Genomic DNA, 144,179 nt, shown 5'->3' on the forward strand with positions numbered 1-144,179 from the left:
GGCTAAGGATGTACATGTCCTTCTAGGAGAGAGGTCGGGGGTGGGGGAGATGTCACACACACACACACACACACACGCACACACGCACACACGGGAGAGGGCTGTGTGAGAAAGGAGGCCGAGACTGGAGTGTGATGGTCATGAAGCCATAAACCAACGAACACCAGGAGCCACAAGCAGCTGGAGGAAGGAGGGAAGGGTTCTCCCCTAGGAGCTTCGGAGGGGGCTTACTCCTGTAGACACCCTGATTTCAGCCCTTGATACCGACCGACCTCAGACTTCAGACCTTTAGAACCGCGAGAGAACACATCTCTGTTGCTTTTAAGCCCCCCGGTGTGTGGCAACTCGTGACAGCAGCCCTAGGACGCTGATACAAATGGGACGGAAGTCAGGGCTGATTTGGCCCTAAGTCATAGCTCCTGCAGGAAGGAGGGACCAGGAGAACTCAGGGGCACGTGCAGAGGAAAGGAAAGTGGAACGGACGACGATTCACCTCCATACACAAGTTCAGATGCTGTAGCAGATGCTGTTTGACGCCGTGAACTGTACATGCTCACCCCTGAAAAACGAGGACAGAAGTATGACGTATTGAACGCCCAGTACAGATTTCAGGAGGAAGCAGGGTGAGTAGAAGACCGGGGTCCCCTATAGGAGGCACTGTTGGGTGAAGATGAACTCAGGCGTCGAAACAGAAACAGAAACGACCTGCGAGGAGGGAGGCGGTGGGAAAACAGAGCCAGACACCCTGCAGGGCAAACCGCGCGCACGCCCGTACCCCACACGCGGAAGCATCATCGTTCTGTTTCCAATCTTGCTCTACTTCAGAGCCGTGGGCTGTGTCTGCTCGAGGCCAGAACAGCTGGGCAATTCAGGAAAATCATTCGTCAGACAGTTCAGCGGGGCAGCACAGTACAGAGCAAAGCGCTTGAATTACTTTCTCCAGTCCCGTCCCCGAGCCTGCCTCACCAACTTCGGAAATGGCGGGAATCGTCCCGCATCACAGATGGGAACTCGTAGAGGTGGCAACAGACCCCTGCTCGGGGGCAGACCCGAATTCAGACTTGGATCTGTCTGCCTCCTAAATGCATGATTTCTCCATCAGTGTGTGGAGGGAATGGATATATATGCTCTTTGAGATTTCTGAAGCAGTTGGCCTGAGATAAGACATGTGTCAGCATGACTAAGACACTTGAAAAGAGAGAGGGGAAATCTGTTGAGAGCCACCTCCCCATATTAGAGACCAGGGGGACCCATGGACCCTCTGAAATAGTTTGCAAAATTGTACAGGCATGTGTCCATTTGCTAGGTGGCAAGGGCCTCAACTCCTACACCTTAAAATACGTTAATCTCGCTGCTCTAGACATAGGGCACCATGCCAGGCTCTGTGAGTAACCATCAGTCTTTCTAAATCTAATGCCAGTTGGCTGCCCCTAATCCACAGACAGTGCTTTGGGAAGAGGCTATAAAACTGACATATACATATGTTTGTTTTACTTCTCAGCCCAGGCGACATCTGTCTGGGCAGCTCTGGTCACACGTAGGTACGATATAAAGATATAAAAGGTGCCCCCCGAAAGGAAACCCAGAAGTTACCAAGTCATTCACAACTACATAAAGACTCTATCAAAATCCTTTAAAGCCTCGTGTCTACATGCCCTACTCATCTCCCTGAGCCTTTCTAAACTGCTAGGGGCCCTTCTCAGTGAGGTGACAAAGGTTAATTAACAGGGCGGCCCCCTCTACATCAGAGAAGCAGAGACAAGTAAGGGAGAGAAAGCTTGAGTCAGCGTGGGCAGAGATTTCATCCTTACACGTTTGTTCTGACAAAACCCCTCTGGATGAGCCTGGGTTCTCCAGAGGAACAGGACCAAGAGGACTGAGGGATTGGCTGGTTGATAGGAATTGGCTCCTGCAGTTACGGAGACAAAGTCCCAAGACCCGCAGTCGGCAAGCTGTTGACCCAGGAGAGCCGATGATACGGTCCAGTCTGCGTCTGGGAGCTGTGACTGGTGTCGTCCAAAAAGAGAAAAAGATTTCTGTCCGTGTCTGCTGAGATTGCTCACGTTCCTGCAGCTCAAGAACACCTGTTGGACTTCAAGGTGGGCGAGAGGCCCTGGGTCCATCCTGCTTCCCTTAACTCTCCTGGAAATGGAGCCAACCTTCCAGCCGCATCCATCTGGGAATCAGGAATTATAATCACTGAAGGGACCGTATCAGATCTCAAGTAATCAGGTGGGAAAATCCTAGTGGCCACCCTATAAATCTAGATCACAGGCGAGAGCTGAATACACCAGACGGTGGGCACTGATCTGTGCTCTTGGGCAAGATGAACCAAGGGGCTCGATTCTAACCCGTGGTGTTTGCATGAAGATGTCCGTCCATCTGTGTTCACTGTCCTTTTGTCCATATGGGCACCAGGGTCAGGGCTTCTGGAGCACATTCCTTGGGGCTCCCAATGGTACCCCTGCGTAAAAGAGAAGCTGGGGGAAGGCAAAGTGGATGCAAGAGTAAGTAAAGGGACGGGGCTGTGGAACAGGCCCAGGGGTGGCCCAGGGCGGTGAGAGTAGCCTGAGACCCAGGGAGCCCCTCCGCAGAGGGGGCTGGCCACCTGGCCTCCTGCTGTGCCCAACAGCCAAGGTATTTTCAGCTTTTCGATGCTGGGGGCTGCGGGGCTATCCCTGGTCACGTTTGTCTCCAAGTGAAGTGGGTTCAGGGAGCAGATGCACCACCGTCCGAAGCGAGAGCCTGAAGGGGGTGGCCCTCTGCCTCTCCTGCCGCAGCCAGCCCAGAACTCGGCCGTAACACCCTCCTACTTCTCCCGAGACCCAGCTGATCACAGATCAGAACTGGCTAATCCTTTCCTCCCCAGCCGGCCCAGCCTCGGTGTGTCAGAGCTGCTGCCGGAACGCCGGATGCGTGAGTACAGACGGTAGCGCCTTTGATCTCCGAGCACGACGACACAGACTTATCAAATGTTTGCCTCTTTCTGCCTCTTCGAAAGGCTGATCTATAGGACGCAGCCTTAGCCTCCCTTCCTTTCTTGAAATACGAAGCGTTCGTGAATAGCCAGGGTAATATCTAACCTCCTGCCAAGGAGGCTGAGTAACAAATGCACGACATGCCCGCCAAATGGACCGCATCTGTTTGGGCTCCTCTTTTTGGGCTAAACAAATTAGCATTAAAATGCCTCGCGAGAATGCCAAGTGTCCCTTTCTAGATGGGGGGGCAGGGGCAATTCCGAGGGAGCCCCGCTTGCGGCTGATGCTTTCCTGTCCCGTGTGTCTGGGCAGGAGCCGGGTGGTTGGCGGGGAGCCAGGGAGCACGGGGACCCCAATGCCCACGGAAGCTTAGGGTTGGGGCTACTGGAAAACGGACCTGCCTGGCTCATTCCTGGCTCTTTAATCCAAAGTTTTCCCTAAACGATTCCTGAGAAGATGGAAGCGTCTTCTAAGAAGCACTTTACTTGGAGAAGAAAGGTGCTGAGGCAAATGCTCTTGACAGGAACTGACTTAGCTCTGAGGGTGGCTCTGCCACCCCGAAGAGGGTGCCGGCCTGGGAAGTCCCGGGGGTGCGGCTGACTTGGTGTAAAGAGCAGGTAGTAAAACGCCCTGGGTTTTCACCTTGTTAATGGTCTTGTAATAAGTGGACCTTCACCCGGGTCTGTATATAAAGGAGGTCCTTCCTTACGATGAGTCGGGGACCACAGGTGTCAGGCGGTCAGGAGAGGCTTATCGTGGTGATGGGCAGTGGCATCTGAGGGTCTGCATAGCCGCTGGGCGCTGCCTTTGCTGGGACCCCTTTCCCAGCGCCTCTCCTGGGCCCACTTCCTCATGGCCCTGACCCCAAGGCCTCTCTGAGGACCAAACTATGGGGTGGCCAAAAAGCTCACGCGGGGCTTGCCAGAAAGTGTGACGAAAACCTCGAAGGGACTTTTTGGCCAACCCAATACAGTGTAATTCCCCTTTGTCCACTCTCGTCTCACCGAGTTCCTCAAACCTTCACGGTGGGAGGGGACGGCACCCCAGCACCTCACTCGAGGTAAGTAGTAAACAAGTATTTGTGAATGAATAATTGTTTAAGGGGTGTCTGCTCCTTAAGGGGAGAGAGCCTGCCAAGAGTGGTGACAGCAGCGAGTGGAGAGAGATTCTGCCGCCTGGATCGAGCCGTGCCTGATCTCAGCGCGCTGAAATGCGCTAGCCTTTCTCCAGCCAGTGACGTTATAGATGGCTTTCTGGAGCTGATGGGTGACGATGCTTTGCCCCCAGAGTTGGTTTCTTATTTTGAAACACATTGCATTGGAGGGGAAAGAGGCCGAGGATCTCGAAGGTGCAGAGCTAGACCCCCGTTTCCTGTAGGACGTAGGAACGTCGGTCAGAGGACACGTGACACTGTGTCTAGGGCACCAAGTGGGGTGAGGCTTTCACGGCGCGAGACAGTTCAGGTGCAAGCTGGGACCCCACCGTCTGGAAACAGATACCTCTCTTAATGAAGGAAGAGATTTTAGCAAAACATAAAAAGCGTGATGCCAAACGAGGAGATGAACCACCAAGCAAAAAAAAAAAAAAAAAAAAAAGTTAATACTATGAATGAAGGACTTGGAAGACAAGCTCTGAGGTCCAACCCACAAAATAAAAGAAGTTATTTGCACAGTACTGCCATGAATCTTTACACCTTTTAAGTTTTTTTAATCTTTTAAAATTTTATTTATTTATTTTTTAAATTTTTGGCCATGCTGCACAGCTTGCGTGATCTTAGTTCCCCCACCAGGGATTGAACACAGGCCCCTCGGCAGTGAGAGCCCGGAGTCCCAACCACTGGCGCCAGAGAATTCCCTACACACCTTTAAAATGTATTCAGATATTTTGATTTTGCAATAGTCTTTCTAATTTTGTTTTTCGTTTCTCATGTACCATCATGTCCTTTTTAACGTCCCTCTTTTATTTTTTGTTATTTTACCTTTTCAGCAGAGTTGCCTCCCGGCCAATTAGTTTTGTAGCCAAAATACCTAGAAGCAGAGGACTTTGGGGAAGAAGCTGGAATGCGCCTTCCACTCCCTCTCTGAGAACTCTCCAGAGAGTAAGCTCCTGGGGGTCGCAGCCGAAGCTGGGTTCGTCCCTTTGTCCCACACCAGGCCCGGCTCACGGCACAGCACGTGGACGGTCACTTGCTCAGCGGATGACAGAGGGGCAGGTGCCTCTCCCCTCACTGACGCTTTGTTTGGTTTGTGTCTGTCTGTTTGTTGAGGGTGGGAAGGGTGGAGGGCGGTGTTTGTGTTAGCCCAGCTAATGCTCCCAGGATTGTTCGTCTTGTCACCTGGCCCCTCTTTAGGTGTTTGGGGTAGGGTTACTCAGCAAAGCACCCTGCTCTGTCTCCTCCAAAGTTTCCTCTGCTCCCCTCCCCTGCTCGCTCCTGCCCATCCCCAGCTCTGTTCTGGGCTTTGCTTTAGAGAGAGGAGCTGTCGGGTAGGAGCTGTCTGCTGAGGACACACTGGCTTTTACCAAGACCCTGGCACTCCATCTTCACCCCCGGCCTGGCCGACCTGCCGTCTCACACTTGGGATCCTCCCCCTCTTGGCTTCCACTTCCTAGGCAGCCCCGCAGCTTATGCGCCAGGTCGGGGTCCCATTCCTTTAAGCTGACCTGGATGCACGGGCTGGCTCTCACCCGCCGGAGGTGGGTGACGATTAAGGAAGAAGATGGAGCTAGACACTAGATTCTCTGCTAATGCATTTGAAAAAGCAAAAAGAGAGAGCAAGAAAAATCGTGGCCAAGAAGCCGACGTGACTAAGAACTCCTTGCTGCTTAGTCGTTGAGCCAAGACAGCCCTGAAGACACAGGAAAGAGCGAAAGTGTACCACACTTCGGAAAACAAAGACCGAGTAACATCAGGAAGGAACGATAGTCGTCATCTTGGCTCGACCCTGGCTGTTTTCTTCACAAGACAGGTCGAGAGCTGCGTCTGCCCTGGATTCAGTCACATGGGGCGTGTGCCCTACTCACCCCCCCACCCCGTGCTGGTCCCAGTGGAGCCGAGACAAGTGTCGCTCCGGCCCCAGCACCTGCCCTAAAGCCACCCACTCATTCCTTTGCTCACTGACGGAGCACCCGCCTCATGGTCACTCCCAAGTCCCTTCTATTCTGGGTGCCCGTGGATCCAGCAATGAGAAGCAGCCGCTTCTGCCTTACTGGGCTTAGGATCTGATGGTGGGGCAGGGAGACGGTGCATGGACAGGTGAGTGACACCTGCAGGCTGCACACTGACAGGTGCCCCGGGAGACACAGCAGGAACGGTGGGGGGGATGGTCTGAAGTCAGAGAAGGGAGATTCCAGAAACAAGAGAAGCTGTGGGTGCTGGTCTGGAAGCGGGGGTGGGGGTGGGGGGCTCTGGTCGGTGCAGCCCCGGACTGTCCTGCGGGTGGGGTGGGAACGGGGACTGTCCCAGCAGTGGGATAAGGACGGTTTACAAGCCATTTTCTCTCACGAAACCGCCTGTTATAAACAGCTTTCCGAATCAGTTCCTTCTTGATCCCAGGCTAACAGACCCTGTCCTTCTGACCACAGGGGCCTCTCGTAGCCCAGATGGGGTTATTCACATAAAAAGCACTTACTGAGGGACTTCCCTGGTGGTGCAGTGGTTAAGCATCTGCCTGCCAATGCAGGAGACACGGGTTCGAGCCCTGGTCCGGGAAGATCCCACAGGCCACGGAGCAACTACGCCCGTGAGCCACAACTACTGAGCCCATGTGCCACAACTACTGAAGCCCGCACACCTAGAGCCCGTGCTCCGCAACAAGAGAAGCCACCGCAACGAGAAGCCCGTGCACCGCAACAAAGAGTAGCCCCCTCTCACCCCAACTAGAGAAAGCCTGCATGCAGCAGTGAAGACCCAATGCAGCCAAAAATAAAAAAAATAATAATAATTTTTAAAAAGCACTTACTGAGCACCTACACTGGGCCAAGCATTGCTCTAGACACTGGGGAAAAAGTGCCGTGGAGCAGCAGTCGATTGTTGGACCCTGTTTGTTTTCCACTTGCTTTTTATTTAGTTGCCTGTCAGTTGACACCACTGATCCTACAAGACGGATGGAGAAAACATGCCCCGGACACGAAGAGCTTTGTGGATGATCGCTAGCTGGCCGATGATTCCAGAGAAAAAGCAAGGCAACATCCCAACCCAGTTCGTCTTTAAGTCAAAATCTCTTGGGCTGTGAGCATGTCATTAGAAAGGTCAAGAGAGCATTTCCCGAAAACCTTTCTCCCCTGAGTCCCTCCTGCCGTCAGTTACAAGTGTCCTGCTGTAACAGGAGTGTGCTGGGGAGGGGGGGTGGGTGGAGGTCAGAGGACGGAGACCCTGACTCCAACTGAACTCAGAGAAGTGAGTCTCCCATCACACCTGCGTCAGCAAGCAGAAAAACCTTTGCTCTGGTCCCAGCACTGCCATGGGGCAGAGAAGTGCTGAGTCCTAGTTATTTTCTTAACAAGGCAAAAGGAGTGAGGATGGACTGAGAAAAAATACACGGTCAGAGGGAAATTCAACTCTGTACATCCGCAGAGCAAAGCACAGTTTCCGACAGCCTTGTTTTTTCCCTCTAGCATCAGGGCACGGGGCACTCAAAGTGTATTTAAAACGCAATAAAGGTGTTTTGATTGGGCAAGACAGACCCTATTTTTATGTCTGAAAACACAAACCAATCCTGGGAAGAGGCAACGAACAGCATCCCCCTCACTGTCGGCCTACAGAGACAGACCCTTTGGTGAAATTTGGTTTTATCCTCAACGGATACAGTGGTTTTACTAAAAGGAAGTTGGTGCAATTTTCCCAGAGTCAGAAGGAATAGCGTGTTAAGAATCATGTTTCTTAAACAGCTAAATAAGGAAACTGGACATGACCCCTTTCCTTGTCACTAGTTTGCCATATTATGAAATAAAGTCCAAGTGCAAACCCGTTTCAAAGCACAGGCTTCTGCTCCTACCCGTGTGGCCCCCCTCCTGAGTCAGGGCCCCCAGCTTGAGTCCTGTCCTTGCAGCCACTGGCCTGACAGGCTGAGTGAAACTCTGCAGATCAGGTCCAGACAGTGCGTCCCAGGCTGGGCTCCTGACATGGCCAGGGAATCAACAGGATGAGCAAACTCAGACCCTCCTGTCTTTAACCTTGGGTCCCTGGGAGGTCCTCTGCACATGCTCGTGCCTCCCCAGTGGGGTGACAGGATTTCCCAGAGACCTGCCGAGGGATGCTTGAAACACACGGGCTTCACTGTGAGGGAAATGCTACTGGTCATCGGCCAGGGTCAGAACACCCAGCTGTGGAGGTGAAGCCCCGGGACGTCAGGAGCCCAGGTGACCGAGCAGCTGTCTGGGCTCTAGGGCTGAGGGGGTCATGGGAGCGTGAATTCCACGTTCCCGCAGGGATGAAGGGACAGGGGTCTGGGGAGGTGGTGGTCTGAGCACAGGGTAGCCCCGGGGAGGTGTGAGAAGCAGCACGGTGGTGGGGTGGGGGTGGGGGTGGCAGTGAGGGGTTCCTGTGGAAGGTTCTCATCCTGGGGTCTGAGCACCAAGGAGCTGAGACATCATTGGCTGTGCAGACTGCACACTGGGCACTGTATTTTCTGAGCCGGGGAACGACAAGTCAGGAGGTCAGAGAGGCCCCAAGGACCATTTCTAGGGCGATGGTTTTTAAGGGAGGGGAAGGGAGAGACTAGGTGATCCAGAGCAGAGGGTGGGTGTCAGGCGGATTCTTTCGGGAGCGCAGCATGCTTGCTTCCACCCCCTCAATGAGAAACATCTCCGGGTGGGACATTCTGCTCTCCTCCCGGCTCATGAAAGTGAGGCAAGTGTTATCGGTTCCACCAGGAACCGGAGATGGAGTGGAATGACGCCACACACACTATGGTTCCAGGTGCTGGTTTATTGCAGCAGGAAGAGAACCGACTCGCTTTACAAATCTGAGGGCTGTGGATGTCCCCACCAGACACACTCATGCCAGTTCCCACAGTGCCACCTGGATGCAGCCAGGAGGTGATGTTTCAGGTAAGCAGAGACAGAAATCAGATGCTACCTGCAATCGCTTTGGAAGGTTTTGAGAGAACAGGTGTATTGCAGGCACTGTTTAAGTGTTGCATAAATTCCCAGATGGATTCCTTCCGGGGCACTGAGTGACTAAAGTATCCTGTTCAGCTTCAAGACCTTCGGGCAAATGGACAGACAGCGGACAAGCAGGTGGATGTGGGGGCTGAGGAGGCTGCTGGTGACGGAGGCCACCCCTGTCTGCGGGGACCCATGCGCCTCCCAGGACCATTAAGCATCCCCATCCGGAGTCCGGCTCCTGCTTCCGGCTCTCCAAGCCACTGGACGTGTGGAGGCTGATTTCTGAATTTAGAAGATAGCAGGATGGAAATGTGTTCCTCACTAAAGGGACAAGAATGTGAGCTATGTGGGCCGGCTGGCCCCTTTCTGATTTCCCTTCTCACTCAGCCTTGAGCCGAGCTGATGACTGCAGCAGTGACTAACGAGGACGAGATGGATCAGAGCCGGAGGGATTTCTAGTTTTAAGTCCAGCATGACCCTTCCAGAAAGAAACGCTCTGACACCTCTGATATTTTAAAGTGAACTTTAAAGATGCCTTTGATTCCTTGGAGTTTCTGAAATGCTGATACGTGATAGGGTGGGCAGTGGGTGGTCCAGTCTGAGATTCCCCAGACAACCGTTTGGAATTCCTCCCGCAGAGGCTGGGCAGCAGCATGTCCTTGGCGTTCTGTTATCGTCTGAGGGAAAATGAGGCTGAGGATGTGTGTGGGACAGAGGAAGGTGGACCCGGGGGCCCTGGCTCATTCACAGGAAGGGGGGCTGCGACTGGCAGTCTGCATTTCTTCTGACAGCCGGCGAGGGAACAGAGGCCACGGAACCACAGATACCAGAGTGCGAGTGTGCACCTCGTCCGGCCACCCCGGTCGGCAGCTGGGGAGTGTGTGTGGAGGGGCTAAGAAAGGAAGGTGCGCTTGCACTTCTACCTGAGGGAGAGGACAAAGTGGGTGGGGTTAGAGGAAGAGCTCTGGAAAGACCCTCAAAGAGAAATGCGCTCCTCACGTAAAACTGCGGAGCCAACCCAATTCTTATTTGGGGAGCATTTTGGATATCACCGCGGAAAGAGTTGTCGAGTGATCACCGAGCACCAAATTAGTTTACAATCTTGTTCTCAACACAGCGACTTCTCTCCTGGTGCTTTGGAATTACCAAAATATCCTTGCCTAACAGCAAAGGGGGAAAAAAAAAACCCCTGTGCGTCTCCCTGGATGATTTTTGCTCCTCCCCACACGCCGGTCGCCGTCAACTCTGCGGCCCGCCCGCGTCGCCCTGCGCAGCCGGCCTCTTGCAGGTCAGCATCAGCAGCAGGAAAAGGGGCAGATGCCAGAGGCTGCAGAAGAACAGCTTCCGGGAGCTCTTCCGGTCTGCGTCCCTGTAGAACCGAAAGCTGAGGTAGGAAATGTACAGGTTGATGGGGAGGGCGATGACGGGGAAGGTCCACGTGGTGACGTCCAGGGCGGGGGCCGCGGCGGACATGGCGACCAAGGCCAGGCAGTGGCGCAGGGCGACGCGCCGGCACAGGTCCGGGTGGGTGACGGACATCATGCAGTAGCCGCCCCGGGAGTAGTCTTCGCGGAGGCTCCAGCTTAGCGCGTTGAAATGAGGAAACTGCCAGGAGTAGAGGATTCCTCCCAAAAGACACGCTCCTGCACAGAGGTTTGGGGAAGCAAGACACGCCGTCATCAGAGATCTACAGAGGCACCCTTTCCGACAGCTGCCGGCCCTGGCGGCGCGCTCCCACCCCGCAAGCCAGACTCCCTCGGGTCCTCGCGCGTCTGCGCTTCCCTCTCTGCTCGGAGATGGAGGTGGGCGGGGGCGGGAGGCTTCCCACAAGGCTGAGCACCTGTGGCACCTGACCGCCCCCCGCCCCCTGCGGTGCCAACACCGCGACAACAAAGGGGGTCACGTTCAGGGGCGGCCCAGTCCCAGAGGGCCTTCTGGGCCGGGCTTTTAGCTGTTTCCACCAGCCGGCTCGCGAGTGAGGGGCTTGGGCAGCGAGGTGGAAGGCCGCTCCGGGCAGGTGGCAGCTCCCCGCTCAGCACCGACAGAACCGCAGTCCTTATGGGCGGCACTGGGGACGCGGGGGCAGCAGGCGGGGCGCACGGCCCGCACCGCAGGGAGGGCGGGGGACTCCCCAGCGCAACCTGAATACGCAGAGCGGCACAGGAGCAGAGGCTCCGCTGTTTCTCAGAACAGGTGAACACCTGAGCACCCTTTCTCCGGAACTGGATCTTCCCCCCAACACGGTGGGGTGAAGGCTGCCAGTTACTGAGTGCCTCCTTCTAACAAAGACTTCTACAGTCACCTCACTTAATCCGACTGCAGGACTTGAGGTAGGTTTTATAATCCTCATTAAGCGAACGAATCAGATGATGCTAAGTTCTCCAACAAGAGGTGAAGGAGGAACTCAGCGGGAGCCCGTCTGGTTGCAGCCCCGGCTCCCCCGCGGCACTGGGCCGGGTCTCCGGAAGGGGCTGCAGCCATTCCTGAGCGGACGGTTCATTCCTCCTCTCCTCACACAGGGCATGTTCCCCGAGCGCCCACTGAGAGGCGAGCGCGGCCTAGGCACCGCGGATGCAGCGTGAGCGCCAAGCCACGTGGGCCGAGTTCCCCCAGAGCCGCGCATCCAGAGGCCCGCGGCGGCTGTGCAGAAGCATGTGCAAGGGGGCGCAGGGCACCGGTGCGCAGCGCACAGGGGCGCAGCGCATGGAGCGGAGCAGACGTCTAGAGGAGGACGTCTGCGCCCAGAGAGGAGTGACCAGGCCAGTGCGGTAATCAAGGCCCCCGGGCAGGAGGCGCGGCAGTCACAGCATGACAAGAAGACTAGGGCGTGTGTTAGGATCCACAGAGCTGTACATCAGAACAACAAGGTCGATTTTACTGTATGATAATTTAAAAAGTAAATTAAAATAAAGAAGGCAGGCATGTGTCTGGAGTGCAGAGAGCAGCGGGGCCAGGTTCCAGGATCAGCCAGAGGGACAGGCAGGGCCACTCGCCCCCGCTCTGCAGGCGGCGCCAAGGACTGTTCCATCCTAGAAGCAGCAGAAAGCCATGGAGGGGACTTAACGCGTGAGAGTGCACATGTGCGTGTGGCGAGAGGGGCTGAGGAAAGGGGCCCTGGTGAAAGGACATGCTGGAGGGGCCCAGGCAGCTCTGGACGGATCACTCGGGAGAGGAGAGGAGAGGAGAGATGAGGGGAGTGAGGATCGGGGCGGTGATGGCGCAGCAGGAGAGATGGGCCTGAGAGGGACCAAGGAGGCAAAGGTGACAGGACGTGAGTGCAGAGAAGGGAGGGAGGTGTCGGGAGCGACTCCTGGGCCCAGGGGTGCCCGGAGACCTCGCGCCCTAGAGGACACACCCAGAAGCCGTGCAGGGCAGCTTCTAAGGGTAACTCTGGTGTGTTCGGTCTGACACGCCCTTGGGATATCCACACGGCAAGTCGTGAGGAGGGTCTGGGCTGCGATGCGTCCCCCACGGGGTGAGCCACCTATCCCGTCACTGCCCGTTTCCTTTCCCCTCCGGGATGTGAACTCTGTGAGGGTTTGTTCCTCTTTTTTTCATCTCCAGAGAGAAGTGCTGCATACCATGGGGCAAAGGGTCCTCCAGACCAGCCCCGGAGCCCATGTACACAGAGAACTGCTCCACAAAAGCCATTCCCAAGACCCCCGTTTCCAGCACTGACGTGTAAACCTTAGGACCTTCTACTGCCCCTGCTTCCTTCCTCCTCGGAGGGTCCCGGACGCGCTGACTCACTCGGGGTTCCCTGTGTCTCAGACCCCCACCTGCCTCTGGGGCCCCTGATCTGAGAACTGGGAGATTGAGGACCCACTGGAACCCACCCTGGGAAGCACTGTGCTGCAGGGGGCTTGAGCATGTGCACCCACTGTCCTATCTTAGATGGTGATGCATATCTGCTGAGGCCCTCGTCTGTGGGAATGTGCAGAAAAACAGGGCGGGGTCTGGGGCGGCGACTGCTAACACAGGACCCTCAGCAGGAGAGAACACAGTCAGATCACTGAGAGTCCTCCAGAGAGTAGGCGTGGGCTCCAAGTCCTGCCACGCACCTGCCGGACAGAATCAGAGGAAGGAAGCTGCTCTTCATTTTGGATCTTTATTTGTGAGTCAACCGACTCCTTGGCAGCCTTCCAATCCAGGAGGAAAATAACAAAGACTTGCCCTTAGGGTCCCTATTTTGGTAGGGTGGCTGTCAAATCCCCTGCAGACCATTTTAACCCTGTCTATAACTAGCACATATATACATCTTCATTCATGTAGACACATTCCAATTTGAACAGCAAAAGAAGCAGCTACTGGGACTCCCCTGGTGTCCAGTGGTTAAGACTCTGCGCTTCCACTGCAGGGGACGCAGGGTCGATCCCTGGCCGGGGACCTAAGATCCCGCATGCCGTGGGGCCAGAGGAAAAAAAAAAGAAGCAGCTACTATTTGTTGAATCTGGTGGCAAACAGAGGACGGTGTCAGCCACCCACCAGGTACGACCCTGGAGGCCAGAGAGGCAGCGGCCAAAGCGACAGAGCCCTGCACGGGGTCCAGCGGGAGGCGCACACGACGCAGGCGACACTGACGGCTGCTACTCAGAGAATCAAAAGAGGGCAGCAGGATGGGCGACCTGGGAGTGACTGCTCAGGGAAGGCGTCCCCAAAGGTGGTGTGTGAGCCACGTCTCAACTGCACTGATCCTGGGAAGAGTCACTCGTTGTGTCTCTGGGAGACGTGCAGGCTGTGGGGAGGCATGGGGAGTGAGGAGACAGCCAGCAAGGGCGGGGCCGGGTCTCAGGGTACCTGCACACCCGATGGGGAGGGGCATCTCCCCCAGAGCAGCGGAGAGCAGGGAGGAGGGACAGGTGGCAGAGACCACTGAGGGGACAGGTGGTTGGGGGGAACTGGAGTGGCACACACTGATGCCTTTTCCTCCGGGGGGGACCCGCACGGTTCATGGTGGAGACGTGAAGGTTCTCTCTGTGGCCGTATTAGGTTTGCCCAGCAGACATCCATCCCCACGAAGGCCTGGAGGCTTGTAGGCAGGCCCGCGGAGGGTAATCACGTCCATGCTCTCCCGTTCCCGGCACCTTTCTACAGGCACAGCTGCTCTCACCTCATAGATGAGAGATTAAGTAACTTGCCCAAGGCTATTCAGCACCCCGGCACCATGTACCAGCACCTTCTCCTAGAAAGTTGTTGCCGAACAGTAACAAGGGACTGCCAGGTGGTCGTCAGAAAGCCAGTGGAGCAGAGCAGAGGAGGGCTTGCTGGAAGTAGAAATCCCATGTATTAAGATAAGAGTGCTGGTGCCTTAAAAAACAAACAACCAAGGTTGTTCAATTACAAACACACAGGTAATATTTTTCTTGACAGTGAGCACCCTTGGGGAATTAGCCAAGACAGAAGGGAAGGGGGCAGCACCCAGGTACAAGTGAAGTGGAAAACAGACCGACAGAAGGAGACTTCTTCGTATTCCGATGGCAAAATAGAGCCATCTCTGGATGTCAGAGGGGCCAGCACAGAGGAGGCAGTGTGACTGGTTCTCGGGGCACTGGGCCACTCGGAGGCTTTGAACGCAGCCCTAGCCCAGGGGAGCCGACAAGACCAAGCTGTGTCCCCAGAGGAATGGCATCAGGGCTCACGTAGAGACGGGGGAGGGGACGGGTAGGTCAGGGCTCAGGAGCTGTTTTGCTCTTGCAATGGCTGAGAAAGAGCCAATTCAGCCAGGAAACCAGGCTCGAAACGGTTAAGACATCAGGCTCCCACGTGGAATCTTGTCTTTCTCAAAAGCCCTCTTTTTTCCCCGTGCCAATTGGAGTATTCTGTTTTGCTCAATACACGTTTTTAGTTACGCTTCTCCTTCAAATAACATAATTTAAAAAAAATCACTTTCGTAAGAGTGGCATGCTGCTTTCTCTGGGAGAGGAAATTGGGTAGGGGTTTGGGTCATGTCACAGATGAAAGAGCTTTAGAAATCACAGCTTAGCCTTCAAGGAGTGTAATCAGAAAACCCCACCCCACACAGCTCTCCTTGATGGGCTGCAAGGCCTCGGCTCCGTAAAAGATGTAAAACAAATGACTGTCTCCATCAAGATAAGGCGAGCTAGAACAGGAAGGCTGGAATTAGTCCAGGGGCCTTGGGGGAACCCACCTTCCTCTTGGGGGGAACATAAAGCCCTCGGTTTCCTGACTCAAATGCTTCACCTCAGCCTCACCCCCACGAAGCAGTCTGTTTTCACTGGGCCCATGGTCTGTGACAACAAATATTTACTGTTTGCCCACTACAGGGCAGGCACGGTCTACTCTCAAGGCCTCTGCTGGAGTCTGGCCAGGGACAGAGACAACACACAAGGGGTCACAGCCCAGGAATGTCACCTTCGGTGCAGGGCTTCAGGGGAGCACACAGGAGCAAGACCTCAGTCGGCCCTGGAGAGGTCAGGGAAGGCTTCCTGGAAGAAGTGATATGTAAACTGAGATTCAATGATGGTCTCTGAGGTTCAATCCATTCACACAAGCCGTGCGTTTCCTCCTTCTCTGCAATGTGTTTTCTCATTTTCCTACCGGTCTGCAGAATCTTCATACATACTTGGTTTAATCGTATCCAGAAGAAATGTCTGCTTCCTTTCTTTTAATCAAATATCTGTTGGTCTATGAATACACAGGATACGGAAACTTGTGAGGTAGTTGGCGTATCTGTGCGAACGGACTCTCCAGAGGACAGCAACTTCCTGAGATCATGATGCCATGATCCCAGCTTGGAGGCAACTCCAGAGAAGGGCCAGGTGTCAGCGGCCTTACTTCCTTCACTCCACACACAGAAAACAGAGGTGAGCTCGTCGACTGTGCTGTGTGTGACCAGCTGAGGGGAACCCTTATCTTCTGGCACCCTCTCCGATTAGGGGGGCTCCTTAGGTGAGGCAAGGCCAGCCAGTGTCTTCCCAGTGACTCTTGGAAAACACTCTCGGAACATCTCCCAAGCATCTCTACGCCACACCGGCAGGTGGAGACCCTCACCCTTGTCCCCTCTGCTCAGGTTCGTAGCGTACTTCCATCATTTTGTTGGCAAACAAAGCCAAGGCAATCCCAGCCAATGGCTTCCCAACAGGGTGGAGACAAAAATCTCCAAGTTGGAGCTCTGACTCTGTATGGGCTCTTCCAAAACACACTCCTCTGGAATGGAGCTCAGTGGTTTCAGCTTGCTTTCTCTGCTGCCTGGCGGGCTTACGTTCAACCCTTCCCACCCCGACCCCAACCATTCACTGCCCTTCGCTGCCGACGCAGGTCCAGCAAAGCCTGGGCTGGGCTCGGGCAGTCCTCCCTCCGCGGACAGTGGGCTCCCTCTCTCCACGTGGCCCTCAGCAGCTTTGGGGTGTCGTGCTCATGTAAACTGGGGCTGGCTGGGGGAGCACAGCCAAGTCCAAAGCTTCATGGTCAGCAGTTTCAAAGCCCTTCTTTTGAGGGTGAACACAGAGGCGCCTGTGGGACAGGTCAGCCTCCCCCATGTGTTGAAATTCCATGGTGCCGTAGAGAAAGGGAAGAGGACGGGGGCCAGTTCATCAACTGCATGGCGACAAAGGGGAGATGAAAAGTCCCCTGGAAATAGGAAATAGAGTCGGCAATGGCCGCCTGCCCTTGAAGAATGCTCTGGCAGTGACTGGGGAATGATGAAGAGGCACGGCGAGGAGAAGGGATGCTCTCCCTGCCTCCCTCCACGGTCCACTCCGCACGGTCCCAGCCCCGCTGTCCACGCCCCACCGTCCATGCAGAGCCGCCCGAGGTTTCATTTGAAGCACAGTCGGGGGAAGAGGCAGCACAAAGCCCTGACTCTGAGCAAGGTGACCCCTCCCCTCCTCTTCCCCCAGCTCCCCTGGGGGCTCCGAGCCTCTGTCGGTGCTCTAGGAAACTCACTTGCTCCCCACTCGCCAGCTCACACTTGAAGGTCTGTCCGTTTATCACCCGAGCATGAATCTGTTTGTTGAACAGAACTGACTAAATGTGCACTGCGGGCCAGGCCTCACCTACTGTGGTCCAGCTCCTGTGATCCTGCCCAGCTACGCGACCCGGGGGTGACAAGGCTGCGCCTTGTTGTGCCAAACGGTCGCCAATTACACCGCCGACCTCCGGCTCGCTGCGTGTTTCTCACGTGGTCCTTCTGACTTTTGTTTCTTCGTCTTTGAAGACAAGAGGGCTCTAAATATCGTTTGGTTTGCTAATATTCCTGCAATGTCTCTTGGTCACTCTGTCTTTAGAAATGTCATTTATCTTAATCAATCTCAAGCTCTAAGACTAGTTATGGAAAAATCTCACACGAAAGGAATTTACTCGTTTTCGAGTTTGATCTCAAAGTGAGGCAGTGTTTTAAAGGAAATCTTCAAAAGGGCTTGGGTTCAACAGTGCCTGGTACTCGTTAGCCCTCAATAAATATTTGTGGAATGAATGAGTGAGTAAATTCTATTCTACCTTCCCATCCCAGAATAAAGGAGGTAAATAAAGTGAAACGGTATTTAACATTTTGTAGTTTACCAGCTGAGGCTAAAAAAACTCATTCTCTTTTTGTTACTAGAACCATCCATCTGTCAAATGTCACTTCCTGATAAGAGTCCGTCTCTGAGTCCTCATTTGTAACTGAATGTTGGCTGACATAATTAATGCTGACCACACAACAACATCTGAATTACAAACCAAAGGCCATTTACAAATCTCTTCAAGGCAGTCACCAGAAGCATGCCATAAGACCGGGGATTTATTCAAATATAGGAAAATAACAAAACAGAATCTGAGCCTTTTTAAGAAATGGGGGTGATGGGAAGAGAGGTGGCTTTGGCATGGGAGAGGGGAAGGGACTTTAACCCGAAGCCTTCGGGATAAACTAGACCGTCTCTGGAGGTGAACGCTGCTGAGAGGCTACCATGTGCGGCTCCAGCCCGGGCCAAGCAGGAGCATCTGCTGTCGGGCACTTATCCGCGGTGTGCCCCCCACCCCCACGCCCTCCCCCGGGCGTGCAGGTCGCTTGTCTCCTTGCTGGCCACTGCCTGCAGAATCAAACCAAGCACTTCCGTTCCTAAGGCAGCGAGCTGGCTGCACCACGGGCCAGCCCTCTTATTGGGCCTTCCTGAGTTTTAGTTGCTAAGCATTTTTAATGTTTTCTGCTAACAGCAGTTAAGCTCCCCCGCCCCCCCCCCAAAAAAAAAGCAAAGTAATTAGGCAGGTGGGAGGAAAGGTCTAAGCCTGGGTCTCAGAGGAGAATGGACACAGGAGAAAATTCCACTGTAATGATCACCTCTATTGACACAAAAAGCGCTTTTAGGGCTGGGCCCTGGCTGGGACTGGCACCCTCTGAAACAAAAATTCCACTGGGAGAGAAGAGCTACCTGTTCACAGTTCTTTGTGCAGCTACAAAGCAGCAAACACCAAGAACACCTAATGTTTGTTTAGCTTTTACAATTTCCATCCGTTAGTCTGTTTGTCTTCACCTCACCCCTCCCCCTGCCCACCAATCCAGCCTCACTCGCCCACCCACACTGAGCTGGATTCTGAAGGGTCACATCAAGCACAGGCTTTGGACCCACACCACTGGGGCATCTAGAACAGCGAGAAATTCTTTTCCACTAGTGGTAAACACAAACAAACAAAACCAACAACAACAATAATGTTGTGGGGAAAAGAAATCAGAACCCCATGGCTGTCTTATGTTTCACGTCTTTACTGGAGGCGGGAAGGCAGCACCATCTCTTCCGTGCTTGGTGCCCTGGAGGTCTTGATTGGCCCCGTGGCCACTACAAAAACCACAGAAAGATCTAGATGCTAAGAAGGGTGCTTCCGAACACTGCATTTCTTCACTCTGTCGGCCGTCTGGGAAGCACACAGTTTTTTCTGTAGCTACAAATCTGGTATCTTTCCTCCCATCCAGAGTCAGTTCCCTCGAGGCAGGACCCTGAAGGTGAGGCTTCAGGATCCCCATCACACACGGCCCCGAGCTGCTGCCCCCCAGTCGTAACCAATGTCCACCAAGCCCCAGGAAAGGGCTTCAGCCCAAGTCCACCTGGTCAGGGAGACGGCGACTGAAATGAAGGCCGGGGCTGGTATGCAGCGTCCTGAGGCGGAGGCACGGATTTCGGTCTGTGTAGACTTGTATGCCTACCAACCCCTGTGCACACATTTTCCGTTTCTTGGAAAGCACTTTCCCTTCTCAACTAAACGGGCCGCGACTTAACTCAGAAGTCACTCGGCTCCGAAGTCTTCCTGGACCGATCTGGGGGCCAATTTAAGAGAGCCCGGAGCCCCCGCTAAAGCTCTCTGCTCAGGGAAATACTTAATCACCGGCCTGCCTCTCCCTGAAGACTCTGAGACATGAGACACAAGTGAGAACCGGGACTGGGTTTAAGTGACCCTGTATCTCTCAGGGCCTCGCATGCAGTGGCGGCTGGGGGGACGGTTCGGGAAGGCGCGAGCCGAGTGGGCCTCTGTCACCTCTGTCACCCACCTCCCCCTCCCTCCCCAGCAGCAAGCTCGACAGAGTTTTCCAAACACTTCTCTCCTCATGGCTGCTCCACAGTGACCAGTTTTTGGAGGTTTAAAGACAAGATGGTTTGGAGATACCACAGAAGAAAGGAAACATTGCTGGCTGTTTTTTCTCAGAAGGGCTCCTTCAAACAAACACGTTCCCAAAGATAAGAACCCAGAAGAGATACAACCACCTCGGTAAATAGTACAGATGACACTGTTAGCACATCTCTGATAATACCATCTGCCAAGGCCTTGGCCCAAATCCCTCGGTATTTCCAGGGCATTCTAACAGTAAGAGCGCTCGCTGGTTCTGCCTTTTCAGATTGGCGGTTCTCAAATGTAGTCCCTGGACCAGGGGTATCAGCATCACGTGGGAACTTGTTAGAAATGCAGACTCTCAGGCACCTCCCCAGACCCACTGAGTCAGAAACTTTGGGGGAAGGGCCCAGGATGCTGAGTTTTAACAAGCCCTCCATCCAGGTGATTGACATGCACTAAAGTTTGAGCACCATCGTGTTGGACTTTGGCTAGCGGCTGCCACAGTACAAAGTGCAGTTCTAGAAGATGAAAAAACTATATAAAATCATAGCTGACTTAGTCCGTAAAATCCAGGAATAAAAATCTTTCAACTACATTCTCTCAGATTCTGCCTTATTTCTTTGAGTCATTTCCTTCTGTACTCATAGGTGATGCTCAATATATATCTGGCGATTGACCTTGGAATACCTTAGAGTTTTTTCATCCTTCAAACGGAAGCTACTTATTCACTGTTTCATTCATCCATTATTTCATTTACTCAATTCATTCAAAGATCTACTGCTTAGCTCAAGTTGGCTCTACCTATCAAATTAATGTCTTGAAACTTTTGAAGCAATTGCAAGCATTATTTAAAGTAGCGTTCCTCTTTCTGTATAAACCTCACAAGGCTTTGGGTGTGTGATTTGATCTGTGGTAATTAAGGATTCTGGGGGCAGTAAACCATGTTGTCATTGTGCGCCCCACAATGCACCTTCAAGATTTACACAAAAGGGGTATAATAGAAATCAATCACAACAACTGCAAAAGGACCTTCTTTTCGTGGCTTTACAAACCTTTCAGGCTGCTCTGCTTTACACCAGGGTCAGTTCAGGTAGATGAAGGGTCTCGTTTCTCAAGACAAACGTGCATTTTCAGGCCGCTACCTATAAAAGGTACAGCCTGGCCCTGAGCTGTTCCTCATTAATGAGTTTGTATACAAACAATTAACTTTGGATTGCAGAAATACTACACCTCAAATTAAAAAAAAAAAATTAAATATGCCCATTAGCATTTTAGCCAGATCCGGACTGTGGCTGAACAAATAAGGGCTCCACCTGGATGTGCGTCCTAAGTGGGAGGACCTGAAAAGCTTCTCTCTCTGGCCTCCAGGGAGGCAGCTTGAACACATGCTGAAGCCCAAGCTCTTCGCAGGAAACTGCCAGGGGCCTCCAGCCTTCAGCAAGAACCTGGGTCCGAGCACCCTGCATGACAAAGGTGACTGAGTTCTCCACGGCCCTGGACTGGACAGCCCTCACGTACCTCCAAGCGATACCTGTCCCTGGGGCTGTCACACTTGGCCCTGACCCTGGCCCTGGCTGGGATTCCCTGGACAGAAAAGGTAGTTTCTGGTGCCTTGTTCCTTGTGACAGGTTTGAGGAAACTAAACAGGGCTGTGTCCATCCGGCAGGCAGGTGGCTTGGAGCAGGCATCCGAGGGCTTAGGCAGGAGGACGTGGATGGGAACAGAGCACACAGTGCGGGGCGGGCGGGGAGGCAGAGCCTGGGAGCGACCTGCTTGCTTTCCAGTGTCTGGGCGATGACTGGAAAGGCCTGGAGGGCACAGCAGGGGGAGGCTAGCTGGGTCAAGGGTGGGGATCAGGCTGAACTGAACAGCAGGAATCTGACCAGGAGGTTTGGCAGTGCCCAGGTGGGCTCTTTAAATTTACAACTGAAAACCGGGGGTGGAGGGTGGGGGCGGGAGCTCATTCGTCATCTGGTCCAGGGATGCCAGAGCCCTGCTTTCCCTCCCACTTCCCTCACCCAAGACACAGATCGCTGATGGACCCAGTGCTTTCCCTCTAAGCCGGGAGGCATCTCCCTGTCCCAAAACAACAGCCAGGGAACAATCGGGAACTGCTCAGACTCCGCCAATGAATCAAATCTCACCACCTTCCTTCATCTGTACTAATTAACACCAGCTTTATGATTGAGGGAGATTCAATAACAAGTCAGCAAATCCTCACAACAGCTCCATGAGAAGGGTCTTTCCAGTCCCAGGTGGGAGGCGAGGAGACACCGCGTAAGGAGGTCAAGTTTGGTTCTGAAGGGCAGCCAGCTAAGGGCGGGCGCGCCCCAAACCCAAGCCCCCTCCCCCAGGGCCAAGCCCTTCACCGATGGGCTGACACCATCTCCCGCTCGCAGGAGACTGGCTTCAGGCTCATCACAGAACAAACAGGCACATACGTTTCAGAATATTATATTCGCAGATTCATGAAACGCCAACATTTACAGGATATTAAAGCCACTGTAAGAGACAATCCTGGTAAAGGTGCGATCACCTCTGTAAGCTTCCAAATGGGAACGTAAGAGCTTTTACGAAAACGTTTCAGAAACGTGGCTTCTAGGGCAACGGTTTATGGCCAACAGCCTTTTGATTGCTCATGTGAAAAATATGTACTTACATATATTGCAGGAAACCTCACCACTTCCTTCCTAAGCGTTGGTGAAAAACAATAATTACTTGACTAATTAGACTGTGAAACTTCCCTTACAGATGGTAAAAAGGAGTTATTTTCACCCCACAAATTTACTTGTGACATCCCAGCCAAAAAACTGGAGGAATGTTTCAATGGTTTTATTGTAGACAGCATGAAAAATGTAAGCAAATCATATAAAAATAAATTAGAAACTAATGAAAATAGTCTGTCCTCTCCTAAGAGGGGAAAATAGTCTGGTTCTGGGGGAGCGAAGAGCTGGTGCAGGAGGCCTGCTGACGAGGCAGCATCCGCTGTGCCCGGGCCGGCCCTGATACCCACTCCAGGATCGGGACCGACCCCACACAGCACCAGGCCTGCCTTGGCTCCTGACTTCCAGGTGCTTTCTTCTCATTCTACCTGTTGCCCTTTGTTTTCTCTCAGCCCTTCCCTACTGGTGAGAGCATCTGTTCACCCAGAAGCCAGGCTGACACGGTCTCCCTGCAGCTCTACACTCGATACTTCCGACGGCCACAACCGCACACGTGCCAAAGGATTGGTACTGAATAGAACGGTATCTACCACCAAGTACTGCAGCTCAGGGAAGGAAGTGGCCTCTGACCAGCGGCGTTAGCGCGTGGAAGAGCCCCTGAGCTCGCGGGGCCAGCACCCAGGCCCCGGGTCTGTGGAGAGACGCTGAGACACTCACCAGCATCCAGGCTGCCCGTGGCCGCGGTCCAGCCCATGAGGGGAGGGATGGCCCCCACGACGGCTCCCACCCACGTGTTGGCAATGCTGATCCTCTTGAGCGGGGTGTAGCAGCAGGTGTACAGGAAAATGTTGAAGAGCCCCAGAGCTCCCGTGAGTGGGTTTACGCCCCAGGTCAGAAGGGCAACTCCCGGAACTGCACAGCAAGTGGCAAAGGACACAGCTAGCAACGGGCTGGAAGAGAACGGGACACAGAGCCATCACTTTCAGCTCCAGGCAATCACGACATGGGGCACAGGTACAGGGAAGTGAGCTGGGGGGCGGTGCTGGCCTGGCTTCTGCCCTGAACCAGGACATCCTCTGGATGACATTTACAACGAGGGGGGACTGGCTTGCAGGAGCTCGGGCTGCTCCTCCTGGCTTCGCCAGCCGGGACTAACAAAGTGAAGAGAGTGGAGGCCGCCGAGGCCCGGATTCAACAGGCGGCCCTGCCCCACCTCCCAGGCCGCAGGATGTCCTGGCCTCCCTGTCCTTATCTGAGCAGCAGTGACCGCCCCCTCCTCCCAGGGCTGACGCGAGGGCTGCCCAACAAGGCACCTGCTTTGCACACGGTTCTGTTGCACAGCTGGTGGGAAGTTAAGTGATCGTGACAGATGAACCCTTAAGAACCCAGGATTTAGGATTTGGGCAAAAACCAGTATCTTACTTCTGGAAGCAGTTCTGTCCATTTACTTATTCTTTATTTAAAAACATCACCCAGTTAGTACTAATGCGTAAGGACAGTGTGTCTGAGTACCACTATGTGTAATAAATTACAGGCTCAGCACGGCACCAGCTCTGGGCCAGCAATGAGACACCAGGGGCCGCCCGCGGTGATCACGCTGCCCGGCCGAACCGTGGTTTACGGACACACAGCTTTCAAAAGAGGCAGCACAACGCCCTATATGTAAATTGTCAGATAAAAGTCTACAGCGCTAAAGATGACCGCAAGCCTGGTTCTCAACAGAGCCTACTTTATACAGTGGACTTCCTGGGGCCTCTTGTGAAAGGCTTTTCGAAAGTGTGGATAAACTGCATCTACTAGTCCCTGCCCATCTGCATGTTTCTTTACTCCCCTGAAGAAACCTAAGGAGGGCGCTTGAGCCTGTCTCCTCCTTGGAGAAGCCATGGCTCACTCGCAGGCCCCAGCACGTGCCCGTGGGGACACAGGCGTCATGGGTGCAGCTCCGAGGGGGCTCTGGTTTTAGGGAGGCCGGCTCGCGTCCCTGCAGGCACGCCTGTGGGTGCGGCCATGTCCCTGACACTGCCTGCCTGTCCCTCAAGGAAAAGACAAGATGCGGGGGGGGGGGCGAGGAGCCCCCAACCCCTCAACAGACATCCTTCCCTCTTACTATGAGTGATGGATACCTTCATCTTGACTTCTTCCTCCCATTTTCTCTCTCATTTTTAAAGGTAAACGCTCCAGTTTTGCTCTTGTGTAATCCCCTCCCTGTCTGTCTTTCACCTTCTCCCTCCACTGAGCCACATCCTCACGTCAACGGCCTTGTTCACATTTCTCCAAGGTCTGACCATCCCCTCCAAACCCAACTAGCCTTGACTTCCCCATCCCTCCCTCTGCTATCGGCCCCAACTCTCTCCCTCACACCTACTGAAGTAGATTTCTCTCTGCTGTGACCTGGATAAACACCATGTGATACACACCATGTGACCTGGACCACCTAGCTTCCCTGTAGAGCAGACACACAGTTTTCCAGGGGCACGGGGAGGAAGACGCCTGGGGTCACCTCTCACATTGGTCCAGAAAGTGGAACTGAAACGGCTGAGAAGCAGTGCAAAAATTGTAACTGCTGTTCTTCTTTCAATCAGGTACTTTATAGCTTATAAGAACAGATTTTTTTTTCCCTATGGGACTCTGAAAAGCTAGTTTTATTTGGGTGGAAGAAAAATGTGGCTCATAAACATTTTTATTTTTCCTGAATTGGACCTTGTGGGGAAGAAAAAAAGGCTGTTCACTCCTTCTCCAAGGACTGTGGAAGCCAGTTGGATTCAAAGGTATTAGTGTTGTAAAAAGCCCTTTTACAAAAGTGCACGTGAACTTAATTTATTGAGATAGGCGATTTTACGTGCAAGTTTAGTTTCTGACCCTTGTCGGAATCACAGAAAATCATGAGACTCAAGTTTGGTGTTTAAATCCGTGCTCAGGGGCACGAATGAAAATTGGGTAGGTTGACAAACCATGTAAACAAAAATGAGGATATCCGCCCTGGTAGGGGTGAGCACTCTCAGCGCCCAGACACTCAGGGAACCCATTTCCTTCCCGGTCCAAGGAGCCTGGGGTCGGCTCGTGTTGTGGGTAAAAGTGCCCCAATGACTAATTCTGTGAAGTTTATACTCCTGTGCTTTATTTTTCATAAACATATATGTTTATCAACAGAGGAATGGATAAAGATGTGGTACTTATATACAACGGAATGTTACTCAGCCATAAAAAAGAACAAAATAATGCCATTTGCAGCAACATGGATGGAACTAGAGATTGTCATACTGAGTGAAGTTAAGTCCGACAGAGAAAGACAAATATCATATGATACCACTTATATGTGGAATGTATAGTCACAGATGTAGAAAACAAACATAGTTACCAGGGGATAAGGGGGGGAGGGGTAAATCAGGAGACTGGGATTGACATATACACGCTACTATATATAAAATAGATAACTAATAAGAACCTACTGTATAGCACAGGGACCTCTACTCAATACTCTGTAATGGCCTATATGGGAAAAGAACCTAAAAAAAGAGTGGATAGTTGTATATGAATAACTGATTCACTTTGCTGTATACCTGAAACTAACACAACATTATAAATCAACTATACTCTGATAAAAATTTTTAAAAAATAAAATTAAGGGGCTTCCCTGGTGGCGCAGTGGTTGAGAGTCCACCTGTCGATGCAGGGGACACGGGTTCGTGCCCCGGTCCGGGAGGATCCCACATGCCGTGGAGCGGCTGGGCCCGTGGGCCATGGCTGCTGAGCCTGCGCATCCGGAGCCTGTGCTCCGCAATGGGAGAGGCCACAACAGTGAGAGGCCTGCGTACTGAAAAATAAATAAATAAAATAAAATTTAAAAAAAATTTAAAAGTACTTACTCTTCCCCCTACATTTGAGGAAAGGAGGGAGAGAGGGCGGAAAAAAACCCATAAAAGTAACATGTTCATTTCCAAAAATTTGGAAGGACAGAAAATCACACAAAATATTCTAAATTAGCTTTTCAAAGAAACATTGGTTTATAGCTTTCTAGACTTTTTTTTTTTTTTTTTTTTTTTTTTTTTGCGGTACGCGGGCCTTTCAGTGTTGTGACCTCTCCCGTTGCGGAGCACAGGCTCCGGACACGCAGGCTCAGCAGCCATGGCCCACGGGCCCAGCCGCTCCGCGGTATGTGGGATCTTCCCGGACCGGGGCACGAACCCATGTCCCCTGCATCGGCAGGCGGACTCTCAACCACTGTGCCACCAGGGAAGCCCTCTAGTCTTTTTCCAATGATACATCTACTTTAAAAATAACTGAGAACAGGGACTTCCCTGGTGGTGCAGTGGTTAAGAATCTGCCTGCCAATGCAGGGGACACGGGTTCGAGTCCTGGTCCAGGAAGATGCCACATGCCACAGAGCAACTAAGCCCGTGCGCCACAACTACTGAGACTGCGCTCTAGAGCCCACGTGCCACAACTACTGAAGCCTGCACGCCACAACTACTGAAGCCTGAGCGCCTAGAGCTCGTGCTCCGCAACAAGAGAAGCCACCGCAATGAGAAGCCCACGCACCTCAATGAAGAGCAGCCCCTGCTCGCTGCAACTAGAGAAAGCCCACGTGCAGCAACAAAGACCCAATGCAGCCAAAAATGAAGAAAGAATTACTTTGCTTGGCTCTTTAAAAAAAAAAAAAACTGAGAACACAATGAATTGTGGTTTTGTTGCTTATTCTATTTTCAATATATCTTAATAATTTCCCTATGCAGTTAAGAATTATTTCACACCATTATCATTAATAGTTACATAGTGGCCTATTCCGTGGATATACCACAATTAATTCAATCAATATGTCTTTTTGGACACAGCATTTTTCCAGTTTTTAATTAGAAATAATGTTGGGATGAATATCTCATAGACAGGTCGTTGTTCACAGCTCTGACTATAATACATTCTGAGGATAAGTTCCCAGATCACTAAGTCAGATGACATGAACATTTTTAGGGGTTCTGACTTGTACCCCAGCCTGTACTCGAGAGTTTATACTAGTTTACACTCCAACCAGCAGTATATGAGAAAGCCTATTCCCAGAACCTGTATCAACACTGGGCACGGCGGCATTGAAAACAAAACAAAAATGAACAAAGTCAGACAAGTTTACTGAGATAGATAGTATTATCCCCATTTTACAGATGAGAAACTGAGACTCGGACCTGTACAGGACCTGTACTCGGGTTTCCTTGCGGGCTCATTCAGGTAACCCGGGGTTCACCCTCTAACTGGTACGTGGAGGGCACTGGTCTAATACCATTTACTGATGCTCTCACTTCTGGGGGCTGCAGGGGGCTGGGAGGTTGGGGTCTTCAGCTGGGAGCAGCCTCCTGTGTGCTCACAGCTCCTTCAGTTCACCCCACTGCCCACGTGGCCTAACTTCCTATGCATTCCCTGACATGGAAATGACTGGGAAGCACTCCATTTCTTTGAAACAAAGGACAGACCTGGGATGTAACACGGTGAGCAAGACAGACATGGTCCTCATGCTGGGGGTGCTTATCCCACAGTGGGCGACAGTGAAACAGGTGGAACAGTCAAGTGAGGGGCGAGCCTTCCGGGAGCAGGAACCCAGTGTGGGCGGAGGTGTGGAGCAGACACGGGAAGTTCGGGGGATGTTGAAGCCAAACCCAACCCAAACGGATGGGAGGCAGGCAAAGGGCAGGGCAGCGTGCTTTGGGGGCCAGAGAGCAGAGGTAGGGAGGGCCATGGGGAGGTCTCTGGGCAGATGCAGAGTCCACAAAGTTCCCTCTGGGAACTTGTTAGGAACCCAGGTGATCTGGAGACCCGCCGCTACACTATCACCAACGTGACTACCTGGCCTGCGTCTGGCCAAGCTGACGCAGGCTGAGCTGACAGAACCCTGCACCCTTGTTCTGCTTCCAGTGCTGACTGTGCTGGCCTGGTAAGTCGCCCCACTTTCACTTGTCTTTACATAAATGTCACTGCAGTGGAAAGCACTCAGCGCTGTGAACTAGATCTGTCATCAGCTAATGCAGGAACTCAGCTGTATCCCTCAACCCCTCTGTTCCAAAGACCTTGAATCTAACCTAGTCATGTGGCTTAACGTGTTCTGGCCACTGAAAGGGCAGGATGAAGCAAGTGTGGCAACGTCTTGATAACTGTTGACTCTGGGTGATGGGTGTCCTGGGGTTCAGTGTGCTCTCTCTACCATTGTGTCCCATGGAACGTTTCACAACAAAAATGTTTCCGAAAATGCTTTATACTCCTTATTCACATTATCATTCTGGTTTCTGTATATGGCATAACTAAGCATGTTGTACAGGAATCAGGTGGTTCCGAGTTCTCTCATGAGAACTCTGATGTAAACTATCTATATAAACGTGGGCGGATTATTTAACCTCTCTGGTCCTTAGTTTCCTCAACTGTAAAGTAAGGGTTGTATTAGGACTCTTGATGGCAAGACTGCAACCCGAGTCAAACTGGCTTACACAGAAGGCTCGGTAACAAGACTACGGGGAAGGCAGGGGTTTGACCCCATGGAGCTATGGGACCTGGAGCAGATTATTTAACCTGCTGGCCTCAGTTCCTTCATCTGGGAAGTGGGAGACACTTACGCCACAGAATTGCTTATGAATTAAATGCAATAATGTAAATAAAGCACTTAAGAGTGCTCACTCAAGGTGTTCATTCATTATTCATTCAAATCTCTCACTGCCTACACAGCCAGCCGCTACACTGGGTGTGGGTACAGCAGCCGTGAACAAGACAGAGAGCAGAGTTTAGTCTAGAAAGGAAGACAGACGTTAAACAAACACAAGTACTATGAACTCTCAAGTTGCAACATCAGCTACAAGAAAAAGAACAGGTGATACGAAACAGTTATTAAATAGAGGACTTATTTAAATAGAGCTGGAGGTAGAGGCTGATAAACTTGCAATAAATTGTTTCCCGATTTATTTTTTCAAAGTTATAAAGATGTAACGGATATATACTAGAATATGAAAACGCATGTATATATACTCAAGAATGTCAGTTCTTAATCATAAATTATAAATGTATGATGGCTGTGAAGCATGTTTCTAATAATAACAATTAAAATGGCAGAATATTTCTATCTCTAATTATAACTTTAAATTAAGAATTTAATTTTATTACAGCAAATTACAAACAAATAAACCAGAACCAGGAGAAACTGGGTTGATCACCTGCAAAACATTTTTAAAATAAATTTATTTATTTATTTATTTTTGGCTGCGTTGTGTCTTCGTTGCTGTGCGCGGGCTTTCTCTGCGGCGAGCGGGCTTCTCATTGTGGTGGCTTCTCTTGTCGCGGAGCACGGGGTCTAGGTGTGCGGGCTTCAGGAGTTGTGGCACACGGGGTCTAGGTGTGCGGGCTTCAGGAGTTGTGGTGCACGGGCTTAGTTGCGGGCTTAGTTGCTCCGCGGCATGTGGGATCTTCCGGGACCAGGGCTCGAACCCGTGTCCCCTGCATTGGCAGGCGGGTTCTTAACCACTGTGCCACCAGGGAAGCCCCCAAACATTTTTTTTAAAAATGTGTGCTTACACGTCTACCACAGTAGCTGTCATGGCTTTTATTAAGAACCGAGGAGTTATCTCTGTGAGTGGATGTTGCTGGAGTGAATTTATAAAGGAAAGATCAGAAAAGCAGGGAATGGGGTGTGATACTGCTGCAAAACATTCCTCATTGTCAATAAAACAGAAAAAAAAATGTGTGAATAAGGAAAACAGCATTACTTGATGGGGGTGGGGAATGGTGGCAGGAAAAGATCTAGCAATTTTCTTGAGCTAAAAAATATTCTTTTGTATCCCTTCACTCACTCATGCAAATAGGTTCACGGCTCACGCTGAGGGTGGAATGATGATTTATTTCCAAACTCACATCCAAAACTGAATTACATTTTAAATTGAGAGATCTTTCTACTGAGCACCAGCGTGAGGTCTTTCTACTTGTGCCTTTCCTGGCCAAGGCTACCGTGGAAAGAAACTAAGAGATACGAGTGGGAGGGGGATTTGTCAACACATTTCTATGAATTATTTATTCCTCCCATAAAATCTAGTATTTCTTTGTTTACTAAGGACCAATCCTTAGTAGCTCTATCAAAGTGGAATCTATAGAAATTAGGAACAAATGAGAAAATACAAGCTTTAATATGATACCTACTTATTACACTTAAATGTAATTTAAATTACCTGACTTTTAAATAATTTACTGGAGAAATGTGGCCTGTTTAAGTGATGTGTCAGAGAGGTCTATGAAATGTTATATTAAATCAAGAAGGCTTTATATTTTAAGCAGCTCTGCAGGTAATTGGTTTAGACAAAAACAAATCTCATACTTCTTGGTCATTTTTCCAGAATAAATGATTTTTAAATTGTAAAACGAAATTCCCTTTCTTCAAAAACAAAAGAAAACTCAAAACCTTAATCAAACCAAGCCAATTTAACTTTAATTTCCTACATAAATGCCACATTTGAGCTCTGACCTGAGTTTTTGGGAAAAGTGTTCACAAATGACTGTTTTGAAAATGTCTCTTCAGAACCTCATTTAGGAGTTTTCTATTTCTGAACAAGTCTGAAGTTACAGATACTGGAAGGTAGCAGGGGACTGATGTAAATTTAGAATTTAAGGAATATGTGACGACAATAAGGACACAAAACATACTTTAAAAGGAAATTAGTTACAGCAAGTTTTGAAAGACTATCAGTTACATATAAAATGATGGTAACCTGCTTCAAGAAAAAATTAAATTTTACAACATGTTTAAGAGAAATGCAAGAATAAGTATGTATTTCTGGCATGATTATATTCAAAATATAGGGACTGTGGTACTACATTAAGTAAAACTTTAAGGAGGAAAACAAAGCAGGTCTGAGCTGAATGAGTCTTTGAAAACTGACTGAAGAATCTTATTAATCTAGGGGGAAGATAAGAAAGATAGGTTAGGGGGAAAAAAACCCAAAAAACACTCAAAGGAACACTGGCCCGCTGTTGACCTCTCAGATTCAGCCTTCTAACTCAGGGAGGAAGTGAATGGTTACCTCTTGAATGACGCTCCATCGATTCAGCTCAAATTAAGAATATGTTATTTGTACGAAGACTCTGGAATTTTCAAAGAGAAGATTCCTATTGTTCGATCTCCTCCATGAAAAGCAAGTTTCTAGTGTAGTGGTCCAATCTCAGTGTTTTCTCACATCCTTGAGGGCGGGACCACCTATGGAATTCCTCCATTACCCCCAGGCCCCGGGGAGGAACACCTAGGCCTGCCCAGGTGGGAGACACATACTTTTCCTTTTTCCTGGTTGAGCCAGATGGTTTAATTCTGACCCCCTCCCTTTTTAATTTATAGGAATCTATAAAAAAAAAAGCAGCTTTGTTCACTTACATAAACTTAGGGTCAGTGAATTGTTAGGAGTCTTTGAAAAGCTTTAATAAAACACAATTTATAAAAAATGAAGCTAGGAAATAAAACTATCCATCCCTACAGCTCTGGAGACTCCTGGGAGCTGCATGCACGTGCAGCTACTTGGACGTGAGGGTGCAGGTGTGGGAGGTTGCATCTCCTGCACCGCCTGGGGCCGGAGCCTTTGGTCCCCAGGTCCAAACAGTGTTTGCAAACACGGACATCTGTAGGGACCAGGCTGGCAACGTGAAGCGTAAAGTGGGCGGACTTAGGAAAAACAGGAGGCGTGAGGACCGCGGGAACTGCTAGTCAGGTTGCGCTGGCAGATTCCACGTGGGAGCGAGCCAAAGAAGCCTAGAAATCTGTGGTTTTATGTGCAAAGTTTCTATTTTTAAACGCTGGCAACTGCAGAAAAGCAGTGCACCAAACAAAAAAGTGCCTCCTCAGGATCTGGTCTGGTGGCTGCTGTTCTGCAGTCTGTGGTCTAGGTGGAAGGTTTCTGCTGTCGAGTGCGTGCAGCTCCTCTGCCCCAGGACGACCCCACACCCTGCCCCCAGCGACACTTCTCTTATCTTTGGTGTGGCCGTTTCTTAATCATCCTCCAAATTCAGCCTTGACATCAAAACACGTCCTCCAAGCACATCTTCCCTCACCCCTCTCTCCTCCCTGTTGGCCCCCCATGGGTGGTCCACGTGCCCTCTGCTGTCACAGCACTTCTTGGTCTCATGCTAACCTCCTCTGCTGCCTTGTCTACCCATCCCCGACGTACACTTTTTCAGTGCGACTCTGTACCATTCATCTTTACATGCCCTGTACCTAAGGCTGGGGCCCAAAATGTTGGCTGAAACAAACCTTTACAAACCAGGCAAAAGAGAGAACACGATCTTAAGACTACTGCTCCCGTAACAGCCGTCAATGGGAGTAGCATTTGATGGTGTCGAGTCTTTTCACATCATCATCTTATTTGAAAAGGGAGGAAATAAAGTGATAGGACATTAGACCAAATGACTCCAGGTTATTAGTAAAAGGTCCTACGACTTATTTCCCACGTGACTGCAAGGCATTGGCTATGTCGCTACGATACGATAGTTACTCTGTATATTCATATTTCTTAGAATATCTAAGTATTGTCTGGTTATACAAAGGGGCCTGGGGGCCGAAGGATTCCTCCATCCCCAGGACTGCTGTCAACAAATGCTCACAACTCACGATGCTTTCATAAATGCTTTCTTTTTTTTTTCTCATGACAATGAGAGAAAAGCATGTTAACTTTCAGAAAACTCCCGTGTTCCTCTTAGAGCCACTGTGATGACTTGTCACAATGACATGCACACGGGCCTTTTGCTGGTTCTTCCTAGTATGTTTCATCCGTTGAATGATTTTAAGGATAAAGTTCTGTCTGTTAGCACCACTATTATTGAGACCAAATCTGTTCTTCCTGCCACTCCAAATGACTGGTTAACACTAAAAAAAATTTCTACACTTATAAAATGTTTATGTTCTTATTACATTCGCATTATATACACAATGAGAGACTAATCGTAACCACCCAGAAGCTCTGAAGAGCTTCACCAGGGCCGGCTACGTGTCTACTAGACCAGCGTGACGGGGGTAGGGGGAATGAATAACACTCCCAGGTCCCCTGCAGCCTGCAAGATGTTTACATTTGCTTAACTGCTTACTGGTAAAACCTTCAGTAAATGTGAAAAATGTCTCCTGTAAATCCCTATAATACTTCAGCTAAACCCCGTTCTTTAAGTTAATAATGCCAACTAAACAATCCATTAATTTCACTCCGAAAACTCAATCTTCATCATTCATTTCAAAACCAGGTATGGGCTGCCCCCAATTCCAAGTGCTCTGATTTATCCTCTCTGAATCACCTTCCACTCTGCTCTTATCGCTGTCTCTCCGGCTCACAGCCCACACCTCAAGCTTACCAGTTATGGAGCACTCTCATCGGAGCCATTAAGTTGGGAAAACTAACGCTGACATGTAGTCTTTCCCTGTCAACATGACCGAGCTGGAAAATGGATAATTCAAAGGAGACGGAATCAAAATAAAAAAGAAGGCCCAGCCCACGCCTGACTTCTTCAGGAAGCTTTCACTGCCCAGCTGGTCCTTATCCGAATCTCCCCTTTCTGACCTCCCGGAGACCTTCTTGTTTGTACCAATTCATTTATTTCCGTCAACACATGTTTATAGGCTGCCCTGTCTTGTCTGCTAAGCATTTTATGCATTCGGCTAATTTTTCCACCCAGATTATAAGCCTTTTGAGCATGATAACAATAAAACTGACAGTGCTGCTTCCATTCTAGGTGATCAATACATTTTTGATGAATTAAACAAGGGAAGTATGTAACTCTAAAATATAGACAAGATACATTTGGCCTTGACATTCTTAAAAAAGATTAATTTTAATTAGGGTAGACCATGAAAAAAGGTTATTACTTAAAAAAATATATAAGCTATGTTAGAAATTTAAGTCTGAAGGACTTCAACTCAGAGAAAGATGTATCCCTCTGTCCTCTTTGAAAACAAACAGGAGAGTGAACAGAAAACAGAAAGCTCCAACTCTGACAGAACCAGGAAACCCTCCTAGAGAAGAGCGCCAGATACAGGACAGGAGGACAGTGAGAGCACACACAGGTCTGTGCACTGAGGCAAACAGTGAACGTCTAACCTCAGAAGGTCTTCCGGAGGCTCTGCCTACAGGTCACAGAAGGGATCTGACGCCAAGTGGGTGCTCTGGGGGTGGGGAGGTGGGCCCCAGTTAGAAGGTGACCAAGTAGAATGAGGCCGAGGGTGGCTCAAGCTGTTGGAAAGCAGCCCTGGAGGCGTGGCCTTGTGCTCTGTGCCCTGAATCCGCGTCCCAGCCCCGCTTAACTGCCCCCACAAGCCTTGCCCTTGGCCCAGGGCACTGGACCAGAACTCGGGCCAGCAAGTCTTCTCACACTGGGCCTGGGAACTGGGACAGAGGACTCGGCTGGAAGACCTGGGGGCCAAGGCTGAGGGTTCCATGTCTATGATGAGTCAGTTTAAGTGGAATTGGGACCTGAAGACCCAATAGGCAGAGAGGAATGAGGTGGAAGCGCAGAGAGCAGCAGCCTCGACACGGGGGTGGGAGGGGTGAGGGGTGCCATGCTTTCCGGAAGTCTGGCTGTAAAAAGAGAAGAAAAACCAGATGGAGGGGCTGATTTAACACTCATCTCTGTGGCGGAAGGACCACTTGTCCAAATATTAAGTCAGAAGGAAAGGCCCTGACGGGGCAGAGGGCCTGGGAGGCCCAGGGAGCCTCTAGGCCAGGCACCCACGCTCTGCAGCTGCCCTCTAGGGCTGGAGCTTGGGGCCCAGAAGGCAGAAACGGGGCCCCAGCCGCCAAAAACAAGTGTTAGATGCTGACAGCGAAAACCTGTGCAAAAGCACCTGGTCTCATCCTCCTCGGAAGAAACGAGGGCTGTCTCAGGAGGAACTACTGAGGACATTCACTTTAACCACTCATCATCTGCCCTCCCCTCGGCCACCCGAGAACTACGAAATCCGTTTTATCCAATTAGGACCAATGTTGCAAGTAAATACAGAGCTTCATCACACAGAGGGCGTTCAAGGACACTGGATACGCGTGTGACATGTAAGTGGCAGGCAGGCAGGAAGTTACTGGTGAGAATACAAAACAGCAGAAAAACGGGGGGCCCAGAGGTCTCAAATTCCTTCTTGGTTTTGCCTCGCTCAACCCCGAGTCATCCAGGCTCCCAGAGCCGTGGTCCCCTGGGTGGTGCTGCGGCTGTGCTGACAGCCTCAGGGGCACAGATGCAGGGGTGTGGCCCACAGTTAACAGAGGTCAAGTCTGCAGGGAAGAGCCAGTCCTGGAGGTAAGACAGCGCCATCTGACCCCTGCAGCCCCTCTCCAGACGTTCTCAGAGGCAGACGCTGAGCTCTTTACCAAACGCACCGAGACTCCGCGACCAGCGGTGTGCGTAAGGCATGCACCTAAGTGACGTGGGGACAACATACTCAAGTTCACCAAGTGGCCCCCGAGCCATTAAAGACTCTGATACGTAATTCCACCATAAAGGCCCCGGAGCTGGAGTAGAAAGCAGAAAGCCATGGGGTCAAGTGTTTCCACAGGAAACAGAAGCTGCAAAGGATGTCGCCAGCAACCACCTGCAATTACTGTGAGCCCCAGTGCCCGCTAGACGAGACCACCGGAGTAACTCATAACTGGGTCCCTGAAAGAGTTAAGATGAATTCAAACATGCCATCTAAATATAAAAATGTCTTTTCTTTCCACTAGTGAAAAAGACATAAGAAGCAGTCCCAAATGGTTGACACTTCTTTTTTTCAACTGTAAAAATTTTAGACACACAGAATTGGTATTTTATGTAGGTAACCAACAGATAATTAAAAGTGCTGTCCTCTGTATCCTCCTTGGGAAAATGAAGTAAATAATAATGCAATTTCATAGATTTTTATGGTCATCAAATGGCATTTTAGCTGTAAAGATTTTTTTCCTTTGATCCTCAAAAAATTAGAGAAAACTTCTATGGCCTAAGATGTAAGGGGTGTATTTTTACTGTAATTGACTTTCAAAAATAGCCAATTATCTTACTATGCCTTGTTTATTTTATTTTTTTTAATATTTATTTTTGGCTGCGTTGGGTCTTTGTTGCTGCGTGCGGACTTTCTTTAGTTGCAGCGAGCGGGGGCTACTCTTCATTGCGGTGCGCGGGCTTCTCATTGCAGTGGCTTCTCTTGCTGCGGAGCACGGGCTCTAAGCACCCGTGTTTCAGTGGTTGTGGCACGTGGGCTCAGTAGTTGTGGCTCGCGGGCTTAGTTGCTCCGCGGCATGTGGGATCTTCCCGGACCAGGGCTCGAACCCGTGTCCCCTGCATTGGCAGGCGGATTCTTACACTGCACCACCAGGGAAGTCCTGCCTTGTTTATTAAATACGTATTCAGTGTCACGTTCTCCAATATCTGAACCAACAGAGACAAACTGCAGCTCAGCAAGAAGAAAGGCAACAGCATGAAGCCTGGCGAGCGACACCTTGGGAGGACTGGGTGCATTTCCCTTTCTTGAGACACAACTGAGCTGCAGTTCATTCAGCCTGTGTCGGTCAGCCCTAAGGTGGAAATATATTCTACTCAAAATCATCCTTCATGACCCGCCGAGGTCAACCATAAAGTACATGCAAGCTTATATATGTACAAATCTGGAAAATAATGACTAAGTCCACTGAAGTTTGAGAAGCACTGAGTTAAATTAAAAGAGAGAAGAAAAGAAAAGTCTATATTTAGGTGGCTGGGTGCTCAGAGCATCTGCCTTTGAGACGACTCTCGGCAGAGGGGAGGTGGAGAACTCTACAGGGTTCTGCTTCCCTGTAGGGCGTATGCCCTTCTGTCTTAACGTCAACTGAAAAGGCATGGATTTCTGCTGTGGTCGTGAGGCTGTGAGGCCACACCTTCTCTGGGGGTTGTGTCCTAATGGCTGCTTTGCTTCTCTACCTTATAATGAATCTGTGGTACTGGCACAGAGGGCTGCAGAATTTAAGAAAAGTGAGAGGTCGAGAGCAGACGGGTTACAGCTCAGGGAAGGGGTGTTAAGATCTCAGACCTCTTTGCCTGGCCTGGTCTCACTGGGGGTGGGTCTGCGGGGCAGCTCAAGCTGTCACCCCAGAAGTGCAACTCCTAGAGTTGGTTTTTGTCTATTGACCTTGTATCTCGTGCACTTCCTAAATTCACTTAACTAGTTCTAGCAGCTTTTTTGTCAATTCCTCTGAATTTTCCAGGTAAACAATCGTATTTGTCTGTTTCATTTCTTCCTTCCCAACAGGGATGACCTCTGTTTCCTCCTGCCTTGCGGACCAGTGAGTCAGGAGCTCCAGAACAACGTGGACAGCGCTCCACTTCCTCCAGGAGGCCCTCACAGCTCAGCCGGCAGGCACATTTGCCTCGCCCTCCTCCCCAGCTTTCCTTCCCTACTATTCTCCTCCAGGAACCCTTCACACTAAGCCCAGCTACCAAAGTCAAGTTGTCCTCCAAGGTCCGCAAGCTCCCTCTAACCTTCGGCCTCGCTTTCTCTCATTAATTCTCCACTCCCGTCCTTCTCGTCACCTGATGTCACATGTCATTCACTCCTCGGTGTCTGTACTTCCCTCGCCTGGAGGTCATTTCCACTTCTCTAACGTCTATCTGTCCGTCCACCCACCTACCCATCCCTCATTCAGCACCAAGAGATCTGCCACTGCCACACGTGATGGCGAGCAAGAATGCTCCATGACGTCCGGGGTTTTTGTCTGTTCTGTTGTCTGCTGTGTCACAGCATTAAAAATCATGCCTGGTGCATATTAGGCCCTCAGGATATTCGTGTTATATAAATAATCCTATGCAGTGGACATAAACAGATGGAAGACTCAGTCTTCGTCTTGGAAGAGCTCACAACATGGCAGTGGAAGACGCCCAAGGACAGGTGTCTAGTGTGCTGAGTGGTGCAGTGGCAGACACAAGCACAAAGAACAAGAAGGCCACCAAGACCAAAGCCCAGCACCCCGTTACTGGAGTGTGGACAGAGCGATCCGTCCGGGGGCAGCCCCGCTTGGCTGAAGACCTACCCGGGCGTGGAAGGGCAAGGCTAGCACAGCTGGCAGGGCTCAGAGAAAGCAGGGCATGTTGGTGGAAAACGCAGCAATTCCACTTAGTGACGATGCAACATAAAAGCGTGAATAAAAAGGAGAGCAGAGGGATGAGGCTGGAAGGGCTAGAAAGGACCAGACTCTGAAAGGCCTTGTATGACATAGTAAAGAATTTAAAACACATTTTTTCCCCAAATATGTTTGGAAGACCCCAAAAAGTTTTAAGCCAGACACGAGTGTGATGCTTATCTGCCAGCTGAGTGGAAGATGGATGGAGAGGGGGTGAGCGAGAAAGCAGAGATGGCGGCTGGGGCACTGCTGTAATCACCCCACAAAACGGAGGATGGTCAAAGGGCAGACGCCAGGGCGATCCAGGTGGTGGAAAAGACACAATATGTTGAAGAGTCAGATGAAGGGGATAAGAGAAAGAGAAAGTCTAGAATGAGTTCCAGGTGCCTGACTTTAGAATGTAAATTAACAAGCATAGAAGGAAAAAGACAGACTTGGGAGAGAAAATGATGAGCTTACGGAATGTGAGATGCCGCAGGGCACCCAGAAGAGAATTTCAAAGGGTCCAGGCTCGGAAGAGGAGTCTGGGCTGTGGGCACAGCAGTGTGGAGGGCAGCACCTCAGGGGAGGAGCAAGATGGGAAGAGGACCAGTGACAGGGCGCAGACGGGGGAGGGAGGGGCAGAAAGGAGAGCCGGAGGCCCCATGTCTACTCACCCTTTGGTCCTCAGCTCCAAGACCCCACTCCCTGATGGTCGCCCTGACCTCCTCGGTCTGGGTCAGGTTCTCGGTGCTCCCACCTCCCCTGGGCACCCCCCAGCACAGGTTCTACCGCTACCCCTCCAGTGTCTGGCGTGGGGTCTGTCTGGTTGGCAGGTGTATTCAAAAATTACATTTGTTGAGTGAGCTGTACCTTGGACAGCACTTAGGGTCCTCATGCTTGTGTGCCCCGCTCTCTCCAATGGGATTCCACAAATGGAGCCCATGTCATTTGCCTCTTCGTCACTCTAGCAACCAGCACATCCTCTAAGGGATGACATCCTCCATAAATGCGTCCTGATAATGACAGGATGAACGAAGCATTCACTAACCTGCCACTGGCTGGACCAACTTAACCGTGAAAATGGAAACATGCACTTTCATCTTCTGAGTTCCCTTATCTGCCAAGTGTTTTGCTTCCTTTCCCCCATCCCTTGAAAGGAATCTGAATTTCTTTTTTATGTTATTGCCTGATAAGTATGAAAATATTTGTATTTCAAAGCAGATTTGGAAAAAGATGAAAGTTCTGCAAACAACTCTACGTTCCTCTGGAGTGTCAAACCCACTCCCCAACAATGCACTTCAGTTTACATGGTTTTATCGATCTTACGTTGTCCCCCCAACAACGCTATGAGATGAACAAGGTAGGAGATACGATCTCACCCTGCACGTGAGGAAGTGGTGGTGTGGGAAGAGCCATTCACTGACTTGCCCAGGCTCAGTGAGTGAGATAATGTTTTTCCTAGACTGCAATGACCACACGAAGAAGATCTGAAGACTGAGATGTTTTCTATTACATACAGTTTTTAAAGATTGCTAATTCACTTTTTCCGATCATCAAGTTAAAATTGGATTATACCAAATCTGCCTTTTTTCTGAAAAGCTGAATGAGTCTTTAAATTTTATAGCGCTTTACAATTTTCAAAAGTTTCACACAGATGTTTTCATTATTTCCTAACGCTATGGGATTATATGACCTTCTTGATAAGAACGTCAGCTCCTCTGACGTCTACCTTCACTCTTGCCTTTGAGTCTGCAGATTCAACCTCCTCAGTGGGTTTCCTCACCAGCAAGGTGAGTTCTCAGGAATGTTCTTTGTCTGAGAATGAAAGGGAGCTCTAAGCCCAAGTCCCCCCCGCACAGCGATGACCAGAGCCATGACAGTCTGGCCAGGAATGTCCAAACAAGTCAGCTGACCTTATTTATCTTTTCCAATTTATAAGACATAAAGATATTGAGAGTCAATGAATAAAAAGCTATTTAAAGGGGTCAGTATGACAATGCCTACCCGCAATGCCTCCTCTCTTCTGATTTAGGTACATCGTACTTTCCATTTATGCTCTTTCTTCTCTTCAAGGCAAAATAAACAATTGGAATTTGTATGAAACAGCCTTAAAAGTAAGGGAATTCTGTGAACATCACAATTGTCACCGTCACTCCCTTCATGTAGGTGGCATTTGGTCAACACTCAAGCTGGACACTGTTGACAGGGAGAGGGGACACCTCCCACAATTCTGCTGGGACAACGGGTATAAAGCAGGCCCGTCCTGGGTAAGCTGGGAGAACGGGCCCCTTGACTTCAGCCCACATGACGGTCACACTTGTGGCAGAGTGCTGTCCCCGAGCATCTCTGGTCATGGCCCTCACCTGGGACACACTCACACAGGCAGCTCCTCTCTTCTTTCTTTTTACCATGTCGGTTTAACCCTGGGTCAGGCTTAAGGGTCAGTGAGTCCATTCCCCTTCCCGCTCGTGTCGAGGCCACGCATGCACTCCACGTGGGTCCCAATGGGAGCTGGTGTTTGGTGTCCTGTCTCTGGCTTGTACCCAGCGATGCCTTTGAAATCCATGATTTGCCGCCGCTACAGAAGTCACTGAGGCCGCTCCTCTAATATCATCCAAGTGCCCCTTCTTTCTTACTTTTTAAGAACTAAGAGGCAGAAGATTGGTCTCCCTGGAGTGGTGTTTTCTTCTCATGGACAGAGAGACTTTTACAGAGAGTTATGTGCAGCTGTTAGGAACTCAGGGTGTGGAGTCAAGTGGCCGAGGCCAAATTTATTCATCGTACTTGGATCCCCAGTTTTCTCACGTGAGTACTGGGAAGAATTTAAAAGCATCTACCTGGGCTTCCCTGGTGGCACAGTGGTTGGGGGTCCGCCTGCCGATGCAGGGGACGCGGGTTCGTGCCCCGGTCCGGGAAGATCCCACATGACGCGGAGCGGCTGGGCCCATGAGCCATGGCCGCTGAGCCTGCGTGTCCGGAGCCTGTGCTCCGCAGTGGGAGAGGCCACAACAGTGAGAGGCCCGTGTACCACCCACAAAAAAAAGCATCTACCTCACAGTGCTATAGTGAGACTTAAATATAAATAACGCGTATAATGCTTTTCATTATGATGTAAGTGTGGTTTCACCAGAAAATGTAGAATGACATTTACAGTTCAACCTTATTAACTATGTGAATTTGATATGCTTTTCTTGTGATCTTACCATTTATCCCCATTCTATTTTCTGTAACCCCAACTTTCTTTACATATTTCTCTACTTTACTAATAGTCTTATGAAGCCTCTAACCCTTTCTGGAATAAAGAATAAAATAAGTAAGCAAGAAGGCACTATTTCCTCTGCCAGCTCCGAACCCTCCCTGTCGTGTTTTTCTAGAAGGGAAGCCACCTAGGAGCGCAGAGAAGGCAGCCAGGCACATGCAAACTGCACCGACGGTGCACACAAGTGAAGAGCTCCTTCAGGGAGCTCCCCCAGGTCCTCGAGAGCTCTCAGAATGACCAGTGCAGGCATGTCCTTCTTTCCTTCAGGATTGCTATATTACTTTAACTCCCTAGAATAAAATTTAGTTCACTTAAACAAAAATTTTCAAAAAAATCTGCAATCACTTGAAAAAGATAATGAAAATAAACGTCTACAGTATGCCTGTCAAATGGATACAACCAAGCTATGGACAAAGGCTGTCATCAGCAAAAGACCTTTAAGGATTTCTTCCCCAGATTCACTTCACCGCTGCCCGTCAACAATGACAGGGATCACACTTTACCTGCCACACTGTGACTAAGTCTACAAGGTTGTGCAGATTCATACAGGCCCAGATCAAATGGGACAGTAAACACCAAAAGAGAATTTCAGAGCAAACTGGCTAGGCTTTGGACTTAAGGCCCAATAGCCGTTATGAATGGGAGAGCCACCAAAGCTGAGAGATAAATGTCAATGGTCGTCTACAAGACTTTCTACTATACCCCTATGGCCACTCATTTATAAAATATCTGTGTAGAAGAAAATGATTTACTGAATTATAGTAAACACTAAATGGCAAGATATTAAGTCTTCAGTTTTAAAACTATGATTCTCAATGCAAGATTTTGCCACAGACTCGTAACAGCTCCTTGTACCTATTTAATAAAATACATCCTAGCTAGAAAAATAAGTCTGAGTCTAGATTTTTCAGGCCTATAATTTGCCCTCTAGAAGAGCAATTACGGTTTATTATCATAAATGAGATTCTGCCTCGGTCATCTTGCAAACAAAAGATAAGTTCCAAGTCTATCAAGACTAATAATCTCGTACTGTAGCCTCTTCCTTTAACGCCAGGGCACTGCCAACACCAGCCACCAATGCCGTGATGCTCCTCCCTCCTGGATGTACTGAGACTGTGCTTTCCTGGGCGCGAGGAAATGAGCACGCTGGGCGAAGTAAGACGGGCTACTAGAAGAATGACGGCCTTTATCTGATGACCATGCCACGCCTAATGGCTGTTTGCTGGGCTTATCCCGTTTCCCTTGGTCCTAAAGGAGTATGAGTTCACTGAGGAAGAAAGCCTGGACAGAAATTCCAAACAAGTAGGAAGGCACCCGTGATTTCAGCGGTGGCAGGAGCATCGTTCAGCTTTTGAGATGGGTTACGGGGCTTACACGTGCCCTCTAAAACGACTTTACTCAAGTCAAAGTGCTTCTGACACTTTCTACACGTAAAGACAGCAGACAGCTGCATCAGACCTCACAAAGGGAAATAAAGGATCAGTCAGGGATGAGGTTTCTGTTCTTAGGTGTTTTCATCTGGATCTACTGCCCTTTTCAATATTTAGATTCATTTAAGAACTGGATGGCTGAAAGCAGCAAATACTAAAAATTACGTTTACACAGACATCTGACTGCATCTGAACTTGCTTCCTTTATTGTTTTGCTTGATACGTATGATTATTTGATCCACGGTGTTACGCCAATGAATCTGAAGCTCCGTGAGGGCTCCGCCGGGACAGGTGGACAGGGGTTTCTCTGACTTAGAACAGTCATGCAGTATGAACCACTGGTCCTTTCTATTCTTCTCACCTGTGCTGGCTATTAGACTTTAAAAAATATTTTTAAATGCCGGTTTCGAGGCCTCCAGGAAGTAAAATGTTTAATTATTAACCGTTAGTGGTATTAAAATATTTATATGCCTTTTAGTTCTACTTAGTTGAATCTGGTGGAGAGGAGAGTAAAGGACGCAGTGCTTTACTTGGGGTCTAACGGTGCTCTCAGCTCATCTGAAAACATAAGCATTCAGACATAGCTTGATGCTGAGACCCTGTATGGATCTGTCTGAAATCACCTGTGTTAATGGAATGTTTTTACCTTTAGCCACTACGAGCAAAACAAGCCCACGTCTCAAAACCGAGTCTAATAAGGGAAACTATCGCGTCAGTTATTCCCACAGCAAAACTGCCCATCTCAGATCCATTCTGAGCTCTGAGCCCTGCATTCTGGTTAGAGTTGGAGAGCACTACATATCCCCCTCCCCGTATGTCCCTTTGCGGGTGGGGTGTTCTTTTCACTTTACAACTCAAGGCAAAATACCGGGAAATGATTCAGGATGGACAAGCAAATGAATGTTCTGTAACATGGAGGGGACTGACATTCATGATTTTACCTGATCTGTCCACGAACCAGAGGTCTGTTCTTTGTCCTATTCATGTTTGAATCAAATGGAACCTCAAAAAACTGCAAAAAGATTGGAAACAAAACAAAATATTAAATACAGTGTGAAACAATTATTCTCTCCTGCTTTAATGCTACAGTTTTTTTTCCACAGTAAATTTCATTTTAATTTTGATACTACAAACTCATACTCTTGGTACTCTTTAGAGAAAAATTCTCTGGGAGAGACACATTTCAAAAAATATATGCACTAATTATCAGGAACATGCACAGTTCTACTTTTACCCGCTTTGAAAACCACGTGTTAAACACACAGTTGCATTCCTCAAAGCCAATGTTTCAGCTTTAGAGCATTAGTGCTGTCCACAATTTCAGAACTTTTCACACATCCCAAAGCCTGTGAATTAACCAAGCACCAGATGACACAGGAAATGGGCTACTAGAGCCAAGGCCAGGTCTGAAGGGAATAAGATGCCAGATGAAACCATACACAAGTGAGGAGCTTACACTGAGACTAAGGCCACATGCCCCTCTGCCTGGGACAGCTCTCCTGTACACCTGAGACCAGGGTGTCACACCTGGCACTGTCTTATGAACACAGCGAAGTGCCCGGGGGACGGAGACTTAGGTGGCTTCCAGGTCTGAGGCTGCAGGAAATACTTAGTGTCTGGAGCCTTAAGAGTTTCCTCAGCAGCAAATGAGAACAGTTGCTCTCACCTACCGACGTCGGGCAGTGTGTGACGACACTGCTGCCATGCAGGCCGAGAGCTGCCGCTTCTCCCCCACACCTGCACCCGCCCACAAGACTCCCAGCCCCTCACAAACCCGACCCTTCCTTCAAGACTAGGGTCCGGTTTAACTGAAGCCTGAACCTCTGACCTGATGTGATCCCCTCCTCCTTTCAATCCCCATGGCACCTGCCTGAACCACTTGGAAATGTGGCTGCACCTGAGGTGAAATCGAAATGCTGCAAATACAACAATCACTTGTCAAGAATTACAGAATTTAAAAGGTGATAAGTCTGTTTCTGATTTCACATGATAGCACTGTCACTCTAGTTGGTAAATGAAAATACAGACTGTCCATTTTTTGGTTCAATCTTTTTTTTTTAACTTTACTGAGGTCCACTTGATATACAATAAACTGCATGTATTTAAAATGTATGATTTGGTTAAGTTTTGACATCTGTGCACACCCCTGAAGCTATCACCATATGAAGACACCGCACGCATCCATCTTCCCAAAAGCTCGGTCATGCCCCCTTGCAGTCCCTCTCCCCCACCCTCCTGTCCACACCTCATCCTTAGGCAGACACGGAACTACTCTGTGCCCCTATAGACTATTTGCATTTTCTAGACTTTTACGTAAATGGAATCAAATAATATGCCCTCTCTTTGTCTGGATTTTTTTTCACGTGGCATAATTATTTTGAGATTCATCCTATCACTGAGTGTGTCAATAGGTCATTCCTTTTTACTGTTAATATTCCATGACATGGTAATACCACAATCTGTACATCCATTCACTTGTTGCATATTTGGGTTGTTTCCGGGTTTTACCTATTACGAAAAAGCTGCGATGAACGTCTGTGTATAAGTCGCTGCATGAACACATGCTTTTATTTCTCATAGGTAAACACACTGGAGTGAGTCATCGAGGAGATGCATGTTGAAACTACTCAGGAAACTGTTCCACGAGGTGGATTGCCACGTTACCTTCCTGCCCCCAGAGTATAAGAGGTCCAGTCCAGAGCCTCCAAGAACTAAGCTTTGGGTCATCTCTTGTGGCAAGGAACTACAGCCGTCCAAGGACAAAGGGCACGCGGACTGGCCAGCAGAACAAGGTAGTTATAAACACCAGCTACAACCCTACGACCAGTTGCAGAAACAAGGAATGTAATAGTTCTGAGTATTTTCTCCTTGTTTTGCTATAAATATGTTTGTATATATAAACCACATTTTTTATTTGTCTCCCATTCTCCTACCACTGAATATATGCTAATAGTATTTACTCTCATGCCTCAGTATTGAAGTTACACAGGATCAGTTGGAAGAGAAGTGAACATTCCCCCAGAGATGAATAAAGGGACTTTGCCTCCTCTTTCAGGGAGTGGATCAGTGAACTGTTGGTTGTAAGGAGAATTTCATCATGTTCAGTGTACACACAACTTTTTGCTATCGCCTTATCTGGAAGTACGACTGAAGGGTGTATCCAAGCGCCAGGCCGACAACGACGAGCTGTGATGGGTCTGTGCTGCGTTGATTTAGCTCACCGGGAACCATGCTGCCCGGAACGCCCTCTCCCCACAGCTGTAGCTTAGGGGCAGCCACGGAAGCACACATGAGATCTGGAAGGTGGGAATGCAGGAGCGGCCATGTTTACACTTGCAAAACTGGTGTGAGGTCTGGCTTTACTGCGGCTCACACGTGGCAGCTGGGATCCGTTGGCTCACCTTGCTGGCCTGGAGCGGCACGGGGCCCGCAGCTGCCCCCCGAGCTTGTCCACGTCTCGTGATCCTGGGCCAAGTCTGTGTGCTGTTCCATGGTCAAGTGCATGCTCTCCTGCAGGTCAACCTGCATCATCAAAGGTGCAGGCTTGGAAGCAGCAGGAAACAGACACGTAGTCCAGTCTTTTCTCATGCACTTCTGCTCCTCCTTGTGGATTCCGGGTCACTCCTGCTCTCCTCTGCTTTCCTCAGGCCTGGCACCAGGTACAGGGGCAAGAGGCTTACAGGACTGCAACACATCCATGGTCCCACCAGGCCTAATCCCTTATATCTCTCAAGTGGTTCCGACATCCTGATCAAACCTTAACTGATACAGGCCTCTTCTCTAATACTTTCAACAGGGCCGCTGTTTAAAAGTAGTTACCTGTCCAGTATGACCATCTTATGATCTCAATGACAGGCTTCCTGAGATATGTGAATATCCCATCCTTAACGTTAAAGGGAACTACGCAAATAGGCACTCAATAAATAATTTATTAAATAAACCATCACTGCAAGTAAGTATATTTGTAGACTGAATTACATGTTGAAACTATTTACAGTTTATAAGTGTTAAAAATTCTTTGAATGTGTTCAAGTTACACATAATTAAAATGTTCCGTCTGTCACATTCCCTCCCTTCCCCAATATTCAAACACATTCTATAAGTATTTGACTTATTAATTTAATTTCACAGGACTAATGAGGATTCCAATTACAAATCATGTTATTTAAATGCTGGTAAGGTGTTATCCAACATAACACAGAAACTCTTGTATAAATAACTATCTTGGCAGTTCTCAAGTCTGTGCGCGCACACACACACACACTTAGTTCAGGAATTCTAATGAACGGTTTCATCCGGATGAAAAAAGATGTTATATTTTCTCTGTTTCTGGCAAGTCAGCCATCCAAAGATGGGAACTGAGGTCTAGAACACAGCAACTGAACTGCAGGGTGCCAAAACTTGGCAGTAGCTTCTGACTCCCACGAACGCTCAAATTTATCAGGACAAGCGACATCTGGGTAGAAATACCACGCTGACCAAGACTTCTGGTTCATTCCAGCGAGGGCTAGACAATTCCTCCAAGCACATTATGCTGCTTTACGCTGTTTTTCATGCGTTTCCTATAATGCCTTTCAGTGAGGCTCACTGCTTTGGTTTAGCTATTGAAACCACATTCCCAAAACGTAAAGCGGCGGTGATACAGATGAGAAATTTAAACACTTTAGAACATATAGCTGGCTTGATAATCTACTCACATTTTTCCCCTGTGCTTTGCAATTTTTTCATAATGTTATTATCATTTCAGTTGGCTCCAACTACGTCCGAAGCAGAGAAGTAAAACTGCTACAACTTGTGTTGAAAATAAAATACAAATGTTGTCTTACCAACCCTTAGAACACACTGTTTGGCCCGCCTTTTCATATACCCTCGCTGCTTCGAATAACACCCCCAGTGATACGCTTCGGTGAGCACACTTGGACAGCCGCTCAACCCAGGCCTGTCCTCTCGGGCCCTTCCTTTAGAAGGCTCTAGTCATTAGGTCTCAAATGGCCATGTCACCCAGTACTTTACCCCACGCCTGGACACAGTGACTGGTTTACTGAGTGGTATCGGATTCAAACAGAGTCTTCCCTTGGGATTTTACAAACCAAAAGCCCAGGAAGGTATGTCCTCCCTTCTCTTGGGTTGCCTGTGGCCACGGAACAGGAGAAACGGAAGTGGAGGAGAGGCCCAACACTGATTCCTTGGGTCAAGTTACCTCCAAGGCTCCACCTCTGCCCTTTCCAGTTGAAGCCAACACCATATGGGTCCGGGCCTCTTAGTTCCAACGTCCCAATACAGGAAAGGCTGTAAGAACTTCAAACATCAGAACAGTGCATTGCCCAGGAGTGAATAATACTTGCTTTTCCTTCAGCAAACAACTTATTTTCTGTCTATGTTCATTTCCAAAAGAAGTTTTTCTCTCAGTCTCTTTCCCTCATAAAAATCCGTCGTTCTTCTGGAATTCTTTTCATTTAAAATTTCCCCTTTAATCCTGGCTCCCCACCCCACCAGCCTCCACTGGTGACACTCCTCCTAGTTTCTTGCCCCCCAGCTATCATATGAGCTGTTATATGAGTCAGGCTCTTGGGGCTGCAAATGGTAGAAACACAACCCAAACAGCTCAAAGCAAAAATGGGGTTTAATTTCTTACTACAGGGCTGTGCCTGCTTTTAGGAATTACTGGGTCCAGTGCCAAATGTGCTGTCATGATTCTGGCTCTTTCCATCTCTCGCATCTACCCCGAGTACTCCTGCATGCAGGCGCCTTCCAGGAAGCAGGCAAAATGGCACGGGCAGCCCTAGACTCTCATCCTCCTGGTGACCCTAGCAGAAAGTTTATTGCCTGATACCTCCAGAAGAAAAGTCCAGAGCCACCATGGCCATGAATCCTCACAGCTAGGTGATGATGCGACTAGCCTGTGACCACGGGGAGGGTGCAGGTGGAGAGACACAGTGATACTGTATCGCCCTCAAATCGTGAGTGTTATTTTCTCGATAGGAAAGGACAATTCTATTACCAGAAGAAAATGGGAAGATGTTAGGCAGACGGATGCAGTGAAATTATTCTAACTCACTGTAAAGCTAACGGCCCCAAATCATTTCATCTCACGTCATACCTATAAAATAACTTGCCTACGTTACTCCTAGTTTAAGTATCTGAAAGGCATTAATCATTATAAACATAGTAAATAATTTATATTAATCTTTGTCTCATAATCAGTTTGGGGATCAATAGTTCTGTGTATTTAACAGAGTAGTAAATGGATTACTTTTTCCTCCTTGTAATCACATGAAGATATGGGTCACTATTACACCAATGGGTAAATATTTGTTCGATTCCTAATATCAGATTTGTGCTTTTCTATTATACCATGCTTTTATATTAGTAGATAATTATTATTACTCCAGAGAGATGCTGCTCAGATATAAAATATACTTATTAGCCCTTCTAACAGATAACAACATACTTACCACACTACTGAATTTTGTAAGCTAAAATGACACAGACACCAAAAGCAGGTCGAAATATAACTTGGCCCTAGTGATGAACTTCCTATTCCTATTTTGATTAATTACACGCTATGCAAAAAGTAGATGTGTTCTAGAGATGTCTGCAAGTCAGGCTCAGGAAATATTGACTTTGATAACGAGGTGCAACTTTTTCTTCCCCTATGCTAAATAATGGGGGCAACGTTCTTCTAAAGACTCAAAGGGAAAACAAACGTGTGAACCCTGTCGGAGTTTGTTTTTCCATCCATCTTCTCAAAGCTGTCAACAAGTGTTTGTCATTCCAGTATGGCTCACAGCCTCCCAGGTCCAAGATAATGTCTCAATCGGTCTCAGACCAAGTTAAAAGGGATGTTAACAAAAATAAATAAATAAAGCACCGGGAGAGGCACCTTATCCAGCAGGGTTCCACATACCATTACTTTCAGCTTACAAATCAGTTAAGATACGCGGTCAGCCATGGCTCTTTGGTTGTTACCAGTGTTCCACAGCCATACCAAGAATAAACAAATTAAGTGAGACTCGCTGTTCCCATTGATTTTTCCCCACGAGGTATTTTAAATAAGGTGTGTGTGTGCTCAACGTGGTGCTGGGGTAATGTTCTCCTCCAAACATGCTACTCAGGCTGTCGCTCATTAAGCTGTATTTTAAGGTTTCGCCCTAAAAGGTCACCCAGCACTTATCAGGGGCCTGAAGTACCATATCCTATAAGTAAAAGAAAACTCAGAAAGTTGCACTGGTTTTGACGAGCTTCAGAAATGGTGTTATAGGTCACCCTTTCTCCTGCCAGAGGGAACTCAATTTGTAACACTGCTTTCTGAAAAGAGATGGAAGGAAAACATAGCAAAATATTTACAAGATCTGGGTAGAGAGATGTGGGGTGAGTATTCTTTTTGTATTTTATAATTGTCTATAAAGACCATGTATGTTCTACTTAGGAAAAAGAAAAAGTAATAAAAATTTTTACCTAAATGATACAAATATAAAATCTGGACAGACCTTCGTTAGGTTAACTAATAAAGAATAACTAAACTTATCTAGTAGAAAGCCAATATCAATGGAGCCTTAGTCAATTAGAATCCTTTTTTTCCCCCAGAAAGAATCACAGGATAAAATGTTGATCCTAAATATTTCTCAAGGACACCCATTTCCCTCCATCCCTGGTGCCACTCCTTTAACTCAGGCGACCATTTTATTTTGCCTAGATTACAGCGACTCCCCACACTTCCTATCTGCATTATTGATTACCCCTATCAATTTCTCACACAGCAGCAAACACGATCTTTTCAGGTACAGACCTGATCATGTTAGTTCCCAGCCTAAAACTCTTCATGGCTACCCGCTGCCCAGGGAATAAAGTCCAGGCACTCACGTGGCACAGAAAGCCCTTCACAGAAGCTCCAGCCCCTTTACCTCCCGGGGCCTCATCTTCTCTCGCCCCTGACTGCTCCCCTCTAAGGGTCAGAACCTCCTGTCAGGTCCACAGGGACCCTTCGCGGTAGCCGTGCCGCATCCATCATTAGCGCAGAGCTGACTCACTGGTCTGCCCTACATTCTGCTTCTCGTGTGTGCCTCGGCAGTGGAGCTCTGCCCGAACAACCGCCGACAGGACAAGAGGGTTCACTTCAAGTTCAGAGTCACCAGTGTCAAAGGGGGCTCGTACCACTCTCTGGTGAGCCCCCTGGACCTCTCTAGCCCACTGGCTCTGCTCCCCTTCACGGGAGGGTGGGGGGCGAGTTCAATCTGGTCCGCTCTCAACCGATGGGTGCAGCCTCCTCCTTCCCTCCACCTGGGCTGGCGACCCTGTTCCCTCCCACCTCCTATGAAACCTAGTCCATCAGGCACCCCTTTTCTCCACAGCATGGTGTCTTTTAGCTGGATCTTTCCCACTCCCACCTCAACATGCTTAGTTTTCCCCCAAGCCACACGTCTCCCCGTGTCGTCAGCGGACTTGAGCACAAGGTTAGCATTTGGAAAAGAGAGGACGTGGTCTCTGCTCCTACCGCACATGAAGTTTGGGTCCCTCATCTTAGCCAGCACGGTCAACAGCAGGAGGTGTCTGGGGCGAGGCTAAGAATCCTCCAGAGATCTCGCAACAAGCTCCAAGGGATTTCTATTCTGACAGCTGCCAAGGACCATAATTCCATCTTTGCAAAAATCATTTCTAAAACAGGTAATTCTGAAGGCCAGTTTTGAAGAACAATAAGGAAATGCATTAAAGTCCACTAAAGGCGACTAATATGAACAGACTATTTAGATTTCGAATTTTTTTTTTAAACCCAACTTTTTAAAACTTGGGTCTCACAGATTAAAGGAACTTTTCCTCAACTAGTGCTACTTCATCCTAATCTAATGGGGACAAAAGACTAGCAAATTAATAAAGTCTTGCGGATTCCTCCACAACTATAAAAAAACAGGCATGCTTACTGAAACCATTAATGGTGATAAACTATCAATAATATGACAAGTCTGACCTCTGAAACAGTTCCCTAAAATACTACAAAGAGCTTAAATGCCACCATTAAAAAAAAAAAAAATAGAACATGAACATTTTAAAAGGCAAGAAATAAGTAAAATCACCTTTATCTGGGATCCATGGCAGAACGAAACGATACTCGAAAAGAAAAGGTTATATACCACAAGGTGAGCAGTAAAACTGGCAAATCTACAGAGATTCAGCTGCTGCTCTGATACACATCTGGTCCCATCGGGGCGGGGGTGGGAGCTACAGAAATCATTAAGCCATCGGAGATGTTCCAAACAAAGAAACTGTAAAATTCTTAACTATAAAGCAAAGGAAACACACTTAATCCCTCAGAGGTTGCAGTATGTATTTCAACTGGGTGATCCCCTCCCTCGTGAGGACACGTCGATACACCAAAACCTGGAGTAACACAAAACCTCCCGTCTGCATGTGGCCCGGAGCCAGCCTGCGCCGGCACCCCGGCCCCTGTTGGTTTAATCGTCGCGTTACTCTACACACCCAGGAGGGGGCGGCAGAGAGGAGGAGGCTGGGGGAATCGGGGGGAAAATGTGTCTCACTCATTCTGCCGATCAGAGAATAAATACCTTAAAAATATAGTTACGCAGGCCTTCTGTAAATGTTCAATAACGTGTTGGAAGATTAACACATTTCTTCTAAGATTACGGTTTATTTTTGAACTTCAGATCCTATACGGCTGCAAAGGGAAATGATTCGTCTTCTGAGGAGACACCAACTACCTACTTACTTACTGTTATCTTAAGCAAAGTGACTCGAAACCGCTCTTTAATGACCCCATTCCCTTCTGTCTCCGAGATTCTGTGATGGGGGTACAATTATAGTGCATTTTAACTTTAGTAAAATTTTTCTGCTGCCTATTTTCCCCTACAATCCTCAGTCTCTTACTGATTACCTAAAATTATTTTTAAATAACCTTTTGAAAGTCTTCGTGCTGAAAGCAGGTATATTACAAAATGAGCTTCTTTAGGAACTTAAGTGAAAAAGAAAAAAACTGGAATGGTGAATAAAAACAATGACTATTACATCAAAACAATAAATAAATAATAATGGAAATAATACTTGAATCAAAAAATAAAATAGCACATAAAATATACTGGGGCATTTTCAAAGGCTTAAGAAGGGAACACAGGTGTTATATAAGTAGTCATTAAGTGGAATACTTCCGACAGCCTTTTATAATTGTTTCTGTTCCTATATTCCCACTGCTTTCCTTTCAACCTGATTACTGGACATGCCTTGATTCTGTGTCTGATATATTCAGAATATGTATCTGAGCATAGAGTTGGGCCTACAGAGAAGGACCTACAGTTCCTTCACTGAAACACAGGAAACGGTGGAAAATTCTTTTGGTAGGGCAAGACATATGTCATGGGCAAGGGAAGGATACTGGGAAATTTCCCAGAACTGAGAAAAGTTTAAGTATATAACTTCTTTCCTGAGAAGCCAAACAAAAACCTGTGCCATGTTATAAGCATGGTTACCGTGTTCTGAGAGTGTAACACGTGCATCGACCACCTTACAGAACGATGCCGAAGTAACACAGTGGTTGATCCACGGAAGAAAAGCTTTCCATCCACACACACAATATTTTCAGTCTTCCTGTTAAAAGCAAACCGGGAAGAAATGTTTCCTTTTCTAAGATATGTGGATAAAAATTCCAAATTACTTGGAGTTTCTAGGAGAGGAAAGATATAATAGGGTTCTGACGTTCACTTTGAGTTTTTCAATGGGAACTTTTTTAAAGTTTTAAATTTAATTAATTAAAAATGGCATAAAGAGAACTTAAATATTTCTAACTTTTCTGTCAAATATCAATATAATCCCAGAAAACAGGCAAACATTTAAAAATGCCTATGAATTACAGTAAGTGATATGTGACTGTGAACTTATTAGTATGATCATGCAGCTTAGGTGAATGGCTAAGCTATTTATTTGGTCATCAAATCCCAATACTTAAAGAATTGCAACCGATTACATCTCCACGTAGTTTCTGTCAGCATCACAGTTTTTTGCCTCAGAGGCAATTCTTAGAATATATACGATTTTCTGTGTTTGCACAACTATCCGTGTAAAGTAGCAATCTAGTTTTCTAATAAATATGAGTTAAACGGACAGCATTAATGTCTTAATGAAATACTTCCACACAGAAAAGGTTCTAATTTTAACGACCACCTTTCTTAACCAGTTTTAATTTATTTTTTTTAATTTTAATTTTTTTGGCTGCGCCTCACGGCTTGCAGGATCTCAGTTCCCCGACCAGGGATCAAACCCGAGCCCCCAGCAGTGGAAGCCCGGTGTCCTAACCACTGGACCGCCAGGGAATTCCCCTCCAGTTTCCTTTTAAATACACTAATGGGAGGGCAGGCTTTCAAAGAGATGCAAGTACTCCCTTTCTTACTGTTGGTGACAGGAGACAGTGAAAGCAGCAGAAGGAAGCCTCCACACTGAGGATGGGTAAAAAAGCAAATGAGGAGCTGGCACCAGGTTAAACTCTAAATGGTACCCAGAGTCAGATTTTACGGACAAAACATGTAAGAACTTATTTGAGTGCACGTCTAATCAGAGATTTTACTTTAGAAATACCAAGTGGACCACCGTTCTCCTATATTTAAAAAAAGCCTTCCAGGGGCTTCCCTGGTGATGCAGTGGTTGAGAGTCCGCCTGCCGATGCAGGGGACACGGATTCGTGCCCCGGTCTGGGAAGATCCCACATGCCACAGAGAGGCTGGGCCGGTGAGCCATGGCCGCTGAGCCTGAGCGTCCGGAGCCTGTGCTCCGCAACGGGAGAGTCCATGACAGTGAGAGGCCCGCGTACCGCAAAAAAAAAAAAATAAGCCTTCCAGATCATGTACTAGTCTCTCTTCTGTGAAGCAGAGAAACCCTGAATTTATGTGCCAGGAAAACAGTAAGTAACTACCACTCCCACAAGCAGCCATAGCAGACAGAAAGGCAAACAGACTTATAATTAAATCTGTAATGATGAAAAACAATGTTGCGTAATGAATGTCTTTATAAAAACACAGTCGGCCAAACTACCTAACCATTAAGACATTTATTTCAGTTTATCCGTTGACAGTGACTTTTATTCCATAACGAGACGTGACTAAAATACTTCTCATTCTTTAAAAGACAGTCTTTACAGGTATAATACAAATTAATAAGACAAGTCACACTGGGAAGAGGGGTTTGGGACTTTGTCAACTGATCTTTAACAGATAAATTAGCACTATAACTTATAATTAGGCTTAAAAATCCCAGACAATATCCACATATGAATTCTTGAAAGAATATATGAGGAACAGCAATAAAGCAGAGTCTAGTTTATACTAGTATAATTTTTCAAAATGACAACTCTTATAATTAAATATATTTGAGAGCATATGTACCTTAAAAATATATAAATGAGAATATAGACCTCATTTTATTTATCATAATGTGATGACTTAAAAATTAATTCTATTAAAAGTTTTTTTAAAAAGAAAACTACCACCACAAATCAAGATTTTGAAAGCTAATGCAACCAAGAAATCAGATGTAACATTGCAATTAAATGAACAGGCTTGCTGAAGATTTACTGACCACATATTACATGATATTTAATAATCTAAATTTTGTATTGCTTCATAACAAGTCAATGAGATTACTATTAAGGATATAAAATGCCTGAAATTAACAAAAACAGGAATATGAAAATAAGAATATATTATTTCAATATCATTTACAAAAGAAAACATTCTTATGAAGGGCAGTAAGGAACTCTAAATTTAATGAGCTTAGTTTGTTTCTAATAAATTCCACTTCTGGAACTACATATCAAGGAAATGATATAGAAGTATAGGAGAAAACTACATGATAAAAATTTAAAACGTCTGCTGCAGGGTTGCTTTTAACAGATAAACACTGGAAGAGCACTAAAGGAACGGTTACAATGTGGTAAGACACCTTAATGGAACATCAGGCAGTCATTAAAGATGATAATTAAGACTAATAATCTGGGAAAATGCTTCAAACACTAATAATATAGTTTATAGTTTATAATTTGTTCAGAGTGGTGGGTCTATGGATTTTTGCTCTCTTTTTCAATTTTGTTTTATTATAATAATGAGAAAAATAGTAAGCACAAGGAGTAAATTAAACAGATAGATGTGGCTACATTTAAAGAAAGATTTGCAGATGTTCTGGGAGTATTTTTAAAAATTAAATGTTACATTACATTTTCCAAACCACATTAAATCTTTTAGGTTTTCCAAAACACATTAGAAATGTAAAAGTTTCATCACAAACGCTTTTGAAGGTTAGTTTGAGGGAGAAAGGCCCTTATAAACATGGCAGGTCAAGCAGACTTAAGAGAAGAGGCTTCTTTTAGAAAAGGTTTCTTCACTTTTAGGAAGTCCTCAAACCTATATTTTCCATAGCTTTATTTGTTTATTTATGGCTGTAGCTCGCTAAGGCCATATTTCTCAGAAGTTTTGTTTTAATTTTACTATTATAGCATACTCTGATTTGCTCAAGAATTTACAGACATTTATTAGTCCAGCAAGCTTAGGACTACCAGCTGAAACCATTTCTGATACTAAATATTGGAGGTGACAGAGGGTTTCTTCCACGTAGAAGGCCTCAAGTGTGCACATCTGTAGTTTTTCCACTTTGAGCTGTGATGCTGATGAACAAAATACCTAAGTTTGCAATCACTATGCAATTTTGTTTTACTGCTAAAAAATCCACTGACTTAGACATTACAAAAATATAAAGCAAGGTTATTTCATTTGAAACTGTCTTATGAAACCTTAAATAATAAAATTGTAAAATCTTTTATTTTGATCAGCTTTTTACTTGAAAGACAGTGCACATTCTCAGCTATGGATTTAGTAATGAAGGAAATATATTTCCCATGAGGTGACCAGCAAATTTGCTATGCATAAAATAATTGATGGATTCTGGCTAATATTGTGAGGGTTCATTCAAATGTTAGCTTCTCACAATAACCAGTCACAACGTGAAGCAGGTGAAAATCTATAGTTAGTTTCATGACTAAATGAATGTAACGGACAAGGAAACACAGAAGAGCAATGGGAAAATGCCTTCTTAATACTGATGAGGCTACAGCAATGCACTGACTTATTCTGAACAAATCAGGAATAAGTACCGCTATTAGCTATTACTCACCGAGGGTTTACTATTCCCACGCCTGGGCTCAGTGTTTTGTGTATTAAGCCTTATCTCCTGTAGGTAGGTATTACCATTATCTTCATTTGAAAGTCGAGATAACTGAAACCCAGACAAGTAATTAACCAGGGTCGTAAGGCTTGGATTTGAACCTGGGCTGCCTGAGTCCCTGTGCTCAATCATGGCCCTACACGCCACCCGGCACAGGAGGCTTGAGCGTGAGACACGGCTGGGATGAGGATGCTCTGAGGGGCTGCGAGATGGAGACCCTGGCCCCAGATCACAGCCCAGCTCGGGAGATAAGATACTTAATTTATAAAATAATGAGGTGGCATGATAAGATTCACAGAGATGCAGACGATAATTGCCCAAAATAAGGTTCAGGGGTATAATAATATAAAGAATATGTTTCAGGGCTTCCCCGGTGGCGCAGTGGTTGAGAGTCCGCCTGCCGATGCAGGGGACACGGGTCTGTGCCCTGGCCGCGGAGTGGCTGGGCCCATGAGCCATGGCCGCTGAGCCTGCGCGTCCGGAACCTGTGCTCCGCAACGGGAGAGGCCACAGCAGTGAGAGGCCCGCGTACCGCAATAATAATAATATGTTTCAAATGATTTTATTCTTTTCCAAAAGAACCACTGACATGCTTAACTGCAGTGGAAACACAAAGTATTGGACACAATTCCAATATCCAACAATATGGGCTTAGTTAATGTAAATTTTGCTTTATTTGTATAATGGCATAATATACAAAATGTTTAAAGCCTTTTAAAAGCAAATGATATTGAGTGACTTGGGAAGTTCATGATTCGGTACTAAGAGAAAAAAATAAAATTATGACATGCCATATACAGTATAGTGCCTATCTGTGTATGTGTATTGAAAAAGATCGGACAAGAGCTATAAACCAATATATTATAACTGAGGGATGCTATTCCCTCTCTAAGGAAATTTTATTCATGAGTGTCCCTTTAATGATCATCACTGTATGAAATATTTGAAAGAATACTTCAAGAACATTTTGGTATTAAAGAGCTCTGATAACAATCACAAAACTAGTTGTAAATCTGCATGGAGAAAAACAACATAGAAATATAAGCAATTTGTCTAAGGCATGCCGATGAATCTCGATATAAACTGCATTTGACAACTGAAAATAGCAGTGATTTCCCAATACCGAATTGAAGAGATACCCACTCCACCCCAGCTCCCGGAATGTCAGGACTCAAATCCCTCTGTCCTTTTGACATCCCAGAGAGTGTCCTTTCCAGTCTATCTTAATGCTGTTTATTTTTTCTCCGTTCACCCATTTATTTTAAAGTGATTTGTTTTAGAAAGTTCTTACAGTCTGTAGATAAGCATGCGTCAGAATCCTAACCACAGTCTTCTACCACTACCCTTAAGATTTTCTGTATTAAAACATTAAATATATAATAACTCATAGGGAGAATTATTTTTATTCTCCTTATCTTGGTTCAGTGTTTTAAAAGAAGTGTAAATATTTGTTTACTTTCACTTTATATACATTCATTTCCAAAAGGAAAATTACTAGGTTAAAAGCTATAAATACTTTTGGATCTACCACTCAGACATACACATATTGTATTCACTATAATAATCTAATATTTGTTTCATAACACTCACAAACTTACCGTGTCATTAAATGCTATTTGGAAATGTGACTTTTATGATGTTCATAGCATGCCATTATATGGATAAGACATAATTTAACGGAGCCCATTTCTGTATGTTGAAATTATGTCTAACGAATTTTAATACATAAAATACATGCACGTATTTTGATAATTTAAAACATTTCTAGAAATGGAATTGCTGGGTTGAGGGGAATGTACATTTTTAACAATTTTAAACTATACTTCCAAAATTTCCCTCCAGAAAGACTGTCCCAATTTACATTCTCAACAGCCTGAGAGGGCCTGCCTTCCAGCATCCTCGCCAGCATTAGGTAAAACAATTAAAAAAAAAAAACAAAAAATCTAAAACATCTTTACTCATTTAATTTCTCATTGATTTAAAAAAAGATTTCTCATTGACTTAAAAAAAAGATTTCAACATAGGATGTAAACTAAACCTTACAACTTTACAAAAAGTCTTAAGTTAATAAAGCGTTGATTGTTAAAATGAAGTCATCAGCACATGCAAATATCTGTATGAACAGACTACAGTCATGCATGTTTTTCTGTCCCCTTTCACTATAATTAATTCCAAACACTGTGAATCAAGGTAGAGTTCTTGTTCTGCTAACCTCATAAATAAGATAATCACAAAAAAGAACACCCCAGCAAAAAATGTATTTTGAAGGAGGAGATTCACTCTAAGTTTTGACATGCACATATCAAAAAAACAAATTAAGTACAGCATTCAAACAACAAGAGTCTCAACTGGGCTTTATGGTGAGAAATCTCCTATAACATCAGTATGGTGCGGCCAAGCCAACAGCAAAAAAGGGGGTTAAGCAAACTGGTAATGAATGAAAGCAAATCTAGACTTTTGGGTTAAGTAGCAAGAAAAACATCTAAAAAAAGGTATATATAATTCCCCAGCTTTTCCTTAAAAGGATGCTTATTACTCAGAGGTCAAGTGAATAAGTCACACCTCATTTTTCTGTCATCTCTGAGAAAGAAAACGATGCACACAAACTAATTTTCTAGATTAATGAAGTAATTTTCTATTTTGAATAGCCAAGTATTTATAAAATTAAAATCAGTTTTGGATGGAAATGTTTCTAAAATTTCTCCTGTTTCTGAGCTTTCAGAACAATTTGCTGAGCCTCATCTGACCTCGTTTGCAATGACTCAGGATGCCTGCCTTCACAGGAGACTGCTCGAACTCCTAAGCTTTTAAAAATAAATCACCTTTATTTTTCTTTGTTTTGTTTTACGCCAGCGTTTTCTTCCTCTTTACCTTCATCTCGAATCCTTATTACTTTTAATTTTCTGTCATTACTTAAAGAAAAAAAAAAAGACTAGACGGGGGCGGGGTGGGGGATGGTAGGAGAGGACAACCAACCAAACTACTTGATTAAATGCAATCATCAAAGGCAGCGCTTTTAGGGTGTTTGTTCCTCAATCTCTATTCCAAGCCCTTTACCGTGCAAATGCCTTTGCTTCTCTAGGTTTGAAAAAGGATTTCAACTGGAGGACAGAGGTGTGACTGACTTGCAATACTGAAATCTAACCGTTTCAATATGGTTGAAATATGGTGAAGGTGGTCAAACGGTACAAATGTCCAGTTATAAAAAAAATAAATCTGGTGATGTGGTGTACAGCACGGTGACTATAGTTAATAACACTGTATGTATATTTAACAGTCGCTAAGAGAGTAGACCTTAAAAATTCTCATCACAAGAGTAACAAATTTGTAACTGTATGGTGATCATTTCATAATATATATAAATAGCAAATCGTTATGTTGTACACCTGAAACTAATATAATGTTACATGTCAATTATAACTCAGTTTAAAAAAAATCTAAAAATTCTAATAGATTCAGTAATAAGACTACGAAAAACAGTAATTCCATATTTGAACAAAAATTTAGAAAATGAAGATGATGTTCTCTATACACATTTAGAGAAAAACATAAACATTCTATTGCTTCTACAATATAATGCTAGAAAGGCTCCATGTCTAGTACAGTGTTTTCAAAGTGCAGTTCAGGGGCCGAGTGCATCAGAATCCTCTGCGGTACTTAATTACAAATGCAGATCCCTGGGCCCCGCCCCTGACCTTCTAAAACGAAGAACATCTAGGAGTGGGGACTGGAGCCTGCCTTTTCCATCAGCTCTGCAGGTGAGTCTTTATATCCATAAAATTTCAGAACTACTAACCTAGAATCTAAAGCCGGTGGCGTGCTTGCGACATGCTTTTGTTCCCAACAAAACAGCTGCATGAGCTCCAAAGAAATTTTACCATTACGATAATGGTTAATTACCAAAATTATTCAAAGATTTCAACTTCTGATTTTTAAAAAAAATCAAAGTAAAATGTGTCAACAGAACCAATAAACTAAACTGCGAAGGAAAACAAAGACCACTCCACGTAAAATCTGTAAGAGTCAACTATTCGCGAATGAACAGCTTTACAGCATGGATCTTTGTGCCCAGAAGGTAAATAACAGAGATCTCATCATATATACATTAGGTTAATTTTAAAGATAATTTTTATATGTATAGTTATGCACAGTTGCTCTTTATTCAGAATGAAAGAACAAACATAGTGCTATGCTTTGGCCTTGTGGACAGACTCAAAAAGCATTTTGAAAACACGAAGGCAAGTTGGTATCCTGGCTATGATGTCATGTGATGTTTTTGCAAGACGCTACCACAGAGAGGAACTGGGTGGAGGGTATATGAGATCCCTCTGTATCATTTCTCACAACTGCATGTGAGTCTATGATGATCTAAAAATAAAGAGTTTAATTTAAAAAAAAAAACAAAACCTCCAAAGGCACTGATTTTACCCAGGTCTGGTCAAAGAACTACCGCTTTGGAAGGCATACTTTCTGCTACTGAAGTTAAGTGGCAATGCTGGCTTTATTAGCTTATTAAGCTAGCTGATTTCAAAATTCTCTCCGAAAGTGTACTACACCACACATATTCCTTGGGAACAGGTTTAATTTCCTTTTTATGTGCTTGTGATCCCTTCTTAGAGGTGAAACCATCTGTGTCCCACATATAAAGCAAAATTAGGCATCTTACAGTCATTCTGTGCCTCTGAAACCCTATCTGACAGAGGCGATGCTTTTCATCTTCCAATATGAGCAACCATTAAGGTAATTCTAAGACCCAGTTAATATTTTCCAGAAAACAGACATTTTCTAACACGTAAGTTGTTTACTAAAGCCAACAGATACTGTAACTTTGTATTTTTATCTCGATTTTCTTTAAGAGCACGTTAACAAGCATGTAAGCATATCATCAATAATATTCCCAAAGGTCACAAGTGTCAGAGACAACTCGATGAAACGTGAAAAACTATACTCTTTAAAGATCTAGATGGAATGGATTGTGAAGAATCATTGCTTTTTTCCTTCAGACACTAACATTCGTTGAATTTGAAGACATTATGCGGTCTGCATCACGAAGCCTTTTAGTTACAAGTAACTGAAAAACTGTTATTAATATTTATTGTGTAGAAAGGAATTCTTTAACACCAAAGCAAAGAACCAAAGAGAGCTCAGAGACACTGGCTCAAAGAACCGCCGTGAACACCGGGGTTCCTCTCTGTAAAAGTCACGTCATTCAGCATCTAGGTTATTAACATGCTCACAAAAAGAAAAGATTTCTGTATGGTAACACAGAGTCTCACTTACGTCCCATAAAGTCAATGCAGACTAAAACTTCACTAATTAAGACTGTACTAGAATTAATGAAAAATCTGAATTAAAGACTAATTTTTCTTAAAAAGGATGTTTCCTTCCTTGATTTCAATTATGATAAAGGTTTCATGAATTTAAAACTTTACTTAATTAGTCATTTTTTTCATCACCCATACTAGAGTCAGGATGAAACTGATTTCCATTTAGAAAACTTTTTCATTCTACAGAATACCATTTCGTAGTTTTAACAATATTTAGTGTTGGTAGTGACAGCAGGCATTTAAAATGCTTGATAACCAACTGTTTAAGTATCTTCAAATATATTTTGTCAAGTACTCTGTATTACACAATGGGTATAATTACAAATCATGTTTGTTAATTCAATGAATTACACCATTAGCTACAGTGGGGGCATATAAACATAGACACAGTGCCCACACTCAAAGATTACTCTTAATAAGAAGAAACTCTTCAAGAACTTTAGTATTCTGATTTAATTTGAAAAATAATACTGGATTTCTTCAGAAATATTCCATAATTTGAACCTTTCACAAATCCAGCTAGTACAAATTAGTGTAATTTAACTGCGGCTACAGTAATACAGATTAATGGATAACCAGAGGTCCCCTTAAAGCTTCCTTTAATGTATGAGTCACAAAAGTAATTTATTAACAATTCCTTTATTTAGTCCTAAATATGCATTTGTAAAATATTTCTAATTATTTTTAAAAATACATTCAACAAACTACAGTTATTACATTTTTGATTTTTTGTTTTCACGGAAAGTACAAAAGTAAACTGCAGCCCAATCCAACTCAATGAATACAGTCTAATTACTGAAATACTAAGTTTTAAAGTTTTACTCCATCATTTCTAATAAAGAAAACTAGTGAATAAATGGCTTATTTTTAATAAACTGCAGGGAAATTCTAGGAAAGTTTTTCAAATTCACATTAACCCAAGCTTCATCTGGTCCCTGTGTAAAGAACTTCACAAGCATCACACATCCCCTCAATAAAGAAGCTACAAGAGTTACCACATTACAAATTTTTAACTTAAAATGTTCAACAAAATCTCCAACTGACTGAACTGTACTGTTTTCTTTAGGAATTAAATAAATCTAAAAGGAACTAAACTCAAAATCAGAACGGTTAAAAAGTTCTAATGACACAATTCTTTCAACATTAGATTATTAAATTTCTATAGTAACAGTGCATAATTTTTCTCTAATACTACCCGAAGATTTTTTATGCTATGATTTAGCATCAGCATAGGCAGAGAATAAGTAAAAATAACCAGGATTATTCTTTGATATAGTTTCTTAGCACGACAAATTTCTTTTTCTTCTTCTCAAATAATTTAATAGGTTAGAGGTTAAAATACATGTATATCCCACAGAAAATTTAACACTTTATCAAAAACTGTTCTACAATAGGCCAATGTAATTGTCAGATGGGAAAAAATACATAAAATTTTATTTTTTAAGATTAGGAGAACATTATGGTTAGAAAATTTTTAAAAAGCAAACTTTTATGCTCAGATACTATGACCACCATTCATTAAAGTGCTTATAAACCCAACGTGAGAGAAAGCAGAGAATCAAGCTAACGCATATTTAGTAATACAAGGATCATACCTCCATGTTGTTTAAAACTGATACATCAGTTGTTTTACTTCATATAAAACTTTTTCAGGTGAATGGATTTCACCATCTACACTTATTCTCCTTCAGAATTTAAAATAACAAAATTACAGAACCTCGTTTCATATACGCATCTTAGGCACAAGTGATTGAACAGCTGTGGAAATCTACGTCTCAAATATCAAAAATTCCTGATATAATAAAATGGTGTAAACTTAAACCATCCATTTCTAATCCAATTACTTTATCTCCTCATCTCATCTGCAATGATTTCATGATGTTTGGATAAGGAATGATGTGGCATTTTGTTCATGATTAAATTCTAACGTAGAATGTAGAAATATTATGGAAAGGGAAACCCAAACAAAAGCAAGTTCAAGTATTTTTAACATAACTATAAATGATGAAAATGTATAGATCACTAAGGAAATGTCTACTTAGAAGGAAGTCATAAACAATCCATTTGTTCATCATTTTATCATTTAATCCCCCAGTTTTTTTAGTTGGAAAATGCTCTGAATGAAAGGGACTTTGTCAAAAAGCTACTGGCTTTGGTTTCAGAATCTCCTTCCTAATTACTCTACCCACCTGATGAATGCCAAGATTGCAACACACAAATCAGCGTTCTTTATTATACTGCGTCTGTCCGTCTAACACTCCTGTGCATTTGCTACTATCACATGGTAACAATATAGGCTGTCATATAATAATTTTAAGGGAAAAATCTGTTTCATAATTTTTTAATATTACTGCTTTCTAAATTACTGCCATTAGAATATTTGAAATGGAATGTTATCTGTTTTATTTGCTGCATCCAGCGTATTTTATGGTATAATGTGATCACGCGGTCACATTCAGTGACCTAAAACTATTCCACTGAGCAAAGCCGGGGCCAGGACAGAGCCCTTCTCTCAGTGAAAATGAGCTGAGAATTGGAGCTTCCCCTTCCTACTCCCTTGATTTTTGCTAAGGGGTTCTGCCAGACATGGTGGCAGTTTTAATGTCTCCCTAGCGCCCCAAGAGGGGAGGAAAGGCAGAGGCAGAGGACCTCCCGTGGATGGAGGAAAGCAGGCCGGGGAACAGAAAGGAAACACAAGCTAAGGCAGGGCTTTCTGTGTCTCTTCTAACTGATCCCCAGGCTCTATGACAGGCTAGCCATACCTGCCTCCCAGAGCTGCTGTAAGGGTTACGGAACCGCACGGGTGCAGCATCTTTGTCTGGCATGTGCTACGAGCTTCTTTATTCCCACCCTTGCAACCAGCATTCAACAGTTTCTTAGTTTGAATCAACCTATTCCCACGGAACGTTTGAAATTTCTCCGCCTCACAGACTTATGAATAAATTACCTTTAAACAGCGTTTCACAGCTTACATAATGCTTTCACATATGTTATTTCACTTGAAAGTGTTTTTTCATAGACACAACCTTAGGTAAAATGAGATGGGTAGGTCTGTGCCACTTTTTGCCTCTGTGTATCATATCCTGTTTGGTTGTTCTAGATTTTCTCTTGGGCTAAGATTTAACTGCATGAAACTGAGGTCTTTTGGCTACAAAGACTGTTGATGCAAACTTCTAACCACAACATGTAAGTGATACATAGCAGGGGCCATTCAAAATACTTAACCACCAATAGAGTGTGGGCCTGGGGCTAATCCAAAGAGACGCTGCCCCCCCCCGCCCCCGCTCTCACCCCTGCTCTGATGTCTATGGAGTCCTGGGCGCTGGGTGGGTGGCTGCCTGACTTACCAACCCATAGGTTAACAGCCAGCATCTCCTGACTAGCAGCCCTGCACGTAGGTTTTTATCCCCGTGTTTAAAGTGGACCGTTTAGGTCCAGTGGTATAGACTCTGCACTTCCGCCGCATGGGGTGTGGGTTCGATCCCTGGTCAGGGAACTAAGATCCCCCATGCTGCATGGCACGGCCAAAAAATTTTTAAAATAAATAAATAAATAAAGTGGACCGTTGGGCTATATGGGGGGATGCTAGAATGGACCCCGAGAACTCATTCTTCTAATCTCATGTACTGTCTTCAACTCCCTGGATGTCCCTTCTTGTACATTATACATGTTCGATGCCCCTAAAAATGGTCTTCTGTGATATAAACACTTGTACATCAGCTGACAAATAAAATATCTGAGCTATTACAAAGTGTGGTTTTCTACCTCCTCACATTTGAGTTTAGCTGCGCTATTTTTGTCTCAACCATAATATTAGCGAAATTATTTAAATATTTTACTGAGTCTTCTCTCATATTTACAAAATGAGTAGAAAACAGAAAATGGAAAGCATAGGGACTAGTGATCAGAGAAACTGAAGAGGAAAACCTGCGCCTAAAGCTTGTGCCCTCTGGCTTTTATTTATTGGATTAAGCCGGGAGATGGTGTATTTGACGGTGAAGAAGATGTTCAAAATTTTAAAGCACTGAGAAAATTCTGGACATAGAGTACTGAAGATCATGTTTAATTAGGAACTGGAACTAAGACTTCAAAGATAATCTTAAACTGGACGGGAGTATTCAGAACCCCTAACAACAAGGAAATTGATCTGTTTACACCTGTATATTTAATATATAAAGCAGCTTTCTTAGGCTTTAAAAACCAGTTTCATGCTTTGTTTTCTAATTATAAAATCAGAAAAATAAAAGATAAACCATAGTACTGATACTCACACACAAAGTTAATATATTTTTATCTCTATCTCCCTACATATTGCTCTGAATATGCTCTTTCACTTAACATTATAGAGTGAACATCATTTGTGTTAAAAAAAATTATATATATATATACACATACACACACACACATACATACACAAATAGATCTACCGCATCACCTATAATGACTGCAGAGTATTTCTTTCACTGGACAAATCAACATGTATTTAAACAATCTCCTTTTAGTTTTTCTTGAGCAGCTTTTTGGTTCTTCTTCTAAATTACAGTAACTACTTAGAAATGCCTTTTGACTTTCTCTTCAATAAACTGCCCTTTTAAGATGTCTATAAAAATGGCCATTTGGCCCTTCATTTAAATGACTTGAATATATCCAAGCTACACATCACAATGAAAACCCAATGGTTCATTTACTCGAGAAGAATTTTATTAGGCATCTATTATGTGCTGCTGGGGATATGGTAGGGAACTAGGTTCCTGATCTAGGGGAACCACTAGTCAATGAGGGCACAACCAGAGACCAGCCACTGTGTGAGGGCTTTTCAAACACAGCCTAATTCGGGGGTTTTCACACAGTGTTTGAAGAACCCCAAAGTTCTGTGAAGGTCCCTGAAAAGTCTTCTGTTATAGGGAATGCTGGGGGAGAAGAGGAGCAAAGGAGGAGGGAAAGATGAGGGACAGGAAGAAGAGGAGAAAAGAAAGCTGCAAAGGAGATAGAGGGGAGCAAAGATGAAGATGACAACCAGGAAGATGGCCTGGAGGATGCGAGATGGCGAGACGGTGAGGACCACAGAGACGACGGCCAGGAAGACAAACGCGACGGTGAGGAAGACGGCAAAGGAGGAAGTTCTGAAACCAACTGACCTAGCTTAACCCTTAGGGAAAATTCTACAGCGTAGATGTTACAGGCTTCAGTTCCTGCATGAGAAAGCTGGGGTTCAGTGAGATTGCCTGGTGACAAAAATAGTACACCTAGTAAGTGGAGCGGGAATTTGACTCTGGGCCTGTTCTGCTCCCAAACTTCTGACCTTCACCAGGACATTATTTGATGGACTTTGTCTATTACAGATCAGTTGATCATTACAGAGGCAGTGACTGGGCTTCAAATCTTCCAATCACTGATGGACATTACTCAGATTTTATCTTAAAGAGGCAAATCTACTTAGTAACAGTAATATATCTAGTGTCTTTACTTGCAGAAATATTTTACAATTATGGGAGCAATGTCTTCCTAGGAAGGGAGGAATAATCCTGAGGGGGGCACAGCACATTCACTCACAGGATTCTTACTTCTTCCGTGTAATTTAATTGGGGACTAAAATCTCTCCACTTACGTCCAAAGGCTTTTACTTCCCTGACTTTTGTTGAAGCCGCAGACTGGCAGAGGTTGACTTCAGCACGTCCACTCCAGCCCCCCAGAGGAAGAGATGTGGGAAGATGCTGGGCTCACAGGTGTACACACGTGGGGTTAAGGAGTATCACAAGCTATAACTTACGCACGCTTCTTAATACGCGACTACAGTGTCTCCTGGACAAGTTGGTCCTTAGGCTGAAAAAGGAGAAGGAGGCTTACCACCTTTATTCTTCAATAAATAAAGAAAAAAACTGCCAAGCATATCTGGCTGTATTTTACACATACTCTTCCCGACCTTTTGCTTTCACGGCTCTGCAAAAGTGGGCTTTTCTGCAGGCGTGCTTCCCAAGTAAGGAGGTCTGTTTTTGTGGAGCACAAAGAACCTACATCTTCACATCGTTTGCTAAAGGGACGCATGGCTTACAGTGCGATGAAGAAAATGATTGAGGTGATTATGAGTAGTTTTCTCAAGGGGCCTTAAAGAAACAGAGTAAAGGCAAACAAAAATATAGGAGGCTGAAAGAGCTGGTCTACCCACATAAGCCTAAATAAAAATAGCTCTCCTACATAACCACTGAGAGTAAGATCCTGGTAAAGATTACAAAAGATGCAGATACCACAGGAAGTTTTAAGCTGATTCAGACAGTATGTGTATAACTGGAAATCAAACAATGGAATTCAGGTAGGAGAAACTGAGAACTTGAGTTAATAGTTCTTCATGGCAAGGGGCTCATCAGTTGAGGAAAGGTTACATTATTTATACACCAATGCAGAAATATAAAGTATTATTTCATCAAAGGGAAGAAATTTCATTTCTGCAAACTACAACTGAAGCATAATGGACCTGGCAATCTCTTAAATCTAAAGAAAAAGATTTATTTTTACTAACGCAAAACGGGTGTTTTAAAAAAATAAATGTAGAAATACAGATTTTAGAAATGTACCTTGAGATATACTCTTCTTGAACACTTTTGTTTGGGTTCTGTACTCCTGCTGTAACTCGGCCCAGCTGTACAATCATAAATCCATCCATAATGTACTTAACTGCCCCCTCTCAAAGCACCATCTCCCCTCCTCCACAAACCTTTTTATTTAATTATCTAAATATCTGAGGTGAAAGCATTTTTACAAGACGTCACCACGCATGCAAAAAAAAAATAGAGAATCCCTACTATATGCACACCCTATTTGGAGAATTCATAATTTGTATCATAAGTCATTCAATTTTAATGGTTTATTCTGACCAAAAGAATATTTGCAAAGAGTTACTTTCTATCCAGAAATATAAAATAGCATAAAAAGAACACAAGTATTATAATCAAGTCATAATTGAAAAAAAAGATATCTGATACTTAGTATTTTTTAAATTAATAACTGCAGGAACAGTTTATTGTCAAATAAGCATGTTCACAGCTAACATGTTGTTGCATAAGAATAGAACAAACTAAAAAAAAAGATTACAGCTGAAAATGCAAATGCTCAAAATTGCAGCATTAAAATGTAGATGAAACAACACAATTTATAATCCTTTCATGTTTTAATCTACTCATAAGCATATGAGTAGTTTTTCATATCTTTTTTTTTAACTAAAAATTCAGTTCAGTGAAATTGCTTATTAAACTATTAGAGGTACCAAAAGAGCAAAATTAAACAGAAAATGTCTACACTGTAAAAAAAAACAGAACAAAAAAAGATAAATCAGATTTATACACAGCATCTGCAACAAATTTGAGGTACTGGCTAGGGCTTCAAGATTCCATGCTATAATTTAAAAACCACACACACACATACACACACACACAAGATTCAAATTACTATTAAAAATGCAACTTTTGAAAAAATTAAAAACACTTCTGAAGGTGGTGCTAACTTTGATGTGGCTGTGTTACCAGACTGTTTTGGTACCTGAGGGCAAAACAGTAACTTCTCAATAGCGTGTAATTAATAGAATAACAGCTAAGTGTGCAAAAAAAAATTACTTTTTATTTTTAAGTACAGAATGACAGTAACAATATTAACAGTCTAAACGTAGGGCAAATGCATAAATTCTCAATGAAGCACACTCACACACATACAGTTTTTATTTAATAGAAGTCACTAGCTCAAATGTCTAGTTCTTAGTTTTGACCTACCTGAACTTAATAAGTAGAATGCATTTACTGCATTTGAATTTTTGTTCAATAATCTTAAAACTTCCTCTAGGGAGAGAAAATTTAAAGTGAGTATGGCTTATTTTTATTTATAAATGTTAATGCTTTACCTCAGAATATATCTTACCTCTCCCTCCTCACCACCAGTATGTAAATACATGAGAAAACTGAGGTAAGAATAATAAATAGTTGAAATACGCTTATTATGACAGAGCTGTCGCCAACCCCACTATAATGTCTCAGTGGTATAACTTTACTTAGTGGTAGCACCAGGAAAGTAGATACAGGAAGAACAGTCTTCAGAAAATAATCTATTCAAAACATTAAATTTATGAAAACATACACCTAGAGAAGTTGGTTTAGTAAAGAAAGCACATAGCTTAAATTTACCATTGCTCCATCATCTACTTTAAAACCAACTCTCTTTAAAAGAGCTGAAGTTAATTCAAAAGTTATACCATAGTCTTGGTCAAATTAAACTATTTTCTTTCAAGATTATATTTCAAAGATTTAAATATGAAGCCTCGCACTTTCAGTCCTTTGCACCAAACGTGATTCTTTTATTCAAGGAGAGACGAATTATAGTTATAACAATCTATCTCTTCTAAAGTTAAAAACAAGTCAGAAACCAAATCAATACGATTCAGCGTATTTCAGTAATGCTCATACTGATTAATACTTAAATATTTCCTTGTAATTTTAAACACTAATAAAACACTGCAGAGAACAAAAAATATATAGATGTTAATGCTGCAAAAGCTGGAGAGAATTAAACACGGAGTCACCAGAGGAACACTAGCAAGCTCACCCCATGGAATCACACCCCGTCGCAGGTCTCCGCCCAACTCCACCCAACGACACTCCCCTCCTCACACACACTCGCATACCAGTGAGCTTAACAAAGTCGATTTTCCTCAAAACAGTAAGACAGACAGAACTATAACCACTTTCACCATTAAACACACTTGGTTCAATTAAATGGCTTGAAAAATGTATACTAATAAAAGTGTAGAATACCCTATTAACATATAAACACATCTATATAAAGTCTGAAAGTTGCAAAGAGTTACTTTTCGCTAATTAGCTGTGGTAACAGGATGTTTATTAAAGCTTGATTTATTTTTAAAATATACATTATACATCTTTAAAACGAGGAAGAGGATTATAGAAATCAAAAACTTTTAAACCTGTGTTTGAATGCCCTAATTCAAGAGTTTATACTGAACCTTTTATTCAATGGGCTGACTAAAGGAATTTAAGTTAGCGAGACCCAAATGGCTTAAGTTTAAATGGATATTGATGGAGAAGTAAACATCTGGGTACATTTTAAAATAAAGATGAAATGGTAAAGTGCCTTCAAACTAAACATATTTAAAATAATAAATAGAAAGTAATGAAAGATGCATCCTTATAAGGAATCAGAGGGAAAAAAAAAATCTCAGCAATGAATCAACACAAGTACCCCCTTATTAATCGCAGTGTTTTTTGATAGAAGCATTTTTCTAATTGACACTGAATTAGCATTTACTACCCCAGAGAGAGTTCTCCGTGGCAAGCACTTTAATGGGGGTTGTCTGGTGGCTTCCGCTCGTATTAGAGGTGTAACAAAATAGATTTCGTGCACCGAGTTCGCTGCGGTGGTGCAGGCGGCCCGGGAACGGCTTTCCTCCTCGCCCCCAGGACATGCTGGGCGTGGAGCTCTTGCCCTTGACTAATACATCAGGTCCTTTAAAACAATGCATTAATTATGCATTCGCTGCAAGTTCAGACACTGTGCTTAATATGATTAGTGCTGCTGTCTACCCGACTTAAGTACTGACATGTATTTTAAAGCCTGAAAGTGAACTGGATGCCTTCAACTACCCAGAACATTCGCTGTGAAGTCTTCTCAGAGGCCTTACAATAAAGATGGAGACACACAGGTCTCAAGTCCTAACACCAGCAGGAGCCCTGGTTCAGTTCTTTAAACTCACAGGCATCCCATTTGTAATCCGTGATCCAATTGGTTTACCTCCCCGGAGAGCTGCATTTTGTCGTCTGGCTCTGAACGCTGGCCTATGAATATGTTTTAAATTTTACAGCGTGGTTTTCGGTATGGAAATAAAACTTTATTTTTCAATAGCCCAAATGTTTTTCTTTCAATGAACCTCTTTGGTCCAAGGCTAATTCAGCAAAGAATGACTTGAACACTGCGAAAATTACCAGTAGCACCTGAAATCCAATTCTCGACGGTTTCAGGACTTTATTACATTTTTATTAGTAAGATGACAACGTGGAACAAGAAGGGCACGCTGTCACCTCCTATCAGCTGTAGGAGTGGCGCCTTCTGTTTTCAGCGCATGTTGAAAACTACGGCCTCCGTGAAACGTCTCAACTGGAGGTGACAGGATAAAAACATCCCTGTAGTTATTTTACTGATGTGCATTCATCAGTGACAACCTGTGTAAATACATCTTAAAGATGAAGTTCACGTTTCGTTGTTCACATTTCAGGGCGGAAGAAACCCAACCAGCATCTCCTAAATCAATTTGTCACCTGCTTTAACTGGCCATTTTCTACTGGATTTCAAATCAAAGTGAAAACTGATAACGCAATAGGAAGAAAAAATGAGATTTAAGTAATTCTACACGAAAAGGAACATTTCTAAAATTAAGAACACTTGTTTCAAGTATAACTTATAAACTGGTTCTGATTCAAAATTAAACAAATAATCTCCAGCATTAGGCCACAGTCACATAATGAAAACACCCAACCCTCAGGAGCCTCCTAAGAGTGGGAAAGGAGACTCCATGCTTTGACAGATAAAGAAACCAAAGCAGAGAGAGGGCAGCCGGGGAGCGGAGCGACACCCAGGGCACAGAGGGTGCTCGGCACTGGACCACTGACGGCAAGACCGCGACAGGCCTTCCCCCCCAGCCACCCCCGTACGTATTCCCACAAGTAATCATCTAACAAGCGGGTGCTGTGAAATGAATACACCATCCTAATTATCAAGAGGCCCATTAACAAATTACATGTGCAACACAGACCGTGAGGGCACATGTCCACCAACAAAGGACAGCGGAACTGGCGGCAGCACCCAAACTCATGTTCTGAACGGAATGAGGAAAAATAATCAACTCTGGATTGTCCTATGGAAGTCTTAACTTCATAATTCTATGTTCATTGAAATTAGGGAAAACAACAACGGGAAACTGCCTGCAGAATATTCTTAGGATATGGCTCACTTCACTAAAACTATCCCTCACTTCTCCATCCTCGAAGGAATGGCAATGGTGTGTAATAAATGCTAAACACTAGTCTCTCTAAAGGGGTTGCCCCCCAATTCACAAATTTTGTGCCAAGTTCAAGAGATGAAGCGATTCCTTCTATGGCTACATAGCTGTCCGAGTCTAACAGAGTGGTCACCCTGCAGTATCTGATGCAATAACTAACCTATTCACAGCTGAACTGAGCAGAAGACAAGAATCAGGTACCTGATTTATTCTTTAGAGACCCACTGTCACAGTGACAGGAGAGAGAGACGTGCAACCAACAGCATGCAATCGATGTGAAACCAACAGCATGCAATCGACTGTAACTGTTGTAAATACTGTATCTGCTTTTCAGTAACACTAACCAAGCCTAGTTTCACAGCTGGGTACCACTGATACACGGGGCACCAAAAGAGAAGAAAAGGGAAAGGCACTTGATACTGAAGGGAAAATGGTCCAAGTCCACACATCACATGGTTTGACTTAAAACAGACAGATTAAAGATACTTAAACGGCTCTGAACATACACTGCAGGCACCTGTTGCTCTCAGGCTGCCTGCCCCGCCTCACCCCTGTGAGCATGAGAACGCTGGTCCCGCACAGAAAGCCCTGCTCACACCATCTCACGTTGCCTAACTCGGAGAAGAGTGGATTTATTTCTCAATTTCACAGTTTCTTCGGGATACATGATTTACATTAAAATGTAATACCAAATAGACCACAGAAATAACATTTACATTCTCTATCGAATGCCTTTCATTATAAACTGCCTTCCTAATTTTATGATTTGTAAAAATTTTTCTTTTTAATCAGACAAATTAGTTTCGTATGCTTCCATCATGCTCTGGGCTACTTTATCCACACTAGGAAAAAGCCTGAGTTCTAAAAAAAGTTTTAATTTTCACAGCTCGTGCATCAATAATATTACCTATGTGAATCCATTCTATACTCAAATAGTCTTAAGAAAATTACTGACTTAAGGCTGCTGAGAAGAGAGCTACGATTTGGGGATCCAGATTCTTTATGATGAATTGTGAGCCTGCCGTGTAAAGAAAAGTTCAGAACCCGTCGCTTCCCCAGATCAAAGGTTTCCTGCATGAGCCAGGAGAAGAACCAATAGGTTCCGTGACAGAAGAAAAGCTAGAATTCTGAGTTTGAGCTCCGGCACCCAAGGCAGGGTGATTATTTAACTCTAAGCCTCAGTGTCCGGAGCAGTAGAGCGGTACTCATATGGTGACCCCTGTTCCATGCACCTCAGGGAACTGCGGGGAAGATCAAAGACCTGGCTCAGGAAAGAGCTCTGTGAACTGTGAGGTACCCTCGAAACGCAAGGCACCGCAGTATCGTCCTCACTGCCAGCCTTCTCTCCACATCCGTCCCCCTGCACATCCTCTCCGGGGGCTGAATGGGCTTGGCTTCTGCTCTCAAGCCCTTTCGAAAGGAGGCAGACCCCGTGTAAAGGCAACTCCCCCAAGGCAAGTGCTGGAAACCTTACCTCGGTTTCTTAGGATCCAGGGAGGATTTAGCAGGTTTCTGGTAGACACATACTTAGGAAAGATCTTAATTCAACGCAGTTTACTGAAGCAGCGGTCTCCTGGCCAGTGGACTGTCCAGCACTTGGCTTTCGTGAAGACTGAGAGGCCAGTCTCAGCCGTCCCAGCACCGCCTGCCGCTTGGCAGGACTTCCCTCAGTTGGTCAAGGGCATTTTTCTTCCTCAGAGCATCCCCACAGCCACTGCCACCAACCAGGACTGCAGTCAGCCCTGTGCCTAGAAAATCTCCGACTGTGGGGTGAGGGGTGGGAAGCTAGAGCAGAGAGAGGTACGGCAAGGCTTAAGGTCAACATGCAGAAAACATCAGAGGAGCAGGTCAGGCCCAGAAATCCACTGCTGGTGAAAGGGCAGCAAGAATCTGGGAACAGGTGCCTTGTGTGTTGACGTTTGGTGAAAGCAAGGTTAGGAATCTGGTGGGTAAGTCAGGGTCAAGAGAGAAGGGGCTCCAGAGTCAGATAAAACTGGAAGGACTTCCAGCTCTGCCATTTGGCCAAATAACCGGAGACAACTCACTTAACTTCTCTGAGCAACCATTTTCTCATCTGTCCAACAGGGAAAGCAAGACCTAGCTAACAGTGCTGCTACGAAGATAAAATCAGATGACGTATGTAAAGTGATGCTATTATTAGCATCATTATGATTACGGTTATTTGCAGTGACTCACCGGGAGGCCCTGCAGGCCGCAAGCAGAAAAATATATATATTTAATATATATATTTGAATACGTATTTATTCAAAGTATAACCCATTTCGCTGGGAACCAGGGGACACAAGCACTTAGGGGTGGAGGGACGCCTGGGCAGACACAGGGGCAGAATCAGGGTGATCCCTGGCCTGTGGCATACGGCATTAACACTGTTCCAGCAGAGGCAGGAAACAACCCAATACAATCAATCCAGGAACGGATTAGACAGAAGATGGAAGCAGATTACTGGGAACACACCCGAATGGACAGAATCATGTGGAGTGAGGAAAGGAGCAGCCTCTAGCAGGCAACTTTTAGCCCTGTATTTACACTCTGATGATTGTGAGGTTCCTACTGGGAGATGAGTTTTCATAACAGTCCAAGGATACCCACACACACACACCTCCCTTTACAGAAGCAGGCCTCTTACCATCTTACCCCATCCCTCCCTCAACAAATTGGACAACTGCCAATAAAAAATGTCTACCGAAAGAAAAATCAGCCAAAAAGAAGGATGCCAGCAGGCTAGGTTTATTCCCCACTGACATGGCCCACTGTCATCGGGTCAGCAACTGACAAGTTCATGGTCCCATAACCACCATACTGGAACTTCAGATGAGAACAAGAATGTGGAAGAAATGATCTTTAGGCAAGCAAATCTGTTTCACTTGTAATATAACCTAATTTTAACATTTGTGAAATTTCCATGTAGTAAAAGTTAGGGAACTAACTACTCAAAGAAACTTAAAGAGAAAATTTGGCATTTCTTATAATTTTCTTTCAATTTCATGAAAAAGCACTGCTAATCATTTACTTATAGTTAAAAGTTCAGAAAACATATTTTCTCTGGATCACAGTCTTATTTATAATTGTATTACACTTCTCTTGATTCTCACTGGTTTTAAAATGTTAACCAAAGAAATTATGATAAAACTGTGATAAACTACAAACAGTAGGCTAGCATGGACTTGGGAAGATGGCAGATACCAACTGGTTCAACAGGGTGACGGCGACCTCACTCCGGAGGTTGCCGGAGCACGCCGAAGGCTTGGTGGTCTCGCATGTCCTAGGAGGAAGGGGACCCTGTCACAGAGTGGTGGCTGTCACCCAGGCCGGCGGACACACTTGCACACTAAGAGTCAAGCTCAAGGTAAATTAATTTCTCAGAACGAAGGCCCTTTTTTTCTCAAATCCATTTCCGTATTATCACCATCATTTCTGAGTTCCTGTGTCCTACAGTCTCGCTGGGGCCGTGGTAACAACACCCTCACTGGTCACAGGCCTCTAGGCTTTTCCCACGTCAGCGACTCTCCTACTGAATCAGACCTGGACTCCCTCGCCCGGCGATTATGACACCTGACGTACGGCTCCTGTCTGTGGCCACCTGCCACTGGAGGCCCCTCCACACCACACACGTGCATGTCTGCCTGATGCCCTCCAGCTGCCCTGCTCAGGCTCAGCTTATTTCTTCGAACTGGATCCATCCTCTCCTCAACTTCAAATCCTGCACGGTCTACCAAGCTAAATGTGCTCCCTCCTCTAGAAGCCGGAGATAATCTTTCTTCTATGATATCCTATACAACTTTATTTCTCTTATTTATTTTCTACCTTCAACTGCAGTTACTTGTGTATATATCTATTTCCCACTAGGCTGTAAGAACAGAAATAATGTTTCATTTGCCTGTCTCGAATGCCACCAACATGACACAGGCAGATACTATTGTTACCATCTGCTATTGGTACTAGATACTATTGTTACCAAGAAATAACAAGATACTATTGTTACCAAGAAATCAAAACGTTAGGAAGGTGAAGTAATCTGCTCCAGTCACACCACTACTAACAGGCAAGACTCACACCTGTGTCCTTAGCCATCATACTACATAGCCTCCCTACTGCGTTATTTTCTCTTTCATGTTGATTACTAGGCTGCTTAAAACTGAAGTGCCTAAGTTTAAGACATGCATCCCTAAGCATTAACCTTGCTTCTGGCTTAAGTTTTTCAACTGGTCACTCTTTCTTCCTTGTCATGGTTCTCAGAAAGTGCCTGGGAATAAACATATAATTTTTTAAATGGACATTGACTACTCATAATAAAATTCAGATCATAAAGCCTGAAATCAAAGGTGAGATGAAATACAATTGGCTGAGGCAGACAAGATATAAAAAGAGAGCTGCAGAACAGGGACAAATAAATTAAAAATATAATTACAGAATTAAAATCAGCCCTAGCAATATTAAAGAAAAAAATCCACCCTGAAGGAGATTAAGCCAGTCCCAGGCAGAGCGAGCAGGACACATTCACCCAGACCACAGAAGGAAAGGACCAAGAGACGAAAGCACGGAGGAGGGAAATTCACGGTGGGGAAGGCAGACAACGGAGAAGGAAAACACAACCGCCGCCTGCCGCCTGCACGGGACGACCAAGCATTCCAAAGGTACGGATTCTCCACATCATAATGTCTACTTCTAAGGATCTAAGCTGCGGAGATACAAAGTCATCGGGTGGAGAGACCAGGCCTGAACAAGCCTCGGGACACTGTGTCCCAGAGGGCGTGGCCATCGCTCACCATTTCCGTGTGAAGTTTCCCACACCCGCTGCCACCATTTCATCCTCTTCTATGGCTAGTCCACTTTCCACCCTGGCCACCACGAACACCACGCCGCGCAACTCCCGCAAGCACCATGCGCTTCTATTCCGTGGGAACGGCATCTTCTGGAATCCTGCCTCACTGTGGGCTCGTGACTTCCCACCCAGCGACTGTGGGAACAGCTCTTCCTGAACCCATCGCCCACGACCCCTCCCCACTCCCCCAGCAGACTGCCTTAGGATTCGGCCCGCATGGCCTCCGGCAGCTTTCTACACTGCTGACCACTCCCTCCCTCTTCATTATGCCCTCTGCTACCCTGCTACCCTGGTTTTCTCCTCCTCTGTCTCCCCAGTGTCCTCGGCAAGGGCATCCCCCTCCTCGTGCCATGAAACAGCACAGCTCCTCAAGGCTGGGCTCATTCGTGTCCACAGCTACAACCACCACCTCTGGGATGACTCTCAAATTTCCATCTGCAACACGTTCCTCTATTCTGACTTCCAGACCCATATATCCATCTGTCCACTTGTCATCTCCTCTTGGCTATAATGAAGGTACCTCAAACTCAACATGTCCAAAACTGAACTCATGATTCTTCCATCAAACCTAGGTCCTCTTTGAGTGAATGGTATCACCATCCACCTAATCTCACAAGTTACACCCTAGGAGTCATCCTTGACAACTTCTCTCCCTCTTTCCTCGAGTGTGAATCAATCTGTAGGTGCTGTTCATTTTCTCTCTTAAATATCTCTCCGACTCACCCCCTCCGGCATCACTCTGGTCTAAGCCACCACCAGCTTTTCCCTAGAGAATGGCAAAGCCTCTTGACGGTTCTCGCCGTATCCATTCTGGCTTAAATACCAAATCTGATCAGGTGATCCCTCTAGAGATGCTAGAGCGTGACAATGGTTTCCAAATGCTCTTAGAAACCTTGCCATGGCACGCACACCATCCGTGGCCTGCCCTCTGCCCTCCTCCCACGCGGCCTCCCTGCACTCAACAGCCCCCTTCCCATCTCTCTCCAGTGACAGCGCCCCGAGCTGTCCTCAACCACGCTCCCTTCTGCCGTGGGGCCTGTGCACGAATTAGCCACTCTGCCTAGAACGCTCTTCCCTCCCCCATTTCCCTGGGAAACTCTCACTCATCTTTCTCAGCTTGGGCATCGTTTCTGTCCCTCTCACAAACTCAAATAGTACCAGGCACCTCTCATCTGCAGAACTCACTAAAGCAATCCTGTAATTTTCAAATACAATTTGTGATCATTGAATTACTGTCTGCCTCCTCACTCCCCAGGTATCGGGGAGTTTCCTGGGAACTCCGTTGCCTAGTGACGGGTATATACAATAGACGCTCAGAGGAGGACAAAATAGTTGAAAACAAGTTGAATAACTGAACCAGTTGCTTCAATAAAGGCATAAATTACAAACTTACACAAAATATAGGAAGTGGGACCAGGGGATGTTACCTCGGGGCAGATGAAGAACCCAGAACTCCCGGCGTTCGGTGGAAGGGAGACCCATACGCACTGTGGCAAAGCGTGAGGGCAGAGAGAAGGAGTAGCACCCACGCCTGCAGTTTCAAGCAAATACTGCACACCCTGCACCGGCGCAAGGACTGTGGCTGGAGAGACCTCTGTGAGCTGAGTGGTGAACAGACGGGGAGTAACAGTGGGACCATCAAAACTTTCCCACAGAAACAGTGGAAACAGTACCGAGAGGCAGTAGAAAGTATGTTCGAAAAAATCCTACTAGTAAAAATAAAAGTAAGCTTTGGAAAGCATTTGCTTTTTACTCTCAATACCATAAAGAAGAACTAAAGGAAGACATAACAGCATACTTGTATGGGAAAAAAGAAAAAGCTTCCTGAGTACAGGCAGATATAACAGAAAAACAGGTGAGAAATGGGACCTGATTTTAAAGAAACTAAAAATCTAAGAGTTAAGAAAACCTAGGAATGAACATTCAAAAATGGGAGAAGGTCTAAATTTTAGAAATTACATTTACTAAGAATATAAAGTGTGAGCAAACCGGAAAAAAAATCAGTGTATTTCTTTGATTCTTCTATGTGCTCTTCTCCCCTATATTTTAACCTTTCTGAAGCTGGGGTTCATCTGCAGATTGGCTGGTCTATCTAGTGCTGTCTCCTGTTATATTTGCACCTTCCTGCCCTCCAGAGTTAGCAAACAGTCTTTAGGAGCTAGGAAATGCTTTTGGATAAGAAGGCTGAATACTGCAAAGATGTCTGTTTTCCACAAGTAAATTCACAGGTACAATGTAGTTCTAATGACAACCCAAAGGGTTTTTTTTCTTTTAAGAACTTCAAAACAAAGATTCTCAACTTCACCTGAAACAATAAACTGATGAGAAGCACCAAAAAAAGTCTTGAAGAAGAAGTGCACTGCAGGAGACATGCAACCTCAGACATCAAAGTACATTACAGAGATCAACTTCTTAAAAGGGTGTGGTTCTAGAAACAACAGAATGAACAGATTAGTGAAACAGAAATAATCCAAATATAACAGAATGGGAGCTATTTTAAGAGTGGCAGTTCAAAATAATCCTGGGATGACAAGCTAACAATTCAGGACCATATTAAGTTAAATTACCACCTCATAACCTATTGTTTTTTTAAAGAATCCAAATATAGGTAGAAGGTAGAAGGTCTTTCTAATTACCCTTCGCAAGGGAGAAACCTCATAAAACAACAGATTTGAGTATTTAAAAAATGTAAGGCTTCCCTATACTCCAAAATAACATAAATAAAGGGCAATGTCAAGGAAAGGTTCGGAAAAATATTTGCAACAAATTATTAAACACACATAAAGCTCTTACATATCATTTGAAAAGAAAATGTCTTCATGCTAAAATAGGCAAAAGACATGACAGAACAATCATAGCAATTAACCAACAAGAAAGTACAATGACTAACAAATCCTTGTAATTAACACATTATGAACATAAGACTGGTTTCCTTTTCTCAAGACCTAAGATGAGCGAGATGAGAAGATGTGTTGACCAATGTGAAGAAACTGAACTTGGGGGGAGAGAGGCAGCATGTTCACAGGGGTCTGGGGAGTCCCTGGTGGGTTTTGAGTAGAGGGATGTGATCTCACTTAACGTTTTAGAACGTCACTCTGGATGTCGTCTTGAGAACAGGCTGAAGAAGCAGCAACCCCAGTGAGAGGCTATTCATAACCCAGGCAAGACACACCAGTGGTGGTGATGTGACGGTCCAACCATCCTCCTGTCACTCCTCATAACCTCTACAGCTAAGTGTGTGTGTGTGTGTGTGTGTGTGTCCAATCGGCATAATTTCCTGATGGACTGAATCTGGGGTTTGAGAGAAAACCAGGGGTCGTGGATGACTCCAAAGTCTCTGGTCTGAACAACCATCACACTGGATTGATTGACAGCAATGGAGATGGGCAGTCAGAGCAGGTTTACGGGGAAAGATGAGAAGTTCAGTTTTAGACATTACCTTTCCAGCATCTTACAGAAATCCAAGCAGAGCTGTCGAGTAGACAGCAGGGTATGTGAAGAGTCTGGGCTTCTGTATCTCCTATCTAATTTCTTCCTCTGGTAATGAGGTTTCTGTGAGGAAATGAATCACTGGAATATGTTTTCACTAATAGCTATTAGTTGTAAGCACAGAGAACACATAACTCATTTCATCCACACGTTTTGCAATACCAATTAATGAAGAATAATTTTTTAAAGTCTTCAAATGACAAAGATGAAATTAATAAACACTCTCATTTAGTACTGTATGAAAAAACCTACTGTGCTGTAATAAATAACTTTTACATTGTCATTAACTTAAGCTTGATTCTATCTGCTCCCTTCGTATTATTCAATTTTAATTCAACTTGTTTTATTATAATCTTAATGCTAATCCTTTCAAAGATGGCTAATAAGTTTCCAAGAGAATTTGTACAAACAACAGGATTATCCTCCTCTTTACCTTGTAAAATGTGATTTTTTTAAATAACAGCTGTGATGAGGTTAGAATAACAAAGGCCCAGAGCAACAATGCTGATTTAGGCCCCTTTCACCACTGATCTACCTTATCACTTGAGGGCTCATTTTCTTATTCAACAGCCATTCAGTGAGTGCCCGTGCCGGTGCCGGGAATTAAGATAAACAAAATATGCCCTTGCAGCCAGAAAGGGGCTCAGAGGCTAGTGCACGTTCAGATATGCAAAACATAAAATGCAATCTAATAAACGGTGTCACAGAAAGCTACAGGGAATTATGAGATCAGGGCAGAATGCATCAAAATCCAAAAAAGGTTAAATTAAGCCCTAACATACAAGTTTATGGAAAACACATACTAAACAAATATTGATTAAAATGACCTGAGTGCAAAAGGTTAAATATAACTTAATAGGGGAATGTTTTTGTGCTACCACATACTAATCTCTAATGGCCATACTTAAGAATATCCACTTAAAGTGTTTTCTATCGAATAACTAAGAATTATATATGCTTATGATTGTAATTCTTTGATTGAATTACTTAACTCTGACATATGCCTCAAACACCTAGAGTGAACCTCTGTTAAATTCAATAAACAAGGAGCCCTTTAGACTGAGATGTCCCTAATGTCTCAGCAGCCTGCGTATGCAAAACAAAACCTAAGCCTGTAAATATCTCAGAGGTGAAGGAGTCAAAACCTAAGGACAGCCAAACACAAACAGCCAACCAGGTTCCCAAATAAGGCTCAAGCTACAGCCAATCAAATCATTTCCTGGCTTCGCTAGCCTCCTCTCTAGGAAAAGCCTTTTCCTTGGCTCCTGTCTTGGGAGCACCCCTAACCACTTCTGGTTTGGTGCTGCCCAGCCTGGACCAATTTTTGCTCGAAGAAACTTGAAAAATTTAAGATGCCTCAGTTTATCTTTTAACACCTCTTTACAGAGGATTACAGTGTTAATGTCACTTGCTGGCAGCTTGAGACACTTTGTTGTAAAACATCAGTGGCATATCCAGAAACACGTCTTTGATCAATGAACTTTAAAAATGGACGCTGAATTTTTTACTGTTACACTCTCCTACGCAGACATTTAGAAAGCAAATTAAGAATTCTACATTCAGTGACTATTTAGGCTTCAATCTGACAGAAATTATAAAAGTAAGCATGCAAACAAGCATGACAACGAAAGTAAGAAAATGACATGTTTACATTGATTTGACTTTCTCTTCTTGCAAAAGCAACGGCGGATTAACTGGTTAATTCAAGTGATTTTGTTAAAAGTTCACGCAAATCGTTTAAAGCTATGCTTAGAAAGTAACAAAGATATTTAGAGTATCATACTTAATTTGTATGTGGACATTTGTGGGGGAAAACATGGGCTAATGAGGGAAAGGATGATTAAGACATGTGGATAACTATTTAAATACTTGAGCCAAGAAATGCACTAATATGGAATGGCACGAAATGTAAATTAACACAGGATCTGGTCTTTTAATTTGACAGCTGTTTGACAACTGCAAAATGGAAAACTGACCTCAGACAACTGCAAATAAATGAGAGACGATTAAGGCAAAGAATTTCACATGGAATGATACAATATCCATTGTAGTAACTCCTCACAGGGGGATAGATAAATGCAGGCTGGAATTTTTATTGTCTTTGAAGGTGCTGATACTCAACGGACTTAAATTGCACAGAGAGCTGTCTGTTACTCCGTTACAATTAACGGCACTTTCTGAAATGTAACCCCGTCACCATCGGTGATAAAATAATTGTAAACACATTTGAAATTTCCAGGTGTTTCTTGAAGCAATTTTCAGTCGGCCCTCCTTGGCTTTCCCTTTTGCATGCTACCACAGTACCATACCCCCTTTCTTAAATTTGGAAATAACGAGCTCTTCTATGGTACAGCTTGCGAAGACACACGTGTCCAAGAAAGGCAGCCGCTTCATCTCCAGCCTGAGACTCACCGGCTTGACTCTACCTAACTTACGGAGATATTTTGTGCTTCACTTTTCTTGGCATGATGAAAATAAGGGGAGAAAAGTACATTCCACCATTTAGTTGTGAAAATTCTGTTTTCAGAAGGAAGACTTTTCTATGCTTTCTTCTTCTTAAAAAAATTTTGGTAAATGATAATATATAAATTGTGTGTCCTATTTCAAAGGCTAGACTTGGGGGTGGAGTCCTCAAGGAAAATTCAATCCACTGACAGGTTTTGTTTGGAATACACAGGGTTTCAAAAAATTGAGCCAACACTTCACACTGAAAACTCAGGAAATTTCACAGGAAAACCCAAGTGTCTAGCTTGTATTGAAAAACCGGAGGTTCCAGCTGCACGGGTTCTGCATTGATCTGGGCTGAGCACAGCAGCTGCTCCCTGGTCAGGGCACTCACCCTCCAGTTCATCAAGGCCACCACACAGCCCTCAAATGGCAAATAAAACATGGAAGGAAGAGACACCAAAGCATTTGTCTCTGAAGTGGAAAAAATCACTGTGGGTAACTGAGACGAATTCCCTGTGATCACGGAAAAGGTTAAAAAAAAAAAATCTCACTTCTTAGGCTTGTCTATAATCACTTTCCAGCAAGACTGTTTCCTACAAACACAATTATAGTCCCAGGAACTAGGTAGCCTAAGGGGCTGGGGGGTGCACAGCTGGATCTGCCCCCAGGTAAGTCCCTCCTCACCCCAAGACGCAATCCACAGGAAGACCGGGGTGAATGACGAGGCCAAGCACAGGTTTCCAGTTTGCTTCTTCGGCATCAACGCACTGACTGTCTTCCTCACGGACGGGCTAGGCATCCCCTCTGTGTGCCCTGAATGCCTCAACCACTCACCACAGTTGGGATTTTACATTTATCTGTGTCCTTTTTTGATTGACATCCATCTCTCCCACCAAACCATAAGCAACAGTCATCACTGACTCATTCACACGCTGAGCTCCTACTATGTGTCGGACCATTTTCTAGGCCCTGGGGGAAGAGCAATAGATAAAACCAAGGTCAGAGGAGAGGGACAGGAGTGCAGAGTGTGGGCCTGCCCTTGGCTCAGGGCCGGAGAAACCTGAGCGGAAGTTGGAGCGAAGCCACGTGGACACCTGTGAGGAGGCAGTGGGCACGAAGACCCCCAGACTCTCGCCAGGAGCGTTACTGACGGGCTGGGGTGAGGGCAAAGAAGCCGCGTGGCTGGAGCTGGATGAGCAAGGCTGCCAGAGGGAGGAGAGCAGCACCCAGGCGGGGGGACTTGGGGTTTTACTCTGAGTCGATCCATCCACACGCCTCTGACATAACTTCCCTCTGTCCAAGATCTTTATTTTCCCATCACAGAAAACACCCAAAATGTTCACACCAGTCCCAGCCCACAGAGTGCAGCCTCTCTACTGTCCTCAAGTCCAGGCTGCCCTCTGCCCCAAGCCCCCATTCACTCTCACCTGGATGCCCGCCGCCAGTTTTCTGGTACCAGCTCTCCACATTTTCGTTGTCTCTGTCTCCTGCTCGGATGCTGGCCCTACCCATCTCCACCTGGAGACGCCAAAAGCGCGGCAAACATTACCCGCCACCCCTCTCCCCCCCACTCCACGCCGCCAAATCCAGACTGCATTATTATTTCTTTGCCAAGACCTGCTCCTTCTTCTGTGTTCCCCACCTGGGCATCATGGGTGGATGGCACTCTATCCACCCACTCCCCCGTGTCAGAAATCTACCAGGTGTGTACACACCTTTCTTTTCTGCACTAGGACATCAAATTAACGATCAAGTCCTCTAACTTGGCATCTCTCCTAACGACGCCCCTTCAAGCTCTCATGAGCTCTACTTGTTATCTGAAGCGGTCTGTCCTCAAGCTTGGCGTCCCAGAAAAGCTGAATCAATTTTTATAGAAAGAAAATCTCCCCATCTCCTTTCCTCAGTCAATAAATTCCTGTTAATAAGAAGTCATAATAATTAACATTGCCTGCCTGCCTTCTAAGTACCGGGCCCCTCTCTAAGAACTAACTGCGTCATTTACTTTCTCAACAACGTCCTCTGCTGAGACAGGTTCGGTCAACCGCCCGAGTCACAGGGCGCACGGGTGGCAGATACCGAACCTCCACCAGCAGCCTGGTCAGTGAGCCTGGGCTCGACCCTCAGCCTTCCTGGCCTCTCTGAGCGGCTCCCTTGCGCCAGAGAAACAGACAAGATCACTGCCCGCACTGAGCTTACAATCAATCAATCACCCAAACGCATCCTTACAATCGTGAAAAGCGCCATGAAGGCACGCTGCCCAGGTGATGCAGGTGGGGACCTGACGCTGCTGCACTGCCTGCTTCTACGTTCATCGCGTCCTCGTCCCTGCCTGGTGTTTTCTTGTTAAAATATTTATCGCCCACCTTTTGCTTTTCCACTTAAACTCCAACAGATGAGCGAACTTCCTGCTGCCAGCACCAAGCACAGTGCCTGGCAGGACACAGGCCTGCAGGAAGCGTCTGCTGAATGAATGACACTTCAGCTGTGATCCCGGCAGACTCCATGATCTAAGACGGGGACGTGGAAGGAGGTGGGGCTGGAGAGGAAACGGACCACGCAGCGTCCGTGGGTCAAAGTCAGCGCCTTCTTCTCCACCCTTAGAGTGCTTGAGAGCCGTTACAGGTGTGATGGCTTTATGACCACCCACTATGGTTGCCCAGCACCTACAGGGTAGTCCGGATGCTTGAGCATGGCAGGCCGGCTGCGATGCCCCACCCCTGCTGAGTCCTTCGGCCGAATCTCACAGCACAGCCCCAACTGGGGCCTCAGTCTCCGGGTCTTTACTCATGACCTTCTCTCTGCCTGGAAAGTTCCCCTCTCACACGCATCTAGCTGGTAAACACCCACCTGACCTTTGGAGGCTCTGGTCCCTTCTTGGGGAAGCTCTCCTGCCCTCCAGAGGGGGCAATGCCCACTCCCGGCCCCTTCCCTGTACAGTGCCTGTATTCTTCGCCTATACTAGTGTGCTTTATTATTCCACTGTACTTATTTACACAACTGTCTTCCCTACCAGGCTAGATGCTACTTCAGAGCAGGGACTGACCTTTTGATCACTGGCAAAAGGAGCCGATGAACGTGCGAGGATCCTTCCCGAAAATGACTTTCAGGAAGAGACGACCACCTGGTACTAGCAGTTCCTACTACGTAACGGCACCCTGCTTTTTTGGTCACGGGCAAATCGGAGCCTCTCTCCAACAGGCGGGGGATGCCGGGGAGACTCCAACAGCCTCCCCCCTCCCCGCCTCGGCGATTTGGACTTGAACTCAGCAGAACAAACAAAACTCTGCGCGAGTGAAAGCCAGCTCAGTCACATCTTCCTGACTTTCAAAGGCATTAAAGCAAAGTCCTGAGGCCTGATTGTTCACCACATACTTATGGAAAGCATCATTTTTTAATGCGACCTGACTTTACTTAAGCCAGAGGCATTTGGGATGGCTAAATATCTCTCTGCTGAAAAACTTAAGAACGATTTTTCTTCTTCTCCGAAAACATGTTAGACTTTGAATCCGGGGACTGTCTAATTGTTCCAGGTTAACCGCATGCTTATTTAAATAAGCTATTTTGCCATTCCGTCATTTACTCAAGAGCAAGTGAAAATCAAGGAGGGAATCCAGGCTCAGTCAAAAGTGTCCTTTACTAATACCCTAATTTACAAAATCTCTGAATATTCTGATAAGAACTGAGAATCTGGTCTTAAGATATTTTTAAATTCTTAACATCCCACGTCTTGTTTAATCCCCATTATTTTAAATTAGGAGTTGACAGCATTAGCTTTAGGAGAGAGATCTTTAGCCACGTATCTTGAGCAAGCTGTTTAAGGAAATTATACACAGCACCGTTTAATCCTTCGTATTAGTTCACCTAATAACAGCAATATGAACAGTAGCAATTTTCTAGATCATCAACCATATTTTTGCTAAAAGTGGTATCAGAATAACGTAATTTTACTCAGATATATTAATGAAAATGTTAGGATAATACACTAGACTTTTATTTCAGCCGTAGTTTTCTTTTTTATAAGCTAGCAGGTAAATATCTTCTGGGATTAAAGAAATCGCCGTTGGAATAAAAGCTAAAACTGCGTATTTTCTTAGTATTTTAAGGTTACACAGTATATTTTCAGGTATAAGGATACTCTATATTACAAGTATACATAAATCTTATTAACTACTACCCAATTTTCTCTTTTGTTTCATCTTATCTTTACACTCCATCATTCAAATCCTTTAGAATTTCTTTGTTCCCCCTGTGATCACTGCTTCCAAGAGAAATCTGGCATAGGATCTGAAGGAAATGCCAGAGTGAAATTTTCCTTAAGATTAATCACACAGGTAAGTAATTTCCCCTTCTTACCAAACAATATTTTCTAAAACTTCTTGGAAAATCGATAAGACAGGACTGGGTGGTCGTGAAAATGTGAATTTTAGGATTTACTTAATTACTTACATACAAATTTTAAAGGTCTAATACCTTGCCTAAAGCAGTATGGAGCTCCTTAACTGGTTAGAAATAGCAACAAACAAAGGATCCTCAAAAGTCGGTTTGCATTCAAGAGCACAGGCCTAACAGATCTGTTCCACTGTCCATCGCGGACACCCTGATTCCTATTCTTATTCAAGTGTCTGGAAGTTCAGTATGGAATTCAGAGTCATCAAATGACTCCGATTTTAAAGTGAAAATAGAGAGTGTGAGTATGAGATGGCTTCCCAGGGTCAGTCCTCATGGTCAAGTTTGACATCAGTGTCATCAGTCAACCAAGAGTCAACCTCACCTAGAAAACAGCGGGGCAGGGAGGCTGGCTCCGAGCAGAGAACAAACAAGCTGAAGGGATTCAGATGAACAAGCTATCAGGAAAGGCAAAACATAACTGAAGACTTGGGGAAAAAAGAAAAGAAAAGAAAGATAATTTGGGAAAAACTCAGCCTGACTCCTGCTGGGTTCAGAAGACAGGGAGCCATCCAGGCAGGAAGCAAGTTTCTAAACCTCCCACATCACAGTCAATCACAACCCGCTGCCCAGAGACACAAGCCAAGAACCACAACTCCAAAAACCTACATTAGTATCACTTCCATTAATTCCATTATGCCTCAATTAAATTCCTGCTTTTGCGATTTATCAGCCTTTTTCACCAGTATTTCTTAGATTTACCAGCACTGACTACACAACTCCACACGGCTATGAAGTGGCAGAGGACGAATAATGCCTGCTGAGCCCAAGTCCCCACATATTCCAATACCACGTGCAGGTGTTACACGCTTGAAATAAATATATACGCATATTCACGCACATGCATATATTACAGTTTGCAGGGCTAACCCAAGGCTCTTAGTACACTGAGGAAAATATCCCATTCTCTACATTATGACCCTAACTGGAGATAACTGGACGGTAACCAGATTCTGAAAGTGGGCCAGAAACAGACCACACTTTTATATCAATAACAATAATAACATCTAACATTAATGGAGCACTTGGCTTCTACAGGGCGTAAGTGCTTCAAATCCTCCCTGTCTCACTAGAGACAGAGACACTGCCGGCCCATGACGGCTCCTTCACCTCCAGGGCTCCGCAGCAAGGATGCCAGTCAGCTGAGGGAAGGTGACTCAGTCAGTGGGAACAGCCCTATTCCGAGTGGTGCCCGGACTAACACATTTCAAGCGAGGGGAAGAAGCAGTGAACTAGGGGCCCACGGCCCACAGATTCTGCTCTCAATTTGACCAGGTTCAGATGTGTGATCAAGTTTTTTCTTCTACAGCACTGGGACGATGCCACCTCAGAGTTGTTGTAAGAAGCAAACAAAATAATGGTCAGTTAAGGTGGCATGTAAATTATAAAATACTGTCTACGAATATATGTTCAAATTATCGTCATCTCTACATTTGCTGGCCAAACTTCACCTAGAGTTATGCGGTTATGAATTCCAATGCCAAACTCACTCTACTTAGACGGATCATGCTGGAGTAAGGAATCAAATGTAATTTAGGAACTATTTGGGGTTATATCAATGCAGGGAAAGAGACTGCATTGAAAACGCATTTTCTTTCTGACGTTGCTCAGTAATGCTCATCATTTGCCTTATATAAAAAACATATTTAGTTGGAGACTTTTTCCCACATGCTATTCGAAGACTCTGCAAAACTGATCTAGCGCAGTAGCTAATCTGAGTCATCTGACTAAGCCACAAGTTGCGGACTGCAGAAGCCTTGGAGTGAACGCAAGTTGCCCACCAGTTAAAACATCGACGTCAAACAAATCACAACATTCAGAAGAAAAATACATTTCTCTTATTGATTTTTCTTACACAGACAATACGTTCTATACATCACATCGCCAGTGTTCGCTGACATCAGCCTTCCTCCCCCAGAATACAACACCGAGTTTCCTAACCACTTCTGTTCAACATGGAAGATGAAGTCAACTCCTATTGCTCAAGGCAGACTGCAGAGTCAAAACAAAAAAACATCAGAGAAAGGGAAAACAGAGAAAGATGCTTTAGATATTAATCTCATATTCACTGAGAAAACAGGAAAATCTTTATCTGTCTCTCCTCTCACAGTTTAAAAGGCTGTGAATTTTCTTTTGCCCTACCCACCCTAAAATTCAGAGCTCTTTATCCAAAGCTCTTCCTTTTTACCTTACTTCAGCCATGAAAAGTCTCTCAAGTACTGTCAGTATCAAACAAAAAACAGGTCTCTTCTTGACCCTATTTTATTCACACCTCTTGATCTCTTTCATTTCCTTTCATAAAAATTCAACACTCTGATACACTAGATCCCAAAGATAACATGACCTTATCTCCTTTACCTCTCTAATTATAACCTCTCAGATCTGAAACTCTACTTACGTTTTGTGCCTTTCTTGTCATTTTCTCCAAAATAAAGTCTCTGAGAACATCAATAGTTCTTCTCAGAGCTAAGTCTAGGTTATGAATTCATTCATCATTTATTTCATCTTTCAAAGGAGCCATTTTTTGAAATCCCATGAACGTAGATTTAAACAAACAAGCTAATACTTACAAAATGCTTAGAACCTTACTTGGCATCTGGTTAAGTGCGAAATAAGTGTCAGCTGCGACTACTGTTATGGAAATCTCTTACTACTTTCCCCGGCTTCCCCCATAAATATTCCTTTTTTTCCCAGTATGACTTCCTTTGGAATTTCACCCTCCTGGCCAGCTATATGCTGTGGGAAGAGGTGATGGTCAGACAAGATCAGTAAATCATAATCACTGGTCTCAAGGAGTTCAGCGTTCCCTAGGGATGAGCTACAGATGAATAATTTCACTGCAACACCACAAGAGCCTATTAACCACAGTTAGGAAGTGATAGACTGGGAGCACGGTCACAAGGAAGAAGGGACACTGAACTGTCACAGACAGGAGCGCAATGACCCATAGTTTGGAGGGATAAGGAGGCCGACTTTGGCTCAATAGGAGGAAGACATTTCGAATCATCAGGCTGCCCATCAACAGAGCCAGTTACCCTGAAAGTAAATGGCAACCGTAGTATTCAGTATGCCAGGGATATTATAAAAACTAAAGAGATCCAACACAAAACGAGTCACCAAACTTCCTGAACAATCTACCAACAGCAGAGTAATAATGGAGGAAAATATTCTTGGTCTTATTTGCAGGCGCACACACAGCACCACAATCAGCCTGACAGTAGATCCAACACGTAACTACAGAGAGGGTGAAGGTGAGGCAAGCCAGTTGACCCGGGTCCAATCAGTGCACTTGGGAGTAGAAAAGCCAGAACCCAAGCCCAAATCATTTGATACAAAGATGCTTTTACCACACCACACTTATAGTGAAAGATGGAAGGCGCAGGTGGGCTATGAAGAGAGAGACACAGGATTTCTTGTCTAAACTGAGTTAAAAGGGGCGTTGTTAATAATTACACAAGGAACACCAGCGTAAACCAGGCCACGTGGTCACCCCAGCCATCAGTGGGCAGTTACGTAAGAAGAAAGGTGAGCCAGAGACTGCCCGAGGCAGGAGCTGTAGCCAGGATCTAGAGTGAAACCAAAAGTAGAAATCATCAAAGCCGTAGTTCTCAACCAAGTCCCCAAGCAACATTTGGCAACGTCTGAAGACATTTTCAGGCGTCACAACTAGGGGGTTGGTGCTAACAGCATCCAGTGGGCAAAGACCAGGGACCATGGGAAACACCCCAGGATGCACAGGACAAAGTTTTCCAGCCCAAACAGTCAAGAGGGCCAAGACTAAGAAACCCGTATTAAAAATTAAAAGATCTGACTGTATAAACATATGAAACATCTGCACTTCAAAAACAACCCCCAAAAACTGCAGAAAATATTCCGACCTTACGTGAGAAAAAGTTAATCCAATCTACGTACTTCGAGACTTCTTAAACAAAGGCAAGCATCGGACAGCAAAATGGGCAAACAGAAATGGCAAATAAGCATTTAAACAGTCTCCCCAAATAAAAAACCACTCTACCTCCTGAGGAATCAAAACACTTTGAATTAAAAGGACACATCTAAGGTCACCTATAAACCCAGCATAGATTTTCCAATACGCAGCATCAGTGATGAGCTGTCACACACTGCCAAGTGGAAGCGTAAGTTGATTTGAAGCAAACAAACAAAAAAAGACCTTCAGGGAAGAAATTAAGCTGTACTTAAAATACATATCTTTTTAAATTTTAACTTTTTATTTTGAAAACTATGTATCTTTTAATACAGGGGCACAATTCCAGGAATCTACCTAAAGAAATAGTTGTGGACATGTTCAAAGATTCAGCTACAAGAATTTCAGCTCAGCATTACTTATTTGGGCAAAAATCGAAAATCCCTAAAATGTCAAATAAGGAGAAACCAATTAAACAAATCATGGTATATCTATATAGGACTCTTAAAATCATGCTATATAGCAAATATCGACATGGAAAGACATTCATGACATACTACTTAAAAGAAAAAATATATAGAAAATATACATATTATATATATATCATTTCTGTGAGAAATTAATATGAAGGTATGTGCGTGAAAAAAGTCTGCACAGTAATAACATAAATCACAATGGTAAGTGGTGGATCTATTTGGGTGCTGGGATACAAGCTACTAGAGCAGTGGATCTATTTGGATGCTGGGATGCAAGATACGAGGGCAGGGATTTTTGCTTTTTCTCTGCTGTGACTCACACAAAACAGTGCCTGGCACAAGGGGACATAAAATAAAAAATGTTACTGTTATTTTTACTTACAGTTTCTCACTGATGTGCAATAAACACTTTATTTTCATCATAATTTTAAATGTTGCTTTTAAAAAGAATAATTCAACGGCAAAACAAAACGTTTTACAAACAGAAATGGAAATAATGCCACCTACCCCACAGGGTTGTACGGCTTAAGTAATAATTTATGTAAATACGCTTTGTAAACTCTAAAGCATTGTATGAATATTAGAAATTAATTATTCTGCTAAGATCATACATTCCAGCATTAAATCATTTTCATAAATGCTTTGGCTGGTAGCCTTTCTCTCAGCAATTTCACTTCCAGTATTTTGTCCTTTAAAAACAGAGGTGCGTGTGGCATTACTTGTAGAAGCAAAAAGTTGCAACCGTAGAGGATTGGCTGGGAAAGTTGTGGCACACCCATAAAATGGAATCACTGTTAAAATTCATCCTGTAGAAATGCACTTACTGACATACACTCTTGACCTTTATTAAAAAAATTCATATATGTGTAACATAAGTAAAATAATCCCCAATACAGCTTATTACAACAGTATCCGTTACGTCAAATAGCCAAGAGCTGTGATGATAATTTTCTGATAATTCTTATCTTTCAACTTGTTAATTCATTCTAATTGAATTTATTCAGCTTCTTCCTTTTGGTCTCTCGTTTTACAAGATTCGATCAGTCAAAGCCATCTATATAACATTTTATCTTCCAGTCGCTGAATTTTATGGATTGCTTTCATCCTTGGAAGGCATTCCCGCTTTCAAGCTGCCCTATGGCTTTAAATGAAGTATGCATATGGTTTACAAAACATGGGTGTAAAATTCCTTTTTATATTGTCATGTTAGTGGTTTCTTACATATACATGAATCTCTTTATGCATTAGTCAGGACTTCATAAATCAGAAGCTAAACCTCATTTTCCCTCCTTAAAAGAAATGTAAGAACTGTTTTCCAACGCTTTATTTTTCCTACTTTCACAAAGAGAGATCACAGAAGCAGGGTACGAATAAGAAATCCTCAGAACTAAATGAATAACAGCTAAGAGAAGTATTAAAAAAATGTGAAATGCTACTTGAATCCTATTATAAACGTGACGGAAGGACATTTTCTCCCTACAGAACTCTATCAGAAGCTGGAGAATGTTCGGGCACACCAACCACACATCTGCATTCTTTCAGTTGAACACCAGCTCCCTCAAAAAGGCAGGAAGGGACTTCCCTGGTGGCCCAGTGGTTAAGACTCCGTGCTTCCAATGCAGGGGGCGTAGGTTCGACGCCTGGTCGGGGAACTAAGATCCTACATGCTGCGGGTCGCAGATAAAAAAAAGCAGGAAGCGCTTCCTTTTTGCCAAGGACTCTTTATCTGCTGGTCAAAAACTCAGGCAAATTCTTGTGGCCTTGTGCTCTTCGTTCTGCTTACACTAAAGAAAAGCACTAATGAAAATCGCCTCACATTCCCTTATTTTAATTTTATGAGACTGCTTAACAACACTAGAACTAAAATATTTCCAACGTTATTTAGAAAATACTGTAATTTAAGAAGCTAACTGATACCATAATAACCATGAAATTCGACAGCAGTGGAAACCATTGAGATTTTTAAGTAATTACAAGGCTTCCCAATGAAATCACAGTCCAAGGCAAGAGGAAGGAAGCAATGTGATGAATACAGTAAGATGAAGAAATTATTCATGCGTCCAATAGCACTGATGAAGGGCGGACACCACGCCCAACGCTGCTGCAGAGGGTGTGAGAAAGTTCCAGAAGAAGAGGAGGACGGCTGTGTGCGTGAGAGGTGGGCCAGGCGAGGAAACCAGCCTACGGAGGTGACAAACGGAAGCGACAGGCACTGCCACTTGTCAGCACAGAAAGAACCCCACCAGTTTAAAACCAACAGAACCCAACTCACCCCCTGCAGCAAACGTACTTCCTACAGACTGCGAACTAACATAGCCATCTAAACTCATTTAAACTTCTAAAATTTCTAAAACCTTGGTTTATGTTCAGCTTCCACAAATTTCTGCCTAAATGTAAATCATTTATTTCCTCCAGATATTTCTTTGCTACAACTGAAGGGTTTTTTCCCGTGATGAATTCTTGAACCACCTTTTTCTTTCTGGTGGTGGTGGGAGCGGAGGCAGGCAGCTCCAACTCAAGGCCATTCTGTATTATCTTTTATAATATTGGGGCATTTCTGAACCACTTGATGCTTATTAGTTTCTTGTTGTTTTCTGAGTCTCCACACTTTTGTCTGAAGCCTCTATTTAAAAATCCGTGTAATTGAAACAGAAGACAGCAGTTAATATCCCAAGGATAAATGCAGTTCTTCAATTTTTAAAAGGAGCCTGAAAACTAGAATGTTTTCCTGGCTTAATCTTTTGACCCAGATTTACAATTACATAAAAGTAATAATTTAAAAACTATTTTGAAACCTAGACCCCAAAATAGCCACATAAATCCATTTTGCTTGTACTGCTTTTTATTCCAATTTTCATTAAAAACATGTTCATTGTGAAACCATGACCGTTCTCTTAGCCAGGGAATATGGGAGGGCAGCAAAGGGTAGGAGCAACTTGGAAGAGATGGCATCATGGTTTACAGGAGGGACAAAGGAGCAGGGCTGTCTGAACCTCACTGTAAGACTGTTTTGATGCTTAAAATTGTAACAGAAAATTAACTTCATTTGAAATAGATGGATCCTTCTCCAAAAAGCTGGTAACACATTGTAAACACCACAATGATGTTCGGCATCACCGAATGAAAACACTCATGTTTTTCAGACTACCGACTCACACATGCACTCAGCCAAGCTGTTTTCCTGCTGGTAACTTGGACGCCAGTTTTAAAACCGTGCCAACTCCTCTTGGGTGTTCTGGTGATGAAAATGACTTTCTTTACGTTTTAGCCAAGACTTTTCCACCACAGCATCTTATGAGAAAGCCACAAGGCTGGGGCACCCCACGATGACCAGGCGGAGGGAAAAAACTATTTTAAAGAATCACTTTGATGTTTAAAATAATACATAATAGGGAGGGGAAGATGCATTAAAAATAATGTGCTAATTAATTTTTTGATATATTCTGACTCCACACACCAAGTTTACTGAATACTGAATTTTTGATTTTTTTTTTTAAGCTGGATATGCTTGTTTAAAATACACTGTTTTGCATAGTGGTGGTTTAAAACGCAAACAAGTCAAACCAAAGAAAGAACAGCACATAATAATGTAAGCGCAGGGGAATGTACCTGAAGTGGGTAAGAGGAGAAAGTCTGACGGCCCTAAAACACTTCCTAACCCCGAATCCTGGTCATTTGAGGCAGATACTCTAACACTCTCTCCTCTGAAAATATGTGAAAACCTTTCGCCTCAATAGAAAAGACAAATTGATTCTGTGTCCCAGACCTTGTAGGACACAGGTTCACAGGACCTTCCTAGTTACAGGTGCAAGCCTGGAAGGTTTTTTTTTTTTTTATGTGACAATATCATCATCTAAGAAGTAACAAAATCATGATCCAGCTGAAAGGTGACACACTGACCTGATTGATGGAGTTGGCAGCGCAGGAAGCCAGGCCAGTTCCGACAAAAGTCAGCAGGAAGCAGGGCCAGTCAAAAGGTGCTGGGGCCAAGGCAAATCCGGCTGAGGTGGTGCTGACCACAAGGGCTGCAACACAGAAACAGAGCAGAGCTCGTCACCACGCAGGGCCAGACGGTAACGGCCAAGCAAGCCCCCTCCATGTGAAACAACCCACTACAACAACATGACCTGTAGGCTGATCTTTCATTAAAAAAAAAGTTTTACAAAACATTTTTCTGATTATAAAAACTATATGTGTTCACTATAGAAAAACGCCAATTTTCCTTTAACTCCATTACACTCAAAAGTGAAAAATAAGATAGGTATTTCAGATCCAGTCATTCACTTATTCACTCGACAAACATTTACTGCACACCTAACCCACAATCGGTACCGTGCTGGACATTAGGCATTGTTCTGAGCAGGTCAGGCTCTTTTTTGCCTCAAGGTCCTTGTACTTTTTGTTCCCTCTGCCTCTTCCCATAACTGGATCCTTCTCGTCCTTCAGATCTTGTCTTAAATATCACGTCTTAGGGAGAACTTCCCTGACCATCTCACGTGCGGGAGGCTCTCCCCAGGTACATCACCCTTCAATTTCCCTCCTGGTACTTGTCACACTCCAGCGCCTCCATGGAATATAAGCCCATGGAGGCAGGAGCCCTAGCCATACCTACCTAGCAAGAGATGCGCAAAACTCAAGCAGCACCCTCCTTTGCGGAGGCTTGTCACTCTTTCCAGACATCACAACATCAACCGCTAAGCCTTACAACAGGCTGTGTTCTAGGATCAGTCATCTTGTTTTGCACAACTCAGCAGCCCTGAACATGGGTTCAGTGGCTCCTCACGTGTCACCCCACGTGTGGCGACAAGCCAGGACTGGGAGAAGAGTTCTCAACACCCAGGCTCCTTCCCAGCAGTACCCGAAGAACAAAGGGTCCATGGTGTCAATGCGGGAATTCAAAGGAAAAGAGACAGCAGGGTTCTCCCTCTCAAAGTGGAACTCAGTAAACTGCTTCTCTCCATAGAGTAAATCAGTTGAAATAATTCTTGACTCTATTTTGAGACCTTGAATCTTAGACCAAAAGTAGACTACTGGGCTTCCCTGGTGGCTCAGTGGTTAAGGATCCGCCTGCCAACACAGGGGACACGTGTTCAAACCCTGGCCTGGGAAGATCCCACATGCCACGGAGCGGCTAAGCCCGTGCGCCACAACTACTGAGCCTGTGCTCTAGAGCCCGTGAGCCACAACTACTGAGCTCGTGTGCCTAGAGCCCGTGGTCCACAACAAGAGAAGCCACCACAATGAGAAGTCCGCGCACTGCAACGAAGAGCAGCCGCCGCTCGCCGCAACTAGAGAAAGCCTGCATGCAGCAACGAAGACCCAACGCAGCCAAAAATAAACAAATAAATTTATTTTTAAAAAAGTAGACTACTTATAAACATCTATGGTAAGTTAAAAGAGTGTAGAAAATCCATGATAACTTTCTCAATATATAATTAGTAAAATCTAGAGTCACCAAAATAAAAAACAACTTTAGATGTCTCTAAATATCCAGGTCAATATTTTGTATTGTGATTTATAAATAAGTTTTAAAAATCAATTACCACCATAGTGGAAAAGATAGCAACATAGTCACTGAACTGTCAAGCTAAAAATACTGTAAAAAGAAAATTCACTTTGTTTAAAATTGAAAAGGGTATGCAGACACACAAAAGCAGTGTTTTTCTTTTTATTTGCCCCCAGAGCATGACTGGGTAATGGACAATAAACACAGAAAGCACATCAAATTTTTGACTGATGGGTCAAGTGGTAAGTTGAGAAGAGACAGAAAACAGTTTACAAAAGAATGACAGAGAGAAAAGGACAATTTTTTTTTTTGGTTTTTGGGGTTTTTTTTGTGGTACGCGGGCCTCTCACTGTTGGGGCCTCTCCCGTTGTGGAGCACAGGCTCCGGACGCGCAGGCTCAGCGGCCATGGCTCACAGGCCCAGCCGCTCCGCGGCATGTGGGATCTTCCCGGACGAGGGCACCACGAACCCATGTCCCCTGCATCGGCAGGCGGACTCTCAACCACTGCGCCACCAGGGAAGCCCAGGACAACGTTTTAGTAAGACTTAGCAATGATTAAATTTACAAAATGGAAATACTGCCTCATTTAAAAATATACAAATTGTAAACGGTAATACACATTAAAAAATGTGTATTTTTTTATAATACAGGGGCCATTATTTTTTATAATACAGGGGCCAGTATTACTAAAAAGGAAGAAATCTGAATTTTGTAACACATTTCTAAAAAAAAGATCAAAAGCTAACAAAGAATGTATTTATACTTACTTCATCAAAGCAATTAATTTAAAGAAAGGAAAAGAAAATTGATAAATTGTAAAACTGACCAAAGCAATACTCTCACACAGCACTGCCACAATGGTAATTAAACTGTTCATTGATTTCCTGGGATTCATTACATGGAATCATTTTGCAGCACCAGGATCTCATTAACAGTGAATGTAATATATTCTTTCATTCACAGCACTTGAAATTATATTTTATTTGGTAATCTCATATTGTCCCTTCACAAATAAACATAAAATCAATGTTGCCAATGAAGTGTGACCCATCCAACAGAAGCCCAGAAGCGCTGTCCTGCAGGCCCAGGGGTGACTCTGGAGGTCCAAGGAAGAGGGATACCCCTACCCCGATGCACCCACTCCCACCTGCCCCTGGCTCGTGGGTGGAGGTCCAGCCCAGCCACAATCACCGCCATGCAGAGACTCAGCAGCCACCTAGGGAGGTGCATGGTGACAAAGGCAGCCCTGACACCTAGCACAGCTGCAGCTCTACCCACAACTCTTTTTGGAACCATCAGGCTGGACCTAAGACTGGTCAGGGCCACGTCCTCCCAGATGCCGTCGCTGACAAGGAGTGACCAGATGCGGTCTCTGGTCTGCCTGCCTCCTCCAGGGAGAAGCTCTCTATAATTAAAAACAGGTTGTTAGATTTTCAAACGGTTTCAAGCAGGCACACCCTCGCTGGCCTAGAAGAAAGCAAGCCTCCCCGTGTGAGCTACCTGAGGACCACATGGCAAAGAAGCCCAGGCGGCCGCTAGGAGCAGAGTGGTCCGGGGACCTCAGATGCAGAGATGCAAAGGTATGAGTTCTGCCAGCGGCCCCCGAGCCCCAGGGGAGAAGCACGGCCCCGGCCCACAGTGATTTCAGCCCAGGGGGACCCTGAGTGGAGGATCCGGCCAGGCCACACCTGGACTTCCGACCTTTAGGAACTACAAAGTAAGAACCTCGTGCTGTTTTAACCTGCAAAGTTTGTGGTATCATGGTTTGCAGTAAGAGAAAACGTGTGATACTGTAACAAGGGTGGCACTTAAGGAAGACTAGACTTCAGGACACAGAGGACTGACCGGAGTGGGGGAAAGCTCGCTCAGGAACCATGCAAAGGCCACTGCAGGGAACCAGGTGGGCAGGGAGAGGACCTGGCAAGGGTGGCGATGGTGCAAACACAGGTGGCGTGAGTGATCTTAAGGCAGTGACACGGGCCTTCAATATGGAATAAGCGGAATGGGTACAAGCAGAGGAGCGAAACGCAATTCAGTGACTCCAAGAATAATAAAGCCCTAAAAGGTCAGAGGGAATTTAGGGTCAACTAGTCTCATCTCTGTCCTGATGGAGGAATGGACACTATCCCTGGATCTGGCAACAGGAAGCAGTTTCTCCCCAGGCAGCCCTGCACAGAAGGGCTCCAGCTGTCGGATGGGTCTCTCTCTCTCTCTCTCCCAGATCAAGTCAGGACGACTCCCTCTGGATAGAACCCTTGTCTCTGGAGCAACACCGAGTTAACCTCTCTTAGTACAACCTTCAATCATGCAAATGCCACTACCCCCAGCCTCTGTCTCTCCAGGCGTACTGTCCACGGGACCAGCCACGCGGAGCCTCCATGCTCCTGTCCACACTGAGGGACACCTTTTAGAGAAACACTAGTTTCTAGTATAACAAAAGCACTCAGCACAGTGCCTGGCAAGTAATAAGGGCTTAATAAGCAGTGCTCTTGGTAATTATTAAAATGCGCTTCAAGATGATGTATTTTTCCAGCCACTATGCTTAGACTTAATATTTCAAAGTGGTGTCTTAAGGAACTCTGAGAAACAGCAAAACACTTCACACAAGCTCCACGTGCCTCTGTCTTAGAACGTCCAGGGGAGTGCCCGGAGTGCAGTCCTTAAGAAATGTGGACTAACCATGATAGTGATAAAAACAAGACTTACATTTGTGAAGCACTTTGCAATGCCAAAGTGCCTTTACATTTATTTAAATCCCGGAAACACTGCACTTATGGGAAGAAAACATGAGAACTTTCACTTATATTTGACTTCTCAACCCTCTCTTTTAAAACACACTTTGTATATCTTAAAATGAATATAATGCATTGGTGTAAGAATACATGAATTTTACTTACAAGTAACTTTACATTTTTGTTATATATGACATATTTATATACAATAGCATAAATATTTTATAAATATACACGCGTGCACTTAAAACTGTTTTACTGATAAAGTACACGACTAACAAACTTTGCAGAAGCTTGCTCTAAAATGAAAAGCAAGGCAAGCATTGGTGGGTATTACGTCTGATTTTATACACGGAGATCCAGGCGTCAACCAGCGGCAGTGAACGCAATCTACCGTCTAACCCAGAGTCATACGCTTTAGGCACAATATTTGGCTCTCTGCTTTATGGGATGTACTGTAGCAAGTACTCCAAAGACTCATTTTCAGAAGAAAATTCCGCTAAAGGAAGGGAAGATATACACACGCACCACCCAGCTGATGACAAAACCACCACCAGGCCAGCAGGGCTCGCAGGACACCGCGTCCCTGCGCATAACCCACGACGCCCCTGCAGCACGGGTCTCAAGGGGGATGGCCACAGGTCCCAGAGGAGGGAGCCCCGCGCTGCGGGGACGCCGCCTGCACGTCCTGCGTGCACGCATAGCCAGGCTCCCCAGCTCCAGCTCGCAGTGTGCTTTCCAGGGCAGCCGGGAGCCACTGAAGGGTTTCGCCTTTTCCAATAAGCAATAGGTTTTCCCACAGCAGCAGCTTTGTCAGGAACGATTTTTTTTTTTTTTTGATAAAGGCTCAATACTCTGAGAACTGTTGGTCTCTGAGCGTAAGCATAATGGAGGTGCTTTCTCTTCTGAGATCGTCATTTAGAAATAACTCTAACGATTATATTAACACACTGGTCATCTACATCCTGCTTTATCTCTGTCTTTCAAGGCCTCGCTATTTTTCAGCCCTGGCCCCAAAAGAATTAAGTGAAAAACAAAACTCCAATAAGTCAATTTGGATAGTTATGAACTCTGATAAAAGATCTGCTCAAAAGATTGAAACCACTGGCTAAATGAGAGTTTGAGATTCTCTATAGATTTCAAATTATCCTTGTGATCTATTACATCTCATTATCCTTGATAGCAGATACTATGCAATATTATAACCCAAATCCTACAAGCCTGTGATGAATCTCTTGAAAGCTCTTTTATGTACAAAGCTGCCCAAGAACAGGCGGTTAATGAATTTGTACGTGGTTTTGTTCACCGGTGGCTCCAAGCAATGGAATGTTTTTGTTAGCAGATCTCAAAGTTCAAAATTATACAACTTAATTCAGAGGCAAGAATTAAGTTTTTTCTGATTTTCAGACGAGCATGTATTTTTACTTGGTAGCTGTACTTAATGATTTCTTCCTCTCTCTTCATTTCTGTTAACACCGTAAGCTTCAAATGGTTCAATGTCTAATTTAAGAGTTTTTAGCCTCCACAGCTTGGCCGTGTTCCGCGACCGTCCCAACGGTTATCTTACCCACACGTGTACGGAGGAAGGTGGCGACTTCTACGCTTATTGTTATGTTCAGATGAAAAGTCAATTGATGAGAGACACGGTACTTTCTTCTCAGCTACATTAAAGCCTGTCAATCAGGGGGTAACTGATTACAAACCATAGCCACTTCTGGTTAAAAGATAAAGACTTTTTAGTGGAGATTTTTAATAACACAGCTGCAAAACTAAGAACTTGCCGGGCCTTCTAGTTTTCCCCTTTCTTTTTTTCATACTCAGTGACCAGAGATGGTCTTAAAAATCCTAAAACCAAATTAAAACCCCTAACTTCAAATTTACTGAGCAACACTGTTACCAAAAGGAAACATTTAAGTACAGTCCCGAGGAAGCGCTGGGTTTGCACCCAAACGGCATTCAGAAAAGGAAGATGAAATTGCTATCAGGTCGGTGACACACATAAATAAAACACATAAATAAAAGCTGTTTATATCCAAGTTAATTATGCAACACCGAGTGAGGCCCTAAGAGTGTTCTTTCAATCACAGTTTTTCCTTGAACCATCAAAGATTTTCTACTTTGTCGTCCTATTTTTAGTTTTCCTTTTCAATAAAGAAATTTTTCTTTTCAATATACTTCATAACCAACACTTTACAACCTTTGTAACTAACTAAAAAACGTTTCCATAAAACTGATGCTTATCAAGCTTTTAAGAAGTAAAAACACTTTTTGAAAAATGAGTTTGGCAAGAAGAAACTGTTAGTTGAGCACTTTTCATTAAAATAACGAAGATTTTTCTCAGTTTCCTATCAATGACAACAGGTGAAGGTGACACTATACAAAGCAGACAGAGGAAATCTAGGGGCCCCAGGTCATCTAGTTCAAGTACAATACTTTTCAGTCACCACTAAACATTTCAACTATTATATCGCAGTAAAATAATTATTTGTAATTAAAAGGCTAAGCTGTTCCAAATTCTACAAATGGTGGCAACAGAGTTCATTAGTTTTCTTTTTTTCCCATCGAGCTTCTGCTTTTTGAGCACCTATTATGGGCAGAACAGGAACGAGGCCCTGGCAATGCAACAAGGCAGGAAGATGGATGCGGTCCCAGGCCTCCTGGTGCCCACAGGCTGGGGAAGATTCAGACAAGCCAGCAGGCATGGCCACAGAGCGTGGGAGCATGTCAGAGGGTGCAGTTGCGGACGGATGCCGTGAGGGAGGTGAAGGGCTCCCGACCGAGTGCCCGCTCACACTGAGCTCAGAGGTGTGACCGAAGGCTGAGGAGGAGCTGGCCTGCGATGGGGAAGCGGGGAGACGTGACTGCGAGAGGCAGGGCGACGGCAAGGACAAGGCCGCAGGGTGACGGAGCGCCAGACAGACCTACCCTCCTCCCCTGCCCGTGTGAATACAGATAAAAAGCGGGCCCCTGTATTTTTTTTTTAGCAAATCACTGATATGTTAGCACTCCTCTTTTCATTCTTAACTTCCCAATTCACTATCCACCCCCTTAAGATATAAAAAAATAATGGTATTGAGCAAAAACTACTTTTAGTACTTAGAGATAACCCTGTAACATTCTTTTAAATTCACTTCTGTAAGTTTTTCGTTCCTTAATCTTAATAAATGAGATGCTACCATGTTTTGCTTTGAACTGGAAACCAAGCCCTTGATAATACCCCCAAGTGCTAATTAGGCACCTGGGCATTTCTGACCTGCAGGGTTGGGAAGCAATCGTCTCGTCTCCTCCAGAGATGCACTAACCCGCCCTCCACAGAGGAGGGAGGCCTGCTTGCGTTTGCAGAGTCTAAGAGGACTCCCAGGTGCCACGGTGATGGAGCCGTCCACTGATGGGGGGGAAGGTCGGGGGAACAGGCAGAGGGGAGAAGAGGCAATGACAGGTGAGAATTCAGATAAATTCAGTTTGCAGGAAGTTGCTGAGTTCCCACTTGATGAGAACTAAAGCTCTATTTTTTTCTGAAATGGAAAGCAAGGTAGTTTGCTGAGAATGAAGATGAGGTGGTACAGAGGTGGTGAATGAGTTCTCCAGGTAAGAAGAGCTCCTCAAATATGTTCTGGGGACCATGCCTACCAGGGCCCTCTGTTAAAATACAGATTCCTAGGCCCCATCCCAGACCTTGAGGGAAGGGGCTTATGGAGATGAAGCCCAGAAATCTGCATTATAACAAGCGATTCGAGGAGTTTCAGAACCACTAAAGATAGTGAAGTCCCCTAGGTCGATGATGGAATTTGGGGTGAGGAAGAAAACTTAGGATGCCAAAGCCTTCAGTGACTGTTAAATGCAACAAAGAAAGGAAAGAGGAAATTCCATGGGACCACCTGGCTCGTTCCCTTGTTTAGCTCAAGTTTCACTGTCAACCTAAAACCTACACTTGTCAAGGTAGTCTTGGGCTGGGTGGCCTTCCTCACTGTACAGTCCAGGGTTGACAACTCCCCAGCACAAACTAGGAGTCTCAAATGTGTATCTGATTATCAAGACGACAGGGAAAGACTGCCGACAGATGGCTACACGTCCACAACCACCACTGGGAAAGTGCATGTTGAGGTGGCAAAGCAGTCTTCATTTAAACACGTTACATGTGAAGTGCACGTGTGGTGTAGTCCCAGAGCAGACCTAGGGGTGCTGTTCTATTTTCTTTGGAAAACTGGGGGTGAAGAGGTGGGCAGCCCTGCATCCTCTTCCTGGGAGGGGATACACTGCATAATGAGACAGCCCGGGGGGTGCTGTGAGAATACAGAGAAGCTGGATACCGACAGAGTTGACTAGGCTGGACTTCAGATGCTTTGGCTTTTTAAATGATAGAGGAAAGAATTTTTTACAACCTCCCTTTTAGCTGTAAAGCCATGCTGTACAGTCCTGGCCAATGAGATATAAGGAGACATTCCTATCAAAAGCTTTCCTTCCCAAGTAAAAAGGCAGCACGGCTTGAGGGCTCTTAGTTCCCTAACCAGGAATCGAACCCACATCCTCGGCAGTGAAAGTGTAGGATCCTAACCACTGGACCACCAGGGAAATCCCTAAAAAGGCCAAGTCTCATAAGGAGGCTTCTGCTTTTCTACACCATCCCCTTTCTTCATTCTTTCTGCCTGGAACATAACATGATGATGGGGGAGTGGCAGCTATCTTGTGGTCTTGAGGACAAAAGCCACAAGCTAATGACAACAGAGCAAAAAACAGCAGCCAGCTATGTAGACAACATCCTTGAGCACTAGTTCTGGGCTCCTAATTTCAGACTCAAGAGAGTAATAAACCTCTCTTGAGGTTTATTACAAAAGAGTAATAAACCCTTTATTTGCTTAAGTCACTGCTCTTCAAGTTTTCAGTTACATGGAGCTGAGCCCATTCTCAACTCATAGCTTTTTCTCCTTCTCTTCTTTAAAGTCGTCAATGTTTTTTTGAGAATGATTATCATCCACGTGAAATTTATCTCTACATTCTTCGAGCATCTACCACACCTCTTACACTTACAATCAATCCAAATAACATCAAACTGAATTTAAAACAATTATATCAATAGAAAACAGAATAGCCGAGATAAATGCATTTTTCATCTAACTTAGAACACTGGCTGAGGCATCTACGTGGCTCACTCCTACCAGAAACCAAATGAAATGATGGAATAAAAATGAAAATTGGAGAAAAACCTACATCAGCAATAAATTAAGTAAAGAGAGGATACTAAAACCCTCAAGAAATGTTTGTTAAATACAGTGCAGATGAGTTGAAATTGAAGACAGTTGCTGAGAGCTGACTTATTACTTTCACTATTTGAATAGTAGAAAATTAGACTACCTTAATACCAAGTGGGAAGAAAATGGATAAATATGGGAAATAAAGGCTATCTGACGGGACCCTGTCTTCCTGGCTGGTGTGGAGGGTGAGGGGCCAGAAGCAGAGGCCAGGGTGGACCACGGCGACATGGACCCACTTCATGCAACAGCAGGACTGTCTGGAGGCAGCTGCATCACAGCTGGAGGGAGAGAAGAGCAGTCACACCAGAGAGAAAGCAGGGCCTGGCCCAGACGTACTTCTCACAGAGCCGAGGCAGAGATGAATCTGAGGACCTTAACCCAAAGAGCAAGCCCCACACCAACACTGCTCCTGCACAGCGGGTATGCCCAGCAGGCGGGGGCACTGGGGCAAAAGCTGGGCACAGACACACTGTGTGCTGAGCATGGAAGCGGATGGCACGAGAAACCAGACTTGGGAAAAAGTAGGATGCTGGCTCTGTGGTTTCAAAAACACGTTGGAAAAACCTTTTCAGAGAGAAAGTTCCCTTGCTGGTTGCCTCTGTGTCTCCTTTGGGCCACAGGAATGTTTTACCAGTAATGGAAACTGAGAGCCTCTATCCTCAAGCTTAAAATGCAAGAGAAGTCCAACAACACCACGTCAAACTGGGTGGTAGGTTATCATGTGCTTTTGTGTCTTCAGACAACACTACTTATTAAAAGAGAAGGTCATCAAAAACAGGGTGAGCGCAGGGACACAAAAAGATATGCACAGAATCAGAATTTTTTAAAAAGTACAGAAAGCATTTACATTATGATCTTACTTTTGTTTAAAAAGCAAAAATATCTGAATGGCATGTATACAAAAACATTCTAGAATACACCAAAATCATCAAAATGGTTATTATTTTGAGAGGGTAGACTTATAAGGAGATTCCATTCGTCTTACTTTTGCTTATCTATTTGTTCTAAAAGTAAACACTTACTAATAAAAATAGTGCTTTAACATTTAACAAGTATATAAATATTAAGGTATTTATTTCAAAATATATATTAAAATTTTAAAAATTAAAATTCTACTCAACTAATATTTTTATGAAAATGGGAAAAATCCTTTACGCAGTATCTCAGAGCTGATGATTACAGTACGTTGACTTTTAAAAACTACAAGCAATCTAAAATAAAATTGTATCCTCTATTCTTGTTTTTTTTTTTTTCCTTTTAATAAAAAGCAGCATTCTAGGTTCTAGGGGAAAAAAAATCTATACACTGACAGACTGTAGTTTATATCAGTTCCATGGACAGCCTAATCTATTGGTTCCAATAAACAATCTATTTTAGTATTCTGGTCTCAGAAAATGTGTTGTAGCTTTTCAGCACAGACATTATTCAGGAAAAAATTTCTGCTTTTTATTGACACGTATTAAGTATAAACTCAGCTGAGTCACCAAAGCTTCTTATGATCCTAATCCAAATAAAATTTCTTCACCCCAGTGTGGTCCTTGCAACAAACTCCAAAAACATATTGTAAATAGCTCAGCTGGCAAGAGAAACTCAAGGGAGACATATTATTACTTCTTTATAAACTCAGTCTTACTTCCTTTCACAGAAAAAAAATATCTTTAAATGGCATTATCTCCTGCAAACTTTGGCCCAGATCCTGGCATAAATGCCAAAGCATCATCCCACTGCCACCCTCTTATCCTACAAAGGAAATGCAAAGATGTCACTGTGTGGCTCTTCACTTAAATCTATAGTTAGTTATCCTCGGCGTATTTCAGCTATAAACAGAAGGAGGCAAAGAAAGGAAGACTAGTTCTCTAAAAGTGATCACTGACTCCCAGGTATTTCTGTCTCGGCTATCATCAGCCATAAACGAATTGCCCAAGATATTAAGAGTCCAAAAGAAATCAATTTATAGATACCAGGGATTTTCTTTAAAAAAAAAAAAAAAATCCTGCTGACTCCAAGACGTGTGAATTCAAGTAATAAAATAAACAGGGAGGTAAGAGGTCAAATAAGAGGGTCGGGGTCACCCAAAGGGTGCTGCCTCTTTAAATGGAATAAGCAGAAGGAAATGACTTTAATTCAATTAGCTCGTCCAGAAGCCTGGGGCATGGAATATATAAAATGCTCCAAGGACAAATTTACTGCCCAGGGCTTTTCCATCTGTGGCTGCAGGGGAGGCTGCTGCTCTCTGCCCCCTCCGAGATGTATACCTCGCCTGTGCACATCTCTCCTGTGTGGTCCAGAGCCCCCAGATGGCTGCTCCCGTGCCAGTGGTGGCAAGGGCTGCTCTGGCTCACGGGAAGTAAGGCGCGAGCTCTCCCACATCCTCCAGGCCACTGGGGCTGGGCCTGGCCCTCTGCCTGTGCAACCCTTCCTTCACTTTCTCGAAGGGTGGTCCAGGACCACCGGCATCACATCATCTGCATGCGTGCCAAAATGCAGAGCTTTGGGTCCGGTCCCAGGCCTCTGGGAGTTGATCTCAGGGGACAGCAGAAGCCCCGTTTGAACACACGTGCCACGTATGCTCCTTAGCAACTGACACCTGGGGACTGGTAAGTCGACAAGCAACATAAATAGAGCACAACATGCACCATTAAAGAAGGGATGAAGTCATTGCTTTAGATTTCAGACACCATGTTTTAAATACCAAACCCTGCATCTGGAATGCCTATTCAGATATACAGCCCTATAAGGTACAGAAAAGGACAACCAATACAACATCTGGTATGAAGGGAAGGAACATGTGCCCCCAGCCCCCCCCAAATGATCCTAAACCAGTTATCATCCTTTCCTATCTGTCCCTAAAGAAATAAGCATTATGAAACAAACTTGAAGACATTATTTTAAATTAATAATTTAAAGTACCTCGTTTGAGACTCTAACAAGAAACATTGATAATTAGTTCCTGACTTTGCAGGCTGTCATCGCTGACTTCCTAACTGCCAAATAAAATAACTTCATAGCCAGGCATCTTAGGAGACCTCTACCATTTAAGTGTTGATCACTTCCTTTATGGACTGGCTTTCTTTTGGCTTCCGTGACAAAGCCACTTCCTCTTTCCCTTCCTCTGACCAGTTATTTCCTTGCAGACTCCATTATACACTCTGCGCAATCCTTAAAAGGGGACATGCCCCAAAGTCCTGTCCTTGGCCTTCTGCTCTGGTCACTCTACACTTGACCCCTGGCAACCCTGCTCACCACCACGGCTTCACAGTCAACCCTACACTGAAGACCGCTTGCTCTTCTGGCCCAGTGGTCTAGCTGAGCTCCTGTCCTTCACAGCCAGTGCCCACTGGACCTCTCCACTTGGATATGCCAGCAGCAACTCGAATTCTGTGTGTCCAAAACTGTTCTCCCCCCAAACCTGGTTCTCCCTTCACTGTTCACATTCTTAAGTCTCAACACAACCATTCATCCAGTCTTCCACAGCAGATGGCCCCAAGTTGTCCTAGAGCAGGGGCAGCAAACTCAAGTGCCTGCAGGGGCACCCAGGTGACGAAGTTATTTTATTTATTTAAGAAACAAGTGTATAGGTCTTAACATGGTCTCTTCTACACAATTTGCAGATGTCACCCCATTTAAAACTCAGTATTGACCTAGGAAGTAGGTATCATTATTATCCCTACTTTACAGATGGGTAAACTGAGGCACAGAGATGTATGGAACTTGCTCAAGGTCACTCAACCAGTGAGAGAGAGGATTTGAGGGCAGGGACTCCAGCCCAGAGGTCACTACTCTACGTTCTCTCTCAGAACTGGGCCGCGTGGAGGATAGCAAGGAGCACAGTGCCCAGGACCGGGGAAGGCTTGCTTCCCCTAACAGCAGTTAAGACTCCTTGCAAGTCTGTGTCCTAAACCTTCTATCTTATGGCCCCCAGCACTCCACGTCTACCTGAGGTTCTGTTCATTCCACTTCCTTAATATTTCTCTCTCTCTCTCTCCCCCCTTTTCTCCTTAACTCAGCCCCAAGTCATTTCTCAGTTGACCACCACTGATTTGTTTCCCATCATCCTTGCCTCTCACTAGTCCATGCTCTATAGCTGGGGTCAGCAAACTTTTTCTCTAAAGGGCCAGACAGGAAATAGTCCAGGCTTTCCAGGACATAAGTTTTCTGTGGCAATGACTCAATTCTGCTGAGGTAGCATGACACCAGCACAGAACCAACGGCTATGGCTGTGTTCCAATAAAACTTTATTTACAAAATCAGACAAGCTTTGCTCAACAGTGTAGTCACCAGCTTTCTTCGCAGAGAAACAATCTACATTCCCACACATGTGGGACAATCCCAGAGGCCCTACAAGAAGCAAAGCACAACAGTGAGCTGGGAGTCCCAGGGCCCATGTGTTCACTGCCCATCAAGCCCAGCAGTGCAGTCCTTCTTGTTTCCAGAACTGAAACGGAACACATTATCTTACTGCATCGTCACAGGGTAGTAGGTGTGAACACACAAAAGACAAGGAAATAAGCAGGATAAATATTCTGTGTTAACTGCAAATAAAAGAGAGACCATTTTTAGTACAATATGTTTAGGGTAATACTATTTACTATTCTGCGTAAACAGAATTCCAAAAATTTGATTTCAAATCCCAATTAAGTTGAAGAGAGGAAAAATACTAAGAGGGGACCCGTAGTTTCAAAATCATTCCTTTTGGGGCAATAACAAAATTAGCATTTTGTTTAACCAAAAAACAAACAAACAAAAAAAACCAAACCACTCTCAAGTAAGAATCTGACTAGACTGGAAAAACAAAGTACCTGTGAGTTTGATTTTGGACAGCCGAGCCAAAATTCCTGGCAAATCATCCACACGCAGCTTCATCTCTTTCCACTGCTTTTCTTCTTTTGTCTCTGTTCCCACAGCTATAGAGCCTTCAATTACTGGGGTGGGTTCGAGTTCTATTGATTCTTTTTCATTTGGCTTTCTGGACAGAGACAGGCTTGGGGGTGAAAGAGGTCTCATCTCGTATATTTCGGCTTTGGCCTCATCCAAAGATGCTTTTTCAAGGAAAGGAGATGCCACTGGTTCCGGCTTTGGTTTCATTTGCTGGTTGAAGCTTCTGTTCAGTTGTGTGACATACTGAATAAAAAAGGTACACGTTAATAGGAAACCAAGGCCCAAAATGCTCTTAAATGTTTATTCAGTAGCACCTTCCATCAGTCCAACTTGTAAAATACCTAAAAGATTTTCCTATACCTTTAAAAATACTCACTGAAGTAACTTGTGTTAGAGTGTTACATGGGAATCACTCTACTAAGAAATATGGAGAATACAGTTAACTGGTTTTTCAAATTCTACGGCTTAGAAAATCCTAGGAATTTAAGTTCCTTGAAAGAAAGATAAATTTATTTCATATTCATCTCCCCCAGAATTTCCCTCCATGTAGTACCAGAAACTGGAGGTTGCATATTCCAAATACAATGAAAAAGTTTTCTATAATCAAGAGCCAAGGCAACCTGTTGACTTTCCATGTTCCCAGGTGAACAGTGCATGCAGACGTACTCAGTGGGGGACACAACCCAGGGCTCAGTGACCTTAGGGCAGTGGGTGTGGGGAAAGAATTGGATTTTAGAGTCAGATAATCTCTATTACTTACTAACAAAAGGAGTAAGTATGACTAATATCCTTGAGGCACTTCACAGTTTCATATAACATATATCTTTAGAGTTTATTGAATACATATCTCATCCAATGTTCTCAAAAGTTGTTAAAAAAGACGGATCATTATTAGTATCTCTCGCTTTAATTTTCAGATGAGGAAACCAAGGCTCGGAAATAAACTGACACAGAAAAGAATCAACAACTAGTTACTTATAGATGCTCCTGGGACTTGGAGCAACCTATCCTGATAACTAGTTAAGCAATTTTTCATTACATCACAAAGACTTGAAATTACATATACTCATCTTAGAAAGGAGTTACAAACTCATGAATGAATTCAGAGCTCTGTTTACATAAAAAAGGCATTAAACATATTTGAGTTTCTCTTCTAAACATCCATTATCCTCGATCCCCAACTTTAAAAGTCTGAACATTTCTGGAAATTAAAATCTCTCATCAAAACAATGTGCTTCATTAAGATTTTAAAAGTTAAAGTGGGCATTTTAAGTTAAAAAAAAAAGGTGAGAGAAATGTCAAATAGGACTTCAGAGTATGAATTTGCTATTCTTTCCTGCTTGCACTGAAATCATGAGTTTTTAGCTGTCGTTTCTTCATCCTATGATTCTTTGCCATTTGAGAAAGTGGCAAATGTAAGTTACCACACTGCCGATACCACGAAGTCGACCTGGACGAAAGTCTACTGAGCTATATTACCAACGCCCACTGTAAAATGCCCAGCAAATCACAAACTCAATTTGTTTGAATCTGCTCAGAAGGGCATGTGTTTAAAAGACTTTTGAATACACTGCTGATGTTAGAAAACAGGAAGGTCACACGGTTAAAGCAATTATTTCTGTATTACTGATGTATTCACAGAACTTTAAAGAATTTAAAAAGTTGCATCATAACAGTTCAGCTTTTCCTAATTGTGGCCTAGTCAAAACATGCCAGCAGTTTTCAATCTTTTCCCAAACTTAATCAATAAGTTCAAGATCATACTTTAAAACTCAGACACCAGAATTATTCTGGTTTCAGTTAAGTATAAACAGAACAAGGGATTAAAGTTGTGGATAAACTTCAGACCACATGAAATAAAAGTCCTTTTCAAAGAGTACTTCTTAAAACTCTTCTTACAGTCCCCTCATACAGGGAAAGTAAAGGCAGGGAGCACAAAGTGAGGATGGCCTTCTCAACGTACCATGTGCCTGAGGAAGTTAAAGTGCTGAAATGTAACCCACTGTTGATTGACGTTCCTGAGAAGATGCAGGAACCTACGAGGTGACTCCTGCAAGGCTCTCCTTTCTAGATACCAGACACATCCTCCTACCCAGGCTGTAATAGAGAGGAAGGGGGAAAAATGTTAAAATCGTTAATACTTCTCACCAAGTGATGACTGGACCTACCCAGAAGCAGAGCCCACACCACGGTAAGCAACACATGAGTGATGGGTCAGAACTTTGAAATGACCTGATCCAGACCTGTGAATGAACGGTATTGATCAGCCCTGCTCACCGTTTAAGTGAGTGTAATTCTCCAGCAGGGCTAGGGAACACTTTCATCTCAGGATCATTAGGCTTTTATTATATCAAATGCTGAAATGACCAAACCATAGATCTTTTTAAGAATAAAATATAAGGCTTCCCTGGTGGCGCAGTGGTTAAGAATCCACCTGCCAATGCAGGGGACATGGGTTCAATCCCTGGTTCGGGAAGATCCCACATGCGGCGGAGCAACTAAGCCCATGTGCCACAACTACTGAGCCAGCGCTCCAGGGCCTGCGAGCCACAACTCCTGAGCTCACGAGCCACAACTCCTGAAGCCCAGGCGCCTAGAGCCTGTGCTCTGCAACAAGAGAAGCCACCGCAATGAGAAGCCCGCGCACCGCAACAAAGAGTAGCCCCCGCTCGCCACAACTGGAGAAAGCCCGCGCACAGCAACAAAGACCCAATGCAGCCAAAAATAAATTAATTAAATTTTTTTTAATTTTTAAAAAAGAATAAAATATAAAACAATCAGTTCAGTCACTTTTTAAAAAGTATAAAATAAGAAGCAGAATTTTTCTCAATAAATAACAGTAAACTGGAAGATATGTTTCAGATTAATATTTTGGCCATGTCAGGTAAGCCAAGGAAAAGGGAGAGGAAATAGCTCTCAATAAAGTATGAGTCTATGAACCTAGTTAGGAAGAAGCTATTTTTGTTGTATCTGAATTTGGCTTTTAATCATTTCTCTCTAAACCTTCTCTCAAACATCAACAAATCCAATGCTTCCATGTAAGGCCTCATCCTGGGCAAGCCTTCAACAGGACCACAGCACAGACCCTCTCTCCACCTTTCTTTTAAGTCTCTCCTTCCATGGCTTCCATGACCCTAAGGACCCGTGGTTCTCCACCGCCCGCAACTTATCAGTTCTCGGGTTCCTGCGGTGGCTCCTCTTGCTGTGTCAGCCACGTGAAGGCAGCTGTGTCGTTGCTGTTCTGAGCACTACATACTGTCTCTGAACAAACGTAATTCCAGGGTAATTGTTCATCTTCAACCCATTTCTAGAGTCACTACGCCTCTTTCCATCTGCTGAGTATCTCCACGTGGATGGGTTCTAGTACGTCTCTGAGAATGTTACTCTCACCCTTATCTTTACTCTGTTCCCTACTGCTGATAGAACCATCGCCTACTTGAGATTCTAGGACCACCTTGAACTCTTCCTTCATCACCTAATAATCATCAACTCCAGTCAACTCGGAAACACTGGTCAAATCTGTCCACTTCTTTCCCTGCCGCTGAGAGATACAGACCCTTGTCATCCCACACTTGGACTACGGTACAGGCGTGGGATTCAAGCCACTCGCCCTGACTTCGGTTAACTCTCTTTCCTCTCCAACCCAAGTCCCATAGAGCCAACGGTTTTCTTCTGAAGCCCGAAATACACATCACCTGCCCAAACCTGTACCTATGACTCGCTGTCTCGGGCTCTGCACTGCACGCGCCACCATTCCAGCTCGTGCCTCTGCGCTGACGCTGCTTCCTCGCTGGCACGGTCCTGCCTCCACCCGCTGCCTGTAAACTGTTGAAGTCTCCTTCAGCTGCCCTATCACGTCACACTGTTTCTGTGTGGCACTTCTTTCTTTCTTTCTTTTTAAAGATTTTTTGTGATGTGGACCACTTTTAAAGTCGTTATTGAATTTTTTACAATATTGCCTCGTTTTATGTGTTGGCTCTTCGGCCGAGAGGCATGTGGGATCTTAGCTCCCCAACCAGGGCTGGAACCTGCACCCCCTGCATTGGAAGGCGGAGTCCCAACCACTGGACCGCCAGGGAAGTCACTTGTGGCACTTCTTAATGCAAATATTTCCATTTGTTTCTGCATCATGTTTTTCAGTTCCTCAGGGGTAGGGACTCTCCTTTCCTCACCTCCGTTACAACAGCTAGCAGAGTGCCTTCCATATAAGAATGAGATGATGTCTGATGACTGGGTCACCCACACCGCTCACCTGGACTGTGGGAAGGAGAGCTACCACCACCCCTCAGTAAACATGGCAATTATCTTAGACTGGAGATAAGTCCCTTCTTCACTGGAATCATACTCTCAACCCTCAGGTAAGTATGAAACGCTTATTTTCCACATACATGAGAATATGTGTTGTCTGTATATAGGTACAGGAAGGAACAGTAGTGTTGAAATCAGGCCACTGATTGAAATTTCCTTTGAATTCAGTCCTCTGATAGTAAGGGTCTGTTATCTATTTATTTGATGCTGCGTGTATTTCCTTTTTTGCCTTGACATTGTTCTTTGGGATAATACAATTTTCAGTATTAAAAGATTATGTCGAGAAGACATCAAGTTTTATTGTTCTGGGCCTTAATTTCAAAACGAGTTTTGAGTTCCATTGGTCCAATGAGAAATGCATGTTCCTGTGAGGAAAACAACCACTTTGGAAAATATCTCTCAAGATTATGTGGGTTAAAACCGAGATTTTACGGGGGGGGGGGGAAAAAACAGCTAGGAAAACTGTACTTTTAAATGATGAAAAAAACCACTTCATTTAGTCAAAACACGTCATATCTCTATGAGTCAGTGCCCAGAAATTTAAAGACATTTTGGTCCCATGTAAACAAATGTAGGTTTGAAGATACACATGGCTTATAATAGATGCATTAAAAATCTGGAAACAGGGCTTCCCTGGTGGCGCAGTGGTTGAGAGTCCGCCTGCCGATGCAGGGGACACGGGTTCGTGCCCCGGTCTGGGAGGATCCCACGTACCACAGAGCGGCTGGGCCCGTGGGTCATGGCCGTTGAGCCTGCGCATCCGGAGCCTGTGCTCCGCAACGGGAGAGGCCACGACAGTGAGAGGCCCGCGTACCGCAAAAAAAAAAAAGAACAAAAAAAAACCTGGAAACATATGATCTTATCCACTATTCATCATCAACACTGAGTCATGATCGTAGGGCTTTTAAAATGAAGTACACATGACTTCCCTGGTGGTGCAGTGGCTAAGAATCCACCTGCCAATGCAGGGCACACGGGTTCGAGCCCGGGTCCGGGAAGATCCCACATGCCATGGAGCAACTCTGCCCGTGCGCCACAACTACTGAGCCTGCGCTCTAGAGCCCGCGAGCCACAACTACTGAGCCCGTGTGTCACAGCTACTGAAGCCCACACGCCTTAGAGCCTGTGCTCCGCAACAAGAGAAGCCACCTCAATGAGAAGCCCGCACACTGCAACGAAGAGTAGCCCCCGCTCACTACAACTAGAGAAAGCCCGCACGCAGCAACGAAGACCCAATGCAGCCAAAAATAAATAAATAAATAAATAAATTAATTAAGTTTTTTAAAAAAATGAAGTGCACAGATAAGAAGCTGAAAGGTCCTGAAAAGTTTTTAATGGCTATAAAATTCTTTGAAGCTTTAGAAGAACAGTCAGGCATGACCCCTAGATACCTGATACAGTCCCTATTTACCCTTCTGCCACCTTCCCCCCATGCTGCTTCCATATCAAGCTCTTCCAGTGGATCTTCCAAGTGGATCATAGCAGGTTGCACAGACCACTTACTAGCAGATCTTTTGGCGATTATGTTCATAGCTTCAGGAAGCTAAGTTGTCTGTTAATTCCCCCCATACCTGCATCAGAAAGATGGGTCCAGCAACAAACCATGTGGACCATATGCAGTCCACTTACTGAACTGGGGAATTCTAAGTAGTCAGGTGGACTTGTCCTATAGGAAGCTGAAAATACAGAACTGAAAGGCAGAAAAGCAGCCAATCTTGAGGAACGCACACTGGAAAAACCTCCCTACAGAGGTAGTAATTCAAGCACTAAGAAAGGATGAGCTCTCTGAGAATGAGTGTCTAGGGTCAGGATCAAACATGCACAGTCGGGGATGGGAGAAGGCAACAAAGAAATTCAAAAAGAACTACAGACCCTTTAGATAAAATGTATCATTATGGAAAATCCCAGTCATACGCAATAGCAGAACACAATGAGCCCCCATCACTGATCCCCCAGCTTCAACAACTACCAAACCTCTGCCAATCTTGTTTCATCTATACACACTCCCACTTCTCACCCTCCTGCCCTCCTTTTGAACCAGAAGAGACCTTGGAGATCATCTAGTTGAACTGTCTCATTTAATAGTTGAACTGTCTCATTTAATAGGCCCAAAGGGAGTCCATCTCCAACATGGGCCACCAGCAACACATTCGTGACCCATAAGTTATCATCCTAAACTACGGGGGGGAGGGGGGCAAAACAGTTCCCAACCTCCAGTTTAATAACTCCATCAGGAGAAATTTCATTCATTCACATGTAATTATTCAGCACCAACAGTGTACCCCCGGTACTGTGTCGGGCACTGGGGACACAGAGGTGAACGAGAGAGATACCGTCCCTGCCTGCACAAGGTTCAATCTTCTAGTTAGGAGAAACACGTAATAAACCGGTTATAAATAAATAACTACAGACTGTGCTAACCATCATGAAAGAAACAGGGTGATGCAAGAACAGAGGGGCGGGGGGCTCTCCTTAGATAGGGTGGTCAGGCCTCTCTGAACAGGTAACATTTGAGCTGAAACCGAGCCAAGGGGCAGGAAAGTGCATCCCATTTTCAACATACAGCTGTGACAGGTCCTTGGCGTGGAAGGATTGTATCAGGGACCACGCTAATGGAGAAAGAAAAGTCTGGGGGTCAGGGGGTGGTTGTGGCCCGCTGTCCGTGGTGGTCATCATCTTTATCATCGCCATCAGGACGCTTTATCCTGGAACAAGGCTTCCGGGTTGGGGGGTGGGGGAGAAAAGCACTTGCCCGGTCCTTCAAGCGGGACGTACGAGTAACTTACAAATGGCTAGGACCTAAGACTCTAATAAGCCCAGAGGCTCGTGGAGCCCCCAGGTTCTACTCCGTCCTCTCTCCCGCAGCCTCCAGTCTCTGAAAACTGAAAGAAGCACCAGACATCGCGCCCAGGGGGAGAAGGAGATGGAGACGGTGCGGACCACCGGGGCCCCAGTGCAAGACTAGACCCTAGCTCCGTGGCCTCTTCACGTCAGGCTACTCCAAAAGTCACTTCCCGCACTGGTGCCCCGCCGACCTCGCCAAGGGCTCCCAAGGTTGCAGGTAGGCGGAACCACGGCGTCACACGTGGCAAAAAGAAGAAAATTCCCCCAAGGTGGTGCCCGAGAACGGGCGCAGTACCTGTCATGACGCGCGAAGAAAGAGTATGCGGGGATGCGGCCATCACGCACAAGTCCGGTGGCCCCCCGTGGTCCCCGCGTCCTCTCTCCTCACCGGCTGCTGGGCGCCGCCATCTTCTTTTCCCCGCCCCCCGTGAGAGGAGCGGAAGCTTCCGGTTCGTCACTTCCGGCGGGCGGGACGCGGAAGTGGAGGGCTGTGGCCTGAGGGGCGTTGACAGGCCGCCCGGCTGGAGCGCGCTGGGCCGAGGACACGGGATCTGAGGTACCTTCGCGGGGCGTGAGGAGCGCGGGGCGGCGGATGCTTCCGAGGAAAGGCCGCGCGCGACGGCGGACCTGCGCCTCCCGCCCCGAGGCCGGCATCCCTGGCCGGACCCGAGGGGCCTGGCGCTTGGGCAGGGCCGGCCGTGGGCTGCTTGCGGACCGCTTGCAGTTATCTCCGGGATACTTTTGGGCCGCCGAGGCGCCGGGAGGAAATGGTTCTGGGGACGGTGCCCCCAGCTTCCAGCCTCATCGGTTACAGCTTTACCATATTCGCTGTCAGATGCGGGGAGCGACGCACGCGGGCTCCTGGCCCCTGAGCCACGCCGAGGAGTCGTCAGGAGCGTGGAAGGTGCGTGCAGAGTTTAAGGTTCCAGGCTCCGGAGTGACCTCTGTATTCCTGGCTCCACCTTCTGGCCTCCTGACGTGTTGAGCAAATGACCTAAGTCCCCCGAACCTCGGTTATGTCGCTGTGCGACGGGGATCATAATAGCATATGTCCCATAAGATGGTTGAGAGAATTAAATGATGCCTCTGCAGCGGGTACCCAGCCAGACGCCTGTCACGGCCAAGAACTGATAAGTTATCATTCGTGTCTGATTAGGAGGGCAGGTTTCAGCACTCCTCCTTTGTTCCGGTTTTGGTGTTGGAGTTCCGCAACTAACAGTGCACTGAAGGAAAAAGATTCGGCATTTGAAAGAGAAGAAATAGGTGACTGGGTTCCAGGAGGGTAATTTCTCTGTCTTCAGTGCTAAGGTGATAGGTGGTCATGTGGGTCATCTCGGCTAGCATTGCCGGGCACGGGGGTACCGAGAAGAATGAGACCCCCTGACTGTGTGAGAGCTGACACGGTACCAGTGGGGCGAGAGGGGTTGTCAGTTAGCAAGGTCAGTGTGATGGGGGTGATGCAGAAAGTGCTTCAGAAACCCAGGTGAGGTAGCAGTTCTGTGTGGCTGGTCAGGGAAGGCTTCGGAGATTTAAACTTGGTACTCAGTTGGAGGAACAGTGGATTTTTCCTGCAAACAAGGAAGGGAAAGGATATTCCCTGAAGAGGTAAACAGCATTAAATACTATGTTAAAAGCTTTCAAAATGCCTTGTAATTTTCCATGTGCTTTTTAGAAACGTTTGGTGTTGACATCCACAGGAAAAGGTAACCTCTTTTGAATAACAAGTTAAGGCTCAAAGAGTTTTATTTGCCCAAAGTCACCTAGCTGCTGAGTTCCAGACCAAGACCAGAACCTCTGATACCTGTTACCACGTGATTTCCACCGTGTCTTATGGCCTTATTCACCCAAGCGTCTTGAAGAGTCACAGCCTCTGTGGTTTGTAAAACACAGAGAATTTCAACCTTGGCTGCCTGTCAGCATCACCTGTAGGGCTTTAAAAATTACAGATGCCTGAGCCACCTCCAGACCTATTAAATTAGGAAGGGTGGGGAATGGATGGAACGGACGTATAATTTTCTTTTTAAAGTATCACAGGTGATTTTGGTACACAGAACGGAGAATCACTAGAATCCAACTTTTTTTTCTTTTTTTGACAACACAGCTATGTCTAAAAGGTTGATTCACATGAGTGTTAATGTTTCATGTACTCCGAAAATATGAATTCCTGAGTTCTCTAGGTTTGTGATAGACAAGAAGTTTAATAGACATGTTCCTCCTTGGCCAACAGCTTTTTCTCTTCATTTTCAGTTCTTTCCAAAAATGGGGGCAAGGTCAAGTACATAAATGAATGCATCAGTTTTTATTTATTGAGAGAAACCAGTCAGTGTCATATGGGAAAAAAGGCCTAAATGATGAATACCTTCTGATGAGATTGGTCAGGAAGTGCATTCATTTGTAATTAAGTTAGCCTATGTCAATAATCCCAAAGCATAGTCTCCGGAAAAGTAATCCCTGGAGATACTTCTGGGAGGAAGAGAATTCCACTGCCATGTGCGGTGAATTGGCTGCCTGTAGCTGCAAGGGAGGCTGAGAAAGCAGAGAGCAGGATTGTAGTGATGAGCTTAGGCCAGTCACAATCCATCCCCCAGACATAGTGCTGTCTGGAATCAAACCACAGTGATGTTAAACTAAGAAAAAAGTAGAGAATGGATTTTGGTTAAGCAGCTAAAAGGGTGTGCCACAGTTTTGTTGAACCTGTTGTTTTCCAAACATTTTGGAAACAAACCCTTTTGTGAAATACCCTGAAAACTTGGGAAGTGCCAGCCTCTCTCACACACACACAGCCAAACAAACAAACAATTTGGGGCTTGGACTATGTTTGTGTTGACAGTTTTCACTTATTCGAAGGTGAATAGACTTCCTGATTTGGAACATCTTAACTTCATTCGACTTACTTTTCCTGGACAGGTTTCCTTAGAAAACGCCATATACAAGCTCTGCCCTTCGGTCACTGTAGATTAATAGGACATGTAGAGATGGGCCTCAACAGCCATATAACTGCACCTTTTCATCTTATAGATTTGGAAACTGAGGTCCAGAGTGGTTAAGTAATTTACTCTGAGTGATAGAACTTTGTCTCCAGACACCCAGGCCAGCATTTTTCCATCTCATTATATTGTCTTTCTTGTCCCTGACTCTACCTGTGGCATCTTCACTAATGAAATTAAGTAGGGCTTCACAATTATATATATTTCTTTGACTTTGGATTTTTAAATTTTTACATTTCAAGTAAAATAAATATGTTTCTTAGATTTTTGTAGAATATATTTTTAATTACCTGCTTATTTTGTTTAATATTGCTTATGACAAGAGACATAAAGAATTAAAAGCATTATTTTTAGCTAAAAGCATAGTTTTAATTAGCCCACAGTTACTGAAAGTTGAGTTGTATTCAATTTTATGTTAATGTGGTCATTAACCACAGTTATCACTTGCATATGTATTTTTAAACAGTGATTCTGAATAACCAATGTAAAGCTTTGTACTTTGTCTCTTGAAACTAATGTTATCACGATTTACCTAGATAATGGCTTAGCACTCAGTTAAAAACCAAGCTACCCTCAACTCCCACTTTGTCCTGTAGTCGATTTGCTTCAGAATTTGAAAGCAGAATCTCAAAGTTTCTCCTTGCAGAGTCTGTACTGAATCCAATCTGCATTTTATTCCATCTGATGTGACTTCTGAGTGGATGCTAACTCTCTCAAAGCCTTGGTGAATTTACTGCAGTAGATACAGACGTAGCTTCCTCTAGGCAAAATCCCAACCTAGTATGCAGGATGTAATCAGTTAGCACAGAATTATCTATCTAAAAGCAAAATAGATTTCAGAGCCCAAGGATAGGCAAAGGATCTGAATCAAGTTTTTCCAAAGAAGATATACAAATGGCCAATAAGTACACGAAAAGGTGGTCAACAGCATTAGCAGTCAGAGAAATAAGACTTAAAATCAAATTGGAAACCTGATGTGCTACTGCTGGGAATGTAAAATGGTGCAGCTGCCTTTGAAAACAGTTTGGCAGTTTTTCAAAAAGTTAAATAAAGGGCTGTCATATGACCCAGCAGTTCCACTCCTAGATGGAGAAATGAAGACATACTTACTCAGCAATAGAAAGACAGGGTTCTTCCCCTGGTCCCATGATGTTGGGGGTAGGTGGTGACAAGACAGGCCTGGTTTGCTTCGTGCTTGAGGGAGGCCTCCCTCCTGCTGTGAAAAGGCCGATGCTCAGGCTCCTTCCAGTGAGCTGGGCTCCCACCAGATGTAGCTCTGCTCACCAGCGTCAGGGCTCCCACATAAGTGTGTGTGTCCAGAGCCTCAGTGTGATAATAAACTGGCGTTTACCCACGCTTGTCCTCCTCTGGAGGCTTAGCAAAGGTGACCACTGCTACAGTAGGCAACTCAGGTGTGGGAAGCGTGGAGTATTTCAGGACCCTGCCTTTGGCCATGGCTTCATGGTGGTGATGCTGGGTCAAGTCAGGTCAGGAGACTGGTGTTAATTAGGCAATCGAAAGGGTTAAAAAGAACTCTAAGTGTCACAGAGGTAGCAGCTTCAGAAAGCAGCTACCACCTCTGTAACTGGATGATGGGGAATGAGGTCAGGATTATTGCAGTGTGGAAACCGAGAGGAGCAGGCACTGCTCTACTGATGCTGTGATCTCTGTGGGGAACTGACCGAGCTGGATCTAAAGGTGTTAGGAAAGCTGTACGTGGCCTCAGCCGCTGCTGCTGGGGTGAAGGAGCACTGGAGTGAGGTGCCCAGGGGCGCAGGCAGACGGGAAGCAGGTGGCAGGTGGGACCCCTGCCCTCTCCATCCTGCAGCATCACTGTCCCATCTTGGCAGAGCTGAGCGGTGAGAGAGCCTGCAGGAGTGTGGTTTGCAGACTCCCAGCTCCAGCACCACCAGGCACCGGATACAGGGTAAGTTTGGAGCCAGGACAGATAACTACTGTGAGTTCTTAGGTGAACAGACGTTCCACTGTAAGTGTACAGATTAGGGTTTACAAATCAGCCTCCTATGAGCTTGAATAACCAATATCAGTTCCTCAGATCTCTTAATAGTTCCTCCAAGGTGACCAGTAAGGATCCTGGTCCAAGTTCACTCCAGTCAGACATTACCCCTCAGCTGTAACCTTTTCCAGCCCTACACCCCAGGGCTGATTCCATCCAGGAGCTTGGTGACATCGTAAGTGGAAAGCGAAGTTCAGGAATGCAGGAAAATGAAACAGCCGCAGGGAAATGCACTTGAGCAAATTCTGTTCACTGCCGCGGCCTTCCACCTTCATTAATCAACGGGCCACGATTTTAAGGGAAGCAGTACCTTCAGCCCAGGAGGTGAGTTACGATGGCCTCCAGCCAAACAGAGGGATCTCAGCCACACTTGCCCAGAGTTCCTGACAGCCGGAGAGGCCATGTGACCCAGTTCTGACTAGAGAGAGAGAAGGAGAAACCTGCAGACAAGTTTTCTAGGAAAAACCTCATTCACTACTGAAGGTGTGCAAAGGACGGTGCTCTGGGCCTTTCATTCTCAGGAAGCAGGGCTGAAAGTGGAATTTCTGGCACTGAGGCAGCCGTCTCGCAATTGTGAAGTGATGAAGAAACATGCCAGGGAAGGTGGAGTAGGAAAAAGAGAGCCCAGATTCTAGATGAACTTGTTGGGCCCCTGCTCCAAGCCTGGAACATCTGTCTGCAGACTTACTGCTATAAGCATACTGTTCTGCTTAAGCTACTTTCCGGGCTTCCGGTTCGTCGCGTCCCTGATGGGACATTGAGGGGTAGGGCTGGGGAGCCGAGTGACCTGCACCAGAGCTTGCTGAGGAAGACGGCATGGAGAAGCAACCCAGATCACGCCAGACCGCTGAAACGCAGGCCGTGTCTAACAAGAATAACACAAACTCGACATGGTAGCTGTTTCCAATAGGATATAAACCCACAACGGTTTAAATAAAACAAATACAAGATGCAGTTTTGTGCAGACTAGCTTCTTATCTTGTTGCTTGGCTGTTTACTGTGCACCCAGTTCCTTTGCTGATGTCAAAATGTCCTGCTTCCCCACATCAGGAAAGTATCCCTTTTCTCGTTTCCTCCTCCTTGGAATCTTGAAGCCTCGTGAAGAATATGGTGGAATGCTCCAAGTGTAGCAGGAAACAAATCCTGTTGGTCACTGCTGGTTGAGAAAATCATAACCCATAAAGAGCATCCCTAAACACCTAAACACACATTTTGTTATTAGCTACCAGGAACTCTTAAAAATGGTTCTTATATATTCTGGTAAATGACCTGTCAGTGTTATAAAACTAGAGAATTCCAAGGTACAAGGAAATTTACTAAATGCAAATTAATAAGAAGAATCCCAGCAAGGTTATTCTCAGAACAAAAATAATTAGCAAGCTACTAAGAAAGCATAAACATCAGATCTTTTCTAAAATTAGTTATTAGTTCCCATCTGTGGATCTTCTTTCTCCCTGCATTTGTACCTTTAAGACAATTGATAACAGGAAATGAAGATGTTGATTTCTTTTTTGAAATAAGTATCAATGCATATTTGCAAAAATATGCCATTTCTTTAGCATTTACGGTGCATTAAGTGCTTTGTCATGACATCATTTACTTTTCTCCAGCACCAAGATGTGCGTCATTCCCGTTTTCAGATGAAGAGCTTGAGACCTTAAAAGATTTTAAAAGATTAAATAATTTTTCCAAGTTCACATAGCTAGGAAGTAAGTACCACAACTAGAATTTAAACCTGCCTGATTTACAAAGGATGTGTTCTTAATCCTAATACTGGGCCGTCTCCCATATTTTATGTATTATAGAGTCCTCATTATCTGGCATTTTTTCATACTAGAATAGAGTTTCACATTTCATCAAACAAGTGAAGTTATTGTAGTCCGGCCTCAAAAAATTACTTGATTTTGCATTTTCTGACTTGGGTTCAATTTCCTTTAACCTCAGTTTCTGGGTATATAGAACAGGAATACTAATACCAGGTCCACCACTTCAATTACATTGCACTTTCAATACTTAATGAGAGTTCATGTCTGGACACCTTCAAATAATACTCATTCCGGAGACCTACCGAATCAAAAATCTTTGGGGGTGGGCCTGGGAATCCAGAGTTAAGCAAAATGACTTTATTATTTTTAAAAAATCACATAAGCTTTGTGTAAAATGTCAAGAGTACAGAAAAAGAAAAAAAGCATTCCCAAGAGAAAGGGTCCCCAAGGAAGATGGTGATGGTGATGGTGGTGATGGCGGCCATGATGATGATAACAGCACAGACACCCCCTCTATTTCTTAGATTCTTCCTGTGTCCCAGAATTTACGTACCTTGTCTCATCTAATCACATTTCGCCTTCGCAACAACCTTACAGCTAACAGACGATTATCCACATTTATAGATAAAGTAATCGAAGCTCATAGTCTGAGAAATCTGTATTAGGTTCCTAGGACTGCAGTAACAAAGTACCACAAACTGGGTGGCTTAAGACAACAGTTGTGTAGCGTCCCCCAGTTATGGAGCCTGAAGTCTGAAATCAAGGTATCAGCAGCGCCATGGTCCCTCGGAAGCCTCTATGGAGCATCCTTCCTGCCTTCTCCAGCTTCTGAGAGACCCAGGCATTCAGTTCCCAGGCTGTGTCAGCCAAACTCCCATCTCTGCCTCAGCCTTCACATGGCAGTCTTCCTTCTGTGTCTGTCTTCACAAGGCATTCTATGCTGTGTGTGTGTCTCTGTCCAAATTTCTCTCTTTTAAGGACATGAGTCTAATTGGATGAGTGCCCACCCTAAGGACTTCATCTTAATTTGATTACATCTGCAGAGATCCTATTTCCAAAGAAGCTGACATTCCCAGATCCTGGGGTACTTCAACATGTCTTTCTAGGGGACACAATTCAACCCATAACACTATCCAAGGATACAATGGCTAGTAAACTGCAGAACTGGATTTGAACCTGGGTGATGCTAGAGTCTGGCCCCGTGGCCGTCAGCCACCACTTATCCTGTCTCGGGAAGACACTCGGGGACGTTGTGCCACAGTGCCTCGAGCAGGGGGAGGTGTAATAAGTGGGGAGAAAAATCTTGCAACTGTTCAGGAATAATTTATTTACAAGAGAACAAAACTCTGGGTGAGTCTCCGACATTTCCTCTGCAACAGTTAGATGCCAAGTGACTCCACACAGTGTTCTGAGGGGGAGAAAGTTATGAGCTAAGAACCTTATACCCAGCAATTTCTCTTTCAGTGGGACAGGCGGGCGTTCTCAGAAATGCAAGGGCTCAGAAAATATTCCACGTGTTGAAAAACTATTTGAAGATACATTCCAGTGGTTCAGAGGGTTTGAGATTATAGAAACCAGAAAAAAATCTCAAAAATAATTTAGAAACCAACATAGGGATTGCCAGCTTTTAACTGTGTAAAGGCATTTATAACAAATCAAACTACCATCTAGTGTTCATATAATGGCTTCATAAAAGATTGATCATTTTAATGCCAAAAATATTAAAAGAATATAATCTGATAGTTACTTAAATGGAATAGTTTAGCTTTATGGAAAAAATATTTGTATTTAATATATTTTACCCCAGAGGAGCGAAGAACTTTTTCTGTAGATAAGATCTCACCCATGAATGGGTGTTTGAGAATCAGGAGCTCACAGGAACCTAAATAAGGACAAGTGAAAATGTGTTCTGGCTAGCCTTCAGGATTTATGCCACTGGGGGGAAAATATGATTTGAAACTGACCATAATCATTTCCATCTTCTCAGGAAAGTTTCAGTGGGAAAATCAGTCTTTGCAGTTGCTACTCCCTTCCACATACAGAGGGTAGAAGGAAGGAGATAACTTATTCCCTCAGCTGACATCTGGGTTTCCACTTAGTCTTTCCAAGTTCTCATGAAAATATCCATGAAAGGACCACTAGTTTAAAATAATGGTTTGCATTCGCACATTTAATTACTTCTCCCTCCCCGATTCTCTATAAAAAGAACATGTCTCCATTTCAAACTGAGGGTTTGCCCATTTGGCTATAATTTCTGAGAATTTCTGCAAATTAGAGTACAGGTGAGGCCAGAGTGAGAGAAGAACCCATCAGTCTATGATTCATGACATATAAAGGGTGAGACTCATGTATGGAGAAAGAGGAGTGGCCGCCTAGCAAAATTCAACCAGAACCTCCCTCCCCAAACTCAGAGCCAGAGGGGCTGGGAGCCAGGACAAACAGAATCTGGAAGCCAGTGTATCAGGTAGAGACACAGAGGCTGCTTGAAGCGTTCAATCACACTTATACTTGGAATGAGTTCCGGGACTAAGTAAAGAAGGGCAGCGGTGAAGCTGGCTTAAAACTGAGGAAGTGGGTGTGAGTTGGGAAATGCTGCCCTGGAGCCTTTGCCCTAGAGCACTAGCTAAGGGTAAGCTAGAATGACAATCAGGAACAGAGACTTTGAGGCACCATGGTGAAGTTCTTCCCCCATATCTGTTCCCTTCCTCACCTGCTAGGCACACGGACCTTCTATATGGTATGAAGTAATACTATGGTAAATCAAATCACAATTTCCCTATCACAGTAACTACAGAGATATCAATCCGAAGACACACTGAATAAGAAATTTGCAACCTTTCCTAAGGGACTATACAGTGATAACAAGTCCTCAAATCTAAATGACTTGACACCAACAAAAGGGTTTACTTGCTCACTTAAAGCTTGATGCAAGCTGGGTGACTCGTCAAGGCTGCCATCCTCCAAGCAGTAACACAAAGATCCAGGCTGCTTCTGTGTTGTGGCTCCACCATTCTCAATATGTCCTGTATGGTCACCACCTTATCAGAGAAAGAGACTCGCGCGTACGCGTCAAAAATGGCAAATGTCTTTTATACTCCCAATCCATTGCTCAGGACTAATCAAATGTCCCCAACATAACTGCAGTGCAAGGGCATCTGAGAAATGTAGGTAAGCAATGAAACATACGGGTATTACTCTGCCACAGGGACATAAAAGAAGACTTGGATAAAATGAAAGGCATACCATGCTTCTGTATCAGGAGAGGTAATATTGTAATGATGTTAATTCTCTCCAGTATAATATAGGGCTGTAACATAATCCTGACACAGCACTTAATAAAATAACCCCCGAGTTCTTCAGGAAGAATAAATGACCAAGAATAGCCAAGAAAAGTTAGAAAGTAAAGTGAATAAGGCAGGGCTGTCCACCAAGGTGTTAAATGTATTGTGAAGCTCCAGTTGTTCAAATAATTTGGTGGTGCTTCCCCAAGAGTAGCTACCAAGATCATTGGAACAAAATGACAAGTCTAAGAACAGACCAAAGGGTATACACACATTTAGCATGTTTAGATAAGAGCAGCCTGCTAAATAAGTATGGAAAAGAATCTTTAGCTGAAGCATTTAGCATAGGGGCCACCAAATCAACACTTGGGAGGAATGTTAAGTCTGTACCTCACACTGAACTCCAAAATCTATTTCAGACGGACTGAAAAGTTTAAATGAGTTAATAGAGGGAAATAAAGGCTTGGGAAGGACCGTCTCAGCATGACTTAGGTCAAAGGATGCATAAAGATGCATGCGTTTTTCTTTTAACCTAAAAGTTTTAAACTTCTCTGTCCCAAACGACAGATCAAGCTAAAAGGCAATCAAAAATGAGGAAATCAACTGCATCATATATGACAGACAAGGGAGTACCACTATTAACATGTGAACAGCTCTAGAGATAAATGATAAATGCACAAAATTATATGAATGAAAAGACATGGGGTTTTTTTTGATAAACATAAAAATTTCAATATCATTAGGGTCAAAGTACAAATTCAGAAAAACTGGTATAGTCTTCTACCTACTGAATTGGCAAAGATTAAAAAAAGTGATAATTGGTGCTGGTAGGGTACAGGATGACAGGGAGTATACATTTGTATCCAGTTGGCCCTCCATATCCACAGATTCCACATCCGTGGATCCAATCAACTTCAAATCAAAAATATATTTGTTTAAATTCCAGAAAGTTCCTAAAAGCAAAACTTCAATTTGCTACACACCAGCAACTATTTACATAGCATGTACCTTGTATTAGAAGTAATCTAGAGATGATTTAAAGGATATGGTAAGATGTGCATAGGTCATATGCAAATACTACACCATTTTATATAAGGGACTTGAGCATCCATGGGTTTTGGAAGCTGTGGAGGTTCTGGAATCAGGCCGCTGTGGATACTGACAACTGCACTCTCTCTAGAGGGCAGTTTGTTAAAAGTCTCCAAAAGTTTCTACCTGGGCATTCTACTTCTAGGAATTTATTCTAAGGAAATAATAATGCATTTGTAGAAATAATTATTTATTAAAATCATCATCCAATCTCAGTTTTAGGAGCAAAAGTTTGAAAACAACCTAAATGTTCAGTAATAATTCTTGGTAAATATCCAGTATGTCTTGACTGAATAAATTGTTTTATGTCCATATGCACAGACGTTGTAAATATTGTTGTAAAGTTTGTTTATAGGCATTAAGATGTTCATAGGCTATATTTGAATGAACAAAGCAAACTACCTACAGTATGTTCCTATTTTAATTTTTCAGAGTTTATATATGCCTTAAAAAATTCTAGAAACATACGTTCAAAATTAACAGCAGTCACCTCTGGTTGATAGAATTAAGGCAATTTAAAATATTCTTTTTCATTCTCTGTATTTAAAAATATATGTATTCTAGAATAAGTATGTCTCACTAAATTAAAAAATGGAGAAGGTGGAGGGAAAAAAAAAAAACTGTGAGACTCCCAGAGTGGCCACTGCCAGGGTCTGACGTGTGGATCAAAAAAAGAGAATGACTGTTGTGCCCTCATGGCTGCCTGAAAACACATATTTCAGAGTTGGCTGCATGCTTTCTGGTAGCTTTGTATTCCAAGGGCTGAGGTTTGCAAACAAGCTAAGCCAAGTACAGCGTGTGCCCCATCAGGTGGTTTTGGGAGCTCACCAGGGATGAGTGACGCTCGCTCATTTACCTTTGGAGGAGTCCGTGCGGGGCGCCGAGGTGTTGACGGAACCTGCGCTGAGAGCAATGTTTATTTATATCTCCTCACCATCATTCACGGCTAAATCGGGGGCTTTCTCCGAATTTGCTCACAGTTTGCATTTGCAGTTCTCTCCACTGGTGATCCCTGGTTGGGTTTGGCTGGGCTTGAGCAAAGGAAGAGGAACTGAGACGGTGAATGGGGCTGAGCGCTGTGATTCACGCGTGCTAGAGGCTCGGTTGCTTACACCATAAGTGTTGGAGATGCTAAGGTCTCCAGACTTCTGCTTTGCACCTTGAGGACTAATTCACATCTGCACTGCTCATGCTAGAAGATGTTTTAAACTGTGTGACTCTGTGTGTGTGTGTAGCCAGTTGGGGTGGGGGGAGCCCTCATAATGTCCCAGTTAGGGGTGAGCCGTTTGTATCCATTGAATGTCTCTATGGAACGTGAACACTCCTATAAGCCTCTGTTTATTATGGAAAATCTCAAATATATAGAAAGCAGAGAGTTGACCCTCCCCAAATAGGGGTACATATAATTGCATCAGCAATCATCAACGCATGACCAATCTTATTTTCTTTATAATCCCACCACTGTCCTACCCCAACTATTAGACACTGCAAATGCCAGCAGCTATGGAGTTCAATTTGGAAGTCTTCGAAACTCTTCTATGTAATTTGTGAATTGTGGGGTGAGAGAGAATAGAGCAAAAGATTAGGGAGCCAGATAGACCTGACCTGAAGCAGGCTTGACCATTACAATTTGCTGCTTGGTTGATCTTAGACCACTTAAACTTTCTGATCCTCGTCTGTGAAATGGGAACATAGTACATAGCTTGTAGGACAACTGCATTAAACCCATGGTGCAGTTAAAGTACCAAGCACCATTCTCTGTATCTAGCAGGTCCTTAATTGTTATTTTATTACTATTTCTAGTCCTCTATCTAGAGTAGAAAATCTAAAGTATAGAAAGAGAAAGTCCTTCACAATATCAAAATTTCCAAACAGGCTGATAAATAACCGTTGTCCACTTGCTGAGGTCACTACTTAGGAATGAGTACCTTTTGAGAGTAAAATCTGTAACTGGCCATTGTCATTAGTGTGAGCTGCTGCCTTCTCACTGTAAAGGATAAATATGTACCAGTTTTGTCCAAAATTTCACCAACATGGGCATGAACAAATGTTTTTAAATTCCCCCATTAGCTGACCCCTTGTTTGGGTTCAATGCTAGAGATGCAAACAAGGTGATCGGTGTGCTTTCATGAGTCGGTGTCGATTAGCTTTTCAGCCTAAGTCATCGTCCTGCTACCGAGGAAACGAAAACAGAGCAGGTCGGTTGTGATGGGAAGCTAGGGTGTTAGCGAAACATGACGTCTGAGGAGCTACTTCTCAGGTGGTTGGACCTACAAAGTGAAACAAGTTGGGGTGAGTCAGGGGAGACGGGGTGCTGGGAGGACAGGACCTGGAGTAGCCGGGAAAACGTGAGCGCATGAATCATCTGGATGGTGTATGCGGAACAGGAAGAAAAGTCACCGAACTTGGAACTGGGGAGCACTGTGGACAGATGTCAATAGGCTCTCCAACCTGGTTCAGGTCTGTGTGAACTCAGCAAGGCCTTCCAGCTCAAATCAAGAGGAGTGAGTTTCGGAAAGTCAGTTAATTTCTTAACTGCTCTTTCCAATTAATTTCTGACCTGAGGCAAGTCACTCTGCCCTAATAAGTATTCTCCTTATCAGCTGGGCTTTGAAAAGTGGGTTTATCATGTCCAAAGGATGTGCCTGTTAGTAACTGTGCTTTTGCAGTGGACACAGAAGTGGGCAGCTCAGGTCCCACTTCAAGGGAGCTCACAGCACCTTCCAGATCCAACTCAGCTTTTGAGCTGAGACCACATTCTTTCTAGAAGGCCCCCAACCAATGACTGAGCATGAGATGAATCTAGGGCTTGGCCATCTCTGCCCAATGTGGGGCGCTTCCAGGGCTCCCTATTGGATTAGCCTAAACCTTATCAAACCCACATGACAATCTGAGGCTCTCCCTGGGAGAGCATCCTGCCTGCTCCAATAATCTGCCCTGAAGCCTAACTCAGTCCCTGAAGATCCACCTGACACACGTGGTACGGAAATAATTCAGAAATTACAAGGAACAACTATAACAGGATGATAGCAGACTTAAATCATAGATGCTCAAGTTGCAAAAGTTTATGCCATACACAAAACAGCCGTATTTTTAAAAAAGACTTGGCACTGTGATAGTATTCTTTCATCCTGGAACTAACATTTCAGAGTTCTGGTTACAAGCCCGTGTTTCCCTTAGCCAGGAGTTTCGTGACCAGTTAGACAATAACCACATCCCTTCCCAGCCTTCCTTCTGTTCTTTTCTGTCAGGTCCGTGACCTTTTAATTTTTCCTTTTTGAAGTGTGCTTTTCTTTTTTTAAATTGAGGTATAGTTGATTTACGGTGTTTCAGGTGTACAACAAAGTGATTCAGTAAAGTATGGTTTTCTTTAAGATTTTCAGAAAAAAGTTGTGTTTTGTTTTTTTTAAAGTGATGTCTTATATATTATCAAGACAAGAAAAGTCTCTGTTGAAGTCATCTGGATCCACACAGCTTATTCATTATCCAGTTCAACTATTGGTCAACACTTACTTACAGGGGTCCAGTACTGGCTAGGAATTACATTTTGGTTGCTGATAATGGTGTCCCAAATAAGGTGGTGTAGACAAGAGAAAGTGTAAAGAAATCCAAAACGTGATGGCTTTCTATCAACCAGGCTGTGTTAAACTACAAATCCCAGAATGACCTTTCCTGTGTATCTCCAGGTTGAGTGGGTCGCAGAGAGGTTCTCTGGGAGATTTGGAGATAGAAGGGCCATCACAGCCATTGTGTAGCTCACACATGTTGTCATTACCTGCTGACTCACCTTATCACACAACGAGGTGAGCCAGCACCTGGGCCCACAGTTGCTCCATCTTTTCTTGGATCTGCCTTCAGCTTCTCTGACACCTGCCCCTGGGCCAGGTGTACCCATTTAGCTCGGTGATGAAGATGCCCAGTTTCTAAAGGATATTCACACCACTAAGGTCAGAGGCAGTGAGATCTGACACTGGTTCAGTCTGTCTCCAGGGACTCCGGGTTGTGCTTGTGGGTCCCGCTTGTTCTCTTCCTCCTCATTTCCATCTTCCTCTCTCCACTGCCTGCAGCCTCCAGCATCAGCATCGGGTGCAAGGACAACAGCCTTACAGATTCTGCTTAACCTGCTCCTGCGATTGCCTAAGGTCCAGACTCTGTAACAGAACACACCCATCTAGGGATTCTGCTTCTCTGATGGGACCTTAGGTGATAGGCAGAAGTGGACAGCCCAGTGTTGGAATGGAGGACGCACCTTGTCTTTCAGTTCAGCCATCCTTACCACAAGTGCTTCCATCCTCAGGATCACAAGGTGTAGCCACCATACTCTGGTCACTATTTCCTGTTCCTGGCAAAGAGGGGAAGAAGAGAAAGCCAAAAGGGGGTTTTCCTGGAAGCTCCATGTGTAGCCCTAACCTTGGGAACGTGAAGTCCTGACATCTAAACTACCTCTGTGCCTTCAAGGAATATGTGACTGAATAGAGTAGAACATTGGGTGTAGCATGGATTCCATGTAAATTGCAGATGAAATTCAGTGTCTAACAGTGATGTGGAGGATGAAAATAACTTATGCTGAGCTTTTTGTAAAGGGGAGGGTACACTTATATGGGGAAAGTTTTCTGGAAGAGGTCACTTTACACTCTGATTTCAAGAAGGTAAAGGATGTGGCATAGTGGAAAGGATAGAGGGAATTATACAAATATGGTGGAGTGAGAGGTGGGAGAAGTAAGAAAGTAAAAATAAAACATGTCTGATTTGAAACAGATTATGCATTTGGTGTTAATGACTGTAATTTGACTCAGGTACTTTAGATTTCAGGATATATGTCTGAATCTGTGCACATATGAGATGTGCATTTTTGTGAAAGAGAAACTTAAATAATGTGTATTTTCCTTGTTTACCAGAAAGTTTTCTTTGTATAGTAGAGGCTTTTAAGTACAGAAAACATAAGAAAAGAAATCTATATTAGAAAAAAGTGTGTCTCAATTAGGAAACGAACTTGACGACACTTCTTAGGACTTTTCCATGACTGTCCCCTTCAAATTATAACTAAGGTGAATTTGGTACAAATGCTGGAAAGCTGAAGAGAGTTTAGAAAAAGCCAAATAGGAAAATTTTTTTTCATTCATCACTTCCATCCATTGCTTTACAGAGAAGGTAGCTGGAGACCTTTATTTACCATGCCTGCCTTTATTTACTAGGCTGCTGCTTATAAAATGGGTCAAATGTCCTATTTTGTTTTAATTTTGTCCTATTTTCATTTGAACTCAAACTAATTTGTTCCTTAAAAATGAGAAGACGAACACGCTGAGCTTAGGTACCTTAAAGTATTTTAAGAATTGACAGAAAAATCAGTACTTAATACAGATTATTATTTTATCAAGAAATTATGAAATATTTGTACTGTTAGAAAACTTTGTCGAGAATGTACGACTTCAGTATATATCCATTATTTAGTGTCAGGAAAGTTTGAATTTGCTTAAGAACTCCTTAAAGATTGCTGTTGAGAATTATGCCATGAAAAAAAAAAATCAAACCAATAACCCCACCTTTTTGTAATGAACCACCTCATTTGCCAAGTTAAGAAATATAGCAATATGCACTTAGTGCCGATTTAACGTATGATGTTACGTGGTATTAGAAATCTCTGTCTCAGAAATAAGTAATGGTACACAACTGGTCAGAAAGTGTAGCCGGTATGATTCTCAGGCCGCAGATACAGGGAAGCAAGAAATGTATCTTCTCTGGTGTACTTTATTCCATTTTTTTCATAACCACTTATCTTCTAACCCAAACTTCTACAATGATGGAGGTAACTTAGCCAATTGTGGAATTCATGGCCCTTTTCACTGTGACTTAAAGGAAAAGTTCAACAAGTTCAAGAACTAGCAGGATAAATTTAAAAAAATTACTTGAAAAAATATATAAGAAATGTTGCTGACACAACTGGACATCCACATGTGAAAAAACGAATCTAGACACAGAATTTCCACCTTTCAAAAAATTAACTCAGAATGGATCATAGAACTAAATGTAAAATGTACAGCTACACAACTTCTGGAAGATAACATAGGAGAAAATCTAGGTGATCTCGGGTTTGATGATAACTTCTTAGATACAACATCATTTAAAAGCTTCTGCTCTGCAAAAAAGACACTATGAAGAGAATAAAGAGACAAACCACAATCTAGGAGAAAATCTTTGCAAAACACAAATCAGATAAAGGACCAGTATCCAACATGTATAAAGAACTCTTAAAATTGAATAATCAGAAAACCCATTAAAAATGGGCAAGAGAAAAAAATTTTAAAAAATAAAAATGGGCAAGAGATCTGAACAGATACCTTGCCAGAGACGATATATGGATAGCAAATAAGCATGAGAAAAGATGTTCAACTTCATATGTCACAGGGGAAATATAAATTAAAACAATGAGATGCCACTACACACCTATTAGAATGGCCCCAAATCCAGAACACTGATGATACCAGGTGCTGGTGAGGATGAGGAGCGACAGGAAGCCTTATTCTTTGCTACTGGGAATGTAAAATGATAGAGGCACTTTGGAAGACAGCTTCAAAGTGGAACTGACGGTTTCTTACAAAACTAAATATATTCTTACCGGATGATCCAGCGATTGTGCCCGTTGGTATTTATACAAATGAGTTGAAAATTCATGTCCACGTAAAAACCTGTTCACAGGTGTTTACAGAAGCCTTATTCATAATTGCCAAAACTTGGAAGCAACCAGGATGTCCTTTAGTAGGTTAACTGTGGTCCATCCAGACAATGGAATGTTATTCAGTACAAAAGAAGTGAGCTATCACCCATGCAAGACATGAAGGAGCCTTAAATGTGTATTACTAAGTGAAGAAACCAGTCTGAAGAGGTGACATACTGGATCCCAACCATATGACATTCTTGAAAAGGTAAAACTATGGAGACAATAAAAAGATCAAAGTTGCCAAAGGTTTGGGGAGTACAAGGAAAGAATAATAAGTAGAGAACAGAGAGTTTTTAGGGAAATGAATCTATTATTCTGCAGGTTACCATCATGGGGACCTACATGTCATTATACATTATACATTTATCAAAATCTATAGAATGGGTACCACTGAGAGACGGCCCTAATGTAAACTGTAGATTTAGTTAATGATAATGTATTGATATTGACTCTTTTTTTTTTTTCTGCCTGCATTGGGATTTCGTTGCTGCATGCGTGCTTTCTCTAGTTGCAGCAAGCAGGGACTACTCTTCATTGTGGTGCACGGGCTTCTCATTGCAGTGGCTTCTCTTGTTGCAGAGCACGGGCCCTGGAGTGCGAGGGCTTCAGTGGTTGTGGCACGCGGGCTTAGTTGCTCCGCGGCATGCGGGATCTTCCTGGACCAGGGATCGAACCCATGTCCCCTGCATTGGCAGACGGATTCTTAACCACTGCGCCACCAGGGAAGTCCCAATATTGGCTCGTTAACTGTCACAAATGACCATAGTAACTCAGGATGTTAATAATGGTAACTGGGGTAATTAGGAGAAGTGTGAGGAGCACAAGTGAACTCTACTTTCCTCTCAGTTTTTTCTGAAAACCTAAAGCTGCCAAAAAAAAGCCTATTAATTAATAATATGCCTAATATACCTATTAATTAAAAATATACCTAAGAGTTATAGAAGAGAGATTCTGAAGAGAAAATCGAGAAATCTCATATACACACAAAAATATTTCCAACAGGAAAGAAGGAGCAGTAAAGAGGAGCAATAATGAAAAAAATTATGCACGAATTTTTTATGGGAGAAAGATTTACATATTTAAATCAAAGGACAAAATTAATATTAGGCGAACTGAATAAAAGTACACATACATTATCTGAATTAACATTCTAATTTCAAGGAATCTAAATATAATGGGAAAAAATTAAGCATATTTTTCCCCCACAAACATAAACACCAAAATAAAAGGAAGCAATTAAAACATAATTCTGCTGGAAAAAATGTAGCTCAAGTGTTTTAGATCAAGCCAGTATTTTGTATGTGCAAATGTGACAGACACTTTATTAGATATATTTGGGGATGCAGAAAATATGCCTCATATATGCCAGTCCTAAAAAAATAATGACCAGAAATGTCCTGCTCACTAGAAATGAGCCATAGCAGAGAATTGAAGAATAAGAGACTAATGCATAAAAGAATGGTGATGCATAATGAAAGCATAAAAATGTCAACAGTTAAGCGATGATTGTTACTAAGTTCAAAAAGCAATGTAAATTTTTTAAAAAAACCTAATTCTTGAAAGAGACTACATCATATGTCATGAAGCATTTACAAGTACCAATCAGATTAGAGGACACAAACATTTTAATAAATTCCAAATCATAGGAATTATACAGGCACAAAATGCAGCAATAACACTTTAAAATGTGTTAACACTAGTATAAACACACACACACACACACACAAAAACTTCGTGGCCCTTTACAACTTTCCTAAATAACTCAAGGCAAGGAAGAAATCAAAACAGCAATTTTAGACTATTTAGAAAATAATGGTTCCTGAACCAAGATGGCGGAGTAGAAGGACGTGCTCTCACTCCCTCTTGCGAGAACACCAGAATCACAACTAACTGCTGAACAGTCATTGACAGGAAGACAGTGGAACTCACCAAAAAAGATGCCCCACATCCAAAGACAAAGGAGAAGCCACAATGAGATGGTAGGAGGGGCGCAATCACAATAAAATCAAAACCCGTAACTGCTGGGTGGGTGACTCACAAACTGGAGAACACTTATCCCACAGAAAGCCACCCACTGGAGTGAAGGTTCTGAGCCCCACGTCAGGCTTCCGAACCTGGGGGTCTGGCAACGGGAGGAGGAATTCCTAGAGAATCACACTTTAAAGTCTAGTGGGATTTGATTGCAGGACTTTGACAGGACTGGGGAAAACAGAGACTCCACTCCTGGAGGAACACACAAAGTAGTGTGCACATCGGGACCCAGCAGAAGGAGCAGTGACCCCATAGGATGCTGAACCAGATCTACCTGCTAGTGTTGGAGGGTCTCCTGCAGAGGTGGGGGGCAGCTGTGGCTCACTGTGACAACAAGGACACTGGCAGCAGAAGTTCTGGGAAGTACTCCTTGGCATGAGCCCTCTCAGAGTCCGCCATTAGCCCCACCAAAGGGCCCGGGTAGGCTCCAGTGTTGGGTTGCCTCAGGCCAAACAACCAACAGGGAAGGAGCCCAGCCCCACCCATCAGCAGTCAAGCTGATTAAAGTTTTACTGAGCTCTGCCCACCAGAGCAACAGCCAGCTCTACCCACCACCGGTCCCTCCCATCAGGAAACTTGCACAAGCCTCTTAGATAGCCTCATCCACCAGAGGGCAGACAGCAGAAGCAAGAAGAACTACAGTCCTGCAGCCTGTGGAACAAAAACCACATTCACAGAAAGATAGACAAGATGAAAAGGCAGAGGGCTATGTAGCAGATGAAGGAACAAGATAAAACCCCAGAAAAACAACTTAATGAAGTGGAGATAGGCAACCTTCCAGAAAAATAATTCAGAATAATGATGGTGAAGATGATCCAGGACCTTGGAAAAACAATGGAGGCAAAGATCAAGAAGATGCAAGGAATGTTTAACAAAGACTTAGAAGAATTAAAGGACAAACAAACAGAGATGAACAATACAATAACTGAAATGAAAACTACACTAGAAGGAATCAACAGCAAAATAACTGAGGCAGAAGAACGGATAAGTGACCTGGAAGACAGAATGGTGGAATTCACTGCTATGGAACAGAATAAAGAAAAAAGAATGGAAAGAAATGAAGACAGCCTAAGAGACCTCTGGGACAACATTAAACACAACAAAAATCACATTATAGGGGTGTCAGAAGGAGAAGAGGGAGAGAAAGGACCCGAGAAAACATTTGAAGAGAATATAGTCAAAAACTTCCCTAACATGGGAAAGGAAATAGCCACCCAGTCCAGGAAGTGCAGAGAGTCTCATACAGGATAAACCCGAGGAGAAGCACGCCAAGACACAAAGTAATCAAATTGGCAAAAACTAAAGGCAAAGAAAAATTATTGAAAGCAGCAAGAGAAAAACGACAAATAACATACAAAGGGACTCCCATAAGGTTAACAGCTGATTTCTCAACAGAAACTCTACAAGCCAGAAAGGAGTGGCACGATATATTTAAAGTAATGAAAGGGAAGAACCTACAACCAAGATTACTCTACCCAGCAAGAATCTCATTCAGATTCAAGGGAGAAATCAAAAGCTTTACAGACAAGCAAAAGCTAACAGAATTCAGCACCACCAAACCACCTCTACAACAAATGCTAAAGGAACTTCTCTAAGTGGGAAACACAAGAGAAGAAAAGGACCTACAAAAATAAACCCAAAACAATTAATAAAATGGCAATAGGAACATACATATTGATAATTACTTTAAACGTGAATGGATTAAATGCTCCAACCAAAAGACACAGGCTCACTGAATGGATACAAAAACAACACCCATATATATGCTGTCTACAAGAGGCCCACTTCAGACCTAGGGACACATTCAGACTGAAAGTGAGGGGATGGAAAAAGATATTCCATGTAAATGGAAATCAAAAGAAAGCTGGAGTAGCAATACTCATACCAGATAAAATAGACTTTAAAATAAAGAATGTTACAAGAGACAAGGAAGGACACTACATAATGATCAAGGGATCAATCCAAGAAGAAGATATAACAATTATAAATATATATGCACCCAACATAGGAGCACCTCAATACATAAGGCAACTGCTAACAGCTATAAAAGAGGAAATCGACAGTAACACAATAATAGTGGGGGACCTAAACACCTCACCTACACCAGTGGACAGATCATCCAAAATGAAAATAAATAAGGAAACATAAGCTTTAAATGACACAATAGACCAGATAGATTTAATTGATATTTATAGGACATTCCATCCAAAAACAGCAGATTACACTTTCTTCTCAAGTGCACATGGAACATTCTCCAGGATAGATCACATCCTGGGTCACAAATCAAGCCTCAGTAAATTTAAGAAAATTGAAACCATATCAAGCATCTTTTCTGACCACAACACTCTGAGATTAGAAATGAATTACAGGGAAAAAAACGTAAAAAACACAAACACATGGAGGCTAAACAATACGTTACTAAATAACCAAGAGATCACTGAAGAAATCAAAGAGGAAATGAAAAAATACCTAGAGACAAATGACAATGAAAACATGACGATCCAAAACCTACGGGATTCAGCAAAAGCAGTTCTAAGTGGGAACTTTATAGCTATACAAGTCTACCTCAAGAAACAAGAAAAATCTCAAATAAACAATCTAACCTTACACCTAAAGGAATTAGAGAAAGAAGAACCAACAAAACCCAAAGTTAGCAGAAGGAAAGAAATCATAAAGATCAGAGCAGAAATAAATGAAATAGAAAAAAAGAAAACATAGTAAAGATCAATAAAACTAAAAGCTGGTTCTTTGAGAAGATAAACAAAATTGATAAACCATTAGCCAGACTCATCAAGAAAAAGAGGGAGAGGGCTCAAATCAAAAAAATTAGAAATGAAAAAGGAGAAGTTACAACACACACCGCAGAAATACAAAGCATCCTAAGAGACTACTACAAGCAACTCTATGCCAATAAAATGGACAACCTGGAAGAAATGGACAAATTCTTAGAAAGGTATAACCTTCCAAGACTGAACCAGGAAGAAATAGAAAGTATGAACAGACCAATCACAAGTAATGAAATTAAAACTGTGATTAAAAATCTTCCAACAAACAAAAGTCCAGGACCAGATGGCTTCACAGGTGAATTCTATCAAACATTTAGAGAAGAGCTAACCCCCATCCTTGTCAAACTCTTCCAAAAAATTGCAGAGAAAGGAACACTCCCAAACTCATTGTATGAGGCCACCATCACCCTGATACCAAAACCAGACAAAGATACTACAAAAAAAGAAAATTACAGACCAATATCAGTGATGAATATAGATGCAAAAATCCTCAACAAAATACTAGCAAACAGAATCCAGCAACACATTAACAGGATCATACACCATGATCAAGTGGGATTTATCCCAAGGATGCAAGGATTCTTCAATATACGCAAATCAATCAATGTGATACACCATATTAACAAGTTGAAGAAAAAAACCCATATGATCATCTCAATAGATGCAGAAAAAACTTTCAACAAAATTCAACACCAATTTATGATAAAAACTCTCCAGAAAGTGGGCATAGAGGGAACCTACCTAACCATAATAAAGGTTGTATACAACAAACCCACAGCAAACATCATTCTCAATGGTGGAAAACTGAAAACATTTCCTCTAAGATCAGGAACAAGACAAGGATGTCCACCCTCGCCACTATTATTCAACATAGTTTTGGAAGTCCTAACGATGGCAATCAGAGAAGAAAAAGAAATAAAAGGAATACAAATTGGAAAAGAAGAAGTAAAACTGTCACTCTTTGCAGATGACATGATACTGTATATAGAGAATCCTAAAGATGCCACCAGAAAACTACTAGCGCTAATCAATGAATTTGGTAAAGTTGCAGGATACAAAATTAACACACAGAAATCTCTTGCATTCCTAAATACTAATGATGAAAAATCTGAAAGAAAATTAAGGAAATGCTCCCATTTATCATTGCAACAAAGAGAATAAAATACCTAGGAATAAACCTACCTAGGGAGACAAAACACCTGTACTCAGAAAACTATAAGACACTGATGAAAGAAATTAAAGATGATACCAACAGATGGAGAGATATACCATGTTCTTGGACTGGAAGAATCAATATTATGAAAATGACTCTACTACCCAAAGCAATCTACAGATTCAGTGCAATCCCTAGCAAATTACCAATGGTATTTTTCACAGAACTAGAACAAAAAATCTTAAAATTTGTATGGAGACACAAAAGACCCTGAATAGCCAAAGCAGTCTTGTGGGAAAAAAGCGGAGCTGGAGGAATCAGACTCCCTGACTTCAGACTATCCTACAAAGCTACATTAATCAAGACAATACGGTATTGGCACAAAAACAGAAATATAGATCAATGGAACAAGATAGAAAGCCCAGAGATAAACCCACACACCTATGGTCAACTAATCTATGACAAAGGAGGCAAGGATATACAATGGAGAAAAGACAGTCTCTTCAATAAGTGGTGCTGGGAAAACTGGGCAGCTACATGTAAAAGAATGAGATTAGAACACTCCCTAACACCATACACAAAAATAAACTCAAAATCGATTAGAGACCTAAATGTAAGACCAGACACTATCAAATTCTTAGAGGAAAACATAGGAAGAACACTCTTTGACATAAATCACAGCAGGATCTTTTTTGATCCACCTCCTAGAGTATTGGAAATAAAAACAAAAATAAACAAATGGGACCTAATGAAACTTCAAAGCTTTTGCACAGCAAAGGAAACCATAAACAAGACGAAAAGACAACCCTCAGAATGGGAGAAAATATTTGCAAACAAGTCAACGGGCAAAGGATTAATCTCCAAAATATATAAACAGCTCATGCAGCTCAATATTAAAAAAACAAACAACCCAATCCAAAAATGGGCAGAAGACCTAAATAGACATTTCTCCAAAGAAGACCTACAGGTGGCCAAGAAGCACATGAAAAGCTGCTCAACATCACTAATTATTAGAGAAATGCAAATCAAAACTACAGTGAGGTATTACCTCACACCAGTTAGAATGGGCATCATCAGAAAATCTACAAACAACAAATGCTGGAGAGGGTGTGGAGAAAAGGGAACCCTCTTGCACTGTTGGTGGGAATGTAAATTGATACAGCCACTATGGAGAACAGTATGGAGGTTCCTTAAGAAACTAAAAATAGAATTACCATATGACCCTGCAATCCCTCTTACATATACCCAGAGAAAACCATAATTCAGAAAGACACGTGCACGCCAATGTTCATAGCAGCACTATTTACAATAGCCAGGTCATGGAACCAACCTAAATGCCCATCAACAGATGAATGAATAAAGAAGATGTGGTACATGTATACAATGGAATATTACTCAGCCATCAAATGGAACAAAATTGGGTCATTTGTAGAGATGTGGATGGATCTAGAGACTGTCATAACAGAGTGAAGTAAGTTAGAAAGAGAAAAACAAATATCATATATTAACGCATATATGTTGAACCTAGAAAAATGGTACAGATGAACTGGTTT

General features: G+C 44.3%; 1 protein-coding gene across 3 annotated transcripts; it reads right to left on the bottom strand.

Annotated features, from left to right (window-relative positions):
• Positions 1–8,901: 8,901 nt before the first annotated feature.
• On the bottom strand, positions 8,902–119,214 carry COX10 (cytochrome c oxidase assembly factor heme A:farnesyltransferase COX10). Of its 3 annotated transcripts, XM_082678686.1 has the most exons (7): positions 119,094–119,211; positions 113,610–113,743; positions 111,568–111,889; positions 97,178–97,302; positions 44,001–44,071; positions 23,006–23,238; positions 10,217–10,726 (listed from the first exon to the last, which is right to left on the bottom strand). In XM_082678686.1, the coding sequence occupies exons 1-7, from the start codon at positions 119,134–119,136 to the stop codon at positions 10,323–10,325; spliced, it is 1,332 nt and encodes a 443-aa protein (XP_082534812.1). In that variant the 5' UTR covers positions 119,137–119,211; the 3' UTR covers positions 10,217–10,322. The 3 variants fall into 3 exon arrangements, with proteins under 3 accessions (XP_082534811.1, XP_082534813.1, XP_082534812.1); XM_082678685.1 differs by lacking the exon at positions 44,001–44,071 and having other exon boundaries at positions 8,902–10,726; XM_082678687.1 differs by lacking the exons at positions 44,001–44,071; positions 113,610–113,743 and having other exon boundaries at positions 8,902–10,726; positions 119,094–119,214.
• Positions 119,215–144,179: the final 24,965 nt, after the last annotated feature.

This window comes from Grampus griseus, assembly GCF_964374135.1.
Source record: "Grampus griseus genome assembly, chromosome: 20".
Classification (NCBI taxonomy): Eukaryota; Metazoa; Chordata; class Mammalia; order Artiodactyla; family Delphinidae; genus Grampus; species Grampus griseus.

Bases quoted from the DNA above. Each gene is read 5' to 3' on its own strand.
- COX10 (XM_082678685.1), bottom strand. From the start codon at position 119,136: ATGGCCGCATCCCCGCATACTCTTTCTTCGCGCGTCATGACAG. The intron at 111,890-113,609 runs GTACGTTGAGAA...TTTTTTATTCAG, and splicing joins TTAACTTCCTCAGGCACATG to TATGTCACACAACTGAACAG. The intron at 10,727-23,005 runs GTGAGTGTCTCA...ACCTCTGTGCAG, and splicing joins CACGGGCAGCCTGGATGCTG to GAGCGTGTCTTTTGGGAGGA.